The sequence below is a fragment of the Meles meles genome, chromosome 20 (assembly GCF_922984935.1).
Source record: "Meles meles chromosome 20, mMelMel3.1 paternal haplotype, whole genome shotgun sequence".
NCBI classification, from domain to species: domain Eukaryota; kingdom Metazoa; phylum Chordata; class Mammalia; order Carnivora; family Mustelidae; genus Meles; species Meles meles.
In genome coordinates this window covers 12132373-12238850 of record NC_060085.1, presented here as the reverse complement: position 1 = coordinate 12238850, position 106478 = coordinate 12132373, and the positions used below count along the sequence as shown (strand labels likewise).

Sequence of the window (106478 nt, the reverse complement as noted above, 5' to 3'; positions counted from 1 at the left end):
GGTACGTGTACACACTGTGTCAAATAAATAAAATGTTTAAAAAAAAGTATTCAGCCACTTTATCTTTTCTTTTTTTTAAGATTTTATTTATTTATTTGACAGATCACAAGCAGGCAGACAGACAGGCAGAGAGCGGGGAAGGAGGGGAAGCAGGCTCCCCGCCGAGCAGGGAGTCAGATGGGGGACTTGATCCCAGGACCCTGAGACCATAACCTGAGCGGAAGGCAGAGGCTTAACCCACTGAGCCACCCAGATGCCCCTCCATTAACCATTTTAAAGCGGACAATGCAGCAGCATCTGGTACACTCACCATCTGCAACTGGTTCTCAGACATTTTCCTCACCCTAAAAGGAAACTGCACGCCCCCATTGGCACTAACCCCATTCCTCCCTCCGCCATCCTCTGACAACCAGTAATCTGCTTTGTGTCTTGGATTTATTTGGTCTGGACGTTCCATGCAGAGGGAACCATACACTACGTGACCATGGCTTCTTTCACAAAGCCTGTTTTGGAGGTTCCTCTGTGCTGGAGCCTGGATCAGTACATCATTCCGTTGCATGGCTGAATAGTACTCTACTGCATGTATATTACCCCATCTGTTTATCCAGTCATCCAACAAGAGAGATTTGAGTTCCCACATTTATGACTATTTTGAATAGTGCTGCTAGGAACACCCTTGAATAGGTATCTGTGTACTTGTTTTTAATTCTTTGGGATATACACCTAGGAGTGGAATTATATAGTAATTCTTTAATTTTCCAAGGAACCACCACATTTTTTCCACCACAATAGCCATACCATTTTACATTTCCATCAGAAGTGTACAAGAGTTGCTATTTCTTCGCATCCTTACTGATACTTCCATTTTCCCCCCACTTCCGGCCATCCTAGTAGGTGTGAAGTGGTATCTCATTAGTTTTGATTTGCACTTTTTTTAAAAAGATTTTATTTATTTATTTGACAGAGAAATCACAAGTAGGCAGAGAGGCAAGCAGAGAGAGAGGGGGAAGCAGGCTCCCCGCTGGGCAGGGAGCCTGACGTGGGGCTCCCGGAAGGCAGAGAGGCTTAACCCACTGAGCCACCTTGGCGACCCTGATTTGCATTTCCTGATGACTACTAATGGACATTCCTTCATGGGCTTGTTGATCATTTGTTTACATTTGGAAAAATGCCTATTCAAATTCTTTGCCTGATGTGTGTGTGTGTGAGAGAGAGAGAGAGAGAGGCTTGCCGGGAGGGGCAGAGGGAGAATGAGAATCCCACATGTGGAGTCTGATGCAGGTCTTGATCTCAGAACTCTGAGATCATGACCTGAGCTGAAATTAAGAGTGGGACACTTGCTGGGGGGCACCTGGGTGGCTCATTGGTTAAGCATCTGCTTTCAGCTCAGGTCATGATCCCAGAGTTCTGGGATCCAGCCCCGTGTGGGGCTCCCATGAAGGAATGCTTCGCCCTCTCTCACTCCCCCTGCTTGTGTGCACTCTGTCAAATAAATTAATAAAATCTTAAAAATCTGGGGTGCCTGGGTTTCTCTGGTCAGTTGAGCATCTGGCTTTGGCTCAGGTCATGATCCTGGAGTCCCAGGCTCCTTGCTCAGCAGGGAGTCTGCTTCTCCCTCTCCCTCTGTCCCTCCCTCTGCTCCTTCTCTCTGTGTCTCTCTACTCTCTCTCACTTGCTCTCTCAAATCAATAAATAGAATCTTAAAAAAAAAAAAAGTGGGATTCTTAAAATGGGCAGAGCCAGCCATGAGGCACTCTTTGCTTATTTTTTTAATTGCGTTGTCTTTTTGTTAATCGTAGGAGTTCTTTATATATTCTGGATACTAGAGACACCTATCAGATATGATTGCAATTTTTTTTTCCCATTCTGGACTCTTCATTCTCTTAGTAGTGCCCTTTGGTGCAAATGTTTTCTTTCCCATCAAGTCCAATTTATATACATATTTTTCTCTTGTTGCTTGTATTTTGGCATCTTTTTTTTTTTTTTAAAGATTTTATGTATTTATTTGACAGAGGGTGGGAGCACAACAGTGGAGAGGGTCAGAGGGATAGGGAAAAGCAGAATCCCAGCTGGGTAGGAGCCCCATGTGGGGGTTGATCCCAGGACTCTGGGATCATGACTTGAACTGAAAACAGACACTTAAGAGCATCTTATATATGTAAAAAGCTTTGTTAAATCTAAGGCCACTAGGATGTACCCCTACATTTTCTTCTAAGAGTTCATGGTTTTAGGGGCACCTGAGTGGCTCAATCAGTTAAGCATCTGCTTTTGGCCCAGGTCATGATCTCAGGGTCCTGAGATCAAGCCCTGCATCAGGCAGGGAGTCTGTTTTTCCCTCTCCCTCTGCCTGCCGCTCCACTTGAGCTCTCTCTTTGCTATATAAATAAGTAAAATCTTTTTTTTTAAAGAGTTTTATGGTTTTAGCTGTTGCATTTAGGCCTATGATCCCTTTTGTGTTAATTTTTGTGTATGGCGTGATATAAGGGTCCAACTTCACTGCGTTCCATGTGAATATCTAGTTGTCCCAGCACCATTCGTTAAAGACGCTATTCCTTCTTTCTTTTTTTTTTTAAATTTTATTTATTTATTTGAGAGAGAGAGAGAAAAAGAACAAGCAGGGGAGAGGCAGAAGCAAAAGGAGAAACAGGTTCCCTGACGAGCAGGGAGCCAGATGCGAGACTCGATCCCAGAACCCCAGGATCATGACCTGAGCCAAAGGCACATGCCCAACAACTGAGCCATCCAGGTGCCCCAAAGACGTTGTTCTTTCTGCTGAATGGTCTTGGCACCCTTGTCGAAGGGCAGTTGACTATAGCTACCAGGATTTACTTCTGGCCACTCAATTTGATTCTTTTATTCTATACAACTATCCTTATGCCAATATCACACGGGAGCTCTGTACACTGATTTGGAATCAGGAACTGTGAATCCTCCAACTTTCTTCCTCTTTTTCAAGATTGTTTTGGTTATTCTGGGTCCCTTGAGTTTTCATATTTATGTAAGAATCAGCTTATCAGTTTCTACAAAGAAGCCAGCTGTATTCTGATAGGGATTACATTGAATCTATTGGTCACTTCGGGGAACACTATTAAGTTTTCTAATTCATGAACACTGATGTCTTTCCACTTATTTAGGTATACTTTAATTTCTGTACGTAGTGCTATGTTGTTCTCAGTGTCTAACTTCTACCTTTTAGAAAATTTTATTTATTTATTTGACAGAGAAAGAGACAGCTGCAGAGGGAAAGGGAGAAGCAGACTCCCCACTGAGCAGGGAGCCCAACGTGGGATGCGATTTGAGGACCCTGGGATCGTTTTTCATTAATTTCAACTAATTAACTTAAAAAAAGTTTTGAAAAATCCTTTTTTAATTATATTTTTATTTTTTTAAAGATTTTATTTATTTATTTGATAGACAGAGATTACAAGTAGTCAAAGAGGCAGGCAGAGAGAGAGGAGGAAGCAAATTCCCTGCTGAGCAGAGAGCCCGATGCGGGGCTCAATCCCAGGACCCTGAGATCATGACCTGAGCCAAAGGGAGACGCTTAACCAACTGAGTCACCCAGATGCCCCTATAGACGTTCTTCTTATATTAGATTCCAAGTGCCTGCTTCATCAACCTATTTTTTTTTTTTTTTGATGAAAGGAACAAAAAAGATTGCAGGCTTTCAGTCTTGACATGTACTTACACTGATGAGAGCAGGCTATTCGTACAAAGCTTTAAAAACAGGCCTACTCATGGAGTCCCTGCTAAAATAAGTTTCATCAGGCATCCTTCCCCACAATAGCCTGTTTTCAACAATGGTGAGAATCGGTCAAGGCAAGAAATGTTCCTTACTCAGCAAATGCCAAAGAGAATATTTTTAGCAGCTGGAGCAGGTTCACTTGGCTCACTGCCACTTGTTCTGATGCCATGATTCCACAGGGCCTTGAACTCATGGGATGTCAGGGGCTCATGACCAGAATTTTATCGGAATCACCAGCCTCCTGTGTGAGTCTTAAACGAGAAGGTATCTTACAATGCGGCTCATTTCCTGGCCAGACATTCAGAAGTCTGTACATTAAAGGGCACCTGGGTGGTTCAGTCGTTAAGCGTCTGCCTTCAGCTCGGGTCATGGTCCCAGGGTTCTGGGATCAAGCCCTACATTGGGCTCCCTGCTCAGCGGAGAGCATGCTTTTCCTTCTCCCACTTTCCCTGCTTGTGTTCCCTCTCTCACTGTCTCTTTCTCTGTCAAATAAATAAATAGAATCTTAAAAAAAAAAAAATTTGTACATTGCAACTGCATCATTTGCGTTTTCTTTCTTTTCTTTTTTTTTTTTTTAAAGATTATTTATTTATTTATTTGATAGAGAGAGATCACAAGTAGATAGAGAGGCAGGCAGAGAGAGAGAGAGGGAAGCAGGCTCCCTGCCGAGCAGAGAGCCCGATGCGGGACTCGATCCCAGGACCCCGAGATCATGACCTGAGCTGAAGGCAGCGGCTTAACCCACTGAGCCACCCAGGCGCCCCTCATTTGCGTTTTCTATTTACTTTTCTTGCTCAGGCAGTTTTCTTTACATATGACATTCTTTCTTAAAAAATGGAAACACAGGGGCACCTGGGTGGCTCAGTGGGTTAAAGCCTCTGCCTTCGGCTCAGGTCATGATCCCAGGGTCCTGGGATCGAGCCCCACATCAGGCTCTCTGCTCCACGGGCAGCCTGCTTCCTCCTCTCTCTCTGCCTGCCTCTCTGCCTAGTTGTGGTTTCTCTCTGTCAAATAAATAAAATATTAAAAAAAAAAAAAAAAGATTCTCTCTCTCCCTCTGCCCCTCCCCCCACTGGTGCACATGCACACTTTCTTTCTCCAAAATGAAATAAAATAAAAATTGAAACACAAAATATTCATCAAGCAAGGGTATAGTGGAATTACAAAGCTAATGCAGTAAGAAGTGGAATGCTGTTCATTCACGTAAGATGAAAAAAGCTCTAGAGACCTGCTCTACAACATTGTACTTATAGTTCTCTATAACATACACTTAAAAAACTAAGACGGTAGATCTCATGCTTTTTTTTTTTTTAAGCGCATTAAAATATTGGCTATGCCCACCCACCCCCTCATCCCTTCCTGGTCACCCTCTCAGACAACCACTGGTGACTGCTTTTCTTCACGGTTTTATTTCCCTAAGAACTTCAGTCTATTTTCCTGTTTTAAAAATCAACATAGTGGGACACCTGGGTGGCTTGGTTGGTTAATCCTCTGCCTTTGGCTGAGGTCATGATCCCAGGGTCCTGGGATCGAGCCCTGCATTGGGCTCCCTGCTCAGTGGGAAGCCTGCTTGTGTTCTCTCTCTCACTGAGTCTCTCTGCCAAATAAATGAATAAAAAACCTTAAAGAATAAAAAATAAAAAAATAAAAATCAACATAGGCATGGAATCATCACATAGGCACATGGGCCTTGCTTCTAGACCAAATGATGAACAATATATGAGTGCTCCTACTACCATTCTTTGACCTCCAGATTCCTTCTTCCTGAGTTTTATTCCATGTGCAACATGTGCAATTTCTTTCCATGTTCAAACTTTTTTTTTAATCACTTCCTTTTTTTTTTTTTTAAAGATTTTATTTATTTATTTGACAGAGATCACAAGTAGATAGAGAGGCAGGCAGAGAGAGAGAGAGAAGCAGGCTCCCTGCTGAGCAGAGAGCCCGATGCGGGACTCGATCCCAAGACCCTGAGATCATGACCTGAGCCGAAGGCAGCGGCTTAACCCACTGAGCCACCCAGGCACCCCCCCCCTTTTTTTTTTAATTGCAATTATATGGCTCTCCATACTAGGTCTTCCAGTATCTCATTGTTTTGAGTGTGACAGTGAATGATGTTTGTCAAACACTTCAAAACTAAGCAAAACCACGACAAAATACGAAATAACGAAGTAGTGGAGACTAAAAATTACCCTTCGGGCTATCATGCACCTATTTGTGGCTGACAGAATGCAGTGTTCAACTCTGAAGGTTACTTTTGTTCCTAGCTAATTTAGGAGTTAAAAACTGGCAAGCATAAAGGTGCATACATGTCATTACACATTTGTCGTAATTCATAGAATAGGGGTGCCTGGATATGGTTAAGTGTCTGCCTTCAGCTCAGGTCATGATCTCAGAGTCCTGGGATTGAGCCCCACTGTTAGGCTCCCTGCTCAGCAAGGAGTCTGTTTCTGTTTCTCCCTCTCTCTCAGCCCACCCAATTGTGCTTGCTCTTTCTCTCTCAATAAATAAATAAAATCTTTTAAAAAACAGCAACAAGGGGCACCTGGGTGGCTCAGTGGGTTAAAGTCTGCCTTCGGCTCAGGTCATGATCCCAGGGTCCCAGGATGGAGCTCCACATTGGGCTCTCTGCTCAGTGGGGAGCCTGCTTCCCCATCCCCCACTCTCTGCCTGCCTCTCTGCCTACTTGTGATCTCTGTCAAATAAATAAAATAAATAAATAAATAAATAAAATTTATTTTTGTCAAATAAAATCTTTAAAGAACAAAACAAAACAAAAAAACCCAGCAACAACTCATAGAACATAAAATACAAAGAGTGACCCCTACTGTAAACTATGGACTTCAGTTAATAATCACTATCCATATTGGGTCATCAACTGTAACAAATGTACCATACTGTGCATAATAATAATGGGGGAAGTGGAGAGGGGAAGTAAGGGAGTATATGGGAACTCTGTACTTTCCACTCAGTTTTAACGTAAATCTAAAACTGCTAAAAACAAATGAATTAGCAAAAAAGTGCAGAATAGCTTCTGTAGAATGGTAAAGAAATTTCCATTTTCTAGGCTTCAGGGAGCTGCTTCTAGGGAGCAGCAAACTACTGTCTATGGGATAAATCTGGACTGCTGTCTGTATATGTACAGTCTTCCAGCAAAGAATGATATAAATGGCCTATATGATTTATTACAGTTATATATAATACATACATAATAATTTATATAAATATATACAAATAAAATCTTTAAAAAAGAAAAAAATTAAAAGAATATTTTGTGATTCCTGAAATTGGCATGAAATTCTAATTTTAGTACACAACATTTTAATGGGACATAGCCACACCCATTCACTTATATATTAATTACGGCTCCTTTTTTGTGCCACAATGGCAGAGCTACAAAGACTGGAAATATTTTAGATCGTATGGAACACAAAACAGAATATTGATACTTTTTTTTCCAAATATTGAAAAAAACTGTCAACTCTGGGGCTAGGGAAAAGAAGCAGAAAAGAAGCTTCATGGAGTCTGGAGATTTGACTTCTAAACAGTGTAAATGTGTGATCTTGGGTGAATCACTCACTATCTCTAGGCCCTAATTCCAGTATGTAACTCCATGGTCAAGTTCTTATTTGACAGTGGACATGGATTCAGGCCATAACAAATCAAACACCTCGGGGACGTTTGGGTGGCTCAGTCAGGTAAGTGTCTGCCTTTGGCTTGGGTCCTGATCCCAGGGTCCTGAGATGGAGTCTCACATCCGGTTCCCTGCTCAGCGGGGAGTCTGCTTCTCCCTCTGCCTTTTGCTTCCCCTGCTTGTGCTTTCTCTTTCTCTGACAAATAGATAAATAAAATCTTAAAACAACAACAACAAACAAATCAATCACCTCCGACTCTTCCAAAACTGGTTTATAAATTTATCCTTGCTTTTAAGAAAACACTAATATATTTTTTAAGATTTAAAAAAATTTTTTAAGTGATTTCTACACCCAACGTAGGCTTGAACCCACAACCCTGAGATCAAGAGTCGCATGTTCCACCAACTGAGCCTTCAAAGGAATCCCAGATTTTTTCAATCTGGGAAAATGCTGGCTAGTATGAAAGGAAAATGGTAAATGTATAGGATGTTTATTGTAATGCTAGTATGATGAGAAAACTAGAACTGAATTAAATGTTCAAAATGGTGGAACAATTAAATAAATTATGATCCATCCCTTCCAGATAACATACCGTATGTCATTTTGGAGTTATCTCCCAATTAGTCAGAATTCATGTGGAATGGCTTTTAAGATATAGTAAATGAAAAAAAAAAGCATGCTACAAATTAACAAGTACAGAAGGCTCCCTTTTGTTTTAGAACAATACAACTATTTCTATGGATACATAATGACACATAGAAAAGTCTAGACAGTGTATAGATTTGTGGAACTACTATGTTGTACACCTGAAACTAATGTAACATTGTGTGTCAACTATACTTTAAGAACAACAAAAAAAGACCAAGCTGGCTCAGTGGTAGAGCATACAATTCTTGATCTTGTGGTTGTGAGTTCCAGCCCTATGTTGGGCATATAGCTTACTTTAAAGAATAAATACATGCTGTCACAAATTTAAACAAAAGTCTAGACCAGTATTGCTCAATAGAAATATACTGAGAGCTGTATATGTAATTTTATCGTATCTAGTAGCCCACATTAAAAGAGTAAAAACAGGGGCGCCTGAGTGGCTCAGTTGGTTGGTGGCTCATCTGCCTTCAGGTCAGGTCATGATCCCAGGGTCCTGGGATGGAGCCCTGCTTTGGGCTTCTTGCTCAACCAGGGAGGCTGCTTCTCCCTCTGCCTGCCACTCCCCCTGCTTGTGCTCTTTCTCTCTTTCTTTCTCTGACAAATAAATAGATAAAATCTTAAATAAATAAATAAGAGAGTAAAAAGAAACAGGTAAAATTAAATTTAATAAATATTTTATTTAATCCAATATACAAAATATTATTCCAACATGTAATCAATACAAAAAATAATAGGATATTTTACATGTTTTTTTTTCTGCCAAATCTTTGAAATGTAATGTGTATTTTACACTTACAGCACATCTCAATTTGGGTCATCTACATTTCAAGTACTCAACAGCCATGTGTGGTCCTATCAGACAGCACAGGTCTAAAACACACAGAAGAGATAACAGTGGTTACTCTGGTGAGGGAGAGGAAGAGATAAGAGGGTACTTTATTTTTTTCTCTATATTTTTTGGCATTGTTCAGTTAAAATGGTTTCATGCATTATTTTATTTAAAATGAATAATGCATATTTAAAACCAATCAGAATTATAGTATGTACTTCATGTCTCATTCCTTAATATTTTTATTAATCTCTTCTGGTTTTCAGTATTGCAAACACAGTAATAACAAGAGAAAAGGAGCTTATTACGGGAACCATTAAAAAGCAAAACTTTTTATTAAACTGATTCAACCGGATAAACATTTCCTGAGTTTAAGCTGTAAGGAGTTAGGGTCTGCACTATGGAAGACAAAAAGAATGGGACATTGGAAACAGATTTTGGAACTGCCTCTACGGTTTGCATATTCTCTTCAGGCTGGAAATGACTTCTAGCAACAGCCCAAAGCCCTCCAGTTTGGTTCAGTAAAACAAGCTAGATGTTACAGTTTTGTTTAAACGAAGCAGACTCAAGTAAAGTGTAAGATTCTATTACCTGACTTGCAAACTGGCAGCTCCAAATTACTTCCAAAAACATGATCAGCAACAACAATAAATTAAGTAGATAACACAAGAAGACAACCATGGAAAGGACAGCTTCAAATGGATATATTCCGGTTTCCTTAAAAAGGAAAAAAGTTGTTACTCCAATTCACATAGCCCTAGGTACTTTCCTATTCTTTTTCCACTTCTGATCATCCTCCACAAACTGCTGAGCATGCAAACAAGGAGCCAGAAGATATTCACAAATTTCAGTATTCTTTAATACATCATTAAAGGATGTTGACTAATAATCCAGTTACAATCACTTCCTTTACTTCTTGAACTTATTATCTCATAGTTTGCTAAAATAACTGATATATTTAAGTCTTTGCTTTCCTTAAGACCCATCACCCTTGAAGCCTGAGCAAACACCATGACATAGACAACACTGTTTGTTATGCTAGTGTACTGATATATTTTGGGAGAAGGGACCATCAGAGAATTTTTTAATTACCTAGACTTTTTAGAGGAACAGAATTTGCGATTTCTAAAAGAGGGAACTGAAAGTACTAAAGGTGGGGCACCTGGGTGGCTCAGTTGGTTAAGCGTGGGACTTCTGATTTCTGCTCAGGTCATGATCTCAGGGTTGTGAGATGGAGCCCTGCATGGGGCTCTGCGCTCGGTGGGGCGTCTGCTTGGGATTCTCTCTCTGTCTCTCCCTCTGCCCCCTCCCCTGCTAATGCTCTGTCTCAAAATAATATTTTAGTATATGTGCTGCCGAAGCGAGCACTGTCTCAAAATAATAAAATCTTTAAAACACAAAAGTGCTAAAAGAGTGAAGAGCAAACGGGAAAGAAGTTTTTGCTTTCCCATTTGAATAATTTAACAGAATCATCATTATTTTTTATTTTAGTGTTTTTAAATAAGCTCTCCGTTCAACGTGGGGCTCGAACTCAAGGCCTCGCGGCCAAGACTCGTCGGGTCTTCCCACTGAGCCGCCGGGCGCCCCCAGAATCTTCATTTTAAAATGCAAGCGACCTAAGCCTTAACCCCCTCGTTCCGTGGAGCTGACTCGTCTGGGAGGCTCGAGGCTGAGGAACGGCCGGGCACAGCTGGAGGGACGGCGACGCGGCCCGGCCCAGCGCGCCCAGCCCGCGCACCCCGTAGCGGCCGGCCGGGACGGACGTCGCCGCGGCCCTGCGCACAGTCGCCTTCGCTCTCCCACCGCGCCCGGCGCCCCGTCGCCACTCGCGGACCGAAGCGACCCCGCCTCCGTCCAACACCCTTCCGCCCTGCCGCCCGGGGGCCCCTCCTCGGCCTCTGCCGGCAGCCTCTGGGGTCTCTCCTCACCTTCCTCCGTGTCGCTGAGGGTCTCATCAGCGATTCGGGGCATCTCCCTTCTCAGTCCCAGCCCTCAGTCTGTTAGATCTCCCCCCCGCCCCTCGTTCTCTCCCCTGGTCCGCAGGGTCACGCCCCCCGTCTGCGGGGGTGCCTTCCCTGGGTCTGCCTGATCCCTGCGCCCTCCAGCGGAGGGGTTCCCCCAACCCCGCGTGCCCGCCTCCCCCACTCACCTCGTCCCTGCTAGCTCTCCCGAGCTCGCCGGCGCCGGGCGCGGTCGCGGGACGCGCACGCCGGGTGGCGGCGCGGGGCCGCGCGCGCAGCGTACGGGGTGACGTCAGTGCGCTGGCGGCGGCGGCGGCGGCGGCAGCGGCAGGGCTGTTTGTTCTGCTCTCCCGCAGCCGAGGAGCCGAAGCGGTGGCTGCGGCGGCGGCGGCTGCCGGCAGTGCCCGCAGGCGAGCGGGGCCTGTGAGCGCGGCGGAGCGGCGGGCGCGGCGGGCGGGCCCCGGCGCCGCGCAGGCAGGCCGAAGAGGAGGGGGCGGCGGCGGCGGCGGGCGGCCGGCGGGGGCGGCGTGCGGCCTAGCGTCTCAGGTGAGGACCGGTGCCCTTCGGGGTGGCGGGCGGCGCGGGGCGGCCGGCGGGGACCCGCGGCGCGGCCCGCGTAACCTGCATTGCGTAATGGGGCCGGTGCGCCAGCACCTACGCCATCGGCGCGGCGCGGGGGCGGGGAGGCCGGGGCGACGCGGGCTCGGGCCTGCGGGCCTCCCGCGTCCGCGCGCGGTGCCGCTTGCGCCGGGCCGGGGCGGCCTGCGCCGTTGGCCTTGGAGTGGCCGGGCAGCTCGCGGCTCCCCGGCCGTTGGCGCCGCCGGCCTCCGGCTTGGGCCGGCCGGCGGGGCGGGGGCGCGGGCGGGGGGCGCGGGCGCCGCGGCGGGGCGGGTGGCCGGGGGCGGGCGGGGGGCGGGCCGAGGCGCCCGGCACTTCCTGCCGCCGCCATTTTGTCAAGTGAGGAGGAGGAGGAGGAGGAAGCGGCCGCCGCGGGGCCGCGGCGCGCCCGGCCCGGGTAAGTCCGGGCCCGGCGTGGTGGCCGCGGGCGCCGCTGTCCCCGACCGCGGTCCCCGAGGCGGCCTAGCCCTGGTGCTCACGTGGGCCGGGCTCAGCGCGCTCTCTCTCGGCGCTTGGGTCCTCCTACCCGGACTGGGGCAGCGCGCCCCCGCCCCCATTTCCTCGCCTTCCCGGCTGTCTCCGTATCTCTGCGGAGAATGGAGCTGGTCCCCAGGTGGAGGGAGGAGGCTGCCGCTGCACGCCTGCCGGAAGACACTCTCGCGGGTGGGAGCGGTGCTGTGTCAGGCGAACCTGACCCCCGTTACCCACCCACTCCCAGTCCGGCAGCCCTGCGCTGGGCGCTTTGTTTTGCTCGGTCGGTGCTCGCTGGCGTCCTTGCTACGGCTTCGTCTGTTTGCGGTGTTGTGCGGGGTGGTGGTTTGGGGTGGGGATGTGGGGGAGTTGTGATTCAGCGAAATAAAATGACACCCCCCCCCCCCCCGCCTCTACGGAAGCAGCACAACTTTACCCGACTGAGCTGCCCCCAAGGCCTCTGTTGGCCTTGGATGAAAATGGGAAATCCCACTTTGGTGTGGTGGACAGTGTAAATACTTATATTCAGGCCTGTGGATGAGTCATGTGCTTTTTGCTCAGTGGCTGACCTCCGATTTACTTAAGACCACGCATTGTTTTTTGAGATGTTATTTTTATTTGTTTACTCATTTAATAACGCAACCTGGTGCGGTTTATGGTATTGGTCTTTGGGTTCATTTTTATGTGTTGGATGCAAGAAGTGACCTCTTGGAGCCTGTTTCGTGAGAATTGAAGTGTCTTTGCTTCCCTTTGAGAGGGTTCTATCTGTCCCTGTTTACGAAAACGAAGTCTCAGTGTAGCTTTAAGCCAGTGGCTCTTTGGTGCTGTAATAAGGGGAGATTTTTATGAATGAGGCTGTCAAGTTCCTTAAGTTGTTAGTCCTTCGAATTTGTAGTCTGGAAGTAGTAAAGAAGGCTATACTCAACAGGATTTATGAATGTGTTTTCAATTCCAACCAGGTTTTGGATGGTAAAATCTGTTTTATGACCTTGCCAGTAATTTAATAAAACATTTCTTCTGGTTTAGTTTGTATGGGGATTATATTTTCTTCAAGGTAGTATAGGTAACCAAGCCCTTCTCCCCCAGAACTTCATCCTGGGGAGGATAAACCTCTCAGATGGTTTCCAGTGACTGAATCTAGAAGGAAAAGCATGATTTGTTTAAAAAACAAAACAAAAAAAGCATTGTTTCCTTGTTATCCACCATACCCCTTTTCTTAGTGGAAAACAATATCTAAGGGCTCAAGCTGTGGAGTAATCTAATAAGGTCACTTTAGTTGGTTGTAATTGGAAGGAGATGAGCCCACCTGTGTACATCTAGCTAGAATTCAGCCCCAGCCAATTTGCTGAAGATAAAGAGCTCTGCCTGCGGATTAAAGTTGGAACTTGAAAGTGGCTACATTTTCAAGATAGTTTGACTGTTCCAGGGTGCCCATCTGACAGGCTTCCCTAGCTTAGGATGGTGATGAGGAAAAAAAAAGTCTGGCCACTTTGTAATCCACTAAAATATTGAATTGTTTGAAGGAATTTAGACTTTGTTTCCAAAAGTTACCCTTTTGAGCCAGTTGTGATCTTTGTACTAAATTGCACTTTTGTTTTTGGAGGTTGGGAGGGTGCGATATTTTTCTGTTACACAATTCAGGTTATTGAATGACCTGAGATTTATAGATCTAGAAGGAGATTGGAATCCTTCTTCTTAAAGCAAAAATTACTTGGTACTTCTATGATTTGAAGACTAGGGGCTGTTAAATCTTTTGACAACCCACTGTCCTCTGTCACAATTGTAAAGTATTTTGGTTTCTGATTTTGAATAAACTTGTAAAGTAGATCGTGTTTGTCTTTATGTGCCCGGCAAATGTATAAAAAGGAAAGAAAAGCTTGTCGTTGGAAACTGCTACTGATATTTTGTAAGTTTTTGTGATTTTTTGTGTTTAGCAAGGACTGCATGTTTGCAAGGTGAGAAATGGGATTCTTTGCTAATGCTGACAGTTCATTTTTAATTCATAAGACATGAATTTGTAAAAAATAAAATTTTACATTTTTCTCTTTGTTTTACTGGAATGTAAGTTCCATGCAGGCAGGTTTATCTTTGCTTGGTTTTGCCTATTTTAATTCTCTGTTGTATTGTCAGCACCTAGAAGAGCACTTAAAATATTTTTTGAGTAAACAAACTGGAAAGATAATTAAGCAAGAATTCGGCATACCAAATGCAAATAATTCCTCTTAAATTAATGTTAGGAGGGGACATAATTGGTTAGTAGTGATTTATAAGTAATGTGACTTTCAACTAGGATGGTAAGGTCCAGAGATTGCAGTGAACTTATTTATAGTCTGGGCAATGTGGCATGCTGTTGCTTCTGTGCACTGTCTACTGTACATTTCCCACTTAGTTTGAAATGTGGTGAGTGGGTTTGGGCTGTGGTTCAACAGTGGCCTGGGAAAAGTATTTTAAGAGGGAGATGAAGTGGGTAATAAACATGTATGGGTAGCATTTCTTAATGTGACTCTCATGTTGTCAGTAAAAGCTTGATTTTTTTTTTTTTAACATTGAGCACTTTCTTTTTAATACTCGGATTTCATGTGGATGTGATTGCCGAGTCAATTTCAGCGATTAGTTCCTGAGCTCTTACTTGTGCAAAGGAAGACAAAAAGATATTTGCACGTGAGTTTTCTTTGGCGGGTTGCTTTATTCGCGTATTTATGGCCAGGCATTTACTGAATGTAAATTGTGTATAACTTGAGCATTACACTATTACTGTAATAAATTCCCACCAAATATTCTTCTTTAAAGAAATAACAGCTTTATCGAGATACAGTTCACACATACAATACAGCTCCCCAATTTAAAGTGGACAATTCAGTGGTTTTTAGTATATTCAGAATTGTGCATCCATCACCATAACAAATGTGAAGACATTTACATCTCCAAAAAGAAATCCCTATACATTAGCAGTGGCTCTCCATCCCCTCCCTGCCCACCAGTGCCTGGCAACCACTAATCTATTCTCTGTCTCTGTAAATTTGTCTCTTCTGGTTATTTCAGGAATCAAACAATATAGCTATTCGTGTCTGATCTCTTTCAGCATAATGTTTTCAAGCTTTGTACTATAGTATGAATCAGTACTTCATTCTTTTTTAAATTTATTTTTTAATTTTTTGGTTATTTTTAAAAGATATGATTTGTTTATTTGACAGAGAAACAGCAAGAGAGAGAACACAAGCAGGGGGAGTGGGAGAGGGAGAACCAGGCTTCACGCTGAGCAGGATGCCCTCTTCGGGGCTCTATCCCAGGACCCTGGCGTCATGACCTGCATCTGTGGCAGATGCCTAGATGGGATCATGACCTGAGTTGAAGGCAGATGCCTAATGACTTAGCCACCTAGGCACCCCAGTACTTCATTCTTTTTATAACTGAATGATATTCCATTATGTGAATCCATGCCACATTTTATTTATCCATTCATTAGTTGGTGGATATTTGGGTTGTTTCCACTTTGGCCGCTGTGAACATTCATGTACAAGTTTTTGTGCAGACATTTTCTTAGATATTTAAGAGTGGAATTGCTGGGTCATGGTATCTATTTGATGATGTGCAATGACTTGAACTGCCTTGATTTTGTAGTGTATTCACAAGGGGTTAAAAGAAAAGCTTGCTGAGCTGTGGGTGTACCCATTTAAAAAAATGAGGAAATGGAAGTGCAAGGATGTCAGCATGTTGCATGTAGTACGGTCTGAGTGGTTTGATCCCAACTTAGTTTTTAAAAATTGTACATTCCTAGAGAACAGTTTGAAATGCTGGTAAGGACAGAAACCCTTCTGGAAGATGCACTCCAAACTTCTAGTGTTGTAAAGAGTGATTGTTAAAACACTTAATTTTCTTTTTCAGTCTTAACAGGCTACAACTCATTAAGCTGCATCCATAAATCCCACCTTAAATCATGGGATATATTCCACTCAAAAGAAATAGATGAAGTCCAGTGTCAGATTTAGGGCAAACAGCCATCTGTCCCATTCTTGACTGAACCCTGAAGGGGAATAGCACTGATCGATCCACCATCATTTGAAAATGAGATTGTAATTCGTTTGTGGTCATTTGAGATAATTTGAAAAATAGCAATATTAACAGTGTGAAGTGTCAGAAACTATCCCTTGATCTTATCTGTATTCCAATTTTTTTCTATTTATGAGAAAATTAGATTATACTCTTAAATTTTCAAAGAAAATACTACATTGCGAACACTTCCAAGATGCCCTTTTTATTTTTATTTTTTTTAAAGATTTTATTTATTTATTTGACAGAGAGAGATCACAAGTAGGCAGAGAGGCAGGCAGAGAGAGTGAGAGGGAAGCAGGCTCCCTGCCGAGCAGAGAGCCTGATGTGGGACTCGATCCCAGGACCCTGAGATCATGACCTGAGCCGAAGGCAGCGGCTTGAACCACTGAGCCACCCAGGCGCCCCAAGATGCCCTTTTTAAATAGTTGTCTAATGTTCTACCATATGAATATACCATAATTAATTCTGCTAACTTTGGAGTTGATTTTCAAGTTGTCTTTTTTCATGTCTAGGGAGGAAATCACTAGATCAAAGGCTGTGCATTTTTTAAACCTTGATACAAATTAGTTTTCCTAAAAAGTTCCATTAATGTCCATTTCTCCACAATTACAGCTTGATAATGTCTTGTTTATAAAGGTGAGGTTTTTAACATTTTTTTTTCCCCATAAAAAACAATTGGATCAAAACAAAATGTCCTCTCGAGTGTGTTCTGAAGGCTTCTGAGAAGCAGATATGTCTCCACATCTTGCTGTTTGACCTTTCTACTCTCTCCTGCCAGAGTTGGACTTTGTTTCTTGAAATCAAGTCTCAGAATTCCTGATACTGTGATAGGAACCCAGTGTTATCTGAATGCTCTGGGGAAGGGTACTGGAGAGGGTTTGTGCAGCCTCTTGACATCTGATCCTGTCTCATATTTGCGAGCCTGCTCCAAAGACTGACCACCTGTATGACACAGACCCTGGTTTGAGTCCTGGCCCTGCTGCCACCTGTGTGGCCTTCAGCTTGTCTCTCTACCTCCCACAAATTTCACTTTTTTCATCTGAGGGTAAAATGAGGTGATTCCCTCTCAAGGTTAGCTGCTTACTTCCTATTATTGCCCAGAGTGAAAAATGAAAGTGGGAAGAGATAGCCAGGTATGAGAGTAGAGCTATTCAAGGCTAGGAAAGTACACCAGCTGGTAATCCTAGAAATGATGTCACCAGGTGACACCAAGGTCCACCAGGTGCTTTTTAAGAAGAATCCCCTTTGTGTTGTGCCTTTCTCCCAAGTAAATGGTGCATGGAGACCAATATGGAGACCAGCAGAGGAGGTGATTTAAAGTGGGGATTTGGGGTTTTTTTGTTGTTTTGTTTTGTTTTTAACGTGATTTGTTTTTATCTGATATTGAGATTAAAAGAGATGCTAATGGGATTAAGGGAAATTCAGTGGTTTGGGGGCATCCATTCTGGGATATTGGCTGCAGAGTTTAGGGAAATGATGCAGCAGGGAAATGTAGCCTGGTGTATTTTCAGGCCTGAAATGTAACTTTCCTATTTCATTAAAGCTTGGTTATATGAATAAAGGCAGTGGGGCGCCTGGGTGGCTCAGTGGGTTAAAGCCTGTGCCTTTGGCTCAGGTCATGGTCCCAGGGTCCTGGGATCGAGCCCCGTGTCGGGCTCTCTGCTTGGCAGGAAGCCTGCCTCCTCCTCTCTCCCTGCCTGCCTCTTTGCCTACTTGTGATCTTTGTCTGTCAGATAAATAAAATCTTAAAAAAAAGGCAGTGGCCATGGTGCCTGGTGTACTAAAGTTTTTCCAGAGCACAAGCACAGCATCTTTCCCTACCATCTTTGGCGGTAATATGAATTGTGTTGACATCTTGGTGTGATAGAAGGATTCCGATCTTCAAGAAGGTTTGTGTCACAAATCAGCCTCTCCCTGGAAGAGAGACAGGCCAGCTGGATGGGCCAGGAAAGTGGAGTTCCTGGTTGGGAGGCTGAGGTCCTACTAAGGGACTTTGGGCCTTGTTGACCCAATGAACCAGTTGATGTCAGTCACCATTACTAGGGACCATGAGGACAAGTGACATACGGGGGTGTTTTTTGTGTTAAACCCATTTGGAAAATAACTTTCAGAGATCAGGCAAATCTGAGCATTTAACTGCAAATTAAGAGTGCTTGAATGAATATGCTATTCTTTCTGATCTGTGACATACTTAAAAAGACTTTTCTTAGTTCATCCTAAGTATAGGCTATTCTGTGATCTTTTTCTTGACAAGTAGTGGCCTGTTCTGCCCGGTATAGGAACTTCTAGGTCTTTGGGCTGTGGAGAGCAGGCTTGTTGGAGCTGTGTCACTGGAGAGGGAGAACTGTGGAGACCACTGTCAAGGTCAGTCCCAGCCCTGTACCCTATTGGTCTTGTCCTCAAGTGAGTTACATAATCTAAATTATGTAACTATGAGTCTAAACCTCAGTTTCCTTATTTGTTAAAGTGGAATCTGTGTACCTAAGCATTGGCAGATGGCCAGAAGGTACGGGGATAGAGGGGTCTGTATTGTATTTGGTTTGAGTGGGGTCTGAAGGGAGTGCTTGCTTTGCTTTGCCTTAAGGGCTTTGAGGAATGCTGTCCAGACTCTACTTTGAAAGTGGTCACTTTCCTTGTCTTGGTTCTCTTTAAGGCTCAAAGTCCATATTTGTTCCTTGTTGCTCTCAAGTCAAGAGGCACTGATGCACTGTGAAAGCAGTGCCAGGGAGAGGTGTTGGGCTTGGTATTGTGCAGTTTCCAGGAACAGGAATTAGTAGTTCCTGTGTCCTTGTAGGTGGCTAATGTACCCATTTGTCCTACCCCAGGCCATAACACATACACATCTGTGGGCAAATTGGCCTTTGAGATTGTTTCGTGTTTTAAGAATAAAGAGAAAGGAAGAGAGTGAGATCAGTTTGGGAATTTTACAGTTGAAACATTTTCTACTGTTTTTGAGGAAACCTATATTTGGCGGGAGCAGATTGTTAATGTGAGGGTGTAAACAGAATTGCATGGAGTATGGAACCTGCCAGCACAGTGTGTATGTGTCTGTCTGTCCGTGTGTATATGTGCATGCATGAGAACCAGGTACAGGGGCAAACTGTACTTGCATTGGACCAGTCCCCTACCCTCTTAAGTCTCGTTTCTCATGTAAAATGGGGTAATAGGTTTGGGCTCCAGACAACTTCGACCAGAATTTAGATTTTAAAAGAAAGTCATTCTTGTTTTTTATCTCCGCCCCCTCCCCCCCAAACTTAAGGGTTGCAAACATTATTTAAGGGGAAGAATGGAAATGTCAAAGGATGTCACACATTGAAGAGTATTTCATAAAATCTTTACTTGGACTATATGTAATGTTGTGTACATGATAAAATGAGTATCTTATTGTGGGTCCTGTCAGAACAGTGTGAAATAACATTGTTTTAAATACCATTCACTTGTAACTGTAGGTACCTTGATGGTAGTTTTTCCTCTTAACCGTATTGCAGTCTGTTTCTTCCCCAGTTGTCCGAGGGTGAACCCTGCGTATGCTTTCTAGTAGCAGGTGAATTGCATTGCTCTTCAGTGTCTTTCTTGTACCCACTGCTTGCTGAGCCCTCTCTGTAAGGGCTGGAGTGGGTGGGGGAGTTGAGGAAGCCTGTATTGGTTAAGGTTGTCAGTAGTCTGCAACAGGCAAAACAAGTATATAAAGAGAGAGAGTGTGTGCGTGTGTGTGTGTGTGTGTGAAAAAAATTCAACAGAGTTAATTTTAAAGATCTTAGTTGACGTTATTTGATGATTCATGAATTGAGCATCATCTCACCTAGTAAATACAGAAGAGCTCCAAAGAGCTGCATTAATGAAAGGCTTTTATGGGCAGAAGGGGCAGGGTGAGGAAGTTAGAAACAGTGAAGAGCAGATTGTTTTAGGCAAGGTCACCTTCCTTTAGGGGCTGCGGTCAGTTGGGCAGGTTACCTCACTAGTGCTGACCAAGTAATTCCAGATTGACTGGTTTAAAATTCCACTCCTGGGAGAAGTTGAAACCATAATTAGGTATTAAGTCTCAGTTTGGTGACTGTGGAGCTTAGCACACGGGATTCCATTTGGGGCCTTTTATCACTTCAGGTGTGTGAGGCAGACTACCTGTTCTTTATTCTCAGAAACTCTCCTTCCAACTTTCTAATTAAGATCTCTCTCTCTCTCTCTGTCTTTGGAAATAGTTTTATTGGTTAGGTATTTCTGGTATAAATAACTAATATAAAACTGTTAAAAGGGAAATTTGTTGGCTGATGTGACAGGAAGTCTCGTGGGTCTCAAACAGGGACATCAAAGCTTGTTACCTATCTCTGATATACTGATCTCAGGGTCAAGATTGAGTCTTCCCCAATAGTGCTGTCTGATGGCAGAAGACTCTGACTTGGATCATTGCCCATCACTGACTGTATGCAGAATGGGAATGCCAAACCACCATGCCTCAGACATGGGACCTGTACCCATCTCTGCCCTCTGCTTTGCTCACCCCAGCAGCACCTTGCTCATCATTATGAGGCATGCTAGGTGAAATACTTGGGTTGAGTAGTCTGTCTTTTCACCAGAAGTGGTGTGCCCCTTAACTGGAAGCAGGAAATTTTGAATGACTGAAAGGGAAGCTAATTTGCCATACTAAGTCATAAATCAGAATTCAAATCAACTTAGAGTGACTCTGGTAACTCAAGAAAAGGGTAAAGAGAAGGTGGTTAAGAATCATGTATTTTGGGGCACCTGGGTGGCTCAGTGGGTTAAAGCCTCTGCCTTCGGCTCAGGCCATGATCCCAGGCTCCTGGGATCGAGCCCCGCATTGGGCTCTCTGCTCGGCAGGGAGCCTGCTTCTTCCTCTCTCTGCCTGCCTCTCTGCCTGCTTGTGATCTCTCCCTCTGTCAAATAAATAAATAAAATCTTAAAAAAAAAATCATGTATTTCAAATCCTTTTGTAGAGGATTAAATGGTTTATTTTGCTAGGTGCTGGGTACAGAGGGAGCCCTTGTGGGGAGCTGTGAGAGGCGTTAAGCCAAGTCTCAGTGTCTCTTTGGGAAGAGTGAGATGACTCAGGTCACCAGTGATGATAGGGTCCAGTTTGGCCAGAGAAAAAGCCCTCAGGAAGCACAGGGGTGAGATGGGGTTGTAACACTGAGGGAGCACAGGGCAAGAGTTGGAAAATAGACCAGGTACCTAAATTTCAGTAAACACTTGTATGAATGAAATTGTAATGGAGAGCATTTCAGTAGACTGGGTTTATCTTTCGTCCATGCCTGTGGAAACTACAGTTGTAATTTTGCCATTTGCTAAGCTGTTTCTGTACTTGAGTTCTTGTAAAGTCTGCTGCTTGGCATTCCGCTAGTATTACAGAAAGCCTACTCAGATTTCCATAATCAAAAACAAGTGTTAAGCATTGCTAGAGTAATCATTTTCCTCCAGTTCTTGCTGTTGGATTTATTCGGTTTTTTTTTTTTAAAGATTTTATTTATTAATTTGACAGAGAGAGAGATCACAAGTAGGCAGAGAGGCAGGCAGAGAGAGAGTAAGCAGCCTCTCTGCTGAGCAGAGAGCCCGATGTGGGGCTCGATCCCAGGACCCTGAGATCATGACCTGAGCCGAAGGCAGCGGCTCAATCCACTGAGCCACCCAGGCGCCCCAAGATTTATTCAGTTCTTTAAGAGCCTTGGAATAATTGAGGATCCAGTGGCCAAGGATGAGACCAGCCCTGCTTCTCACTAGAGCCTCAGTTCTTTTTTTTTTTTAATATATTTTTAAAGATTTTATTTATTTACCCTGACAGAGAGCACAGCAGGGGAGCCGCTGGCAGGCAGAGGGAGAGGGAAAACCAGGCTTTCCACTGAGCTAGTAGCCCAACGTGGGGCTGATCCCAGGACTCTGGGATCATGACCCAAACTGAAGGCAGCCACCCAACTAACTGAGCCACCCAGGTGTCCCAGAGCTTCTTAAGAGTGTGACGAATGCTGGGGTGCCTGGTGGCTCAGTGGGTTAAGCCTCTGCCTTCAGCTCGGGTCCTGATCTCAGGGTCCTGGGATGGAGCCCTGCGTGGGACTCTCTGCTCAGCAGGGAGCCTACTTCCTCCAGTCTCTCTGCCTGCCTCTCTGTCTACTTGTGATCTCTCTCTCTCTGTCAAATAAATAAATAAAATCTTAAAAAAAAAAAAAAAGAATGTGACGAGTGCTGAGGTGCCTGGGTGGCTCAGTTGTTAAGCATCTGCCTTCGGCTCAGGTCATGATCCCAGGGTCCTGGGATTGAGCCCCACATGGGGCTCCCTGCTTGGCAGGAAGCTTGCTTCTCCCTCTCCCACTCCCCTGCTTGTGTTCCCTCTCCCTGCTGTTTCTCTCTCTGTCAAATAAATAAAATCTTTAAAAAAAAGAAATGTGATGAATGCTGTGGGTCCTTTCTCTTGGAAAAAATTCTTATGCGTGAACGTTGTACAGTTGTGGAGATGGTTCTCATGAACCAGAGCCAATCCAAGAAGCATGCACTAAAATGAATTTCCTGAATTTTACTTTGAGAATGAGTTTATTATTATGTTAATTAAAAGGCTCTTGATGGTTTTGAAGACTTTCCTTTTTGCACGCAGCCTGCTTTTGGAGACATTTACGAATACATGACGTGGAAACGGAGTGGAGCGCCCATTTTGGTCTGTCCTTGTAAAATCCTCCAGAGGGTGTTACAGAGCTGTTAGCGTGAGAGCAGTGGTACAAACCTACCCAGGTTTGTCAGAATGGGCCTATCAGCGGCTGCAGAAGGAGAAAGGTTTTTATTCAATGCAGTTGCCACTGTTGGGAAAACTGTCTCCAGGGTTGGGTGTTGGCCTGGAGCTTTTGCTCCAGAAGATAACCCCACAGGCCATTAGTTAGCCTGTCATTTGGTGGTGTTGGATGTGGGTAGACTTAGAATAATGGCTGTGAGTCCCTTTTGTGATTTAGTGTCTCCTCCTCATGCATGCTCTAGAACTACATGCCGAGGGAGATAGAACTTGTGGGACGGCAAAGTATTCTTCAGTATAATGTTTAGTTTAGGAATATGAACATGCTCTTCCAGGTGTGGAGCATGATGCACTCCGCTGTCTCTCCCCACATCCCTGTGTGGTGGAAGGAATAGGAAACACAATACCATAAACTTGAATAATTCATACTTCTGTAGTTGGGGCAGAGTTGTTGGAAGATGGAAAAGAACTTCTGTTACTTCTAAGAATAGTGCATATTAAAAACTCTGTTACTCCTTAATCTCTAAAGTTCAAAGATTAAACTTGTTAGATGCTGATGGATATTTCACCTTTTCATTTATTGTTGCTGTTGGCTTTAATTAATCCCATTGCTCTGCTCAGTTGAATTACAATCTTATTATATGGGCATGATTTTTGTTGCTTGAGCAGTTTCCCCTTTCTGTTCTGTAATTAAGAGAAACAAGCAAGATAGGGTGCCTGGAGGAGTTTTGAGTTTTGTTTTGTTTTTTTAAGATTTTATTTATTTGACCGAGATCACAAGTAGGCAGAGAGGCAGGCAGAGAAGCGGGGGGAAGCAGGCTCCCTGCCTAGCAGAGAGTCCGAAGCAGGGCTTGATCCCAGGACCCTAAGATCATGATCTGAGCCGAAGGCAGAGGCTCAACCCACTGAGCCACCCAGGCACCCCCCTGGAAGAGTTTTGTAAAAGGTGGTGCCATCCATGTGCGGGTTGTTTTCATTTATAATCTTGGTTGAAAATTGCTTGGTGCTCAAGTGCTTTCAGTTATAAAAAGTGCTAAGTAAGAAAGTCATGTGTATGTGTCTTCATTTGTTTTCCTTTTGACACTAGGAAACAATTGAGCTGACAAATTAGCTGTCTGGAAATAACACCACCTTTGTGTTCATCTATTTCAGAATCATAACACGCATCTTTGTAATCCCAGCGATGCAGTTTTGAGTTACCAGTGTTGGAGCCCTTTTGAGTTGTAGCACATGCAGCCTGTAATTCAGTTGGCCTATCCTCAGGGTCCTTCTCAGGACATCTCCAGGCCTGTTTGCTTTGGGAACCCTGTGTGAGCATCCTTCTCTTGTACTTGTGAGGGCTGAATGCCCTTCCTGGCCTGTGGCTCTTTCTGCTTGCTTTCCAGACCCCCACATTCCCTCTGTTCACCTTGAGGCAGTGCTTGTCTTTGATCCGTACCTGTTTGTGAAAAGGTTTCCTCTTAAGGGTAGAACTGTATTTTCTGAACTACGTGGTGTCGTGTCCCCCCCCCCCCCCCCCCCCCCCCACAATGCTGCTTGCCTTTTTTGAAATGGAGAAGTCAAACATGAGTCACCTGGCTGGCTGTCAGCCTTAATATATGGAGCTGCAGTGTGGGTCTCTTCTTTCTCACTGTTTCCCCAGATGGGAAGCTTGAGCATATGTTTATGAGCACTCTGTTTTAGTGAGTAGTTGAGTGGTTACTGTGGCCCAGGTGCTAGATTTCTAAGAAAGCCTCCTATGTTTTCCTTAAGTCTTCAGAAAACAACCTTACTAACTGAGTGCTAGTATTCTCTCTTTTTGTAAAAGGAAGATGACGCCCAGAGAGCTCATCCCTTGAGCAGAGAGACAAGGGCATGGAGCTAGTAAGTGGCAGTGCCTGGTTCCAGAGCCCATGCACGTGCTTGCTCACTCCCTGCCCCCCCTCCCCACAAGATTGATTTTTAAGTAATCTCTACACCCATCTTGGGGCTTGAACTTATAACTTGGAGATCAAGAGTTGCATGTTCCACTGACTGAGCCAGCCAGGCATCTCCCACATGCTTTTGACTTCTGTTCTACAAGCTGTGGAAGGAGCCAATCTGTCATGTGTAGATGGTTGGGGTGGTACACAGTGGGCACAAGGTAGACTGCGGGAGTGCTTTCTGAGAAGCAGTATAGGCCAACCACTCTGAAGGAAGAGAGATCTTCCAGCTGTGAGCATAGGAAAGAAACTGGCATTTTGGCTGGTCCATCTGAGGACAGCTGAGGCTTGGATGGAGATCTGGACTGTTCTGCAAGCAAGCACCTATTCCTTGGAGGCACTCACCAGGGTGGGGAATAGTCAGAGGGAGGTTTTTTTACTTTGGGCAGATCTCCTTTTCATCTGGGCATCTGGTCACTAAATGCTGTGTCACTCTACTGAGGAGTCTCGAAGAAATTCACATGAGTGGAATTAAACTTCACCTGCCTTGATTTGGTTTCACCTCCATTTTTTCCTTGTTACTCTAGTGAAAGTCTGAATACAGAAAAGGGAGTTTGGGCTGGAATAAACTTCATCCTTAGCCTCTGTGTGCCAGGCTTGTTAAAGCAGGGGTGTGATCTGGATGATCTCTTAGGATTTTGGTGAGTCTATCTCAAAGTGCTGCTTATTATAGGGCGCAGTTGAGTTCCCGCTCATGGGTGCTTATTTCCCACTTAGGGACTCTTGTTTAAAGAGAATTTCCTTCCTGAAGCAAACAGGCCAAATTCTACCAGGGTGTGTGTAGGACTTACTAAGTAATCAGTCACTGTGCTGTATTCTGTGTGTGCAGTGAAGATTCAGTGGTTAATAAAGGTATTTTCCATGTCTGTATGCCATGTACAGTTAAGGCATGTCTGAGGGGCAGAGTGAGGCAAGTGTTTAAGGGGTCCTAATATGTCCAGTGGTGGGCAGTGGCTCAGTGCTAGAAAGGTGGTAATTTATTTAATAAAAGTGTCTTGAAGAAACAGATCATTTTACTTTTAAGACCTGTCTTTTACTTTGTAAGATGACAAATGCTCTCATCGAGTAAGAGTTTGGCTCTGAGTAGCTGTGAGAAAAATCTGGTCAAGAGAAAGTGATAAAAGTGGTTAAACAGGCTTTATGCAAAACTAAAAACTAGACTAGTAAGCTGGTTGGAATATGATCAAAATGTAATAGATTTATTGCAGCAAAATTCTCCTGTTGCTCTAAAACCCAGACTCCCATCCTGTGGTACTCTGGGCCCTAGCTTCTATGACAGATTGTTGTCCCATGTCTTTGTTTTTTTGCTTTTTCTAGACACCCTCTTACCCCTCATCTTTCAGGGTCCAGTTTGGATCTTACTTTACAATAACCTACCGAGTTTGTTTTTGTTTGTTTTTAAAGAAAGCTCGCTCCACATCCAGCGTGGGGGCTTGAACTCACGACCCTAAGATCAAAAGTCACATGCTCTTCCGACTGAGCCAGCCAAGTGCTCTGACCTACCTAGTTTGTAAAGCAGTGGTATCCTATGGAACTTCCTGCAGTAATGGAAAATCTAGTTTCTGAGTTACCATCCAGCATGGTAGCCACTCTCACTCCATGGCAAGTGTGCCTGATTTGACAGGTTTTAGAGAAGATAGGCTTATTTTAGTTTCCTGGTGCTTGTGGTTGAAACTGCCTTGTAGGCAGGTGAAGTGTGGTTCTGAAATGCCGGGGCAGGCCTAGGCCAGAAGTGGGGACTTTGGGTATTGCTGGGAAGGTGGGGGAGAGGTCTTCTTGGGGCTGTGTGGAGAGAGAAGAGGAGGGGCCTGGGGCTGCATTTAGAGTGAGAGGACAGTCAGGAACTGAATCCTGATTTGTGGAAAATGGCAAATACCTTGCTCCCATTCCCACAGGAGGTTGGAAATGGAGTCCCAGCAAGGTCCCAGGCTAGAGAAAGCCAAGCCTGTATAGCCTTAGAACTCACATGGAGAATTAACCTTCATCAGCTTAGGAAAAGGTTTTTTTTTGTTTGTTTTTTGTTGTTTGTTTGTTTTAAAACTATCCATTGTGGATGGTATTCTCCAGTCTCTGGCCTTCTGTTTTTATGGCCTAGAAAATTTCCTACTCCTCCTTGGAATTTGCTTTATCTGACATGTTTCATTTCATTCCCTCCTCCCCCATTTTGTGAGCAGAGCTTTTGGGGAGGGCTGGTGCATTTGACCCATTATCTTTGGGTGTGGAGAATGTGAACAAAGGCTGAAGCAGTGGCTGAAGTCTGAGCTGTGAGTATAGAAAGTGCCAGTGGTGGTCTGCCTGGATTGAATCAACTGAACTAGGTGGATAAAGCCTGCCTACAGAGCTTGTGCTAGTGTCCTGCAGACCAGACCTCAAGGCCTGTTCGGTTTACTTTGTGAAATGTGCAAAGTTAATACCAAATCATAACATTCACTTTTATTAATAGTATGATTAATAGAGTTTATTGAGCACGTATTTTCTGTTGCATACCATTTGATACTTCACCAGTCCTGTGAGAGACAGTCTCATCTCCATTTCTGAGTTCAGGAATCTGGTGAAGCCATCGGCCCCCATCAGTCAAAAACATATAAAAGTGGGGCACCTGGGTGGCTCAGTGGGTTAAGGCCTCTGCCTTCAGCTCAGGTCATGGTCTCAGGGTCCTGGGATCAAGCCCAGCACCGAGCTCTCTGCTCAGCGGGGAGCCTGCTTCCTCCTCTCTTTCTGCCTGCCTCTCTGCCTACTTGTGATCTCTGTCAAATAAATAAAATCTTTAAAAAAATATATAAAAGTATCATCTTAATGTTTTTAAGTATATACATGTTACTGTGCAATAGATCTCGAACTTTTTCATCTTGTAAAACTGAAACTATATCCGTTTAAAAACTCTTTCCCTTCCCTCCAGCCCCTTGGCAACCACATACGCTACTTTCCGTTTCTAAGAGTTCGACTATTTTAGATACCTCACATAAGTGGAATCATGCAGTATTTGTCTTTCTGTCACAAGCTTGTTTCACTTAGCAAATGTCTTCCATGTTGTCACATATGAGAGGATTTCCTTTTTTAAGGCAGAAAATATCCTATTGTACATACTTATACATTTTCTTAATCCAGTCATATGTTAATGGATATTGGGATTGCTTCCCCTTCTTGGCTGTTAGGGATAGTGCTGCAATGAAATGAACCTGAATGAACCTGGGTTTACAAACAGCCTCTGGGATAATTTTTTTTTTTGGACAGAGAGAAATCACAAGTAGGGAGAGAGGCAGGCAGAGAGAGAGGAGGAAGCAGGCTCCCTGCAGAGCAGAGAGCCTGATGTGGGGCTTGATCCCAGGACTCCGGGACCATGACCTGAGCCGAAGGCAGAGGCCCTAACCCACTGAGCCACCCAGGTGCCCCCTCTGGGATACTTTTAAGCACAGTTTTGTTTTTTTTTTGTTTTTTTGTTTTTTTTTTTTTTTTTTTTTTTAAGATTTCATTTATTTGTCAGAGGGAGAGCAAGCACACAAGCAGGGGGAGAGGCAGGCTCCCTGCTGGGCAAGGAACCCAAGGACCCAGGACCTTGGGATCTTGACCTGATCGGAAAGGGGAGGCTTAACTGACTGAGCCACCAAGGTGACCCTGAACACGGGTTTCAATTTAGAAGTTGGATACAGAAGCCTGTTACAAAATTGCCATGTCCTGTTTGCATGCTGAAACTGATCTGGCATTGGAGGGTTTTTATTTGGCAGCTGTGAAAAGTGGACACAAACTACAAGAAGGGAGATGGTGCAGCTGGGGTCACCTGTCCAGCCAGGTGTCTTTCAGGGCACCCTAAAAGAAAACATGTGACTGGCTGCAGATGCAGTGGACTCTACCCCTTCTTAGGGTCTTATCCTGTCAGTTATCCCACAGCTATGGCTTCTCAACCAAACCCACTAATGACATTTTCCATGGCAAGTAGCTTGCCTCATGTTTTCATTTCAGCCAGTCTAATCCTGAAAAGGTGCACAGAATCACTGTAACTTAACATTTCTCTATGCATTGCCTCAGAATGTGACCAGAGCAGCCTAACTTTTGAAATCCTTTAAGTGGCCCTTACCAACTCATGATCACATAGATATAGCAGAGGTGAGAAGTGTTTCCAGTGTCCAGTCTTGGCAGGCTCTGCCTTTCCATGCATTCAGTGTCCTGTGACTTATTCCTGGACAACTTGGATTGCTTCATCCTCCTTCCTGCCCAGTGCAAGAAGCACCAAATGCCACCTGTCCTTGGAATGCGAGCACAGAGCCTCAGGATAGATGAACTAGACAGCTTGCTTCCCCAAAAGGAAGCAGGTGAGATTTTGATTTTTCCTTTCTTGGAAAATCTGGTCCCATTTGGGACCATCCATTCATCAGTTCATGGACATGTCCATTTCTGCTTTTTGATTCTTATGAAAAACCCTGTCATGAAGTTTCACATGCAAGTTTTTGTGTAGACCTGTTTTCCTTCCCTTTGATTATATAGCTAGGGGTGAAACTTCCTCCTTATATGGTAACTGTTTAATCTTTCCAGGAACAGCAGACTGCTTTCCAAAGTTGCTGCCCTATTTTTACATTCCTGTCATCAGTGTATGAAGGTTCCAGTTTCACTACATCTTTGTCAATACTTGTTACCTGTCTTTCTGATTGTAACAAATTCCTTTCAACAGAGCAGAATTGAAGAAGTTTCAGCTTTTACTTCTCTCTTCGTTTTGATCTTCTGGATAAGCAGCAGTTGCAGGATAAGGAATTGTTTCCTGGTGTTCTTGCAGGATACTTCTGCCCAGATGCATCTTATCATGTGACATGCCAGTAACAGACACTGTATGCAGATCTGAATGCATGGTATTGTTAAGAGGTTGAATTTTAAGTTGTATTGTGGAACTTATTTCTGTGAACTTTTTTTCTAGTGATAACCTTAATTGATCTTTTAGGTAACAGAGTGTTGATGTCTTCAGGTAAGGGTTCTGGTCCACATTCTTCTCCCTTCCAGTTTTTTACTCACAGGTGTGCATGTGTACCTGAGGCTAAAGATTTATCTCAGAACCCATCTTACTCTCTGTGCTTATTAGTGAAACAGCTTCTGGTCCAGGGTAGAGGATGAGGGCTTGATTCATCAGGAATCTTAAGCAAACTGTGCCTCCCAGGTTTTGAAACCAGCCATAACCTTGAAGTCACTCTTTCTACTGTTTTTTTTTTTTTTTTTTAAGATTTTATTTATTTATTTGACAGAGAGAGAGATCACAAGTAGGCAGAGAGGCAGGCAGAGAGAGAGGAGGAAGCAGGCTCCCCGCGGAGCAGAGAGCCCGATGCGGGGCTCGATCCCAGGACCCTGAGATCATGACCTGAGCCGAAGGCAGCGGCTTAATCCACTGAGCCACCTAGGCGCCCCGAGCACTCTTTCTACTGTTTAACAGCAGTTGGCATTCTCTTGTCCTGGTACCAGAATGAGCTAGTCACTCAGCGTTTTATTTCATGCTTAACAGACGTTCTGTTTATCTCTGTTGTGTTTTATGTTAGCCAGTAGAGCATGCTGAAAATGGAATGAACCACGTAAGGAGGTAAATAGATGAGCTGTGACTAGTGGTATTAAAACTGAAAATGTACTCTCACTGGCATTTGGAGAAATGAGTAGGGATCTCGGACAGTCTGCTTAACCTCTGAACCTCTGTTTCCCTACAGTCAGTAAAAGGGGGTAACAAAAACCCCACCTCCCTCAAGTTTGTGAAGATCTGTCTGGGATGAGGTGGCTCTGGTGTTAGTAAAAAGCTGGGGCGGTGAGGCACAGCAGAGGGAACATGCTCTGATGTAGAAGGTGCTGTGGATTCAGTCATACATGATTAAAGGTGTAGTGATTTGCACTTTAAATCTGAGTGATTCTAATTGCTGTCTTCCAGCTTGACCAGTTAAGTTGCGTTTGCTTTGTGTATGCTTTCCCTACCTCATTTCCTTGCTCATCCTGAATTTTGAAGTCACCATCCTTTTTCACTCTGGTCTCAGTTGCATATTACCTCTAAAGAGTACATTGCTTTGTCTTACTGTTTTTCAGCTTTTATTACCCATGCCAACACATTATTTGCAGGGTTCTGCCACTTCCCCATTTAAGTTCGTGCATTTGTGGTAGCTATACCTCACTCATTTTCACCAGAGTGTGAATGTATCATGATTGGTTCTCATATTGATGGACATTTGGGTGCTCAGATTGATTGATTGATTTTAAGATTTTGTTTTTAAGCAATTTCTACTTTCCAAAGGGTTTAAGATTCCCAGTCCCGTGATGAAGAGTCACATGCTCTGGGGCGCCTGGGTGGCTCAGTGGGTTAAAGCCTCTGCGTTTGGCTCAGGTCATGATTCCAGGGTCCTGGGATCGAACCCCACATCGAGCCCCACATCGGGCTCTCTGCTCAGCAGGGAGCCTGCTTCCTTCCTCTCTTTGCCTGCCTCTCTGCCTACTTGTGATCTCTGTCTGTCAAATAAATAAATAAATAAAGTCTTAAAAAAAAAAAAAAAGAGTCACATGCTCAACCAACTGAGCCAGGCAGGCACCCCCTTTAGATTTATTTTTACTGAAGGGGGAAGGGAGGGTGGAATTGGTGTCATTAGAAAGCATTGTTACTATGAGCATTCTTCTGCATACAGACGTGCACCTGAGACCTGTGTACAAGTGTTCCAGTAAGCGCCGGGAATGGAATTACTGGATCATCAGGGATACCTTAATACCAAATGATTTTTGGAAACAGTCCCATCAGTTTACCTGGCCACATCCTAAAATGTTGAACCACATTTTCACAAACATTGACATTAATGGACTTCTTATAGTTTACCAGTCTTGATGGGTACAAAAATGTCACTGTGGCTTCAGTTATCAGGGAAATGAAGATTAATGAGGCTGAGCATCTTTTTTTTAGAATTTAACTTTATTTAAATTCAGTTAATTATCATGTAGTGTATTACTAGTTTCAGAGGTAGAGTTCAGTGATTTATCAGTTGCATATGATACCCAGTGCTTATTACTTCACATGCCTTCCTTAATGCCCAGCACCTAGTTAACCTATTCCCCCCACCTCCTCTCCAGCAACCCTGTTTGTTTCCTGTAGTTAAGAGTCTCATAAGGTTTGTCTCTGTCTCTGATTACATGTTATTTTTTTCCCTCCGTTCCCCTATGATCCTGTTTTCTTAACATTCCATATATGAGTGAAATCATATAATTCTTTCTCTGATTGACTTATTTTGCTTAGCATAATACCCTCTAGTTCCACATCATTGCCAATGGCAAGGTTTCATTCTTTATGATAGATAGTATTCCTGTGTTATGTGTATGTACACCACATCTTTATCTGTTCGAATAGCTGTCCAGTGACATCTGGGCTCTTTCCATAGTTTGGCTATTATGGTCATTTCTGCTGTAAACACTGGGGGGGGGGGGGCAGATGGCCCTTGGGATTACTATGTTTGTATCCTTTGGGTAAATACTTAGTAATGTAATTGCTGGGTCCTGGAATAGCTCTATTTCTGACATTTTTTTTAAAAAGGATTTTATTTTTTATTTATCTGTCAGAGAGAGAGAGAGAGAGTGTGCATGCGCTCACTCAAGCAGGCAGAGTGGCAAGGCGGGGAGCCTGCCAAGCAAGGAGCCCGATGCAGGACTCAATCCCAGTACCCTGGGATCATGATGTGAGCCGAAGGCAGCAGCTTAACCGACTGAGCCACCCAAGCATCCCTATTTTTAACTTTTTTTTTAAAAAATATTTTATTTATTTGACAGAAATCACAACTAAGCAGAGAGGCAGGCAGAGAGAGAGGAGGAAGCAGGCTCCCCGCGGAGCAGAGAGCCCGATGCGGGGCTCGATCCCAGGACCCTGGGATCATGACCTGAGCCGAAGGCAGAGGCTTTAACCCACTGAGCCACCCAGGCGCCCCCCTATTTTTAACTTTTTGAGGAACCTCCATACTGTTTCCCAGAGTGGGTGGACCAGCTTGCATTCCGACCAGCAGTGTAAAAGGGTTCACCTTTCTCCACATCCTCGTCAACATTTATTGTTTCCTGACTTTTGTTAATTCTAAGACTGAGCATTATCTTGTGTGTATCCATTGTTGAAATGTCTGTTTCTGAGTTTTGCTCATTTTCTGTTAGCTTATTTTATTTTATTTATTTATTTATTTTTTTTGAGCAAGTATGTGCCTGCACTAGCCAGGTGGGTGGGAGAGGGGCAGAGGGAGGGTGAGAGTGAATCCTAAGCAGGCTCTGTGCCCACTGCAGAGCTGGACATGGGGCTCGATCTCAGGACCGTGAGATTCTCACCTGAGCTGAGATCAGGAGTCTCATGCTTAACCAACTGAGCCACCAGATGCCCCTAGCGTATTTATTTATTTATTTAAAGATTTTATTTATTTATTAGTGAGAGTGAGCACAGGCAGACAGAGTGGCAGGCAGAGGCAGAGGGAGAAGCAGGCTCCCCGCTGAGCAAGGAGCCCGATGTGGGACTCCATCCTAGGATGCCGGGATCATGACCTGAGCCAAAGGCTGCCGCTCAACCAACTGAGCCACCCCGGCATCCCACGTATTTATTTGTTTAAATTGATTTGCAGAAGTTGTTTATAGAGTGTGAGTACTGGATCTCTATGAATAGGTTTTTTGCAAATATTTTTCCCTAGTTTAGTCATCGTTCCCCCCCCCCCCACCCCGTAGTCTTTGGACAAACAGATGTTAATATTAACATGGGTGAATATATGAATCTTTGTTTTTACAGTTAGTGGAAAGAACACTACCTGAAAAATACTCTGTATTGTTTTATAAAAGTTGTAAGGTTTTTATTTTCAAATGTATGCCCTTAATTCATCAGGAAATGATTTCTGGGTACAGGGTGAGAAGTTGTGCAGGCTTTGTGACCACAGATGAATGAATGACATTTCTAGCCTTAGGACCCTCTTCTGTGAGATCTTGGTCCTTACCTGTGCAAGGTTCTCAGTGGGGTGTGGGATACAGCATACTAGCACACTGGGCCTGAGCCACAGTGAGCATTCAGTAATTGCTCATTGGTCTCAGTCCAGCTGCATTCCCTAAGCATGTGGACACTCAGGGAAAGTTGGCGCTTAACTGGGAAAGTTGTTTCTTATACATCGCCTGCCAGCCGCTACAAGCATTGTGGCCAGGCTGGGTTTGGCTGCTCAGCAAATCTCTGGCAGGGCACTGGCTAGCTTGGAGAATGTTCAGCTGTATGCAAAGCTTGGCCGATTCAGGCAGGTGCTCAGTCAGTACCAGAGCTAATTGGTGTGATATCTGATGCATTCTAGAAATGACTGTTTCCTAGGTCCCTAGTGCAGTCACAAGCCTGGGTCCAAGATACTTTCCTAACCAGGAGATTTGGGCCTTGAGTGAAGCTTATTTAGTGACTGACATTGAGTGTGCAGGAGTGTTCAGACGTGGGCATACCTTCGTATGCTCTGGGAGGTCAGATGTCAAAATGAGGGCTTTGGAAGACCGAAAGGCATTGATTCCACCTGCTTATGGAATTTATGCAGTAGTTAACTGTCCTCTCTGTGAGCCTTTTCCAGTTAGCCTCTCCCGGTGTTCTTGTTGGCATTTTGACCAGGGGCTTTATCATATATGTACGGAGGGGGCCGCTGACGGCATGTAATAATAAACCATCAAACGTTTCTTGATCCCTCTCAGCTCTGTAATACCCACATTGGAAAACTGGAAATAATCTTAATTTAAAACAGCTGGGTGTGGTTCGTGAGCTTTGGCCTTGTGATGGGTAGCAGTGGCTGTCTACTTCACTGTTAAAGGTGACAGGTCTGTATAACAGATCCCATCAACACTAGAACACAGGATATGAGGAGATTATTAATTGTGGGTAATCCTATGTGCTTCTACACATGAAAATACGTGTTACTACCTTTTTTTTTTTTCAAGATTTTATTTATTTGAGTTCATGAGCAGGGGGGGAGGGTAGAGGAAGAAGCAGACTCCCCATTGGGCAGGGAGCCCAGGACTCTGAGATCATGACCTGAGCTGAAGGCAGATGCTTAACTGACTAAGCCACCCAGGTGGCCAGAAGTAGGTGTTATGATATGGGGTGACCTTTTCCCTACTTGTGGCTTTGTTGCATTTTATTGTAAGGACAGTGAAATGTTTTAATCAGAAGACCTCATTCTGCAGGTAAAAATGTCCTGCTGCTTTTTCCTTCTGAACCTGAAGGTGTTTTGCTCTTGGCCAGGAGGAAGTTGCTTGCTTCTCTGACATTTCATTGTCTAGGGGCTGCCTCACCTGCTCCTGCCCCTCTCTTTACTAGTTTTGAGATTCAACCAAAACTTTAAAATTGAGCCAAGGCCTTCTAGGAAGCATTTAGTTTGAAAAATTATTCTACCCTGTAGCTTTGTGTATCACCATAAGTTAGTTGTCTCAAAAGATTAATGAACTGTACTTTAAACTCTCTGGAAGAGCTGAGTATCAATTTTCCCCCTGCTCTGAGTTAGGAGTAGTCCTTTTCCTCAGTTGATGTGAGTGCAGGAAATGCTGTGATTGTACAGCCCACAAGGATTTTTGTTGCTCTTAAGATTATTAATCTTGCTGCTTTGCTCTCTTAAGTATAAACCACAAGTCACAGAACCCATTCTTTACCTTCAACTAGAGTTTTCCTTTCAGAAAAGTACTTTTAAACACTTAGCTGTTCAGCAGTGTTCCAGGAGCTCTGATCTTGTAGGAGTCTCAGTCTATACAGGTGAGTTTCTGTTTCAGAAAATAGACTATTTGGGTTCCTTCCCCCTTGTCCTTTGATAACTGATTGAACAGCACCGAGCACTTAACATATGCCAGGCACCCTTTTTAAGCCTGCTAATCCATGGTGCAGCCCTGAGGGTATCCCCTGTGAAGCACTGGTTCACGATGAGGAGTCAGAGCCTAAGGGAGGCCTGTGTCTCCCAGCTCAGCTATGGAGCTTAGTGTTCAGACCAGGCTGTTCCTGTTCTTGTTCAGCACTTGCAGGTCTGTGTCTGCCCTCCTCGCAGGGCAGCACTTCTGAATGGGTGGGGCCCAGTTGTGGCTTATTTGTTTATTCATTCTCTTAACTTCACTGTAAAACTCACTCTGACAAATGCACTACCAGAGTAAGAAACAATATTTCTAGCATCCCCCCAAATTCTCCTTGTGCCTCTTGGTAGTCAGCTCCTCTTCCCACTCCCAGCTCCACACATGCGTTTTTAAAACAAGCTCCCCACGGAATTCTCTTTGCAGCCAGAAATGAGAGCTACCACTTTACAAGCTCTTTGCAGAGCATCAGTCAAGTCGTTTTTTTTGCTTATGACCCTTGATGGATGAGATGCAGAAGTGGGTGGCCACTTGCCATAAGCACAGATAGCACCAGAATGTTGGGTCCTGTTTCTGAGTTGCTGCAGGAAGCAGGAAACATTGATGACATGCCAACGGAGTGCACTCATTTTGGGCCACCAAAGGAGTCCTAGAAATGTGTCCCTGTCCCATTTGCTTCTCTACATCTGTCCATATTGGGAATTCTGAGGTTAGGGCATCTTTTACAGGTAATCCCCAAATTGCTTTTTTTAGCTGGGATTGGCCAAACCTGGATACCCCAGGTGTCCCTCACCCTCCCATCCCCCACTTCTGCTAAGGGACTCTGAGTTGATTGTGACTGAGCACATATATCACTGCAAAAGAATTGTGTGACTTAGTGAAAGTTGGAGAACTCTCTGAGGGGAAGATTCTTTTAAAAATATGGGGGGACACTATTCATACATGCGTAATTTTTTTAAAATTTTTTTTTTTAAAGATTTTATTTATTTATTTGACAGAGAGCGATCACAAGTAGACAGGCAGGCAGAGAGAGAGAGAGGGAAGCAGGCTCGCCGCTGAGCAGAGAGCCCGATGCGGGACTCGATCCCAGGACCCTGAGATCATGACCCGAGCCGAAGGCAGCGGCCCAACCCACTGAGCCACCCAGGCGCCCACATGCGTAATTTTTTTTTAAAAGATTTTTACTTATTTGACAGAGACACGGCGAGAGAGAATGAAAGAGAACACAAGCAGGGGAGTGGGAGAGGGAGAAGCAGGCTTCCTGCTGAGCAGGGAGCCCGATATGGGGCTCCATATGGGGCTTCATCGGAGGACCTAAAGGGAGATGCTTAATGACTGAGCCACTCAGGGACTGCATAATCACCTTCTAATAAGATGTGTAAGACAGGCACGTGGATCACTAGTGAGCAGTGTCAGGCTATAGAGCTTTGGGTGTTCATGCAGGTAGCTGTGGTAGCCAAGCACATTTGCTCCCCAGATGTCTGTGTCTGCAAGTGTTCGTTGTTCCTTAGACAAGGAACAGCTCTGTGCCAGCAGAAGAGGCTGTTGCTACACTGCACAGGGCACCACCCATAAAGGAGACATAGTGATGTACCAGCAGTCACCCAAGTGCTGGCATTCTAGGACATTAGCCTGGACTGCTTGGGATCTCTTAGCAGTGTGGGACCTATTTTCTTTGCTAAGACCTCGGGTGGATTGTATATTTAACTAGGGATGACTGATTTGGCGTTTGTTCTTTTAAGCTGATTCTCTGGTTGTAGGAAGTAGATTGTTATAATTTTGGTTTAGTTCACAGCTGTTAGGGAAGCTGTATAGAAGTGTACTTTCATTCCGTTTTCGGCGGTGGGGGGTGATGGTCTGAGAGGTGGGAGTAGGGAGAGGAGTAATGACCACAGGCTTTTATGTTAAGAATGCCAGGAACGCATTTTGCAGGATTGTTTTGTTTGTTTGTTTCGGATAACCCTTTGAGTTTCCACAGTCTTGTTACAGACTTAGCCAGGATTCAGGCAGAAATGAACCAAATACTTCAGCAGTGCTTACAGTATGTATTTCTTTTGTGGACTTCTATCTGTGTCCCATGTTTGTGTGTTTTGCAGAGCCCATCAGTAATAACCAGGGTGTTAATAATGAAGTTCAAATTGACTGGGTTGTATGTTGGCCTGCCTAGGATACCTGTGCTCTGCTGCCTGCATAGGGCAAGCATAAAGAAACCTTTACTACAGGGGCGCCTGGGTGGCTCAGTGGGTTAAAGCCTCTGCCTTCGGCTCAGGTCATGATCCCAGGGTCCTGGGATCAAGCCCCGCATCGGGCTCTCTGCTCCGTGGGGAGCCTGCTTCCTCCTCTCTCTCTGCCTGCCTCTCTGCCTGGTTGTGATTTCTCTCTGTCAAATAAATAAAATATTTAAAAAAAAAAAAGAAACCTTTACTACAGTTGTTGGTTGTCGAGTAACCAGGTGCCTTCTGTCCTCTTGCAGCCCATAGTGATTCTCCCACCGAACAACACTGGTTGTAACAGAGTTCCTGTTGTGCTTCACCTTCATCTTAAAGATGAGATTGCAGAAAGGCCTGATTGGGATTGGGGATGGAGACCTGCAAACAGCCCCCCTTTCTCCCTGCTGCTTGTCCCTTGGGAGTCCAAGGTGTTTGGGTTGAGTTGGGCCCTTCTATTCTCCTGTTAACATTCCATCTTTGATTTCCAGTTGAAACGGCTGCTTTCTGCCTCTTACATCATCCCCTGTGATGAGGGCAAGCCTCAGACAGGAAATGAGGACACTCCTAGTGGGAGCCCACATCTGTATTCCCTTTGTCAGCAGGTGGGTTATTTCCCACTAGACCTGAGCCACGAGCAAAGGCAGAGATCAAAAATCAGATGAAAAGTCAATATGCTCTGAAAGAGCCGTACTGAGTGTCAAAATAGAAAGTTTCTTGTACTTGTTGGGCAGACAAAGCAAAGGGAGTGTGTTAGGTTTTGATGAGTAAAAAACTTAAGCAAAGGAAGCCCCCCACAAGGCTGTTTACAAATTTTGTGAGGGCATAGTTGAGGGGCTGTACATTCTTCTCTGTGTTGTGTGTGCATGAAGATGAGGGAGTAATATATTCCACCTGATACATATTTAACAATAGAAAAGGGTAATGCTCTCAGTACTTAGAACTGCGTTTAACCAACAACTTGGGAAGGCCTCACAGCCTCTGCCGCCTCATCACAGGAGGGTGACAGGTTTCCTTGGTCTTTCTGACCTGTCAAAGTGCTATACTGGTTGCCACGCTGTGTCCTTTGTCAAGATTGTGAGAATGTCACCAAGGGCTGCTACTGGTTTTTTTTTTTTTTTTTTTTTTTTTATTTTTATTTATTTGACAGAGAGAGATCACAAGTAGACAGAGAGGCAGGCAGAGAGAGAGAGAGGGAAGCAGGCTCCTTGCTGAGCAGAGAGCCCGATGCGGGACTCGATCCCAGGACCCTGAGATCATGACCTGAGCCGAAGGCAGCGGCTTAACCCACTGAGCCACCCAGGCGCCCGGGGCTGCTACTGTTTTAAGTCTTGACATTACCTGTTTGTGTGTGGGAAGGGAAGGAGCTGATTTTTCTTTTCTTTTTTAAAAAATCATCTGCTAGAAGCTGTGCCAACTGCTTTTTCTCTTTTTTTTAGTCCTTACAAAAACACAAGGTAGATATCCTACAAGAAGAAGGGCCTTGGGCTGAGGTGCTTGCCCAGGGTCATCTGGACAGGATCTGAACCACGGTTTTGCTGGATCTGAAGTACACGATTTACAGAGGGGAAGGGGAAGTGTCACGGCCATCAAAGACTACTCCCTGTGAAAGGGAGGCAAAAGGGGATCCTGTGTTTAGAGAACCAGAGAGAAATGAGTTGTTCTCCAGATTAGAGAAGCCTCTCTCAGTATACCTCCTTTGTTAAGTAGATTTTCAGAGGATTTGAGAATAAGTTAGTCTTCCTTTAGTCCCTTGGATTTTTAAATCTTAAACTTAAAGCCTAAGGTTGAGCAGAGTGCTGCTGCTTCAGGAGCCAGAGCTTGTGTACTTGAAAGGTCAGGAGACTGCACTGGGATGCTACCTCCCTCCTGTGCTGATTCCCTGGACTCCCCATTGACTTTAGCAGCCACGACATACTCTACATTACTGCTGTCTAAAGACCATTGGCTCATCAGCAGGCGTCCTGCCCTCTTTCTGGGGTTAGTGGGTTTCTGTTGTAGGCTTCCTGCCCTCTTTCTGGGGTTAGTGGGTTTCTGTTGTAGGCTTAAGACTTTGTGTGACTGGCAGTTGTGGTTGGTTTCTGGCTTTCTTTAAACATTTATTGGGACCTTTCTACCTGCCAGGTGCTGACTCGATGGTAGTCATAGCAGTATGAACTTGGAAGAAAAGGAGCATGCACCAAACATAGTTTGGTGGATGTTGTGGTTGCTTCCAGTTTCAAATTCCAATTTTTCATTGCTGGTGAATAGGAAAGGTAATGTTTTGCATATCAGCCTTGTATCCTGCAGCCTTGCTATAATTGCTTCTTAGTTCCAGGCGGCTTTTGATTCTTTGGGATTCTCTACATAGACAGTCCTGTCATCTGCACATAAAACATTTTATTCCTTCCTTTCTAGTCTGTATCTCTTTAATTTCTTTTTCTTAATTCATTAGGACTTCCAGGACAAAGTTGAAAAGGGGTGGTAAGAAAAGATACTCTTGCCTTGGTCTAGATCTTAGGAGGAAAACATCGAATTTCTCAGCATTGAGTGGATCCTGTTATTGTGATGAGACAAAATCTGGCCACAGGAATCCTTGAGAAGACCATGAAAGGCAGACTTGTGGTATGTGTGTGTGTGTTGGGGGTGGGTAGAGATTCAGGGAAGGCTTTTAGAAGGAGAGGGGTTTGACAGGATGGGGTGTTGTAGGGGACAGGGTTGGTATTCAAGACAGGGAAAGTCTAGTATATTCAAAGAAATCAAGAGTGTCAGGGGGTGCCTGGGAGCTTCAGTCAGTAAAGTGACTCTTGATTTTGACTCAGGTCATGATCTCAGGGTTGCAAGATTTGAGCCCTGCATTGGGCTCTGAACTCAGCCTGGGGTCTACTTGTCCCTCTCCCTCTGCTACTCTCCTGGCTCCCACCCCTCCTGCTGTGTTTGCAGGTTTGTTCTCAATAAATAAAATCTTTTTTTTTTTTTTAATATTTTATTTATTTATTTGACAGAGATCACAGAGAGTGGTGGTGGGGGGCGGTGCGGAAGCAGGCTTCTGGCTGAGCAGAGAGCCCGATGCAGGGCTTGATCCCCAGACCCCGAGATCATGACCTGAGCTGAAGGTAGAGGCGCCAACCCACTGAGCCACCCAGGTGCCCCAATAAAATCTTTTTTTTTAAAGTGTCCGAATGGTACATGTGCAAGCAACAATGAACATATCTGTGAGAGAGAATGAACATACCTGTCTAGAATTCTTGAGCTTCTGTTATGTGCCAGGTACCCTGAGGTGGCAGGGACACATTTTGCGTAGCTACCAGACCGCTTCGAGGCTGCAGTTGGCGTTCAGACGTGGCACAGCTTCCTTTAGCAGGCTGGCTCTTTGGGGTGGGCAGGGTCTACCAGGGTTGAGTTTCAGCTCAGACATGTTAATTCTTTGTTCTCTGAATGGCCTCTGGGGTCTAGGATAGCCTGCCCCACACTGTTCACCCTCCTTGACTGCTTTGCCACTTTACCACACAGGGCCCCAAACTCCAGGCCTTGCCCCACACTGGCTGTCTGCATCCTAGGAATCTTGGATGTCAGCCAGGCCCTAGAGCTCCAGGCTCTGAGGAGATCAGCGATTCTGTTCATCTTGGATTAGTCCTGGCACCCAGCCATCATTTACAACATTCTTCCCTGGGAATGCAGCAGAGGAAAGTCCCAGGGAACTTGATGTACCTTTGGAACATGAGCCTGCCTTAGGTTGCTGGTTGCCCATGGTATGTTAAGAAGACTTTTCTGCAAGAACAGTGAGAAATGCAAAATTTCCACACCCAGAAATTAGCCCTGGAATTATAGCCAACTTTTAGTCATATTCAGTGCTAGTGGCAGAATCCTTTCCCACCATTCCTCTTTCCATCCTCTTGGCTTCTGGACCGAAGAGGAAATGAATGGACCCAGGAAATCCCTACATGAGGGTGTTTCCATTTAAGCTGGTGGAGATCACAGTGGAGTGCCTGGTGCCTTCTCTGTCAGATGTATACATAGAGGTCAGGATGTTCCCACCACTGTGAACTGCACCTCCAGACCAATACCAGTTAAAGCTGCAAAGGAGAACGTTCCACTTTGGTGTTTTCATTTGTATTTTACTCAAGGCAGGAATGTTTAGCTTCAGATTATGAGCATATTGTCACAAATTACATTTGTGAAAACTCACGGACTCCTGGTATTTTCTAGCATGGTACCCCATTTCTTGATTTTTTTTTTTTTAAAGATTTATTTATTTGTCAGAGATCATGAGTAAGCAGAGAGGCAGGCAGAGAGAGAGGAGGAAGCAGGCTCCCCGCTGAGCAGAGAGCCCGATGTGGGGCTCGATCCCAAGACCCTGAGATCATGACCTGAGCTGAAGGCAGAGGCTTAAACCACTAAGCCACCCAGGCGCCCCTCTTGATCTTGATTGTACAGTGGTTCACAGTCTTGGCTTGGATATTAGAATCACCTGGGGAGTTTTTGAAAATCCTAATACTTGGCCCCTACCCAGGATCGTTTTCATTGGCACATCTCTGTGGGAAGGAGCCCAGGAGTAAGTATGTTTTAAGGTTTCCTGAAAGCTGCCAGCTGTAGACTTCTTTAAACTGCTGTTTGTACCCGATTTCACCCTGGTCAGGTGCTGGACGTAGAGCATGCAGAAGGGGCACAGTGTCATGAGGAGAGACATAATACTGGGCAAGTGGCAGGCACTTCTGGGAAATGCTTGGCTGAAGGTTTTTTGTGTTTTTTTTTTTTCCCCCACCCCTGGATTTTTCCTTTGCTAACTTCACTGCTAAGCACTATCTTCTTAGTTTGGGGACTTGAGGTAATGGTGGTCTGGTTTATTAAGACTCGGTTGACTCTCTTGGCTACGTTTGAGCCCTGCTGAAATCTGGGAAATGAGGCCCTGACTTAAGTGCCGAAGCTATTTCTGCTATTCATTTGAGATGGAAAATTTTCTGAAATGAATCTTTACCTGGGGTAAAAAGGAGTGTGCCATCAGCAGTGTTCATAACAGCACTCTTCACAAAAGCCAAAAGGAAGAAGCAACCCAAATGTCTACTGACAGACAAATGGATAAACAAAGTATGGCATAGCTGTATAATGGTATATTACTCACCTGAAAAAGGAAGAAAATTCTGGCACATGGCACAACATGGATGAACCTTGAAGACATCATGCCAAGTGAAATAAACCAGATACAAAGGGACAACTACTGTATGATCCCACTTATATGGGAGTCCTTATAACATAGTCAAATTCCTAGAGAAAGAAAATGGGGGGGTTGCCTGGGTGGCTCGGTTGGGCGGCTGCCTTCAAATTGAGCCCCACATCAGGCTTGCTGATGGGGAACCTGCTTCTCCCCTGCCTGCCATTCCCCCTGCTTGTGCCTGCACATGCTTTCTCTCTCTCTGCCAAATGAATGAATGAATGATAGAAAGGGAGGAAAGAAAGGAAGAAAGAAAAAGAAAATGGAATAGTGGGTGCCAGGGGTGCAGCAGGAGGTGGAGTGGGAGTTATTTAAGGCAGAGTTTTGGTTTGGGATGATGAAAAATTCCAGAGGGTAGTGTTGGTGGTTGCACAACAGTATGAATGTACTAAAAGCTACTAAGCTATACACTTAAAAATAGTTAAAATGGTAAGCTTCATGTTGTATATATTTAACCATACAGACACACAAAATTTTTTTTAAATGAGTGTGTCTTGCCTCTTCCAGGTAGATGGCTAGGGGCCCTCTCACTGCATTTTGATCTTATTCACCACAGAATAATGAGTGGTGCCTGCTCAGGTTGCCTAAGGCTGTTGCCTCTGCCATGGGAGTTAAATCGTTCACTGTTTTTCTTTTGGTAAAACAGCATAGTTGTCTCGTTGCCTGCTATGGTGTTGCCAGCCTTTGCTTCCTGCTCTTGCGCCTTCAACTGCTCCACTTCCCTTTCAGTGGGTTGCCTCTAATCTGGTGTTCTGGGGCCAGAGATAAGCCTGTCTTCCCAGTGGTGTGAGGCTTTGTGGTGGCCCTACCCAGAGCCACCCTCCTAGGACTTCAAACGTCCAGGAACCCCTCTCATTAACCACTCTGGTAGAGCTAAAATGTTGAGTTTCAGGTTTTTTAGGTTCGGTTTTTACATTGGTATCCAGGGTTCAGCTAATCTTGTTTTGAGTTAAAGAGGAGTTTGTTATTCATTGGTTTTTCTGTCTCAAAGTCACTTTTTTTTGTTTGTTTTTAAAGTCACTGTTTTGAATGGTGCTTCCATTGGCCTCCTTAAGCTGTTAGCATCAGTTGTAGATGCTGATGTGAGCACGCCTGGGTGTGCACTTTGGTGTAGTGGTCTGGCATGAGTCAGCCTTTCCAAGGGCACTGAACATCTGGAGGAGGTGCTCATCCTCCTGTCTGCCCAGTGCTAGCAGAGAGCTCCTCTCTTCCTTTGCTGGAATCTGCTTCGGCCTGAAATTGTGAAATCTGGGATTTAGGATGCTTTCAGCTTGGGGTGTTCGGGCTTTTCAGAAAACATATGTAGATGTTTTCTCATGTGCTCACGGTGCCTTATTAGGCAGACAGCTTTGCACACAGTTCATTGTGTAATCCAAATAATGCCAAGGGCTTCTGGGGCCAGGGTTCCCAGCAGCAGACAGAGATCCTTGGGGTGTACGGGAGTCACCAGAGTCTGCAGTGAAGAGTAGGGGTCATGAAGGCATCTCCCCAGATGGTTGTGACGTGAAACTCTTTTGTCTTCAGCACTTAGGAATTGTGAAACCTCTGAGGGTTCTGGGATAGAGAGAAGGCCAGGTCGTTAAGTGGCTTGTTTTCATAACTACGGAACTTTTGGGGCACCTTGGTGGCTCTCAGTCGGTTAAGCGTCTGCCTTTGGCTCAGGTCATGATTCCAGGATCCCGGGATTGAGTCCAGCGTCGGACTCCCTGCTCGGCAGAGAGCCTGCTCTCTTTCCCTCTGTCTGCCGCTCCCCCTGCTTGTGTGCTTAATCTTAAAAAAAAACAAAACCCAGGGGACTCTTTGGCTCACTTTCCTAAGTTAAAGATGGAGCATATTTGTGAAGTGGAAAATCAGGATTTGGTCAGCTGACTAGCTGTCATTCAGCTAACAGTTGTGGCATTCATTTATTTAGGGAATCATTTAGTAACTACCAGCAAAATAACTGGTGTGCTAAAAGGAATTAGCATCTTTCTGACGGTAACAGTGTAAACCTACGGTTTGCTGTCACTACAACCTGTCTGAGGGGTAAAGTCTAAGGACCACCTGACTGACCCTTGGCTCTGCAACAAGATGTGTCTCTACTGGTTATAATCAATGTCTAGTCTAAAAGTAAAGTTGTGATACAGAACTGGCTTAATGAGCAGTGTTGTCTTGTATGTAAATAATCAGAGCTGAATAAATTCTGTTCTTTCGTTGTCTTCAAGGGTGGTAGTGTAAAGATCGTATCACTGAATGGAAGCTGCAATTTTAAGTAAGCCACAAGCCCCTGTATATACAGGAGATAGATATATCTGGGAAGTCTGCTCCATTTTACACATGAAAGAGGCTTTTGTGGAAAAGGTTGGTTTTCTGGGCCCCTGGGTGGCTCAGTTGGTTAGGTGTCTGCCTTCAGCTCAGGTCATGGTCCTGGGATCCTGGGACCAAGCCCCACGTCCCACTTCCTGCTCAGTGGGAAGTCTGCCCCTCACCTGCTCGTGCTCACTCATGCTCCTCCGTGGGTGCCCTCTCCTTCCCTAATAAATTAAAATCTTTAAAAATAAATAAGTAGGTTTTTTTCCTTAAGTTTGTTTTCTATTTTTTCTTAAGTTTGCTTTGTATTTAATGCATAATACAGAGGAAATGAGATCAGGAACCACAGAACCTCGCTTATGAAAGTCCCAAGGGATTCCTTTAAAAAAAGATTAAAAAAATTTAAAAAGCGCCAATCTCGTGTGTCCCTTGCTTTTTCTTTTTTTTCTGGTAGTATACCACAATTTTAGTTGTCTTTTCATTCTTGATTGTCCCCATGCCCCCATCCGTGGCCTGAAATGTGGACCCATGACTGCAGGTGTCTTTGTGCCGAATCCCAAGAGACTGCAGTGTTGCAAGATACATAGTTTGTTGACTGGCTGAATCAGAAATCCAGAGTTTTTACCTGAGCCAACAAATGATGGTGTATACCCACTTATTCCCAGGGCCAGTCTTTCTTGGCCAGCCAGGAGTTGGTTTTCAGCCTCTTCTTCACCTCAACCCCTATCTCCTTATAGAGCCATGCCAAAAGATACATACTGGCGCTTAACAGATAACATGTTCACATGTATCAGCAAAGGTGGGCAGCAAAAGTCAGAAGCAGAGCAGGCCAAGTTGATACTGTTTATGAGGGGAGGAACAATATTCAGATTACGGGAGCACAGCTAAGAGAAGAAGCCCTTACCAGAACCCCTTGATTAGGGGTTTTGCAGGGTTCAAAGTGCCATTACACCTACGTCTTTCCATGTGGGTCCTGCTGTGGGACCATTACTTTTGTTATGCAGTGAGACGTTTTTTCTTTTTCATTTATAAAGAACACTTTTTAAAACCTCTCAGATCAGGGGTGCCTGGGTGGCTCTCTCACTGTCTTTCTCTCTCTTTCTCTCTCCCTCTGTCAAATAAATAAAATCTTTTTTTTTTTTTAAAGATTTTATTTATTTGCCAGAGAGCAGGAGAGTGAGCACAAGCAGGGAGAACAGCAGGCAGAGGCAGAAGCAGGCTCCCCGCTGAGCAGGGAGCCTGATGTGGGACTTGATCCCAGGACCCTGGGATCATGACCTGAGCCAAAGGCAGATGCTTAACTGACTGAGCCACCCAGGCATTCCCAATAAATAAAATCTCTCAGATCATAATTTGGGTTGAAATCATATCTGCAGTGGCCTTTGTCTTTACTCACTAGGTATAATGAACCGATTTCACAAGGGACCTTGCGTCTGTTGAGGGGGAATGGAGCTTACATTTTCATAAATATTGGTCAATATGAAAATGGAACAAATCAGAAACGTGACAGCTGTGGACCTTGAGCAGGAAGGAGGCATGTATGCTTTGAGCTTGATCGCTTCGGGGGTGTGCTAGGGTGGAGGCGGAGTTACGCTTGAGTCTCTGTCGGAGGGCAGTTTGGCCAGGTCAGTTGTGTTTCCTTAGGGCTCATGTTTATATGTTTGTGTTGTGTGAGTGAGTGAAATTCCTTTCTCTGCCAGGCCTGCAGCACATCTGTTTGGGTGGTGGTCTAGGGATACTTGAGGTGCTTGCCCCCATGTATTATTAAAGGGATGTGATTTTGAATTGGATTTGATGGGGATTTTTCTTTATCCATGGTGCAGTTTTTTTTACCCAAAAGTATAATGCATTTTGATGCCATTTCTATGGCAACTGGTGAACTCCAAGGGAACAAATTCTATTTTTGTGCTCTTAACATGGTAACAGGATTAGTGAAGGCACATTGAAAATTCCATTCTAAGTCAGTGCTGCATTTTGAAGAGAATTGAAATGGTCCTGTACTAAATTTTGAACATTGACTCCATTTGAATATACTTGTAATAATCTGCATGTCACTCAACTTTGTCTCTGAGGGTTGGGAGGGGATTGTTGGGAGCTGATTTTTAATCCCAGATGGGTCCTCAGTAAAGTCTTAAGGAGCTCTGTTCTGAAGGTTTCAGAAGCACCTTGTTCATGCACCTCATGTTCCAGTGTGTGACATCCTCCCCCAACCTGAGCCTGCAAGTCAGCCCCCCCCCCCCCCCACCGTCTCTCCTGCCTTCAAACCAGACCTCACCGAGAGAGAAAATAAAAAGTGAACTCCTCTCCCGTGGACCTGAGAAAGATCACTTCCTCAGGAGTCTTTCTCTGACCTGAGCTTCTTGCTGAGGTGCCCTTGGGCCCCTGGGAGGTAGTGTCCTGTACCTTCTGTCTGTGAGGGCAAGGAGCTAGTAGTGGGTGGCCTCCCATTGGGAGGGGGTGGTCCCATACCCCAGGGAGCACACTTAGCTCCCATTGCTCGTGAGCCACACCTTTCTTTGCTTCCAAGCTCTTGGTTTCATCAGATTGAGCTCCTGATAGCAGTTTCGGGTTGGGGAAATGATACCTATTTTCTGATTTTTAACTCCGTAAGAAGCCTAAGCTTTCCACGGGAGTGGTTTGGAGACACGTGGGGTGAAGGATCTCAATCCTTGCTGGCTCTAGGTGCTTGTATCTGAACCTGGAAGCGGGGTGGGAGGGCTGGGTAGGGAGGGATGTGGGGAGCTGGACAAGGGCAGCCAGAGGTAGAAGCAAGACAGGGAGAAATTTTGGTGTGCTTCTGCACTTTGATTTCCCCCAGTTGAAGAGAGTTTAGCTTCTTGTGTTAGGCTTGTCTGTTCTAGACACCTTGATAGGGACCTGGGCAGTTGTTTTGCCAGAGTGTGGAGGACTGAGGACTCGGTGCCTGTTCCTCTGACCTTTCCTCTGACCTTTCTCTCCCCTCAGCAGATGGTACTGTTGCATGTTCTCCCTCACCAATGAAAGAGCTCATTCATGCTTTTCACTGAGGGTGGACTCAGAGCTCTGCCCTCCTCCATCTGCTGGGGACGGAACCCGCCACCCAGCTTGGTGCCTGCCCTCCTGTGTTGACTTCCTCACAGCCGGATGCTGGGCACTGTCCTGGGTAGCATCAAGTGCCTGGTGGCCAAATCTGAACAAGGGAAATGCAGAGCCTCTCTGTGCTTCTACTCCAGGGAGAGAAGCCACCTGAGTTGGGGGGGAGGGAGTGTTGCTCAAGGCAGTGTCAGTACGGGCTAGATTCTGTGTCTCACAGAAGAGCTTCTGGGAAGGAGCTAAGTTTATGGCTGGATCCTGCATGCCATTCCCCTCCTAGTTACGAGGAGCCTGGGGATCCAGGCTCTGAAACCTTTGGCCATTACTTTCACATCTCGCCTCTCCCTTTTTCCTGTGTGTTTACTTTGGTCTAAAACTCTCCTTTAGGATCTGTTGTTTTTTTCTAGGATGGTTTCCACTTCCTTCTCTTTCATGTTACCATTCAACTTTCAGAGGACAAACACAGAGTACCACCCCCTCCCCCCAGCAGGGACTTCACTTGACCTTCTGGGTACTCTATTCTCTGGACACAAAATTCCCTGCGTGGTCTCACCCAGACCTGATACTCAGCTGCTGCCCTGCTCTGCTCCTATTCCCTGGTAATCAGCTTTTTACCAATTTGTCTTGTGATGGTTCAGCAGTTGAGGTTAATCCTGGACTCTCTCTTGACCTCAGCAATTGGGATTTAGCCTCTTAAATTGTCTCTGAGTGTGGCCCCATCCTCTGCCCTTTTTGGGTCTTGTTTTGTTCCTACAATAAATAGCCTCCATTTAAATTTGCTCTGCGCGTGCACCCCCCCTCCCCGGTAATGTTCCCAAATTGTGGGATGCCTAAGTTAGGTGACTCTAGCTAGACCAGACACTGGCATTCCCCGTGGGAGGAGGGCACACTTTGCCCTTCAGTTTCTTGCAGTCCCGCTCACATTGAGGAGAAAGTCTCACCGGGTGCTGATCTCCTCCCTTGATGCAAATTTACTATGTTCAGACTTGGGCCAGCAGGCACTCCAGTGATGTTGTTTTCATCGTACTTATTTTTACACTGTCTTTCTCTTCAATGCAGCTGGTGCTGGGTTTTGTTTTGTTTTTTAAGATTTTTTTTTAAAGATTTTATTTATTTTATTTGACACAGAGAGAGAGAGATCACAAGTAGGCAGAGAAGCAGGCTCCCTGCCAAGCAGAGAGCCCGATGCGGGGCTCCATCCCAGGACCCTGAGATCATGACCTGGACCGAAGGCAGAGGCCTAACCCACTGAGCCACCCAGGTGCCCCCTTTTTTTTTAAAAGATATTTATTTATTTATTTGACAGAGATCACAAGCAGGCAGAGAGGCAGGCAGAGAAAGAGGAGGAAGCAGGCTCCCTGCCGAGCAGAGAGCCCAAGCTCCATCCCAGGACCCTGGGATCATGACCCAAGTCGAAGGCAGAGGCTTTAACCCACTGAGCCACCCAGGCGCCCCTGGTGCTGGTTTTTAAGTTAATGACTTTTCTTTCCTTTTAATTTCAGATGTTTATCAGTGCACAGGTTTTTTTGTTTTGGTAAATCTTTTGAAAGTAAATTGCAGATGTGATTTTACCACATGTACTTTGGCAGATATCCCTCTAAGAATAAGGGCATTTTCTTGGAAAGCAGGGACTGTATGTCCATGTTCATAGCAGCAGCAAATGGCCAAAACAGTAGAAGTCACCCAACTGTCCATGGATGGATGAATAGATGAACAAATGTGGCCTAGCCATATAATGGAATATTTTATTCAACCTTAAAAAGGAAGGAAATTCTCACATGGGTTACAACATGGATGAGCTTTGAGGACATTTTGCAAAGTGAAAGAAGCCAGTCAAAAAAAGGATTGACGGCATGATTCCACTTATATAGGTACTTAGTCTGATTCATGGAGATACAGTAGAGTGGTGGGTGCCAGATGAAAGGAGGGAATGGAATGGAGATTTGGTGTTTAATGTAACAGTTTTGGTTTTGCAAGACAAAATTCTGGAGATGGATGATGGTGATGGTTGCACACCAGTGTGAATGTACTTAGTGTCACTGAGGTGTACATTTAAAAATGAATGAAATAAATTTATGAAGGCTATTTTACCATAATGAAAAGATTTTTAAGATATTAAGGTTATTATGTTTTAAGATTTTATGTGTTTGTCAGAGACAGAGCACACATGCAGGGAGAGGGAGAAGCAGGCTCCCTGCCAAGCAAGGAGCCTGATGTGACTATATCCCAGGACCCTGGGATCATGACCCTGGCTGAATGCAGACACTTAACCGACTGAGCCACCCAGGTGTCCCAGATTATTAAAGTTTTTATTCTTTTTTTAATAAAATAAGGACATTGTCCTATAGAACTACAGTAAACGTGGTTAAATATGAGAAAATCAATAACTGAAACCCATGTTAAGATTGCCCATGTTGTCTCTCGTAATGCTTGTCTTGTTCAAATAGATTTACACTTCACATGGAATACGTTAATTCTTTTAATGTTTTCTTTTTTTTAAGATTTTATTTTTTTATTTGACAGAGATCACGGGTAGGCAGAGAGGCAGGCAGAGAGAGGAAGGGAAGCAGGCTCCCTGCTGAGCAGAGAGCCTGATGCGGGGCTCTATCCCAGGACCCTGGGATCACGACCTGAGCCGAAGGCCGAGGCTTTCACCCACTGAGCCATCCAGGCGTGCCCCTTAATGTTTTCTTTTAAATAAATAGAAGTTTGTAAGAAGCAAGTTGACTTTTTAAAAGATTTTATGTATTTTTTACTTATTATTTTTTTAAAGTTTTTATTTATTTATTTGAGGGAGGGAGATGGGGAAGCAGACTCCCCTGCTGAGCAGAGAGGCCGGAGTTGGGCTGTATCCCAGGACCTTGAGATCATGACTTGAGCTGAAGGCAGATGAGACACTTAACCAGTTGAACCACCCAGGCGCCCCAGATTTTATTTATTTCTTTATTTTAGAGAGAGAGAGAGTGTGCACACAAGAGTGGGGTGAGGACCAGAGGGAGAGGGATAAGCAGACTCTGCCGAGTGTGGAGCTGGAGGCGGGGCCTGATACCACACTCCTAGATCACAACTTGAGCCAAAATCAGAAACCACATGCTCAACTAACTGAACCACCCAGGTGCCCCAAAAGCAAGTTGATTTGAAGCACACATCAATATTTGGGTGATGAAGTTGGTAGGTGTGGACTGCCTAAGGTCCAGCCAACCCTGAATGTGTAATGGTGTAGGTCCCTGTGGCCCTTGAGCCAAGTTCCTGAAGTGCATCCCCTGGCTTCCTTTCTAGAAGAGGGAATCTTCCAGATGTTTATGGTAAGATCAGCACTAACTTCTTAGGGCTCTTGGGCATCAAAATGTGGCTTGTGTGACTGAGGAACTGAACTTTAAAATTTTATTGTTGTTTAATTATTGGAGAACTTTAAAAAATGTTTCGAATACTTGGGCATGTGAAGCTACTTTTTCACCTGTAAATTTTATAGAATCTAAATGCAGATAAAATATTTTTTAAATACTTTATGAAAATTCAGTCCTGCATTGAGATGTGCTGTAAGGATGGAGCATGCACTTGGATCTCAGACATTTAGTACGAAAAGAAATGTAAAATGTCTGGGTTTTTTTTTTTTTTTTTTTTTTAACAATTTTATTTATTTAAGAGGAGGGAGTGTGTGTGATAGAGACAGCACAAGCTGGGTGGAGGGACGGACAGAGGGATGGAGGGAGAGGAAGAGGGCAACTCTGCTGATGAGGGAGCCAACACAGGCACAGGTGGATCCCAGGACCCCCAGGAAGGCAGATGCTTAACCAACCAAACCACCCAGGTGCTCCTCCCAGCTTTTTCTAGTGATTAAAATTGAGATGGTATATTGGGTTCAGTGAAAATAATACTATTATATATTGAATGAAATACATGGATAACTTCACCTTTTTAAATTAATGCGGCGGGGCACCTGGGTGGCTCAGTGGATTGAGCCACTGCCTTCGGCTCAGGTCATGATCTCAGGGTCTGGGATCGAGCCCCGCATCGGGCTCTCTGCTCAGCGGGGAGCCTGCTTCCCTCGCTCTCACTCTGCCTGCCTCTCTGCCTACTTGTGATCTCTGTCTGTCAAATAAATAAATAAAATCTAAAAAAAAATAAATTAATTAATTAATTAATGCGGCTACTAGAAAATTTTGAATTGAGTTGGCCATATTTTATTTCTGTCAGTTACATACAGGTATGGTGCAGCTATACAGTATCTACTTTCTCGGTGCAGCAGCTCCCAATGCCACCCTCCTCCAGGTCCTCTTACTTCCCTTTCCGGGCTACTGTTTTTAGGCCCTGTTGGCTTTTGGTTAATTCTCAACTGGAGTCTCTGCCACTTGCTTGGTCCTTCTGTCTTGACAAGGCCTCAGGCCTGTGAGTATCTGAGCCGTAGGCACACCTGTGCTCCTATACTAAGCGTTAGGTTTAGTGGAAGGGCTCTGCTACATCTCCCCTGTTCAGAGTTTGCTGGGAGCAGGAGGAACATGCGGTCTGATCTGTGTTCCTGGCTACATGGGAGACGACCCCTCTGTTCCTCCTTGGTCTAGCTCTTTGCCCCAGGTCCTTAGCAGAGGTGTGGGAATCACTGGTGGGAGGGCATTGGGACCCCAAAGTAGATAGAGGAGGTACTTGCTCAGCTCAGCTCTACTCCAGGTGACACAGGCCCAGGATGAAAGAGCTGGGCCTGAAGCAGCCCGTTATGTGGGTCTCCAGCTTCCCCTGCACACAGCCTGAAAACCACTTACTAAACCCAGTGCAAGGCCATTTTCACTGAGGAACATGCATGTGTGCACATTTTTGTTTACTTAGTCATGTGTATGCTAGACCCTAGTTAGAGGCTTCAGACCTGACGAACGTTAGTTTCACTTCCTTAAATTTTTTTCAGTTTTAATATAAAGGTAGTGAGGAGTTGTGGGGAATGCTGCAAGTTCATTGAGTGAGTGAGTGTGCATGGGGGCAGCTGTTTTAGTTTTTGACGAGTTGAAAGCTCCTCACCAAGTGAGCGGCTCTTATTTCTAAGTGGACACTAAGGAGAAGCTGACTTGTGCCTGCCAGGGAGTAAGCCTGGATTATGTGACAATCTGAGTCTGAGATGCTGGCTTGGCTGCAGCCGAGGCTCTCCTGGGGCAGGGATCACTGCCTGTCGTCATGGCCCATGCTGCCCAGGGGAGAGCGGTGGGCTGGAGATAGGTAAAGTGGGGGCGGGGGTTGGGGGGATGGCAGGTGGGTCCTGCAAGGAGATCAGATACGGTTTGTGTCATGTGTCCTTTTTCTCCATGGTATCTGCATCCCCGTTCCTGTCAGTGTTATGGGGCACTTAACTTCTCTGGGTCATTTACTTCAGTGGAAATTAGGTGGAATTAATGGCAATAAGAGCACTAATTGTCACAAAGCAACAAAAGAACTTCAAGTTCTTTTGCTTCTTTAGCTCTTCTCTTCTGAAATGATGTTTTGTCCCTGCTCAGCTCCTTTGCACTCTAAAAGTTACTGAGATCTAGAGACGGTTGGTTTATTTAAATCCACCTCAAACTGACACAGATTGTCAGGGCAGAAGTAGACCCTGAGTGTTTGGTGAGGGCTGAGGCCTCCCAGCAGACAAAGGATTGGCAAGCTTACCCTTTACCTGATAGAAGAGGTGCCTGACAGGTAGTCAAGACCGTGTAGAGGGTGGGCCCCTTGGACTGTTTTCGCTGGTGCTGCTTGACTCTCAGAGGACTGGCCTTCGGTAATATCTCTGGTTTTGATGCTGTCAGCTCTCATGACTGATTGTCTTTAGGCCTTGGGTCAGTCTTTCAGTTCCTTCAGTCTTTTCAGTTCCTTTCAGTCCCCCAGTTCCAACTGGGGACTTGGGGGTCTTTCTAGTTCTGATGTTAATTTTGTCACCTCCTTTGGGAAAAGTGATATTCTCTCCCACTCCCACCCGTATTATTTGGGTTCTGCACCTGATGAAAACTGAGGCATGGTGAAAAGAAAAGTTGTCTCTCCTGGAGTCATATCCTGAGAGTGTCTGATACTGACAGATGTAATCTTTTCCACAGATTTTTTTTTTTTTTTTTAAATTCAGCTTCTCAGTGAGTGTCAGAGGGTAATGCTGTTGAGGTAAAGGCTACCCACTAAGTGTCAGCTCTTCATCAGTGTGACTGAGCTCCTGCAGCTCTAAACCCACAATCTGCATGTGCCCTTGTCCTTCATGGATTCACTGTTCCTGGCTCCTTGCAGTGTCTTCATGTCTCTCTGTGTCCTCTTGGCCATTGAAGGCCTGGTTTGGCCTTTGCTCTCCATGAAGGCTCTCATGGTCATCGCATCTCTGGAAACACTTTTGCTGGCCCTGTTCCTGATCCCCTCTTGTCCCCAAGGAGCATAGGTGGGTCCCTGGGACACCTTGAGTCTTGCCCTCAGCCACTGTGCTGTGACATGAGGAGAAGCTTAGAGGCAGGATGTGTTGTTGGTAAATCTATCCAGCCCCACCCTGTTACCTCTGCTTCCCAGGATATGAAATTGTAGGAAGGTTGATTGGAATGTTGCGTTTCCCACTTGTGGATCTGTTCATGCGTTGAATGTTGTTTTCACTTACATACAGCAGAGCTAACTGTGTGCTGAGCTGGCATGTTTTGGAACATTTCAGCCACAGGCAGTAGACTGCCTCTCCTCTGTGTGGAGCTAGCCAGTGGCTGTGCAGGTGGTTCATCACCTGCACTTCACTTACCTCCCACTTCTTGGCCTCCCAAATTTAGAAGGAACTTGACATTGATCACTTGCTTGGAGGTCGACACTAACCTGTTTCCCTGGTATTTCATGTGCTGGAAAAATTGCCTTTTTTTTTTTCTTTTTTTAGTTTTAAGTTTTGTTAATGAAGATCCTAAACTTGATTTTTTTTTTTTTTAAAGATTTTATTTATTTATTTGACAGAGAGAAATCACAAGTAGACAGAGAGGCAGGCAGAGAGAGAGAGAGAGAGGGAAGCAGGCTCCCCGCTGAGCAGAGAGCCCGATGCGGGACTCGATCCCAGGACCCTGAGATCATGACCCGAGCCGAAGGCAGCGGCTCAACCCACTGAGCCACCCAGGCGCCCCCTAAACTTGATTTTTATCCTTTTGTTGGAATTGAGAGGGTTCCAAAGGATACCATGTGATGCCATCCTCAGAAGCTTTCTGGTCTACAGCAGGGCCACCCAAGACTATATTATCAGCCTAGTTGGGACTCATCTAGTTTCTCACTCTTGAACTTTTCCCTCATTTCAGTAGTTTCACTGTCCTGTGGGAGGTGAACACTGACTCCCACTCTTTTTTTTTTTTTTTTTTTTTAAGATTTTATTTATTTGACAGACCATGAGAGAGGGAGCACAAACACAGGGAGTGGGAGAGGGAGAAGCACGCTTCCCACAGAGCAGGGATCCTGATGTGGGACTTGAGCCCAGGACCCTGGGATCATGACCTGAGCCAGAGGCAGACGCTTAACAACTGTGAGCCACCGGGGCACCCCTTGACTCCCACTCCTGGTGCCTTGCAGATCTTCTTTTTTCCCAGTGTCTCTGTGTCCTTCCTACTGGAAAACCCTCATCTAAGTGAAGGAATAAGTACCCAGCCTTGCTCTCTACTTCAGCTTTGCAGTCTTCATGGCTTTGTGGCCATCTCAGAGTTCATCTTTCAAAGCAGGACTTTTCTACATGAATTAGCGGTCCTTTTGCATTCCATATTATGGCGTAGATTAAGCTCAGTGCCGCATACACCACGTCAGCTTTTTTGGATAAGTAAGTAACTGGGGGGAAAAGGTATGAAAGTGAAGTCAGGTAAAGAAGTTGGAGTAATGGCTTTATTTATTTATCTTTAAAGATTTTATTCATTTAACAGAGAGAAAACAAGCAGGGGGAGCAGCAGGCAGGGAGAGGGAGAAACAGGCTCCCCGGGGAGCAGGGAGCCCAAAGCGGGGGCTCAATCCCAGGAGCCTGGGATCATGACCTAGAGCCGAAGGCAGATACTTAACTGAGCCACCTGGGCACCCCTGGAGTAATAGCTTTAAAAAGAGACAACCTGAGGAAAATGTCACTTACCCTTACCTATGAAAGGCACAGCCCTAGGGTCACATCCCCAGGTCAGTGGGAATGCAACGTTTGTATTAATGGTATCGTTTTTCTGTCATAACCTTCCAGCCTCTAATTTGGAGTGTTGGCCCAGGTTGAGGCAGCTTTGAGAAGCAGTGCCTGGAGGCCAGCTCACCAGGTAGAAAGGCAGACAGACAGAGTGATGCTCCACACCAACGGAGGTCAGTGGGGGCTTCCGAAACAAGAGGCCGGGCTATTTATACGTATGTATTGGTTTGGTTTTCAAAGGTACTAGGTAAGAGTCATCTGCAGACCCACTGCCCATGTCCCACTTCATCTTATAGTTGCATGTAGCCACTCATTTGCACATCTTTACCTCATTTCGTCTACAATTTTGTATTCTGTTTTTCTTTCTTTTATTTTTAATTGTAAAGGTTTTGAGAGTGTGTGCAGGCATGAGAGACAACATCAATCGGGGGTGGGGAGAGAGGCAGAGAGGGAGAAGCAGACTTTCCGCTGAGCAGGGAGCCTGATGTGGGGCTTGATCCCAGGACCCTGCGATCATGACCCGACCCAAAGGGGACAGATGCTTAATGACTGATCCATCCAGGGGTCCCTCTGAACACAACATTTTCTAACATAACATTTTGTCACATATATTTCCCTTCCCTTGACTTAAAGCCTAGAAGTCTCTGGAACAAAACTACAGCCTGTGTGGGTTAGTCTGAATTTTATTGGCACATAGCCACTCTTAATTTGTCTAAGGATTGTCAGTAAGCTGCTTTTAAAATACAGCAGCAGTGGAATAGAGTATTACAATAAACTGTATGTCTTGTACAGCTTACTCTCTCTCAGCCTTTATAGGAAAAATCAGCTTGCCCCTGCTGGAATGTTTTAGTCTAGCAGTTTTGATCTTGTCCACATCAGAGTTTTTGTTTCTGTTTTTTTACTGCATGCCTCTCACAGGAACTTCTTTTTTTTTTTTTTTTTTTTTTTTTTTTTTTAATATTTCATTCATTTATTTGATAGAGGGAGCTCAAGCACAGGGAGCGGCAGGCAGAGAGAGAGGGAGAAGCAAGGAGCCAGATGCGGAACTAGATTCCAGGACCCTGGGATCATGACCCGAGACAAAGGCAGCTGCCTAACCAACTGACCACCCAGGGGCCCCTCACAGGAACATTTTATTTTTTATAAAATATTTTATTTTTTTATTTGAGAAGGGGTTAGAGGCAGAGGGGGAGAGAGAATCTTAAGCAGGCTCCATGCTCAGTGCAGAGCCCAGTGTGGGGTTTGATCTCATGACCCTGAGATCATGATCCAAGACGAAATCAAGAGATGGGATGCCTAACCAACTGAGCTGCCCAGGCACCCCCACAGGAACATTTCAAATTCACAAGTCCATCCACCCACTTCTAACCATCAGCACCATGATGTAAACCGTATGTAACAGTGGAACTTTTTACTGTGCCTGAGTTGGTCATCCCTCCAGCTTCTGGCTGCTTTTGTAGGAAAAGATGGTGCAAAATTCTCAGTGCCACTAATTTAATGGGCCTCCTGATTGGTTTCTAAAGCAGGACAGGAATTCTGATTGGCAGTGTTGTGATCTTCTGGGCCTGGCTCCCCAGTCCATATGGGCCTGGTGCTTCCCCCACCCCACCCCACCCTTGTGGAGCAGAGCTTCAGTGTGTCTACAGTCCCCTACCAGGAAGCTCATCTCTACCTTGGGTAGCCTGACTCAAGGCAGGCTGAAGGGCCAAGTCTGAGGTAATGGGCCCCTGCTTGGCAGGTCTGAGGGACAGGAGTTAGGGCTCTTAACAGGCTGCACGAAGGAGGATTAAGTCTTCTGAGAGCTGCCTCAGCGCACAGCCACTGGCCAGGCTCCAGACAGTGCAGTCTGGCTGATGACACCAGTGCTGTTCTCACCAGCTGCCTGAGCCGGTGAGATGGAAAAGTAATCCTGTTTGTGCTTCCCCACTGACACACATATGCATTGAAGTGAGCCATAGCCATGAATGGAAATAGCTTCTGCTCTGGGACCAGGAGGGAGTGGACCTTCTGATATTAGTGTTCCATAACTTAGCATAACCGTTCAAGAAAGAGGTTGCTAGGACAGGATAAGATTTTCTGCAAATTGACTGGTAGTGAGAAATTGCCAGATTTTTACCAAAGTCAGGATTCTCCAACCCCTTCTTTTCATCTCTGGGTAGAATCTTGCACTTACTCCAAGTGATTTTTTTTTTTTTTTTAAGATTTTATTTATTTGGCAGAGAGAGAGAGAGAGATCACAAGTAGTCAGAGAGGCAGAGAGAGAGAGAGGAGGGGGAAGCAGGCTTCCTGCTGAGGAGAGAGCCCGAGATCAGGACCCTGAGATCATGACCTGAGCTGAAGGCAGAGGCTTTAACCCACTGAGCCACCCACGTGTCCCCAAGTGATTCTTTTTAGGAGAACCTTGCAGTGGTGGGGAGGTGCCTTCCTCTGAAGGATGTGTGTAACTGTGCACTTGTAATTTCTTGAGGGGCTGTAGTCAGCTGGCATTGGCTAGCATTTTGCTTGGCAGGAAACAGGTTCAAGGCAGAGCTCCTTGTGGCCCTTACTGTGTCAGAAACATAAATAACAACTTGGACTCTGTTCCTCTCAACTCTGTCCCCATGCATCAGCAGGAAAATATGTTTCAGAGTTCACCTAGGATGTGGGCTGAGTCACACTATAAACTGACAAACAGATGACCAGGTGCTGTGAGAGTTATCTTGGCTCTGATTTGTTTCGGGGGGTGAAATTCTTTGGAAAAACCACTTTTGGAAATCTGACTTGAGACCCAGCCTGAGGGTTACATGCCACTCAGCTGCATCTGCAGAGAGGGCAGTGTAGGCCTGCTGACTAATACCTGCCAGAATGTGGAAGTGGGGTGCCCCTGAGGCGAACCAGTCCTGCCAGGCCCAGCGGTGCTGGTTGACTGGGCCCCTGCCACATGATTGGTGAGCAGGCGCAGCTGTGGAGCAGAGTACTTGAGATCTTCGCATCCCCAGGTGACCTCCAGCTGACTGACCAGGCCACCATCCACTCTCCTTTGTTACCACAGGGATGAAGATGATATTGGCACTTGCCTTGTAGGGTTGCTGTGAGGATTAGCTAAGCAGGTATAGCTCAAGTGCCCAGCAGAGAACACCAGCCCAGGACGTGGCAGGTACGTACTGACAGGCTTGCCTAGGCCCTAGTGCGGGCGAGTGTGGTGATGGCTTGCACAAAGCTGGTCACAGTATTTCATTGGAGAATTCTTAAGGCTTCCAGTTAACGTGCACTGTTCTCTTTTCCCTGGTGTCTTGCTGCCCAGGTGCTGTGTCACATGAGGGTGAACATGACAAAGTGGAGTTGGGATCCTTCAGCTTTGTGGGCCCTTGGGAGTCTAGGACTTTATTTGGAACTACAAGTACAAAATCTGTCGTCCACAGCCCATTAGGTTTACTCAGCCTCTTGTGATGGTCAGAAATATCCTTAAATTAGCTTCTTTCTGGGCAGTTGTATATGGTCTTTCTCTTGCTTGTCCTCAGTGTCTCGGAACCAAGCCTACCGATGTCTATTTCTTTCTGTCTTACCTTCTAATCTCCAGGAAACAAAACTTGCTGTTAATTTGAAAAACATAGTTGTGTTGTCTGCTCAGTGCTGTCTCTCCTTAAAATTTTCTCAGATCATTTAAGAGGAGTTGGGATGTTAGCAAATAGTATTTCTGAAAGCAGGAATGTTTAATCAGGGGTCTACTTAGGAAAAGAATTTGCATTTTTGTTTTCATTAACTCAGAAGTTCCTAAACTTTCTGTTTCACACCTTCCTTAGCATCTCTGATTTTCGTGATGTTCCTAGGTCGAAGGAAATACTGACCAGTTTTGTTAGGCAGTTTAGATACAGACAACTGAATAAGTACTAATGTCCCAATAACTGTACAGCTGTTTAAAGAAATAAAACAGGTAGATTGAAAGGGAAAATATTACAACCTTTCATAATCACAGTTACTCCCTAATGGAATGTGCATGCCTGTTGGGCACTGTTTAACTGCTTAACTGCTCACGCCTTAGAACCAGCTCCAGTACCTGCCACCTGCATTTCCTGTTCCATACCAGGTTTTATATGGTATTTACTTCCTTTTAAAACATTTTTTATGAATTACATTTTCTATCCTTTTTTTTTTTTTTTTTTTTTTTTTTTAAGATTTTACTTATTTATTTGACAGGAGAGATCACAAGTAGGCAGAGAGGCAGGCTGCCGGATGTGGGACTTGATCCCAGAACCCTGAGATCATGACCTGAGCTGAAGGCAGAGGCCCAACCCACTGAGCCACCCAGGCGCCCTGGTATTTGCTTTTTAAAAAAGATATTATTTACTTTTAGAGCAGTAAGGAGGAGCAGAGAGAGAGTCTTAAGCAGACTCTGTGCTGAGCACAGAGCCCAACCTGGGGCTCAGTCCCACAACTCTGAGATCAGGACCTGAGCCTAAATCAAGAATCGGATGCTTAACCAACTGCATTACCCAGGCACACCTGTGGTATTTGCTTTTCATTACAGCGTTTGCTGAATGCCAAGCTTTGCAAGATGTGACATTGTCAGAAGGCATATAATGCAATCTAATGTTGAAATTATTGATTGCCTTGTACCTATAGTTCTATAGTACCCCTCTGAGGTACCATGACACCTTTGGCACTCAGTTTGGGGACCAGGGCACTAACTGTCTAATCTCTCATCTTTCTCTTTTTCCTTAAATTGGGAAATTGTTATAGGATATTAGTTGGGAATAGATCCAGGAATAGGACACCCAGTTGAATCATGCAGCCTTCTTTGGGTTGGAAACAGTAGGTGAAATTCTCTTTCTGTCCCTTGTCCTTCATCTAACTCAACACAGTGAATGGTGGCTCCTGCTTCTTGGCTACAGGCCAGTATTTAAACAGACAGCATTTTAAGATCTTTTAGGCTCAGAACTTTGCTTGAAGATGATTTCTACTTACATGTGCAGGTAGGTTTATGGGTTTCTGAGCATTCAGCTTGTTTCCCCCCTCATTTAGCCTTGGTGCTGAGCCATTGATTTACCCTGTCCCTGTGCAGTCCCCTCTCGGCTTCTCTATCTTTTGCATCTGTAAACTGCATTGGTGTAGGTGTAGTTAAAAATGAAATATCAGGGGCGCCTGGGTGGCTCAGTGGTTAAAGCCTCTGCCTTCGGCTCAGGTCATGATCCCATGGTCCTGGGATCGACCCCCGCATCGGGCTCTCTGCTCGGCAGGGAGTCTGCTTCCTCCCTTCTCTCTGCCTGCCTCTCTGCCTACTTGTGATCTCTCTCTGTCAAATAAATAAATAAGATATTTTTAAAAAATAATAAAAATGAAATATCAGGGGCACCTGGGTGGCTGTCCTGTCCTGTCCTTAGTTGGTCAAGCAACTGCCCTTGGCTCAGGTCATGATCCTGGAGTACCAGGATCGAGTCTCACATCGGGCTCCCAGCTCCTCAGGGAGTCTGCTTCTCCCTCTGATCTTCTCCTCTCTCATGCTCTCTCTCACTGTGTCTCTCTCAAATAAATAAATAAAATCTTTTAAAAAAAAATATCAGGCAGGGGATTCCTATAGTATCTACATGTTCTGAATGACCCTGGAATCTGTCCCCCATGCTTCATCCAAGTCGACCCCGCTTCTGGTCCTCCCACTATGTTCTCTACCTTGAGTCAAGGACACATGAAATACAAAAGCCCAGTGTGGTCACATGGTCCCTGTGCTTTGCCTCCTACACGGCCCCCCCACCCCTGCCACCAAGTTAGCTCCTCAGATGTGCTGGTATCTCTCCTGCCTCCAGACCTGTGCCTGTGTTCCTGCATTGGTCGTACCTTCTTTTACAAGCCTGGTCCCTTTCTGTCCGTCTGCCTCACCCACCGCATGAGCGCCCAGCCCTTTTCCTTACCGTACTTGCCTGAGTATTACTTAATCACTGGAAGAATGTCATGTTGACCACAGAGTCCTGGGCCTGGCACATAGTTGACACGGGATGCATTGGCTGAGCAAATGAGAGTCTGGCAGTCACCACATTTTTCTGTGTGAGAACATGAGCTGCTTTCCTTTTCCAAAGCTTCAAGATTGATCTAGAATAGCATCCTCAGGGTGACATTCATGTGTGGTCAGTGTAGGGTGTCTTCTGTACCTGAATCATGCACTGAGCACTTGGTAGGTATGGGGAGAAGAAGAATGACATAAAGATGGCCCTGCCCTCAGGCTTCCCTGTGTGCGCTCATGGGGCCGACAGGGAAAGCCACTCTAAACAGATCAGGGAAGTACCAGGTACAGCAAATGAAAGGCCTGAAGGTCACAGGGAAGGGGGCCAACTGTGGCCTCTATGCTTGGTGTTGATGCTGTGGTCTGGGGGCAGTGTAGGGTGGAAGTGACTGCTGTGGGAAGAATTTAAGGTGGCAACCGTGTTGGATATTTGTGTCAGAGAAGTCACCCTGGCTCTCACATAGAGCTGCTTGCTGGTGCCTCTAGTTCTTGGCCCACAACAACCAGAGAGTCTTTTTGGTTTCCCTCGTGTTCTTTGCTGTGTTGCAGGTGAAGTTTCATAAGGATTTTACTTGCCTGCGGTTCTGAGGGCTGAGCTGCAAGATGCAGGTTGTCTGGGCATGGCCTCTCAATGTGTGGGTGCTCTTGAGGCCCCTGAGTGCGAAACAGGACATCCCAGGGATTTCATGGTGATCCCTCACATTGGGGCCATGGATGTTACCTGTCATTGGTTGTCTTCACAACCTCCTCAAGGAAACTTTCAGGTAACTTGTGTCTCCCAGGTCTGTCTGATCTGTTAAACTATATCATGCCTTCCATTTGAACTCTGGCAGCTTCTTTGCTTATAAAATTGACCTGGGTTGTTAAAAGTGTGTGGGTCTGTGCTTGATGTTCATGTTACTTAAGATGGGCCTGTCTGTCCCGACCATTTGCACTGGACCCTTCTGGGGTAGAATGTTCATCTTGTAAATGGGGACTTCTTGGTTCCAAGTCCAACTGAAACTTCCCAGGGGTCGTGTTAGACTCTGGGCCACCGTGGCTGCTTAGGCCTGATCTTTCTGCTTCCTGGACAAGTTACTGTAAGTTACTGTACCTCAGTTTTGTCATCGTTAAAATGGAGATAAGACCAGAAGCAATCTCAGAGTTGTTTTGAGGATTTAAATACTACTGTATATCAGATGTGAGAACGCTGGCTCGGAAAGGATGTTTTGGCTTTTGTGGTGAAGGTAGTAGTTTAAACCACAGAGATGAGGCAAAGTTTAGGGTCAGGCTTTCTGTAACAAAAGCTCTGTTCATCTGGTGAACAAAAAAATACAGCTTCCTTGGCTCAAGGGCCCATCTGGGCCTGGCTTGAAGGTGAAGTAAAGTGGTTATGTGCAGAGCCCTCTATAGACCCTTGGCCTCACTAAGAGTCCCATTTGGAAAAAAGAAAAGGCAGCAGCGCAGCCCACAAGTTCCAGAAGTCAGTTACCTTGACTACATCTTGCCTCCAGAACATTGCTTGAAGATTTCCAGAATGTCATTGCTTAATGGAAAAATGTGTGGGACTGCTTCCTCCCAGTGGGATGCGCTTGACCCCTGACCTGTGTCCTTGTGGCTGACAGGGTTCTTCCACTGCCCTGGGTCCAGAATGTCTCCCCTAGGATGGTGCCACTCCTGCCCCTTGCCTGCTGCAGCTTACCTGGCATGTGCTCGGCTGTGTAATTCTCAAATTGTTTTCTAGGAGAAATTGAAGAGCGGAAACCAAACTGCATATCGTTCTTTATCCTCACTTAATGCCACCCTCCCTCCAGTGCTCGCTTCAGTGCATCCGGCCTCCCTTCATGATGGGGCCACATTTACACTTGTTCCCTTTTATTCCTTTGGACATTTGGTCCTACTGCATGGAGACTCTCTCCTAGCTGACTCCAGGACTCCTTAAAAACCCCACTGATGTATTTTCTTCTCTGTGATGCTGCCTCCCTGTTGATAACTTGTTATCCAAGCGCTCAAGTTCTGTATCTCTCTCTTCCTGGTCCATGGCCACCATACAAAGGATCCTGACCAGCTGGCACATTGTCCATGTCATTCTTCCCTCTGTTTCCCCTTCCTGCCTCACTGGCCCCACTCCAGTTTCTGTAGTTGCCCAGTAAATGATTACTCCCATCCACTTACCTATGGAGGATTTTTGAGGGAGTGCTCCAAAGTCCTGTGCATCCCTCCCTCCCTCCCTCCCGTTTCCATCCGCCCTCCCCCCAGTTCCCTGCAAGCTTTCCTGATCCACTGGCTTCTCTACCTGGAGCCTGCAGTTGGTCTTGGCTGGCTCCCCTCCAGAGAGAAGGTATTTGGGTTTGTTTTTTGTTTTTTTTTAATCAGTTTACTGTTTGGTTTATAGTACTTTATTTTGAAAGGGAACTAAATCAGAAGCCACACATGGGTTTCAGTAAAATTAAATATCGTGAGAAGAAAACAGCATTGTTAAAGTCTATGTGGATGATCATATGGTGCACCTTGGTGCACAGCCTTTTACATTGGCATCAGATGGGGACTCTCCTTGTCAGCACTGGAATGAGTGAAATGAAAACCGGGGAACACACACCAGGTGATTAAATGCCATCCACCTAAAGCCTGCCCTGTGAACCCTCCCACAGCCCCACGGGAGCCCCTGCATGTCACCCTAAGGTGGCTGTAGACCTTGCCTCTCTGGGATTGAGGTGCCCTCTTTATTGATTAAAGCTCAGAGGTTGGCGAAACCCTCTTCTGTCTTTCTTGCTGCTCACCTCAGCAACGAAGGCACACTTTTTTTAGGCTTCCATGCATGGCCAAATGCAGCTTCTGGGATGCTTCCTCCCTTCTCCCCATGTCCTACTCAATGACGTGTGATTCACCCTGGCCCCTTGGTTTCTCTTCCCTCTCTTCTTGCCTCTGAGCAGGCTCTTTCTGATGATTCCACACCTTATCCCATCCTTTGGGTGCTTCCCCTTCCTCAATCTGTATGTGGCCTTCTTCCCGCTCCCATTGGGGTCATGTACTCAGCTCACGGACCTCTGGCTCCCATCCCGTCCTTTCTTAGCTTCTAGCTGGGCTCACCTCATGCACCCCTAATGTGCCTCCCTCCCACCAGTAGTGCCTCTGTCCCAGCTGTCTTGCCTTGATTCATGCCCAAGCACTTCTTTCCAGGACCACATGGCCATTAGTTCTGGCCGAAGTTCCCAAAGTCTGGAGCAGGCCTATCCAGTTACATCTGCCTTTGGAAACTATATAGTGCACAATATTCCCTATCTTCAAATGAAGTTCATTTGGGGAAAGGCCCTTCTCTTGTCCTGAATTCCTGGAGCACCACTCTTAGGAGGTGCTCTGCAGGCTGCTGCCCAGTTTCCCACCTCCAGTGCCCCCTCAGGCTCTGATGCCAGATGACTTGTTTCAACTCTGGGTCCTCCTTCCCCATCTTTCGCACCATGCGAGAGGTACCAGGAAATGGCTTCATATCTGCAAAGCCCCCCTATTCTCCTGTACGTGTTCTTCCTGGGCTAGTATTCTCCCAGTAGAGTACACCCATCATAGAGATTGCCATAGCAGCCTCCCTCCCCTTCTCAGATCTCTGGAGGACCCTGAGAGGGCACAGACTAAAATACTCACCTGGTGTCTTGGACACAGTTGGGCCTCATTAATACTTAAGTTTAGCATTGGATGCTAAAGGCCACACCTAGACTCCTCTACATTGCCCTGCTAAAACATACCCGTGCTCCAGGGCCTTGAATAATACCACTAGTGTTTCTCCACAGTGTCTTCCCTCCTGTGAGCTATAAATGATTAGTGAATTATCTAGTTTTGGGTTTTGAGTGTTTGTCATCCCATCTGTGAAAAAGCAAAAGGCATTCATAGATCTCTTACTTGTTTGGTGAAAAAGAATAAAGAACAGTCTTTCCTCTTAAAGCAAATATGGATTCAGTTCTCAGGCTGAGTCTGTAAGATTCAGGGTTTGCATGTGATGGCTTTGGGCTGTTTCTGCCTGGGTCCCCTCTCTGCAGCAGCCTTCTCCTTGTAGCAGTGTCCTCTCCATGTGGTCACTAGCCAGTTGACATCTAGACCTGCAGTCAGCCAGAGCACCCTGGAAGGATTGCTGTCTCCTTGACCAGGTCAGTTTTGTCAGTTTTTGGGCTCACGCTGCAACTAGGACATAGGTGCGGGGGGTGGTCAGCCTCAGGCCAGGAGTTCAGCTTTCCACAGCCTCCTAGGACATACTCAGCACCGAGTTGTATTTACACAGCAGGCTTTCCCCTCGTGCTTTTCAAATTTGGTAACTTGCCAGAACTGAATTTACAAAAACCTTTGTGGGGACTTTGGTTTAAATTACACTTGGTTTGGGGGTGCGCCTGCGCCCCCTCCCCCTGCCTACTTGTGATCTCTGTCAAATAAATAAATAAAATCTTTATTTTTTTTTTCAAAGATTTCATTTATTTATTTGACAGAGATCATAAGTAGGCAGAGAGAGAGAGAGAGAGAGAAGGAAGCAGGCTCCCTGCTGAGGAGAGAGCCCAATGTAGGACTCAATCCCAGGACCCTGAGATCATGACCTGAGCCAAAGGCAGAGGCTTAACCCACTGAGCTACCCAGGTGCCCCTAAATAAAATCTTTTTTTTTTTTTTAATTACACTTGGTTTGAATTATAAAGGAATTCTTGAGCAGCCAGAGTGCCTAGTGTGTGGTATGTTCCAGAAAGAAAGCCATGACAGAGCCAGTGAACTTGTCCTATCTGTTTTCATCCCATTTGCCTACCAGAGTGTGGTTGTAAAATCTGTCTGACTTCCCCAGCCAGAGAGGTTTTCTTACCCCACTGAACTCCTGGGTTTATTACTAGAAATGCTCATTACATACAGGCAGTTCCTAGATTACAAAGTTGTTCTTATTTCAGGGACTGGGTTTAAAGGTGAAACTTCCTTTTTCTTGCCAGTAGAAAAGTGTCAGAAAAACGGTAGACAGAAAGAATGCCAAATAGTACATGTTTGAACAGATGTTTCTTCTCATTAATAGAGTGTGGGAACTCTCAGCACTGTAAGGGGTGGGTTAGTGTGTTTCTAGAGGGCAGTTTGGCAGTAACAACATGTACCCGGGATCTGTGGTTTTGTTAGAGTAACTGGACCAGGTGCACAGAGTTGCCATTGCAAGGATGCTCATGACAAGATTTGTGTTGTTGGCATGTCCCGAAGCAGGGGTCATTCGTGTGAGGGGAGGGCACAGGATGGCGTGCTGACACAAGCATTGAGCTGAGGGTCTTGCACCCGTTGTGCAGGTCACAAGAGATGCCCTTTTTTATAGCTCTCTAAATAAGCTTTGAAAACTTAGTTAATAAAGTGGTAGGTTGAGTGTGGATTCATTTTTAGGTTATCAGCAGTTACCCTGTAGGATTTCTTGAATCAGCAAATATGCATTATTTTCAGTTACGAAGGAAGTGTTCTCAGTGAGTGTGAGGCTTCACCCTGTGGACTTAGCAGTGAGCTAGGTGGGCCACTCTCCCTTCCTGTCCCCAATCACCAAACAGAATTACTGACTTTTTTCTTGATGTTTCAGGAGCTACAGGTGCAAAGAATTTTAATGTAAAGGATATATTTGGGGGCTTGCAAATCGTCCTTTCTCCCACACAGGCAGGGCCCCTTAAAAACTCTCAGTTGTCATGAAAACCTGGTTTGTTGCTTATTCTGCCCCTTTTTGCGTGGATTCAGCATGTGTTCACAGCTCTTGCCTGCACCTGGTCAGTTCCTTTCTCTGAGCCCTGTGTCCCTCATGCCCCTCCCCGTTGGTGCTTGATCCCTCTTCCCTGCTGTCCGATACATCTTTGAGGAAGGCAGATACGGGGCCCTTTTGGTCAGTGCATAGAGTGGCTCTCTGGTCAGCTTGACCACTTTCCACCAGAGGATCTCAGCCCTTGGAGGCCACAGCCATGTGTTACTCTGGGCGGTGCCCATCTGAATGCCTGGTTTCTGATGAAGGCTTTTCTCTTCCCTTGTAGAGTGCCCAGTGAAGAATGTGATGGGATCAGTAGCATGTCTGCGGAGAGCGGCCCTGGGACGAGATTGAGAAATCTGCCAGTAATGGGGGATGGACTAGAAACTACCCAAATGTCTACAACGCAGGCCCAGGCCCAACCCCAGCAAGCCAACGCAGCCAGCACCAATCCCCCGCCCCCAGAGACTTCCAACCCCAACAAGCCCAAGAGGCAGACGAACCAACTGCAATATCTGCTCAAAGTGGTGCTCAAGACACTATGGAAACACCAGTTTGCGTGGCCTTTCCAGCAGCCTGTGGACGCCGTCAAGCTAAACCTCCCTGTGAGTAACCTGGGCAGGGCCCAGGGCTGCTGTCTTCCCGGTCTCTTCCTGTGTTGCTCCTGGTGAGGGTGGGCTCAAGGTCGTGGCAGAGGGTGTCAGGGGCAGAGATACTTTGGGGGCCCAGCTCTGAAACCCCAATACTCACAAGGCCCTTGAGTGAGTGGTTTCAGTTGTCCTGATGGTTGGAAATAGGAAAGGGGAAGAGAACGTGCTGACTCACATAATAACTGGCTCTTAGGTGTTAGGATCCAGGGGATATACTATGTAGAGGTACTGAAATCGGGGTGAAGGAGTGCTTGCAGCTTTCCTTCCGATTCCATAGGGGAGCTGAAGTGGGAGCAAGCGTAGTCCAGGTCCCATACTTCTCAGACACGGTTGGCTGGCCCAGAGTAAGTGGACGTGGTTGGTCACACTGTGGAAGTGGGACTGGTTTGCTGCAGTGTCTTTGGTACCTGCATCATCATCATTGTCATCACCCAGAGCACAGGGCAGGAAAAGGTAGGGGAGTAGCTCCCAGGGAGTAAGCACATGCAGGAGCTGTTGGAGAGCGGAGGTACGGTTGCAGCTGTGCCCTCAGGCCTCTGTGCGTGCCCTCCACCTGCTGTGCCATAGCCACAGCACACTCGTTCCTGTCCTTTTGTACCCCTCCTCTTCTCTTCCCCTAGAGAGTTTTCCTTTTGCCCCATCCCTAGCAAATGGTTCTGGAAATCAGTTTGTATCTCAGGGAAGAAACAGGATAGATGCTTTTTTTTCTTTTCTTTTCTTCAGAGCATCAGGGATTGACTGTCTTTAAGTTAACCCCTGCTGGGGCACCTGGGTGGCTCAGTCAGTTACATGTCTGCCTTCGGCTCAGATCATGATTCCAGGTTCTTAAGATTGAGCCCTGCATCGGGCTCCCTGCTCAGTAGAGAGCCTGCTTCTCCCACTGCCTGATGTTCTCCCGCTTGTGCACACACATGTGTGCGCGTGCTCTCTCTGCCAAATAAATAAATCAATCTGAAAGAAGAAAAACATTAACCCCTGCTGTTTGCTATGTCCCGCACACTCCCAGAGAAGGAATTATGTGATTACTGCCTTAGCCCCAGGCAGTGGTCTGTGAGTGTTAGAGCTGCACCAGTGTAGGAGCCTTAGTGTCGGACTGGCATCCAGTTTCAAGAAAGATGAATACAGTAGTGTGACCCTCCTGTCTGGAAAGTGTCTGTGGCAACTGTCCAGTTATTTCTGTCTGCTGAATAGGTGTCATGCGTTTGGGAAGAGCAAGTCAGGAGGATGCACTGCAGGTCTGGATCATGAATCGGCTCAGGAGAGGGGATGGAGACAAAAGAGGGTCCTTGCGAGATGTGGGCTTCAGAGGCCACTCTTTTCTGTTGACCATGAGAAGAAGTAGAGGCAGACCACCTGTCACCGGGGGAGGTTCTTGGGAGAGCTTGCTATGGCATAACCTTGGTCTGGGCTAGTGGGCTAGGCTGGGCCAAGCCATGCAGGGTCCGCAGGTGAGAGTGACCTTCTCAGAGCAAATGCAAAGAATGGGGACAGAAGGAGTCGGGGGTGGGTGGAATGCAGGGGGCCTGAGGCATTGACAGCTCTAGAGGGCGGTGGGAGGCCTACAGAAGAGCCAGGGGAAATACCAGCAGAGAGCAGCCCCCCACCCCCACCCTGTTGCCACATCAGAGGCTACAGGGAGGTCAAAGAGATGAGGATTCCGACCTGACCCTCCTGTTGGCCTTTAGGAGGGCATTGGTGACCTTAGGAAGATGTGACGCAGAAGTAAAAACCAGATTCCCGACGGTGTGAATGAGAAGGTGAGGATGCGAAGCCATCATTTCAAGAAATTTGGCTTTGAAGGGAAAGCGCGGCGAGGCGAGAGTGGAGGAGGGGTTGGTTTGTTACAGGAAGACACAGAGGGCTTAGAGGGTGAAGACAGAGGAGAAGGGGGTGGTACTGGGGGACCTGAGATCTCGAGGAGGCAGCGTCCCAGCCAGTGGTACAGACATGGGTGTGGGTGGTCTGTAAGGCCCAGTGGTTGGGGAGTTGGAGGTCATTCCAATGTGGAGGCCAGGCTACCCAGGGGTCACAGGGTGAATCCCTGTGTCTGTGACTGTTGGACGTCACCGTCACCCTCAGCAGCTCAGACCAGGAAGAAGAGGCCTTTGGAAGGTGCCACTGGTCCGGTGTCTTCAGGAAGGTGGGGGAGGAAGGAGCTGGCCCAGAGAAGCAGGGCAGGGCTGGTCAGCTGAGAGCCATGTCATGCTTAAAGCCTGGTTTTCCAGGGACCTCTCCCCCTCCTTGAGGAAATGTTAATATAGCCACCAAAAGAAGGGTTCCTTCTTTTTTCTCTTTTCTGACACCTTCCAGGAATCTTGACCTGAGTTTTGGCCTCTGATCCTTGCTGGAGTTCTCACTAGAATGCCTGCCTCTCTTGTTAGTAGATGTGTATAGTTGGATAGTTATGCCCCTAAACCCACTGCCCCCTTGTCAGTGCACTCTGCCCTCAAACACTGTCCTGTCTGGCCTTGAGCCACCACAACAACAACTTGACAGACTATGGGCAATTTAAGCACTTGACGCCACTGTGGGCCATAGAATAAAGTATGTTTCCACTGGGGCACATATATTTGGCTTTGGCAGGTCTCTTCGGAAAGGTGGTCAGAGCCATAGTACAGCATAGAAAGTCTGGTGCAGTCTGTCCTTCTGGCCTCCTGGCCAGGGTACCCAGGCATGCTTGTGCAGCCCTCGTCAGGTCAGGGACGTGATCTCTGCCACTCATTATATATAAGCTAGTTGTTTTTGTTCCTTTCTCATGGGTGTCAGAGCAACCTAAAACCTCACACCCTGTGCTCACCTTTTCAGTACTGTCCATCATTTCCAGGCAAGAACTTGGTACTTGCTAAAGGATAGGCCTGTCTTTTCTGCCATCGGTTCCCACTTGGACTTGTTCTGATCCCCCAGTCATACCCAGTTACGGGAGCCTCTGAGATAGTGGACTGTGGAGTGGGCCAGATGACACAGGTCCCCCCTGCCTTGGCTCTATTTGATCCTTCTGTCTGGAAACCTAGTGCGTTGCCTATTCTGCCCCAAGACACCTCCTGTGGAGGTTTTTAAAAATAAACATTTAGTATAGGTTTAGATTTAGAGAAAAGCTGACAGTAGTAGAGTCTGATTTGAAGGGCTTTAGGGCATCTTTACCTGCCATCCAGCTCCTTCTGTTGGGCATTTGTAGAGTAAGATCTGAAGCTTTGAGGCTGGGTGGGGTCTGTGGATTTTTCTTAACTGAGGATTGTACACATTGTCCAGATTCCTTATTAACCTGGTTCGCTGTTCAGATGTATCCAGGTACCACTAAGGGATCCTTAGAAAGACTGTGTGCTAGTAAAAGAAATGGAAGTGCGATGAACTTGAGTGTAGATGAAGGCTTCTGCTCCGTGGTTCTTCAGTGTGCCCAGAAGCAGGGAGTCCAGTTGTTCCAGGTGGGCTTTAACGCCGGTTCCATAGGATTTTGTATGTTATGGACCAATAACATTCCAAATGGTAGAGGAAAAGTAGAACTTGCCATGGGTTGTTTCATTAGGTAAGAAGTGCTTTTAAGAAGGCTGTATGTTTTCCCCATTATTTATTAAAAATTAAAGGATTTTAACACCACCACCACCACCACAACAACAAAAATAGGAAAAAAAAGCATAGATCTCTGTAAATACAACCTGTTCCCAGACCAGGCAGTTGACAGACTTGCACATTTCCCCCCAGATTGCCACCCAACATTTAAGAATTCTTCCCTGATGCACTTTATCTTGGGGTTCCCCTTGAGATTGCTTGCTGAGACCATGGAAGAGCTTCGGTCTGAGCTGTGGCTCTCATCTGTGCTACTTGAGTGAGATCCACAGGCCCACTCTGCACGGCTGGGGAGGTGACACTGGCCTTTTGCTCTCTTTGCTCTTCAGGATTACTATAAAATCATTAAAACACCTATGGATATGGGAACAATAAAGAAGCGCTTGGAAAACAACTATTACTGGAATGCTCAGGAATGTATCCAGGACTTCAACACTATGTTTACAAATTGTTACATCTACAACAAGGTGAGATGTGGTGGCAGATGTCCAGCTGCCCTGAGGGGAGGGGAGGGGTGGAGAAGGCGGCTGGCATATCTGGAGTCTGTGGGCAGGGGTGCTTGGGAGCAGGTGGGATTAGTCTAATGGGAGATCATTTGGAGCAGAAATAATGGGACCCATGGTTTTGCCTGTGACTGGGTGTTTCTTTTTCGGGGAGGAGGGTGCTGGCCTTGTTTGACTTCCAAGCCGTCCTTGTTAGCTTGAAGCATGTGCTTCCAGTGCCCTTGGGATTTTGGTTCTTGAGCATGTCTAGAGAAGGTGTGAGGAGGACAGTGAAGACTCATTAAAAAGTCCATTTGGGTGATGTAAATGGTCAGGAAGGAGCCTACTAAAATGTAGTTGTGCAAAGGTGTGCTCAAATTTCAATGTGAGAGAGGGTGTACTGGGGCCCACTGCATCTGAAACTGTGGACATGACCATTGACAACTGGTGGCCATAGAATTGAATGTCCCCTGATCTCACATGTAGACCTGAAAGTCACTTCTTAACCCCGTTAGCCAAACCTTTTGGCTCGGCTGTGCCATGAAGCCAGATCATTTGTTTACAGTTCAGACCACAGATGTGATTAAAACCAACCCTTTCATATAGAACGGCTCTGGAGGGAGACCCTATACAGAACTCAGCTTTTGGCCTCTGCTGGTGTAGTGGGTAAAATTGCCCAGAAGAGATGGGTAGGTGAGTTTCTTGAAGTTTACTGTGTTTTTTTAAAGTCTTAGCTCCCACCACTAAGTTTAAGTGACATGTGCACAGAAAAGGTTCTCGGGTTAGAGCTGAGTGGGAATAGCATGTCATAGATGAGGCAACAACGTGGGGACCCATAATGCAGTTCAAGATAGGCATGGCCCCGAGCCCGGATGAGCTGCCTTGAGGGTACACTGGGGAGCATTATCAGAGCCCTGCTAATGTATCTGTGGCAAGAAATCCTGTGTAATGCAAGTATTTATAGTGAAGTTGAATTGTGTCAGAGGAGGGCTTCTGTCAGTGATTGGCAGGGCTTGTTAGATACTTAAGGCATTAAGATGGCTTCTCAGGCCAGGCGCATGAGCCTTCGTGATATCTGGCGGTGTAACTGTTGTGGCCCTTGAGGGTTCAGATCGGGGAGGAGCCCGACTATGATACTTGATGCTTTGGAGCAGGGAGTGGGTGGCACAGGGTGGGGAGCTCTTGCTTCATCTGGAAAGGTGGTGAGGGCTTTCTGATGCTCACCCCTGTATCTCCTTTTCCAGCCTGGAGATGACATAGTCTTAATGGCAGAAGCTCTGGAGAAGCTCTTCTTGCAGAAAATCAATGAACTGCCCACTGAAGAAACTGAGATCATGATAGTCCAGGCAAAAGGAAGAGGACGTGGGAGGAAAGAAGCAGGTAGGGTACCTCCAGTGTGCCGAGCACTGTTGGCCTCACACTGAAACAGCAAGGACATTGGCTTTCCTGTTCCCCAGTCTTTGGTCCTTCTCCAGGTTCGGAGGGGGTGAGGGGAGAGGGTACACTTAGTGTTGGACTTGCCCCAGAGGGTCACTTGACTGGGTGATCTCCCACAAAGTAGAAATAATTGGGCCCTGCCTTTTGATTGACTTTGGTTAAAAAGAAAGTGGAAATTTTGCAAAGCATTTTTAAGTTTTTTGAATTCTTCACTCCAATTTAGAGAAGAGAAAATGTGGCCAAGGGCAATTTTAACTAATAATCCGTATCTTGGAACCCCAAGGTTGGTTATTTGAATTATCTTAAGATGCTTATGTCAGAGCCAGGCCTGCCTTAGGATGCTGCTGAAGTCGAAGTGAACCCCTCCACTCTTTGCCCCTGTCTCTTAGCCTGACAGGATTCTAAAGGCCAGCTGACGGGGAGACAATGAAATGTTTCTGTCTAGGAAAAGCTCTAACAGCTGCCTTTTGCATCTTGCCATCCTCCGCTCTGTTCTGAGGTGGCCCATGCTGTGAGTTATTTGCTTCTCTCCACAGAGGGCTTTCACCTGGCTTCCCACCCTGCTCAGAAGTGGTGGCTTCATGGGAGCAAAGGTGCTTGGCTGGATCCCAGGCAGTGCTGAGGGGTAGCCAAGGAGAGGTGGTCCTGAGAGTCACCCCTTAGCTGTGGATCTGGCTAAGAGGTGTCCTGTATCCTTAACATCCAAGAGTCCTGCCCCTGTGGCCTGGGACCAGGAGTTTGGTCTGCACATGGGACAGATGTGGGGCATTGTGTGTTTGGGCTCACCCGCACAGCTGCAAGGAGGCAGTCTGAGCCGGTCACAAAGGGCAGCAGCCGTCCAGCCTCCTCCTGCGGCTCAGGGAGGTGGAAGCTTGCCAGTTTCCAGAAACCTTGGCCAGGGCTCACGATGCTGGCCCCTTGCCAGAATTGCTTACTCAGAAGGCAGCGCTTCTGGGAATGAGGGCAGCTCTGTCCAAAAGCGCCAAGGAACATTTTTCTGCTCTCCATCTACCGTCCTGGTGCTAACTCTCAGCATGTGTTTCCTGCTCCTTTGGCCCAGGCCTCCGTGCTTATGAAGGCGTCTTTGTGCCTGATTTGGGACTTGAAGCCAGGACGCCTCAGGAACTGTGGAATGCAGTGTGCCACTGCTCTCAGAGAACCCAAGGGCAGGTGGACCAGTTTGGCTGAGGTCTGGGGTATTCGAGTTGTTCTGTCTCTAAGGCTAATAGTCACTGTGATAGTGTGTGCCATGCCCATGCAGATGTGTGTTCTCCACATGTGACAATGTTCCCATAAGGTCAGCCAGCATGTGTCAGGTTCGGCATCTAACCACCTGTCCCTTTTATGATTGATAGGGACAGCAAAACCTGGCGTCTCTACGGTACCAAACACAACGCAGGCATCGACTCCTCCGCAGACCCAGACCCCCCAGCAGAACCCTCCGCCCGTGCAGGCCACACCTCACCCCTTCCCTGCGGTCACCCCAGACCTCATCGTCCAGACCCCTGTCATGACAGTGGTGCCTCCCCAGCCACTGCAGACACCCCCACCGGTACCCCCTCAGCCACCACCCCCACCTGCGCCAAACCCCCAGCCTGTGCAGAGCCACCCGCCCATCATCGCGACCACCCCACAGCCTGTGAAGGTGAGCATCCTGTGTGTGTGTGTGTGTGTGTGTGTGTGTGTGGCCCAGCCCGGTTGCTGGCAGGCTCCTACCACCTCAGCTAGTGCTCCTTCTCTTGTCTTCTCCATAACAATGAGGCTGGCAGGAGACAGTCACTTGTCCCTGCCAGTGCTTCATGCAGAGCCTGGCCTGGTTCTCCAGGCACTTGCGGGTGTTTTCTCGGGGGACTGTATAATGTTTATTAAGTCACGGCCTTGAAGCTGCTGCCCTGCTGGCCCACGATTCCAGAGTTGAGAACCACCTCCCGGGGGCTTGCTGACCTCTCCCGTATTTCTCATATCGACTTTGCATATTTGCAGATGTTGCCTAAATAGTCTCTAAAACATGCCTCCTGGGGGGGTGGGGGGCAGTGTGACGAGGCTTGGCTCTGAGTGACTTCCCTGGCATTAAGTAGGATGCTGCTTGTTTAGCTTTCTTTGGGTTCCAGTGAGCAGATTCTGCACGTGGGTGTGTGCTTCCTCGTGTACCTGGCCGGGGTCCTGTCCCAGCTGCAGAGCAGAATGGTGGGCAGGGTCTGTTCTTGCCTTGTCCTTCACCCATGGAGTTACTTTTGAGCCCCATCCCCCAAGAACGTTGGAACCCTAGAAAGGACCTGGCTTCAGAAGTGACCTGAGGGCCACCTGTGCCAGCTGCCACCTGTGACAACGCTTGTTGCACGTGTGCTCTTGGCAGACAAAGAAGGGAGTTAAGAGGAAAGCGGATACCACCACCCCCACCACCATCGACCCCATTCATGAACCACCATCACTACCGCCAGAGCCTAAGACCACCAAGCTGGGCCCCCGGCGGGAGAGTAGCCGGCCTGTGAAGCCCCCCAAAAAGGATGTGCCCGACTCACAGCAGCACCCAGTGCCAGATAAGAGCAGCAAGGTCTCGGAGCAGCTGAAGTGCTGCAGTGGCATCCTCAAGGAGATGTTTGCCAAGAAGCACGCAGCCTATGCCTGGCCGTTCTACAAGCCTGTGGATGTAGAGGCGCTGGGTCTGCACGACTACTGCGACATTATCAAGCACCCCATGGACATGAGCACGATTAAGGTAAGCAGATACCCCTCCCAGAGCTGGGGGCGGGGCTTCCTGGGACAGAGAACACAGAACCTCCCAGGCTAGTCCAAGAGGAGGGCCCTGGCCTTGGGCTCTGCTGAACTGTGCCCTAATAGCTTCTCTCCTCCTCAGCTCAAAGAAGCCCGGCGCCCCCTGCTGGGAATTGTGGAGACAACCTCCAAGGCATTTTCTTCTCAGCACTGCCGCGCCCTTGTCTAGGGACAAGCCCTCTGTGACCTTGGGCCCCACTGTCCATAGGCACCTTGCACAGTAGATGCTCCAGGACAGGTTGAGAGTTGGTGACTTTGCCAGGCTCTGTTATGCAGGAGGCCTTGATGTCACCTCTCTGTAAGAGGCACACAGTGCTGGCATTTTCATTGTAGTAGTATTTTGAGACCCTTTTGATTATGTTTGTTTATTTTATTTTATTGTTTTTAAGATTTTATTTTTGTATTTGACCAAGAGAGAAAGATCAAAAGTAGGCAGAGCAGCAGGCAGAGAGAGAGAAGAAAGCAAGCTCCTTGCTAAGTAGAGAGCCCAACGTGGGGCTCAAGCCCAGGACCCTGAGATCATGACCTGAGCCGAAGGCAGATACCCAACCGACTGAGCCACCTAGGTGCCCCATGTTTGTTTATTTTAAACTGTTTTGCATTTTTATTTGGGAGTGGAATAAGCCTGCCAAACATGGGACAGGTCGGGGTTGGGGGGGGGAGACAGTACTTGTGGTACCACCCCACGCTTTTTTTTTTTTTTTAAAGATTTATTCATTTTAGAGCATGCGAGCGTGTGGGGAGGGGCAAAAGGAGAACAGGGAGAGGGAGAGAGAAACTTTAGTAGCCTTCTAGCTGAGCGTGGAGCCCGACTTGGGGCTTCATTTCATGACCCGAGGTGAATCCAAGAGTCGGACACTTAACCATCTATGCCACTTAGGGGCCTCTGGTTGTGTTCCTTTTCAGTGTCCTGTCCTATGTCATCAAGACAAGTGTATGTCAGGTCAGAACTGGTCCTAGTCCTCCCCTTACAGTCTGACTTAGGCTCTGCCTCCATTTATTCTGTGTCCTCATTTCCCGTAGCCCATCACAGTGACCAGGGTGGGTGGGGTTGGCGTGGTAGCAGGGCATTTCTCAGCCCCGAGATTTGCTCTTGCGTGTCTCCTTGTCCACTTGACATAGAGAAGAACTAAGGTGTTGATGACCTCTCCTCTGCTCCACTGAGAAGCCAACTTGTTCCTACAGACAGCTCTCCTGGCATCACGTTCCCCTTGGAGCAGGGGCAGACATAACCAACAAGGGACCTATCTTGTCTTTTCAGTCTAAACTGGAGGCCCGTGAGTACCGTGATGCTCAGGAATTTGGTGCTGATGTCCGATTGATGTTCTCCAACTGCTACAAGTACAACCCTCCTGACCATGAGGTGGTGGCCATGGCCCGCAAGCTCCAGGTGAGGTTCTGGGGAAGCTCTGAGCACAACATCCTGTGGTAGGTAGGCTGGAGTCCTGGGTAGGCCAGATCTCCATGAGCCTTTGTATGTTTTATATCTTTCTTTTGCTTTGGTATGATACCATGTTGTTTTGAAGATGGGCTCAAGTCAGGATGACGTGTCATTTTACATTGAGATTATTTCGTTATAATTAAAGCAGGGTGGTTAGTTTGGGTCTTGGGTACTTGGGGTTTTGTTCTGGGGTGTCCCACTGAAAGTCCCCTGCCCAGTAACTGCATTTTGCTGCCCTTGGCCAAGAAGAATGCACGTGCTGTGAATGGTCCAGTGTGTCTCCACAAAACAGACTTGTCTCACATTGGTGGATGACAGTCTTATAAAGTAGTCACATTGACAGAGTTGTGAGCTGAAGTAACTATTTGCCTGTGGGCACTTCTTCTCCGGAGCCTTGAAGTCTTTCGCCTTCTTGCTATAGGGTAGCTGCTTGTTGGCATTCTGGGAGGCCACATTTCCTTTATGGTTGCCACTGGGGATTGTGGCACCTTCAGGTTGAGCTGGGCGGTGCACATGGTCAAGCAAGTGTAGGTGGAACGGAGGGGGGCAGATGACCACATAATGTATGAACTAACTTCATTTTGCTCCATTTAAAAAAGGAAAAATGTACCCAGATTTCAACAGTGCTTATCTTTGGGTAGAGAGATCAAGGGTTAAGAATTACGGAGAATTGGGGCACCCGGCTGGCTCGGTGGAGCCTGCCACTCTTGATCTTAGGGTCATGAGTTTAAACCCTGCACTGGGTGTGGAGATTATCAAAGGGAAAAAAAATCTCTTAAAAATATGGAGAATAGGGGTGTCTGGGTGACTCAGTGGGTTAAGCCTCTGCCTTTGGCTCAGGTGGTGATCTCAGGGTCCTGGGATCAAGCCCCCCATCGAGCTCTCTGCTCAGCAGGGAGCCTGCTTCCCTCTCTCTCTCTGCCTGCCTCTCTGTCTACTTGTGATCTGTCTCTGTCAAATAAATAAAATCTTTAAAAAAAAAAATATGGAGAATAGGGGTGTCTGGGTGACTCAGTGGGTTAAGCCTCTGCCTTTGGCTCAGGTGGTGATCTCAGGGTCCTGGGATCAAGCCCCCCATCGGGCTCTCTGCTCAGCAGGGAGCCTGCTTCCCTGTTTTTCTGCCTGCCTCTCTGCCTACTTGTGCTCTCTCTTTGTGTCAAATAAATAAATAAATACTTTTAAAAAGCATATGAGAAAATCTATATTTAGTACTTTTATATAATTTTTTAAAAATTATTTAAAATTACACATGTAAACAAACATTTCCGGCCTTTTCTCCCCAAGACCCTGGGTTGCTCCTGCTCTCAGTCAGGGCAGGCCCTGGGCTAGGTTACCTGCCATCACAAGGAGTTAGGCAGTTCAGTTGGAGCCCATTGCCAGTTTGCACATCTCCTGTCCTACTCCTACCTGAAGGCAAGGTGAGCGGTGGTTCCTCACACCTGGGTTTCCTGGCCATCTGTGGAGTGCTTCCAGCAGAAGTGAGGACTTGCCTTTGGCAATCTGTGGGTCTGTTCCGCTCAGAGGCTGCCTGAGCCCTGTTGCTCACCTGCCTCCTAATGCTGTTAGCTCCACATGTTGTCCCAGACTCACCATCATAGTGTCTCTTACCTCCACACAGTGTATCAAAGGCGTGGTCTTTCTTGTTTCTTCACTTGGCCTGTGGCCTGTGGTATGGGTCTTGGGCCACCTTTGGTTCGAAGGGTGTGTCCTGAAGTTCTTATGGTAGATTAAAAAAACTTATTACTACTATGAACCTGGCTGTTGTTATTTTAATGGCAAACCCAGCCTCAAACGTTCTTACAGTTTCTACTGTTTGTTTTTTTGGTCTTATTTTCGCTGAGGTTTTTTTTTCCGATGGGGGGGGTGGCTTTTAATTTGGTGCTCTCTGATATCTTCACAAAGCTGCCCTTTGTTTACTTCTGCATTTCCCATCCTTAAGGCACTCAGACTTTATAGTTTTATGTCAATTCTTGTATGTGGCCACCAGGTGGCAGTGGTGCTCTCAGATCTGTCTTGTGCGGACTGGGGAAAGGGAATAGCTTTTGCCCAGATTTATACCCATACCCTTTATTTGCCCACTTGCAAACAGCTAAACCAAAACAAGTTCTCTCTAAGCACCAAGGTTGCTATTCTGAGCTACTTACTTTAAAAAGAACAGAAAAGAGAATCCTCTAGTATATTCTAGTGCGCGTGCTCCAATTTCTGTGCCTGTTTCAGGTGTTTTGGTTTTTCTTCATTTTTCTCCTGGGAGTGGCATGAACATGGCCCAAACAAGCGGTTTACCCATAGCAAGAGCGCTGAGCTGTTTTCCATACAGTACCCTTTTTCTGGACATTGTTGTACCAGACACCAGGCTGGACTAGATGAGGTCCTTGCCCTGGAAGAGGGTGCATTTCAGGCAGGGACAGTGCCTGGGAGCCATTCGGCATGGGGCTGCCTCTGCCCCTAGCCTGCTTTGCCCACCTCAGGGTGGGTTGCAGTGTTACTGGAAGTAACGTCACTTCTCCATTGCTACAAGGCAGGTGGAGGTATCTGCTTCAAGTGCAGAGTTGCTGTACAGGGCTTCTTGTCTGGAAGGGAGTTGCTGTGCTTGTGGCATTTCAGGCTTTTTCCTCTTCTTCTCTAAGCTTTCCTGGATCAGCATGCTTTAGATGGATAGATTGTCTAGAAGGGAGGAGAAGCAACAAAGTCCCTGTCCTTGTTTGCCTCTTTAAGAGGTGTTAGACCTGCCTCCTCTTAAGTAGATTGTGTCCGGGAACTGAGATTTACCTGAAAAGTTATATGGAAAATGATCCATTGTGTTTTCTTCTTCTGGTCTCTAAAGTCCAGGCCTTTAGAAAAAATTCACATCCCACCACCTGGCAGCCACGGTCACAGAGACAGCCAGGAGTGTCTGGACTCAGGGTTGCTTTGGCCCAAGGGTGGCTTGGGCTAAGGCCTGCCAGCCTACCTGGTAGGCCCAGAACTGCTCGTGGTACTCTCCGCTGCTGTGTCATGAAGTGAGGAGTCACTTAGGATATTTTGGTACTCCTGTAGCTACCAGACTTTTATTTCAAGAAAAAGTGCAAATTCAAGGTGGTATACAATTATTTTTACAGCAAGGGAAAGTAAAAATTGCATTGGGATATCTCCTGCATTCGATCTCAGAGGCAGGGAGCTTTTGAGGTGTGCGTAAATGTATGTGTCTGACTGTCCACTCATGGCTGCATCTCCAGCATCTGGCACTTAGTGGCCTGCCACTGCCTGCATTCTCCCCACCACCACCCCCATCCCCATCCTCTGGGCCTTGGTATGGCCACGCCCCACAGCCACATCCAGACTTGGCCCCCCTTGACCTTTGGGCACTCCAGTAGCTGGCTTAACTAGAGGGGGGGTAGGGTGTGCTTCCCCATGAATCTGATGCAGCCCAGAGTAGGTGACCCAGTGAACATTCTAGCAAGAGGAGAGGCATGCTCTGAAACCAGCGTGCTTTGCTGATGGACGCTTAAGAATCTCGGTGTGGGTGGAGGCGATGGCAGAGTTGGAAGAGCTGGCTCCACCTGGAGACCTTACTAGTCCTAGTGTGGGAGGCTGAGCCCCTGTTCCCCTAGAGAATGCTGGTTGTTGGTATTTACTGCCCCTCACCAGCACTGTCCTCCCTCACAAGACATTCAGCCGAGGTGCATTTCATTTGGTTTTGGCATCCTCTTGCCTGGCTGCACACCCTTTCCACCCATTCTCCAGCTGGCCACCAGGATGAGCACCTGGATTCATGAGTCACACCTTTCTCTCCTTAGAGCCAACCTTGCTAGACCTCTGTAGCTGTTAGCATCATGTCTCCCACTCATCCTGAGCTTTCAGGTTTCTCACAGGCTTTCCACCACCCCCTTTCTGTTTCCACTTAACACTTAAGAGCACTTTACAACTATTCACGTTCACTCCTTGAGGGCAGGGAGCACATCGTTTGTGTTTACCATACAACAGGCCCCGGCAAGTGCCAGCCTATCTCAGCCACTTGGGAAAGTTCTTCTGCAGTAGCCTTCGGCTCACTGGCACTCAGGCCAAAGTACATGTTCCAGGATGTCCCCCAGTGGAGCCAGAGCAGATGGGAGGAGGACAGGTCTTGTAGCTGGGCGTGTCCAGGAAACCAGAAGCCCCAGCTTGCAGGCCCTGCAGTGCTTTCCCAGCCAGCCCACCTGGCCTCCTATCTTGTGCTCTTCTCTGTTTTATGGTCTTGGAATGGCAGGGCCCTAGAGTACCCTTGAAGTGGAAGGAGGCCTCAGGGTGAGTTCTCTTCCCCCCACTTTACACAATAGCCACAGCGTGTTGGGGAGCAGCAGTGTGTCCTTGTGGCAAGGTAGTGTTGTCTGGCAGCTGGCAGGAGAGGCTGGGTGTACGTAGATAAGTGGCATGAGGCAGCTCCCACCTAGTAAAGGCTCATCTCCCAGCAACACCAAATACTTGGCCGTGCTTCCCACTCTCCTCCCTTGGTGGGGTCCTGACACTTCAGGCACACTCCTTTATCCTGCCCTTTGCCCATATCCAGGGCACTGTGGGGCCCGTCTCCTCGGCAGCCTGAGCAGTGACGGTCTCTGCTCATCCCCTGGGTGTGTAATTCTCCATTGCCCTCAGAGCTGCTTCAGAATTTATTTCTGTGTGAATTAAAAAGGCATTACTCTTTCAGTACTTAGTCTGGTAGCAGAACCATTTAGACAGCAAAGTCTAGGTTCTCACCTTACTGGGAGGAGGAGCTGTCTTGAAGGAGGCTGAACTGGGTGGAGGGGACAGCACTGCAGTTGTGGACAAACCTACTCTGTTGCCAGGGTCACCGTTCCCAGCTGCTTTGGGGCGGGGCAACCTGAAGCTGTGTTTCCAGAGATAGAAGAAGAGGTTTCTAGGGCCAGCTCTGTCAAGTGTACCCTAGTTTGTTTGACACAGCAGCTCTGGAGCTTGCTCCCACAGCCCTCTTGGGCCATGCTTCTCTGAAGTATTGACTCACACTTGGGGAAGGCCTCCCTCTTACAGGAGATGCCATGTTGACGAACGTTTTCCAGGCTTCAAGCAGGTCCTAACATCCTGCAGGGAAGGTAGCTGTGTTCCCTTCACCGCTGTCCTCTGTCCTGAGTCATTACTGGATTTATGGTCCCGGAGCCCTCAGGGTAGGAAGGGACCTACCACCTGGCTGATGAGGCAACACAGACAGACCCACATGCCCAGGCAGAGCTGTTGCCCCCAGGCTTTCTGACCCCACGTGGAATACCATCAGATTCTTGGGTCTTAGAATTGGAAGGTCTCAGTGTCCTGTCAAGGGATCCTGTGCTTAATAGCCCTGGGACATTTGCTTGGGTCACTGGCACCTCATAAGACTTAACTCCCTCCTACAGCCCATCCTCCGGACCCCCGTAGCCATTCTCCTATACTTTCCCACCTTGGCCAGGCATGCCCTGGAGACACCTCAGCCAGTGGCATGGTTCTGCTCAGTTACATGCCCTGCAGGTGATCTGAGGAGTGGGGAGGCAGACACAGATGTGCCCACTGTAGCAGAGGCTCAGTTGCCTCACTGGCCATTGGCTCGGTGCCAGGCACGTTTACTGCAGGGCTGGCCATTGCATGTGCTGTTTCCTTTGCCTGGAATGCTGTCCAGAACTATAGAACGCACCCACTTCCTGCAGGAGGATGACCCCGAGGTGTGTAGAAGCTCCTGTTCTGTTCACTGCTGTTGCTTGGTGCCTGGCCCAGGCATCCAGAAGGCTCCCTCAGGAAGTGCTGAGTAAGCACCGACCTGATGAGAGCCTTAGGGCACTTTTTGTGGGTCGCTCCCTTGACGGGTCATCTGTCTCCTGTCCCCAAGCAGACACCCTCAGTGGGCCAGCTGCCTCCTGTGACCTGGGTCACATGTACGTACCTGGGCTCTCTTCTGGGAATGGGGCCAGGCTATGGCAGGAGCATTTTTCTTTTCAAAGCGAAATTTGTGAGGAGTGTTGGAAGAGCTGGCAAGGGGCCTTGGCCCACCCTTTGCCTTAATGGGCAGGTTAGGGGGTTCAGCATCAGCCCAGCCCCCTTTCACCGTCCTGCTTACTTCCTTTTGAGTCAGCCCTAGCAGCCAAGGAGGCTGTAGTAATGCTGAGCCACATCCCAGTCAGCCCCCTGCCACAGATGCCTGGGCACCTCGGAGCCCTCATGGGCATGGCTTCTCCCCCACCAGGATGTGTTCGAGATGCGCTTTGCCAAGATGCCAGATGAGCCAGAGGAGCCTGTGGTGGCCGTGTCCTCCCCGGCGGTGCCACCCCCCACCAAAGTGGTGGCCCCACCCTCATCCAGCGATAGCAGCAGTGACAGCTCCTCGGATAGTGACAGCTCCACTGATGACTCTGAAGAGGAGCGAGCCCAGCGGCTGGCAGAGCTCCAGGAGCAGGTGAGGATGCAGGCGGCCCTGTTCACAGTCCCCCAGCATCTCAGTCTCTCCCCACAGGTCTCCATGACATGGGGAATTCCAGCAGGAGCAGGATTCCCACTGGTCCCCCTGTGCCAAGTGCACATGCATTCTAAACACAGAGTTAACCTTTGAGCAGTGTGAAGCTGCCTGTGCTTCAGGAATCTGTGTATAATTTTTGACTCCCCCAGAAAACTTAAGCAGTAGGTTGCTCTTGACCAGAAGCCTTACCTGTAACGTAGTCGATTAGCTTCTGCTTTATAGGTTATGCTCATTATGTACTCTGTTCTTAACAGTAAAGTGAACTGTTAATAAAGTGAAAAAAAAAAACAAAAAACGTAAGCAATAGAGGATACACTTACAATATTGTATTGATTGTAAAAAGCAAACAAAACAAACTACATAGAAGTTGACCTGCATAGTTCAAACCTACGTTTTTCAGGAGTCAATTGTACATACATCGGTGTTTGTTGGGGAGATACGGCTCTTCTCTGGGTAGAGGTGAGGCTTCTAGACCCTTCCAGTATCTGGAAGGAGGAGCCAGAACCAGGATATCCATCTCTCCTGGGGCCCTACAGGCCAGAGATCAGGGCCTTAGTAGCCACCCTCCAAGGCACCCTCCTTCTGGATGGCCATAGAGCTCGGTGTTTCCCAGCTTGGGCAGCTCCCCTGGCAAAGAAGGACACTGGCCACCCTTGGAATCTGTGGCCTGGGTGGGCATGGGCAGTTTGAAAATTTGGTGAGGCAACAAGCTCACGAGCCTCACGAGGCTGAGGGCCAGGCACTCTCCCTGTGCTCCCCCCGCCCCGCTCCCTGACACCCGGGGGGTGCACACAGAGACCAGGATGATGTGTGTTTGTGTCTTGCTTGTCTGTTCCACAGCTCAAAGCCGTGCATGAGCAGCTTGCAGCCCTCTCCCAGCCCCAGCAGAACAAACCAAAGAAAAAGGAGAAAGACAAAAAAGAAAAGAAAAAGGAAAAGCACAAAAAGAAAGAGGAAGTAGAGGAGAATAAGAAGAGTAAAGCCAAGGAACTTCCTCCTAAAAAGACCAAGAAAAATAACAGCAGCAACAGCAATGCGAGGTCTGTGCCTCCCCAGTTTACCTTGGGTGGGACCCCTGCCTGCCATGATGGGTAGGGAGGCCACCTCTCTGCCCTTTCCTCTGGGATGGGTCTTTGGCACCCACTATGTTTGGGAAAGGAGGGAGGAGGCTAGCAAGTAGCATGGAGTGGAAGGCGAGGACCAGGGCATGGTTTGCAGTCTTTCACCAACAGGTGCTCCTGATAACAGCCTCCCGTTTCCCTTGAAGGCATCTGGGTGGGGGTGTGGAAGCTGTTCACCAAGCCCCAAGTGGAGGAATGGGTGCCTGGCTTTCCCAGGACACCTGTACCTCACATTCCTGCATGGTCCGTTCATAGCAAGAAGGAGCCAGCGCCCATGAAGAGCAAGCCCCCGCCAGCGTACGAGTCGGAGGAGGAGGACAAGTGCAAGCCCATGTCATATGAGGAGAAGCGGCAGCTCAGCCTGGACATCAACAAGCTCCCTGGTGAGAAGCTGGGCCGCGTGGTGCATATCATCCAGTCGCGGGAGCCCTCCCTCAAGAACTCCAACCCTGATGAGATTGAGATTGACTTCGAGACTCTGAAGCCGTCCACCCTGCGAGAACTGGAGCGCTATGTGACCTCTTGTTTGCGCAAGAAAAGGAAACCTCAAGGTGCTCTTGGGCTCCCCAGGGTGGGGGAGCAGGGTGTATTCTAGCCATCCCAGCCGAGAGGGAGGCGGCTAGCTAGCCACAGTTCACTTTGCCTTCCATATGTGGCCCTCTCCCTTTGCAGGCTGTTTTTCCAATTATAAAAGCTGTGTTCTCAGCAAAGAAATCTCTGAGGGGTGGTGACATTGCCCTTGGACCCTGGGCTGTGGGTGCTGTTCTTGGCCTCCTGACTGGTACCGACCTGGGTCTCCACCTCCCCCCGCCCATGCACCTCAGCAGCCCCTTCCCGGAGCAGCACTGCTCTTACTCTTGCTGCTGAGCCTCCCCCAATGCTATCCACCCCTCCCTGCTCCCGCCTCTTTGCAGTAGGCGTGGGGGTGGGGGAGGAGGTCAGGAGGAAGGATGGTGTAGGTCCACATTGTCCTGCCTGCTGTCCCCTCCACAACAATCTCCCAGGCAGCTCTTTCCTATTAGAAATGCCTTGTCTTAGCTCACAGTTTTTGTCTTGAGACCAGCAGGACTTAAGATCCACATCAGAATGTGATGATGCACAGCCTCTCTCAGCCTGGACTGCTTCCTGGGGTTCTCGTGACCCTCCATGGGGTGCTGCGCAATGACCTTCTGCCCTTGGTTTACATGCCGAGGTGCTGGGGACTCCTGGGGCTCTTTCATGTCTTAGTTTGTCCTTGCTGTCATGTCTCCTTTGGGTCGCCTTCACCCACTGCCTGAGAAGTAGCCAAGGGAGCCCCAACAGTTGCTCATGTTAGGGAATCCTCTCCTGTCTTTTTTGGACTCTCTGAGGAACCCAGCACAAGGTATTCTGTGGGGTCGCTCCAAGTTTTGGCTGACGTGCAGTAGGCTAGCAGTTTACTGTGGGGAGATACGGGACTGGTAGCAGCCCCCTCTGGCTCACAAGCCACCAACTCACTGCTGGCCCTTCTTGGCAGGCTTTTGCGGTGTGTCTGTGGCCAACGGCAGCCTCCTAGATCAGGGCCCTGCCTGACTCAGTCCCTGTTGCTTTATTACAGCTGAGAAAGTTGATGTGATTGCTGGCTCCTCCAAGATGAAGGGCTTCTCGTCCTCGGAGTCAGAGAGCACCAGCGAGTCCAGCTCCTCTGACAGCGAAGACTCCGAAACAGGTTAGGTGTACTTCCTTCTTGACTCGTTGCATTCCTGCCTGTGTCAGGCTTAGTAATGTGTTCAGGCTGCTAGAGACCAGAGATGGTGGTCCTAAGAACTTTCTGGGCCGCCATCGTGACCCTCTCCCTGGGGCAGTGGGTGACCCTGCACCCTGGGGAGGAGTTGCTGTAGGTATTGACACTGCACAGTCCTGGGGGGCTTGGGGGCTTGCTGGTGAGTACTTTGGGTATTGGGGCCCAGGTGGTGGCATTGACCTTAGTAGGACCCTGCTCAGTCTTACGGTCTTCCCGATGTCTCATTAGCATGCAGCATGGCTATTTCAGGTGATGTGCTTTTGCAGGTGTGGCGCAGTCTGCTGTCGGCTCTGCTGTCACCCGGGCTCAGGGCATTGCCTTTCTCCCCAGAGGGTGCTCACAGCTGCACTGGCTGCTGCTTACTGTGCATGCACTTGGACCAGCGTGTCTTGCAACCTCTAACGGTTCCTCTCTCCCTGTTTCATGGGCCTGCACGTGTGCCCCCGATACCCGAGCAGAGCGCCACACACACCCCCACCCACCCACCCACCCACCCACCACCCCCACCCCGACCCCAAGCCTGAGCAGCAGCTTCCGTGTGGTGGGTGGGAACGAGTAAGGGCAGGCAGAGATGCTGAGAGCTGTATGGTGGTAGGAAGAGGAGCTTTTCCTCCAGATGTGTACTTTCCTGATTATTCTTGGGGAGCAGGCAGTTGCTCACACTGGCCCGGAGGAGAGGCTAGAGAAGAAGCTTGGCGCCCAGCCTGTGTTGTGAGGTGGAGCTGGCCACGTGTGCCTGGGTGAGCACGGTTGCCCCTGGGCAGGTCTACTCCATCTGCTGAGCAGACAGTCTGCAGACCACTGGAGAGCCAGCTCTGAGGCCTTAGGCGCGCCCCTCCAGGCAGGTTGTAGTATGAGTATCCACAGTGGGAAATGTGTTTGGGCAACAAAGACCCCTGGTGTTTTCTTTCATAGATCTGCTCCCTCTCTGGCATTGTATTCTTACTGGAGATAAACAGTAAGCCCTACTTAAACAGTTCATGAAAATAACGTGATCTGATCATGCCAAGGAAGTGTGAGGATTGCTCACCCTGCCCCCATTCAGGGAAGTGGAGGATGGGAGGGCTTCTGGGCCTTCTCATTCTTCCTTGTCACTTTTATGGTAAAGGGTACCAAACTTCCCTAGTGGGTTGGAGGGCTGCGTTGGGGTAGGCTAGGGGCTTCTCCAGGACTCCAAATTCTGTAGACTACCTCATTTCCAAGGGGTTCAGCTGAGACTCAGTAAGTTATATTCTGTATTTATCGAGCTCTGTTGTATGCAGAGTCAGCTGTGGGCAGTTTGCGGCCTCCTGTCTCCATCCTTTGTCCTTTTCTTCCTAGCCACCAACCCCCCAACCATGGCTTTTTAATCTGTCAACCAGCAGGGGGCACCACAGCCCATGCCTGCCAAGAAGGGCTGGCCCCAAGCCAGGGCCCACTGCCCTCAGTAGAATGAATGGCCATATTCTTGGGCCCAATTAGCATTCCTGATGGCCACTGACTTCTCACTTTCAGTGCCAGCCATGCCTCAGGTTTGCCATTGCCCTGGGCTTTTGCACCTCCTGCGGTCCCTAGCAGGCTGCTCCTACTAGGGGTTTCATAGCGTTTTCTCCTAAGGATCTGTGTGGCCAAAAGAAAACCCCAAAGGTTGGAATTGGCAGGGGACTTGAATGTTAAAAACAGTGCGGTTTGGCCCAGGGCAGACTGTTTCGGCCCCATGGTGGCACCCAACCATCAGGTCCTGATGGCAAGTCTGTGACTTTGGCCGTTGTTCCTGATCCCCAAGCTCTTCTTTGGGGTCATGTTGGCTTGAGGAGGGAGTTCCCCCCGGGCTCCTAAGTGCCCTGCACCCACCTCCTGCCTTGTGCTGTGGGATGGCTGTGACGGCATCTTCAGTAGCTCTGGACTGCTGAGATTATTTTTCCCTTTTTGTCCCCCCTTTGAAAGAAATGGAAAGATTGTGCAACAAGTAATCTGAGAGTCCTGGGAACAGCTGTCTGGGCGGGAAGGAGGGTGAGATTTACAGTCTCCGAGCCGCCAGCCTTAGGCTCCCAGGCTCCAGTGATTTGGCCCCAGTGGCTTGCTCCGTTGCTTCTGGCTCATCCCTCTTTCCAGGCACCCTCCCCACCTTGCATCTTGGGAGGCCCCCATTTGTCTTCAAGGGCCTGGCTTTTCCTTTTCCATCTGTGTGCCCTGGAGAACTTTGGTGTAGGTCACCTGAGCGCTTCTACCCTGTGCTTATGCCCTGGGGCTCAGACATTGTCAGCCCCAAAGTGGGAGCTTGTACCCCTGCACCACTGAATGCAACCATCCCCCACCCCACCCCACACAGGAAACCGCACTCAGTTCTAGGGCAGCTCCTCCAGCAGCTGCTTGAGCTAGGTCCCTGGAGCTAGGCAGCCCTGATTTCTGTGACCAGTTAGTGGGCATAGAGCAGGGTGGGGGGCACTGAAGGTATTTCCTTTGGTCTTTTGGGACTTAATTGTTTTGCCCCCCTCGTTCTTGTGTTTCCATTTGGACCGGAGCCGAAATTCCTGAAAGAGCCTATTTTTGTCACTTGTAGTAAGGGTCATTTCTGCTGACAGGGCCCAGAGACATGAATCACCAAAAGAAACCAAACAGAGGCATGAAATTGGGGCTTGATGGGGATAGGGGGTTGCATAGACCCTTCCTGGCCTCTTTTCATATGCTGTGGGCTCCCCAGGCCACGGGCCTGGTCTGTGCGGCCAAGCTATAGTTCAGGGAGGTGATGCCCCCACAGTTGGGGATTGGGGGATGGGGAGGTGGGTTGGACTTCTAACTGCATTCCTAGGCCACCATGTATCCTGTCCTGCCTGCCCACATGCCCAGAAGCACGCTATTGGCCAGTCCTGGCACGTCATCCGAACCCAGCTATTGCTTGGGTTGTGGTCTTTTGTTGAGCTTCAGTTCTGGCTGATGACTGAGTCTGTTTCAGGGTTTAGTACTTGGGTAGGATGGGGGATACAAATGCCACTTTTTCATGGCCATCCCAGGTGGGCTGTGGACAGAGCTGTGGCCTCCCGCATGTCACCCATGCTGGGATCATGTCTGCCTGGCTCGTGGGGCCAAGAGGGATGTCCTCGGACTCTTTGTCCAGCCTTCCACTCCATCACATTGCTTATGATGGACTCTTTCCACGTGCCATCCACAGGTCTTCTGGGCAGGGTGGACACAGCTCATGTCCCTCTTAGGAGCACACCCTCCTACCCCAGCTACCTGGACTGGGACAGGTTCGGGGAGGTATGGGCATTGCTCTTAGATTTGGGCCTGGTCTTCTAGTTTCAGTGGGAGCACACTCCAGCTATTTTAGTCTCCTTGTTTCCTTTTCCCAGGATTGGAGCATGTGGGTGTTTCTTAATAGCTCCAGGGGAAAAAGGAATGCTTGATGTTTTGGAAAGATTTGAGCCGGAAAGTGCAGGCAGAGGCCATGGGGCGTTCTTCCCAGACAACCAGCCTCAGCTTCCGGCCCCTGGGGTCTTTGAGGGACTGGGTCCCAGTCCCATCTTGGGGCCTGCTGCTGCCTGCTCCAAGGGTGTGACACTTACTCTTGGGAAAAGGGAGAGGCCCCTGGTAGGGGTGGGGGTGGAGTGGAGATAGGAGGAGACCTGGAGGTTGGGACTATAGCTGGTCTGCCTGTACTGTCAGGTGACCCCTCATACACCCACATGCAGGGGTCACAGCTGGAGGGACTCTGGGGCTTCGTGGGCAAGGGTGAGCCTTGTGGAATGTGCCCTGAATGGTAGGCTGGCCGGTGGGTGGGTTTTTCCCACGCACACACTTGAAGACCATGGGAGTGCAGTGTTGGTTGCATCCGTGGCTCTAATAGAGGCATCCGCTCTGCTGTGTGGGTGGGAACTGGCCCCACGCCCCTCCCGGCCAAGGGGAAACACACTCGATGCCCTGGGAAAAGGAGGACAGCTTTGCTCCTCGGCCTGTCTTCATTTTATTTTTTTCCCCGGTGATAATTCCCCAGTTATACACAGTGTGTATAATGGCTTACTCTTTTTATAATTTGAGTGTGTTGTTTTTGTTTTGGAGGGGTTGTTTTGGTGGTTTTTTGTGTTTTTTTGTGGTGATGGTGGTTTCTTGGGGTTTGTAGGAATGCAGAAATGAGGCTGTTTGCTGGAGGTCCTGTACTCCAAAGCCCCTTTCTGGAGGATTTTCTTACCTCTGTGTAGGCCCTGAGGAAGGACTGGCATCACCTGCATGAGGTGGACACTGTGCAGAAAAGTAGATCCACTGGGAATAGGCGTAGAGTCAGGGGTGCCTGATGGGTGTGGCACACCTGGCTGGTCTTCAGGAGTGATAAATTAGGGCAGGCAAGGGCACCTTTCACATTGAAAGACCTTTAGGAAAGGAAATGCCAGCCTGCGCTCAGGGTGCACATGGAACTTGTTACTGGAAGCAGCTATTCTGTATAGAAGCATAAACAGGGCCCTGGGTGGTTTTGGAGACATATGCCGGAACTGTGCCCGTTGTAAAAGGAAGGTGGGTCTGTTGCCACCTGTGGCTGGCCAGGCAGGGGGCAGGGCTCCTAGGCTCCAGCGCTGTTCTCTCGTGCCCTGTCAGCCAGCAGGGCACAGGAGGCTGGCTCGGTCTGTGGTTCTTCTGTTCTTGTGACTTGAATGGTACATTCCACACCATTTCTCTCACACTGGTTTCTCTCTCCCTCTATGTAGGTCCTGCCTAATCATTGGACACGGACTCTTAATAAAACGGTCTTCAGTTCCAGATTCCTTCCCAGCAAGCTATAGCTTAAGTCCATTTTCTTCTGTGAAAGGGACAGGACTCCATCAAGTTATGGAATTCCTCAGAGCCCTGGGCCTCTCCCCCGGGGTGGATTAGTCATGTCCAGCAGTACACGCCTAGTCCCGCCTCCGGGAAGGCTGCCTGCTTGGCTGGCCACCCGGGCCTCCTGTGTAAAGACTGCCTGGCTGTCCTGCCCAGCCTCCCTGGTCGTCTGGGGGTCTTCTGGGTGGGTGGCATCTCCCAGTGGGTGATGACAATCCCCCCTGCACACACATACATGTGGTGCTGCTCCGTGTGCAAGGCCCCATCACAAGTATGTTTTCTCTCTTCATCCCTCCCTCTTTGTCTGAATCCTGACCACTTTCCTCCTGGACCTTAAAATGGCATTAGGCCAGGGAAGGTCTCATTCAGCCTAAGGAAGAATACTCTTAACATCTAGAGTTTTCCCCAGTGAGGAACAGGGGCCTTCGGGGCAAGCCTGGTTGGGCCTGGAAGCTCACGGGGCTGTCCCTCAGCACGCCCTTCTCTGGTGGCTTGTGAGGCTCCATCAGCTGGAGGCTGTCACCAGCTACAGCTGACTCCCAGGCCCCTGGAGTCTTCCTTCTGTTTTCATTGTTCCCATTGTTGCCTGTTGGGCATTTTCCCAGCTTTTTTGGCCTCTTCTCCTAAAGTCACAGAGGGGAAAGTACCTCTTGGGCTGCCTCCCTGTCCCTCCCAAGTAATCAGAAGCAGGCTGCAGTGGTCAAGAGCTGCTTTCAGGAGGGTCCCTGCCGAGGGGCACTTGAGGAGAAACAACTGTACAGCCAGCTGACCTAGCCCTTGAGTCCATGATTCCTGTCCCCAGTGGGGTGGGGTGCTGGGCTAGTGGACAAGAAAGGGCTCTCAAACCCGGAGCACTTGACCAGTCTGTAGTGAGACCATCCAAGCCCCCGGGCCTGCTCCGTGCACATCTCCGAGGGTTGTTGCCAGTGCAAGCTCCCTCCCATTCTTCAGTGCCCTAGAATAATGACAGCCTGAGGGGCTAGGGCAGGCCGGGGTGGCTGCAGGCTGCATCATCCAAGCCCTCTGAGAGGCACTGAATAGGATTTTTTGCTCTAAAAATAAATAACGGCCCTTTTTTGGTCATGAGTCCAGCATTTTAGCAGAAAACTGTCTGACGAAATGTCCCCTAAGGAGCAGCATCTGTGTTTCAGGGAGTGCTCTCCCCCCCCCCACTTTTTTTTTAAAGTATAGTTTGTGTGTATTTCTTCAAGACCTGTAGCAATTTCCTGGCATCTTGGAGCCTGCCTTCCGGAGCTGGAAGCAAGTTTGAGGACGTGTAGTTCACCATCAGCAGGCCCTCGGGCACTGGCCACCTCCTGTGCAGAAACCCTGGGACCCTTCTTCTGGGCTTTGTATTCTAGATCCAGCCCCTCCAGAGCCTCCAGGGCCCTGCAGTGATGTTTGCAAGTTCCTCTGGCCAGTTGATTTCCAGTCAAGCTCCATTTGCCAAACAGACTATTTTGAGCTGCCCTTTGGCCTGTGCCTGACGTGTTTCCAGTGCAGCTCGGCCTGGCTGGAGCCAGGGGGCTTCATGCCCGGAGATTCCCACAGGACAGTTGGGAAGCTGTTGGCATTGTCTTTCTGGGAAGATTCTGCTGTCTTGGAACAAATGGCAGCCTGGATTCCCACAGTGTCGGGCTGTGGGCTGCCCCACCCCTTCCCACACTCGTGCATACCAGCTATAGCCACGGCCAGCTCTCCTGCAGGGTCTTTGCGCCCTTTCTGTCTGTGGATCCTGGCCTCCTTGCTCATGGGGTTTCCATCTGTCAGAGAACTTGATCTTTAGACTTGAGCCGGCACCTGTGCCCAGCGCCCCAGTCATAGAGCAGAGAGAGCAGTACCCATTCCTTATTGGCAGCTTCCTGTGTGCGGGCAGGGGGACATGCCAACTGGGCCTTGACACACCAGCCAGTCTGCAGGGGCCTGAGGAGTTGCTGTAGGAGGGGTGGGTGGCCTGTGCCTCTGCCCTGCCCTTACTCTCAATCCTGTCTCCTTCCCTTGAGGGGGGGGGGGGGGCGGCGGGAGGAATCAGTGTTTTAATCAGATTTTACAAAAAAACGTTTTAATTCTTTGTACAATTATCATCCTATGTAAAGATTAAATTTGTGTTGAGTTCAAGATTTTCATGGAATAAAGATCACACAGTACTTGAGGCCATCTTCATGTAACCCTTTCTAGAGAGTTTTGTGTGGGGTGTCTTGGGGCTGGTGTGTTGTGAAGCTGTGCACTTCCTGTCTTGTCTTCCTACCAGTAACTCCGACAGGAGGCTCAGGCCATGTGAGCCAGATGCAGCTGTCCCAAACAGGCTCCAGCGCCCCTTGGTCCCCACTGCCGGCCACTGTAGTGTCCTCTGGTCCTAGAGGTCTGCTATACACCTCCCACTGGTTCTGCCAGTCTTTGCCTGCCCCCTTCTCACCAGCACTTCCTCATGGAGACCTGGATCTGGGACACGTTCCAAGGCAGGGCTCTGTGGAGCTGCTGGGACCCTGCTGCATTTTGTCCCGATGAGTGTTCATGTGGGCCTCTCTATTCCCCTGCTGCGGGGAGATAGTGAAGGCTCAGAGCCACCATCCCTCCTTTATGGTGGATAAAACAGTGCTTTCCCTGGGGCCATGAGAGGACAGGCCACCCCAGCTGTCTCCCCACAACACGGTGTCTTCTCCTGGTCAGACTTTACCCATTGGCCCCTTTCTTACTCCAGTTTCCGATCACCCAGTCTCCCAAATGCCTGCCCAGTGTGTGAGTAGCTGTTCCAGCCTGCCTCGAGCTTCCGTGTATGTTACTGGAATCTGCTGGGAGAGGTACCCATCCTGGAGAGACTCTCGGCCCCTTCCTCTTGCTCCCTTCAGCTCAGTGGCCTCTGTATGCCGTGCTTTCCCCCAGCGCATACAGGGTCCATTTGGTCCTGGGCTTCCCTCCTCTCTAGTTCAGTGTGTCTCCTTTACGCCCCAGCTGCCAGCCCCATGGCCCTAATCCCGCAAGTCACTCAAACTGTCCCATTTTATATGTCCCACCCACAAGAGTGTTCCTCTCACCTGGTTTCCTGCTGTGACCAAAAGAGCCCTGAACCCGGTATCCTGGCATCTCCAGTGTCCAGGTTTGAGGCTGGGCATAGGATTCGCATGTCCCCGACGTCCTCAGTTGCTGCCATTTGTATGAGGACGTGTGTCTGTAGCTTTTGAGGTCTGTGTCACACTGTCTTGTCTCTTGCATGGAGTGGTGAGCTCTCGCAGGGCACAAGGTCCCTTCTCACCCGTTTTGGTAGCGCACTGTACGCTGTGGCTGTGCACCTCGCAGAAGCTTAGCCCGGCCCTCCATGAAGCAGCTGCAAGTGGAGGTAGCAAAGCATGTGTCCTCCCAACACCAGCAAGAGCCGGCGCCCTGGCAAGGAGCTTAGGGAATGCCAGGCAAAGCCATGAGGTGTCTCTTGGTGACAGGAGTTCAAAAGGCACCATGGGTTGTACCTCCCACCTGGTTGGTGACTTCATCATTTCCTAGCCCATGAGTACTACTGACTGGTTCTCCTCTCCCTCTCTGGGCACACCAGCTGGTATTGGTGAGGGGCGAACACCTGGCAAGAGATGGTTAGCACAGATCTGTGGAGCGGGTGCCGAGGTGGGCGTTGCTGGCTCCTGCACATCCTCTGCAGGGCAGACCCACCCTGGATGCATCCACACGACGGCAGCAACCAGCCATCAGCCCCTGAGGGACCAGGGCACACACGGCAGGGAGGGTCCCTGTAGTGGCTGTGTCCCAACACGGGGACTTATCGGAGGCTGGTCTCCCATGAGGACGGGGGTACTGGTTGGTGGCCTCCTTTTGCTGGCCAGTGGTAGTGAGCACCTTCCCTGTTTCCTGCTGGTCATTCCTGGGAGACCAGCCTGTTCCTTCCATCCCACCCTCCCCACAGTGCTCACTCTGCGGCCAGGCCTCTTGGCGTGGGTCAGTCCCGCTGCGTGCTCTCACCCCCGGTTGTACATCTCAGCTTCCCCTGGGAGGATGGGAAGGAGACCACGTAAAGGGCAGTACAGTTGGAGGCTACCATGCTGTTACTCTGTAGCTGTGTGACAGGGGCAAGTGCCTTAATTTCTCTTTGAGTCTCGCTTGGCTAATCCATCAGATGGATGTGATGATTTCTAATGTCACGATTGTTCCACAGCAAAGCGGGCTGGGGTGCAGACACTTGGGTCACCATAGTGGCATCTGACCAGCAAATAGGGGGAGACGCTGGGGAAGGAGGTGTCTGTAGCTCAGCTCCCAGTGTATCCGGGTGTCATCCTTTCATGGAGCCAGCTGGTGGTCTGGAAATTGACAGGGAGGCTTTTCACTATGTCCCCCACTAGGAAAAGCGGCAGGCAAATGTGTAGGTGACACCCCACACATTTTCCTCTTTCCTGAGACTGGCTCCCATCCCAGGCAGAACCCAGCTACCCACCCAGTCACCATCACCGACCCTCCTCCTGAACTTACCCTGTGTTTTCTCCTTGCTCTGCCTCCAAGGCCAGCTCACAGTCCTCTCCCCCATAGCCTCACCACCTTCTCTTTCCCTCTGCAGAGATGGCTCCGAAGTCAAAAAAGAAGGGGCACCCTGGGAGGGAGCAGAAGAAGGTACGTGGTCTCAGGGGTGTCCTCCAGCAGGTGAGCAGTGGCCACCTGCCCTCGTGGGCCCTGAGGGTACCCAGGTGTGTGCTGCCTGCCTGACACCAGCCTGTCTGTCTGCAGCACCATCACCACCACCATCAGCAGATGCAGCAGGCCCCGGCCCCCGTGCCCCAGCAGCCCCCGCCGCCGCCCCAGCAGCCCCCGCCGCCTCCACCTCCGCAGCAGCAGCAGCAGCCCCCGCCCCCGCCGCCCCCACCTTCCATGCCGCCGCAGGCAGCTCCCACGATGAAGTCCTCGCCTCCACCCTTCATCGCCGCCCAGGTGCCCGTCCTGGAGCCCCAGCTCCCAGGCAGCGTCTTCGACCCCATCGGCCACTTCACCCAGCCCATTCTGCACCTGCCGCAGCCCGAGCTGCCCCCCCACCTGCCCCAGCCGCCCGAGCACAGCACTCCACCTCATCTCAACCAGCACTCGGTGGTCTCTCCTCCAGGTGAGCTGCAGCCACACCTGTTGAGGTGTGGGGAGGCCCCCTTCCATCCTGCTCTTTCACTGTGATTAGGCACTCTGGGCAACCTGTGGAACCCCCACCTTGGCTGTAGTTGTCTTGCCTCCCAAGGGGAGGTCAGTGGCTTCCCTGAGCTGTTAAGGACACTGTGAGCCACCGAGGCACAGGTTCTGCTATTTAGTGTCTCAGTACCAAAGATACTGACTGGTTTCTTCTGGGCCAAGCATTGTGTGACATGGAAAAAAAGATGTGTGCACCCCCTTCCCGCCACCACTCCCGCTCCAGGTTGAGGATAGAGATGCTGGGAAACACACACACACACCCCCACACCCAGCCACACCCACCCCTGGGGGATTCAAGGAAGGCCTACTGAAGGGCAAGCGTGAAAATAGGGAGCAGCTGAAGGGAAGGGAGGAAGGTCCGGTGCAGAGCGTAGGGCAGAATGGCAGCGGTCAGGAGACCAATCCTGTAGACCTCTCTGGAAACTGTTCTTATTCTGGAGTTTGTGGGAAGCAAAAGAGGGCCGAGTGAGATGAGTAGTTGGAGGGAAATCGGCAGGAGGTCACGATGGAGCAGGAATGCTGGGCTGGGGTCACGGGGTGCAGAAGCTGTGAGCCTCACCGCCACGCCATCCTGTCCTTCCAGCTTTGCACAACGCGCTGCCCCAGCAGCCATCGCGGCCCAGCAACCGAGCCGCCGCCCTACCCCCCAAGCCTGCCCGGCCCCCGGCCGTGTCGCCTGCCCTGGCCCAGCCACCCCTTCTCCCACAGCCCCCCATGGCTCAGCCCCCCCAAGTGCTATTGCAGGAGGACGAAGAGCCACCCGCCCCACCCCTCACCTCCATGCAGATGCAGCTCTACCTGCAGCAGCTGCAGAAGGTGCAGCCCCCCACACCACTACTCCCTTCCGTGAAGGTGCAGTCCCAGCCCCCACCTCCTCTGCCCCCCCCACCTCACCCCTCAGTGCAGCAGCAGCTACAGCAGCAGCCACCGCCGCCACCCCCCCAGCCACAGCCTCCGCCCCAGCAGCAGCACCAGCCCCCCCCACGGCCCGTGCACATGCAACCCATGCAGTTCCCTACCCACATCCAGCAGCCCCCCCCGCCCCCGGGCCAGCAGCCCCCACATCCGCCCCCAGGCCAGCAGCCGCCGCCGCCACAGCCCGCCAAGCCTCAGCAGGTCATCCAGCATCACCCTTCTCCCCGGCACCACAAGTCGGACCCCTATTCAACTGGTAAGTTGGCTTTTGCCCCTGGGCTCTGGGGAGGCTGGTGCTGGGCCCAGAATTTTGTCTTTAAGAAGCCAGACTGGTCAGCTCATACTTTCGGCTGACGTGGATTCAGAGCCCCACCTTAAAGGCTCTGGGTTAGTTGCAGAGGTGGCTGAAGGGGGTTGTCGGTGCTTCACATAGTATTGTTATCTGGGGTTTGTCTTGACTCGTAGCTTGATGACTGGGAACAAGGTCCCCACTTGTCCTTCTCTTGGAACTCACAGGAGCATTACAGTACATCGTGATCCTGCTAGGTGGGGAAGTCAGGGCACACTTCCTGGAGGAGGTGAACAGAGGGTGAGCCAGAGCTAATTTAACAAACAGGGTGGGGAGTGACGTCCAGGCAGAGCTAGGGGCAGGCCTGGGCAGCAGGGGGCTGTTTGGAAACTTGTAGGAACAGGTGCTCTGCTATCACCGAGGCTTACATGGTGGGAGTCAGGACCTCATGGGAGAGAATTGGGCTAAAGCTGAAGGGTAGCTTGCGTTGTAACTGGCAGCCATTTCCGGTTCCCTGCTCCCTGTCTCCACACTGATCCAGGCTGTCCTTTTTCTGTGTTAATCAGGCCACACCCACTTGCCTTTCTTGGCTCTTATTTCCTAAGTGTCTGTGACCAAACTGTCCCAGCCTCAGCAAGGGAATTGTTCCAGTCAGTGCCTCATGGTGTGGTGACATGTGAGGGTCAGGGTTGAGGCCCCTGGACTTGGCAGTGCAGACCATGTAGCCCAGCTAGGAAGTGCAGGTGCCGCCTGCAAATTGAACAACAAGGCTGTTGATCTTAGGCTGTGACTGCTCTGAAACCTAGCAGAAGGTGCCAAGTGGATTATTGGACGCCCTGAGCCAAGAACAGCTGGCTGTCCTCCCTGGGAAAGACTGGTGCTGGTCCCGGTCCCAGCACCTGTGCCTGTTTCCACCCTTAAGGAAGGCCAGGCTTCCATAGTGGGGACGGTGATGAGCAGATGAGATGCCTTCAGTAGAGCTAGTTCTCGCAGTGGGACAAGTTCCCTCTGATGACCTATGCTGTGAGTCTCCAGGCCCACCTACCCCGAGCTCCTGTGGCCTGTGGTAGCTTGGGGTGGGTCACAGGGAGCCATTGTGGCTTGGAGCACAGCTGGGGACTTTGGGCCAAAGGCCAAGTTGGAGTCCCAAGGAGATGCATCCCTGGGCACCTGGCCAGCTTTGCAGGCACTACCCCTGAGCCACTGCGTTCCCCTCTAGCTGCTGTTGGATGAAGCCACTGATAGGCGGGTGATAACCTACAAATCATAGATCCAAGCATCTGCCTACCATCACCCAGTCAGGCCTCAGCAGGTACTGCTGAGGGAGCCACCCCAGACAAGAGAGTGTCACCACCGTGAGCCTGCAGATCCCTAGGCCTGGACTGGGGCCCCGAACACCAAGGCTGGAGAAACCAGGCACATGGGGCTGGGGACCAAGCTGCAGGTGTGCACTGGCCTTCACCGCCATGTTGTCCTTGAACAGCTGTTCTGCCTTTCTGGGGTTAGAAGCAAGTTCTGGCTTTAGAGAGATGAGCAGGGAGGGTCCACCATACCTAAGGCATTATGGTCTGTGCCAGGCCTTGGGGAGGGGGTGGCGGGGAGAGGGCCAAAGGTGTTGCTGTTTCTGCTGGCAGATAGCAGCTGGCACCTGCCTGGAGGAGGTCAGTGGGAGGGCCTGTATGCAGAGCTTGGGTTAGGTTGTTCAGGTTGTTGTGCCTTGTGCGGCACAAGGCAGGACTAGGAGCAAGTGCACTGCAGAGAGAGGTGGCTTTGTTTTGTGGATGAGTGTGGCTTGTCCCATGCTGGAGCTGGCCAAGACATGTCCGGGATTGAAGCAGGAGGGTGTTTCCATTGCTGGGGTAGGTAGAAGAGTCAAAGGCAGGACTTAAGGACTATGGCCTAGGGCTATTTTCTCATCAGTGAAGCTGAGGTGTCAGACCTAAGTGCTTTGATGGTGCTTTCCAGGCTGCTGCTTTGTGCCAGGTTAACTTGGACCTTGTGGCTGCCTGGATCTCCACTCTCCCACCCACCCCCACCTATGGTTTGAGGAAGATGGGTGGGCTGGCCCAATTCCTGTAAGAGCCACAGGCGGAGGACCTGGTCTACCAGCTCTCCTGTGGTGCGGGCCAGTTCCAGGCATCCCCCTTGTGAACAGCTTGCAGGCTGAGTTGTGTGGGGAAGGTCTCCTGGGGATCCAGTCCAAGGTCCAAAGCATTCATCCATGCAGGCAGGTTAAGCCATATATGCATGGACAGTTGGGAGCCCAGGCTATCTTTGTAAGGTTACTGCTGTCCTTTTTTTTTTTTTTTTTTTAAGATTTTATGTATTTGTCAGAACACGTGTGCACGATGGGGAGCAGCAGGGAGAGGGAGAAGCAGGCTTCCTGTGGAGCAGGGAGCCTGATTTGGGGCTTGATCCCAGAACCCTAGGATCATGACCAGAGTCAAAGACAGATCCTGAACTGACTGAGCCACCCAGGTGTCCTGTTGATGTCTTTTTTTTTTTTTTTTTTTTTTTTATTTTATTTTATTTGACAGAGAGAGACGTCACAAGTAGGCAGAGAGGCAGGCAGAGAGAGGGAGAAACAGGCTCCCCACTGAGCAGAGAGCCCGATGCGGGGCTCGATCCCAGGACCCTGAGATCATGACCTGAGCCGAAGGCAGAGTCTTAAACCACTGAGCCACCCAGGCGCCCCCCTGTTGATGTCTTTTGTATTTAACCCAGGCTATGCGTGGAGCCGTCTGGAGAACTTTTAAAAAGTACTCAGGCCCAGACCTTACCTGTGACCAACTACATCAGGATCTGCACTTCTCAGAGATTCCTGATGATTCTGACACACAGGGGCATCAGACACCAGGACTGAACTCATGGCTCCACAGAGCTGTGCTGTACACTGAGCTAGGGGCCTGATGTGCTTGGGGGGCTCAGGCAGTGTGGGTCTCCCCCAGGTTAGGGAGGCACCTGGCTGGGGCCAGGCCAGTGGCATTGACACGAGTTCTGCTGACATGCTTCTTGTCTCCTCTCCTAGGTCACCTCCGCGAAGCCCCCTCCCCGCTTATGATACATTCCCCCCAGATGCCACCGTTCCAGAGCCTAACCCACCAGTCACCACCCCAGCAAAACGTTCAGCCTAAAAAGCAGGTAAAGGGTAGGGCTGGGCCACAGCTCCAAGGGCCAGGTATGGGCCAGTGCCAGAGGCACCCACCTGCCTCAATGGCCACTGTGCCTGTGCCCTCCCAGGAGCTGCGTGCAGCCTCTGTGGTCCAGCCCCAGCCCCTGGTCGTGGTAAAGGAGGAGAAGATCCACTCACCCATCATTCGCAGCGAGCCTTTCAGCCCCTCACTGCGGCCAGAGCCCCCTAAACACCCAGAGAGCATCAAGGCGCCCGTTCACCTGCCCCAACGTGAGTGCCCTCTGGCCCCGACCAGCACTGGATGGAAACCTTCTGTGGTCTGGTTGACTCTGCCCTGCTGGGCCTGGGGGCCGGGGGGAAAGGGCCCCGGCCCTGGCCCACAAGCTGTTTATGTTCCAGGGCCTGAGATGAAGCCTGTGGATGTCGGAAGGCCTGTGATCCGGCCCCCTGAGCAGAATGCGCCCCCACCAGGGACCTCTGACAAGGACAAACAGAAACAGGAGCCGAAGACGCCAGTTGCACCCAAAAAGGTAGGGACAGTGAGTCCACAAGTGTTCCCATTACCAGGGAGGGCGATGTGCCCTCAGGCTTTGGGCCTCTCGGGAAGAGTCCAGGTGCGGCAGGACCCCTCACCCACTCTCTGGTTTCTCTGTCTGGCAGGACTTGAAAATCAAGAACATGGGTTCTTGGGCTAGCTTGGTGCAGAAGCATCCCACCACCCCGTCCTCTACCGCCAAGTCCTCGAGTGACAGCTTCGAGCAGTTCCGCCGCGCTGCCAGGGAGAAGGAGGAGCGCGAGAAGGCCTTGAAAGCGCAGGCTGAGCACGCAGAGAAGGAGAAGGAGCGGCTTCGGCAGGAGCGCATGAGGTGGGCTGGGGTCGCAGGCAGCCTGGGGCCTCTGGGGCTGGCGCTGCCCCCGTGCTGACCGGCAGCTCTGCTCTGCTCTGCTCAGGAGCCGAGAGGATGAGGATGCGCTGGAGCAGGCCCGGCGAGCCCATGAGGAGGCCCGCCGGCGCCAGGAGCAGCAGCAGCAGCAACGGCAGGAGCAGCAGCAGCAGCAGCAGCAGGCTGCCGCCGTGGCCGCCGCCGCAGCCCCCCAGGCCCAGAGCTCCCAGCCCCAGTCCATGCTGGACCAACAAAGGGAGTTGGCCCGAAAGCGGGAGCAGGAGCGAAGGCGCCGGGAAGCTGTGAGTAGGGGACCTCTGGGTAGGGGTCCACCCTTGGAGGGGCTTGGAAAGGGGACCGGGAACGTTGGGGTTAAGGCAGTTACTCTCTGACATGTGGGGTGAGCAGGGCGCTCACGGGGTGGGTGCTCAGGACAGAGCTCCTGCTCAGTCACTCAGTGCTGGCTGGCCTCGGGGTCTCACGGGTGGCTCAGGCTCAGGCCAGTGTGGGGAGGTTTCTGGGTGTGGGCCCTGAGGGCCTAACCACTACTGGAGGTCGGGTGAGGGAGGGTTTGGAAGATGAAGTAAGGGTAGGGCACCTAGTCTCACTGCCTCCCTCCTCTCCCCTCCAGATGGCAGCTACCATTGACATGAATTTCCAGAGTGATCTATTGTCAATATTTGAAGAAAATCTTTTCTGAGAGCACCTAGGTGACTTCTGACTTTGATTTTCTGGCAAAACGTTGACTCTCCATAGTGTTAGGGGCGGCAGTGGAGGCGGTAGCCGTGGCAAGGGGGTGTCTCCGGGCCTGGCCCTCCTGCATGCTATGCCCGGGGCAGGGCCTGACGGGCAGCTGAGGATCGCAGAGCCTGTCTGCCTTACAGCCAGCCGGACGTCCCGCCACCCACCACCCCCTCACAGGACGTCAGCTCAGAGCACGCCTCTCCACGAGCAAGTGCCGGCCAGACCCCAGCCGCACGTCCTCGCGTGCGGGGCAGAGGTCCTGCTCTCTGCCAAATGTCTACACAGTATACACAGGACATTGTTGCTGCCGCCGCCGTGACTGGTTTTCTGTCCCCAAGAACGTGACTTCGTGACGTCCTGCCCACCAGGAGTCCTTCCCTCACACCCCAGCCACCACCGCCCACTCCCAGGAGGCCAGGGCAGGCCCGAGTGAGCTGGAGGCGGGCGAGGGCGCCGGCCTACCCCCTTGCTGGCACTGACTTTGCCTTGAACAGACCCCATCCCTCCCCTCCCCCCACAAGCCTTTAATCGAGAGCCGCTCTCTGTAAGTGTTCGCTTGTGCAAAAGGGAATAGTGCCGTGGAGGTGTGTGTGTGTCCATGGCAATTTGGAGCGAGGTGACTGTCACACGCGCGTGTGTGGGCCGGCCTCGTCCAGTGATTGAGGCCACCAACCAAAGTCAGTTCCTTCCCACCTGTGTTTCTGGGTTGTTTTTTTGTTTTTGTTTTTGTTTTTGTTTTTTTTCTATATATATATTTTTTGTTGAATTCTATTTTATTTTTAATTCTCTCTTCTCCTCCAGACACAATGGCACTGCTTATCTCCGAAATGGTGTGATCGTCTCCTCATTGAGCGGCGGCTGCCACCGCGCTGTGGGTAGTGTGTGACCGTGGCTGTACTGTGTAGTGAACATAGTTGGCATATCTTTGTTTGAAGTTTGTTGGTGACTCCACCAAACTGGTGTAAAAAACTCAAAAAAAAAAAACCCCACAAAAAAAACAAAACAAAACACAAAACACAAAAAAAACTGCCTATATTTTACTCAGTTTCAAACTTTATTAGTCTATTTTTAATTATAAAGCCATGTTTTCTTTTCCCTCCCCTCCCCCCCGTTTGTTTTTAATGTCAAATCTGTTTGAGTTGTTTTTTACCAGGAAAGTAAGGGCCAGGGGACAAAGCAGGCACCAGGGGCTGGGGAGCCACAGACCCCTGAGGTAGAGGCTCCCCACCCAGCCTGACTAGCCAGCTGCCCCTCCCCCCCCTTTTTTTTTAATTTTATAATTGGAGCCCTTGGTGAGGTTACGTGTGCCATGAGAACCCACTCTACACCACGACGCTGGTGCCTCAGTGTTGGCCAAACTCTGGAGTCACTGACTGGTTTGACTTTCATACGGTGAATATGCATTTGGTCTGTACTGATCATGGAATAAACACATCTCTCTTTTTTAATGCTGGCGTCTTCCTGACATTTCTTTGTGAACCACCTGTTGCCTAGGCTAGGCCCAGGGGCCCCCCAGATCCCCAGCCACCTTTGTACAAGAACTACCATAGGGCCAACTAGCCCATCTTCTGTGACCAAGCTGAAGCTGTGACAGGGAGCCCAGGTACCCATTCTTCCTGTGGACCCTGGCCGCCTAGGTGGGTAACATGCTGCAGCAGAACCTGGCCAAACTCCAGACAGTATTCTTCCCCCTTGCCCTCCTGCATCCTGGTCCCCCAATCAGGGGGGCTTGGGCCGCTTCTCCCACCTCACCTGCCTCTACCTTAACTACTCCTTTCATTTAAGCTCAGGGTTAACCAGATGTTCTTAGATAAGTGTACACTGCCCGCCCCCCCCCCCCCAACCAGGATCCTTTCCTCCCATGCATGTAGACACGCACGCACACATTCCCACCCAAGAAAGCCTGCTGTGTGGCTGCTGGTGTGCCCACCAGCATGCCACAAGGCAAGGGCAGCACTTAAAGAGTGGCCCCTAGGATGTAAGATGACAGTCTATCATTTATGTGTGCAGAAACACAAACAAACATTTCTATCACTGTTTATTAACCCCTATCCCCCTTTGTTTATCAACCAGAAAAGCCCTTGTATTTTGTGTTTGGGATCTGCAAAACCTCCTGGCAAGGGTGTGGTTCAGGCATCCAGCCAGAGGCCCCCAGTTGCCTCCCTGCCCCTGCCCCCACCCCCCACGGGCACTCCCTCCCGTGCCCCTGTGCTGGTTCCAGTGGGACTTAGATTTTGGTTCTTTGGGGTTTCTTCGTCTCTTCCCGCCCCCTCATTTCTGTTCTGTGTTTTGTTGGTTAACTTCCCCAGGCCAGGTCCGACTGTTTAGCTGGAGAAATGGTTTTGTCTGCACCTTCCTCCTAAAGATTTAACTCTGCCATGGCCCTCTCCACACCTTCCTGATGGGTGTTTCTCTAACTGGGTTGTAATTTAGAACTTGGGTCTACTATTTAATTTCTCTGGCCATTTCCCACTCCTCCCACAGTACAAGAAATCTTAGTCCTATACAAGAGTAAGAGGTGTGTACAAGCCCCCACTGTACTGTATGCACGGATCGCTTGGCCAATAATTATGTCAGTGAATCTGAGACTTGTATTAAACACTTTAGACATTTGTAGAAGGGAATTCGTAGACTTTTCACTTATATACTAAAGGTTTTTTTTTTTTTTTTGTGCAGTTCTCATTGCAAAAATAAACATTTGTACTGAATATAAAATTACCATCCTGTGACTACCGCTGTCTTTTTGTTTGAGGGTAGAACTGGGGGTAGGGGGGTGATGTCAGTTTTGTGTAGCAGAGCAAGGATCCCCAGACTCACTAGCCGTCCAGCCAGATTAGAGGACTTGGGAGGGATTCCGGGATCATCCAGTGGTTGGA

General features: G+C 48.4%; 1 protein-coding gene and 1 long non-coding RNA gene across 8 annotated transcripts; one reads left to right on the top strand and one right to left on the bottom strand.

The window, feature by feature from the left end:
* Window positions 1-8787: 8787 nt before the first annotated feature.
* LOC123932396 lies at window positions 8788-11074 on the bottom strand. The gene is made up of 3 exons (XR_006816436.1): window positions 11004-11074; window positions 9446-9571; window positions 8788-8895 (listed from the first exon to the last, which is right to left on the bottom strand). It is a non-coding gene; the product is annotated as an uncharacterized LOC123932396 (long non-coding RNA).
* Window positions 11075-11126: 52 nt separating this feature from the next.
* On the top strand, window positions 11127-105050 carry BRD4 (bromodomain containing 4). Of its 7 annotated transcripts, XM_045990524.1 has the most exons (20): window positions 11127-11361; window positions 59346-59450; window positions 68278-68596; window positions 72535-72672; window positions 73932-74067; window positions 75480-75769; window positions 76481-76843; window positions 78161-78289; window positions 84525-84734; window positions 85635-85834; window positions 86171-86466; window positions 87492-87602; window positions 97024-97076; window positions 97191-97560; window positions 98221-98808; window positions 101870-102244; window positions 102374-102504; window positions 102635-102840; window positions 102926-103160; window positions 103490-105050. In XM_045990524.1, exons 3-20 carry the CDS (start codon window positions 68312-68314, stop codon window positions 103556-103558), a joined length of 4185 nt encoding a protein of 1394 aa, XP_045846480.1. In that variant the 5' UTR covers window positions 11127-11361; window positions 59346-59450; window positions 68278-68311; the 3' UTR covers window positions 103559-105050. The 7 variants fall into 7 exon arrangements, with proteins under 7 accessions (XP_045846480.1, XP_045846479.1, XP_045846482.1 ...); XM_045990523.1 differs by lacking the exon at window positions 59346-59450; XM_045990526.1 differs by lacking the exons at window positions 11127-11361; window positions 59346-59450 and adding an exon at window positions 11769-11830.
* The last annotated feature ends 1428 nt before the right edge of the window (window positions 105051-106478 follow it).

Excerpts from the sequence above, each read along its gene's own strand:
- BRD4 (XM_045990523.1), top strand. The coding sequence starts at position 68,312 with ATGTCTGCGGAGAGCGGCCCTGGGACGAGATTGAGAAATCTGCCAGTA. Across the intron at positions 86,467-87,491 it reads CAAGAAAAGGAAACCTCAAG|CTGAGAAAGTTGATGTGATT; the intron begins GTGCTCTTGGGC and ends GCTTTATTACAG. Across the intron at positions 102,505-102,634 it reads CGCCAGTTGCACCCAAAAAG|GACTTGAAAATCAAGAACAT; the intron begins GTAGGGACAGTG and ends TCTGTCTGGCAG.